Below are 125,389 nucleotides of genomic sequence, written 5' to 3' on the forward strand. Positions count from 1 at the left end.
ACCAAAAATCGCATATCTTCGGAACGGGTTGCCCGATCTTCACGGGACTCTCGACCCTCGGAAGGCCTGACTTCGCTCCGCTAAATAAATATCCAAAAATTGTAAAAAAGTAGAGTCGACTCTACCAACCCGGTTTTTTCGCCAATCAGGTCGGGTGAGGGGCGCTCATCACAGCAGTGAAAACCGCGGCCTCCTCCGATAAAAATTGGCAAAGTTCTCTGGTTATTTATTAAATTGAAATTACTGGATTGAAAATTTTAAAATAAATTACTGACTCGGCTACTACCCCTTTTGGGAGTAGACCTTAGGATAAGTTTTATAGAAATTTAAAAAACTGTTTTTTAAAAAATTATTCTTTTATTTATTTATTGACTCGGCTATCACCCTATTGGGGATAGACCTTAGGTTAAGTTATAGAATAATCAATAATTGTATATAAATATTTTATTATATTATCGACGCGGCTACTACCCTATTGGGAGTAGACCTTAGGCTAAACAGCTATTGAACTTAATTAAATTTAAAAAAAACCGACTACACCTAATAGGCAAAATGCTGGGTCTCCGCACACCACCCAAAAGCCAGACATCGGCGCCTGGCATTAGGCGCAGCATTGATAAATGGGAGGAGGCCTCCAGCCAAGTCCCAAAGGTAGTAAAAGAGGCTCCCCTGGTGGGTGCGAGTGGAGGGGGAAAGTCTCCTACTCCCGCACAAACCAGGGAAAAAGAAGCCAAAAACTGTTACCTTAAGGCAATGGCGCACCTGGCGGAGTCCAGGAATATAAAGACTGATATAAAAACAGGGGTACAGTCAGCAGTAAAGCGGCTGTACCAGATAGTTAAGGAGGCCGAAGAGGAACTAATGAGGAACCCAAATAAAGGAACACCAAAAAATAAAAATGACACAAAATCAGAAGCAAACGACAGGCTAGAAAAACAGATAGAGAAAATGGAAACAGAAAACAGAAAATTGGAAAAGCTGAGAATAGATATGGAGCATCTGGCAATGAAAAACAACGAAAGCATCCTGTCCGAGATTAGAAAAGAGTTCGAACAAAAAGAAAAGAAGGAAATAGAAAGGCAAAACAAACTGGAAAGCAAAATGAAGTCGTATGCAGAAGCGACCAAAGAAAATCTCGGTCAGGATCAACACGGAAAAGACGGCCCGGGACGACAAAAACCAAGACGAACGCTGCACTCTGTCGTTGTGGCGCCAAAGAGTGCGACCGACACGGCAGAGGAAACAATGCAAAACATCCGGCACCTGCTGAATGCAAAGGACGAAGGCTGGCAGGTGGAAAACATAAGGAGAGCCAGAGATGGGAAGGTGATAATGGGCTGCAGGACGGAGGAAGAAAGGAACAAACTAAAAGAAAAACTAGGGGAACAAATGACAGTGAAGGACACACAAAACAAAAAACCCTTAGTAAGAGTGAAAAATCTCCTGTCCTGCAACTCGATAGAGGATATCTCCCGGGCTATAAAAAACCAGAATAAAAACGTGACTGCGCACCTGGAGGAACGGGACTTAGAAATCACGGAAAAATATCGAAAGAAAGCTAGAAACCCTCTGGAGAGCCACGTGGTCCTGCAGGTCACGCCTAAATTATGGCAATCACTGACAACAGCTGGCAGGATACACGTGGACCTGCAGAGGGTCTGGGTAGAGGATCAATCCCCTCTGGTCCAGTGTACAATGTGTCTGGGATATGGACACACCCGTCGACACTGTAAGAATGAGACGGAGGTGTGCAGTCACTGCGGAGGAGCCCACATGAGGGCTGATTGCCAGATGCACAAGGAGGGGAAGCCTCCCAGCTGCGTAAATTGCAAAATGTCAAAAGGCAAAAACGCGGAGCACGGAGCCTTCAGCCAGAGCTGTCCAACCAGGCAGGGATGGGACAAAGCGGCAAGGCAAAGCTACGCGTATTGCTAAAAAGCCGAGGGCACAAATGAAAATACCGGCTTTCTCCTGGCACAAGCGAACCTAAGAAAAAAGAGAATCGCAATCCAGGAGTTTGTAAAAGAAGCGGGCGGTAGAAACGTAAAGATAGCACTACTCCAAGAACCGTACACAGGGGCCAGTAAACAGATGGCAGAAAGCCCTGTGTACAGAGTAGTGCAGTGCGTACCCACAGAAAAGAAACCGTTGAAGGCGGCGATACTTGTTTTCGACGAACACATCGAAGTCATACAAGACAAGACACTAATCACGGAAAACATAGTGGCTGCCGTCCTGAGAACGGACCAGTGGGAAATAGGGGTAATTTCTGTGTACTTTGAAGGCGATGAACCCATCGAACCATACCTCGAACAACTAGGAAGCGTCACGAAAAAGCTAAAAACCAAGATGGTGCTAATTGGAGGGGACGTGAACGCATGGAGTGAGTGGTGGGGGAGCCGAAACGAAGACGCACGAGGAAAGGAATTACGAGGGTTCCTTGATGAGGAAGGGCTGAGCATCCTAAATTGTGGCAACACACCCACCTTCGACACCGTACGAGGGGGCCATAGATACACGAGTGCAGTCGATATCACCGTATGCACAACGGCTCTCCTCAGCAAGGTAACAAGATGGTGGGTTGATACTTCGATTACCAGTTCAGACCACAACACAATTTTTGTGACTACAGCCCTTCAAAAACCCCAAACGCACACACTACCAAAAACGACCCGCAAATACAATACGAAAAAAGCAGACTGGGAGGAATTCAAGAATAATGTAAGGGGACATGGCATAAGCACAGAAACCATTCAAGGACAGAACACAAAAGCCGGGGTCAACAACTTAGTAATGAGCTACATGAAATCAATTATAAAAGCCGCTGAAAAACATATCCCCAAATATAAACAAAAAAGGAAACGCTTCGAACCACCCTGGTGGAACAAGGAAATAGAGGCCCTTAAGAAAGATATGACAAGGAAAAAGAAAAGGATCTCATACGCAGCTCCCAGGAGGAGAGAGTGCGTAATAACCGCCTACCTGGAGGCGAAAAAGACATATGAAGAGGAGATCGAGAGGGCCCAGAAGGAAGGGTGGAAAAAACTTTGCACGAAGCGAGAAGGGGAAAGCTTATGGGACAGGATATATAAAATAATAAGGAAGGCGGAAGGGATCAGGGAGGACACCACGCTGATAGAGAAGGGCATTTCGTTGAATTCAGAACAATCCGTGCAGCTGCTGGCCCAGAAATTCTTCCCGCCAGACAATTATGAGATGGATAATGATATCCATCGATTAACAAGAAAAGCAGTCGAGGAAATGACAAGCAGCCTGCGGGAAAGTAGTGCTGATGAAGTGCCAATTACAATGGCGGAGCTCATCGGCACTGCTCGAAGCTTCAACCCGAGGAAGGCCCCGGGGGCTGACGGACTCACCGCCGATATCTGCTGCGCAGCTATCACGGCGAACCCGGAGGTCCCCCTGGCCATCTTCAACAAATGCCTCGAAGTGGGATGCTTCCCTGATCTATGGAAGGAATGCACGATAGTGGTACTGAGGAAGCCAGGAAAGGAGGACTACGCGGCCGCCAAGTCATACCGTCCAATAGGCCTCCTGCCAGTCATGGGGAAGATACTAGAAAAGGTGATGATAAACAGAATTAGACACAGCCTACTCCCCAGGATGAGCAGGAGGCAGTATGGCTTTATGCCGGGAAAAAGCACGGAAGATGCCCTCTTCGATATCTTGACCAAAGCGAGGAGCCACATAAAAAACAAAGAAATAGTGTTGATGGTGTCGCTGGATATCGAGGGGGCTTTCGACAACGCTTGGTGGCCAGCGATCAAGTACCAACTGGCGAAGAAAGACTGTCCCAAGCAACTAAGGCTGGTAGTGGAAGACTACTTCAAAGGCAGGAGAGTGGTGGTCCGCTACGCAAACAGAGAGCATGTGAGGCAACCGGAAAAGGGATGCATCCAAGGCTCGATTAGCGGCCCCACTTTCTGGAACATCTTGCTCGACCCACTACTGGTCGAATTAGAAGAAGATGGGACATATGCACAGGCTTTCGCAGACGATGTGGTGCTGATGTTCAGCGGAACGGACACGCACTCCATCGAGAACCGAGCAAACGTTGCCCTCGAGTATGTGAGGAAGTGGGGTATCGAGAATAAGCTCAACTTCGCGCCACAAAAAACCAAAGCAATGGTCCTGACGCGAAGGTTGAAGTTCGATACCCCAAAAATTAGAATGAATGGACAAGATATTGTCATAGAGAAGGAAATAAAACTATTGGGATTGACTATAGACGAAGGGCTAACGTTTAACAAGCACGTGCAAAATGTCACGAGGAAAGCGGCAGATATACATAAAAAAGTAGCAAGAATGGCGAAGCTGGAATGGGGAATGACGGGAGACATGGTACACCAGGTATACCAAGCCGTCATAGAGCCGATAATTACATACGCGTCGGCAGCCTGGGCACCGACAGTTAAGAAACTGTGCACAAGGAAAAAGCTGGAGACGGTGCAGAGGGCATTTGCACAAAAAATTGCAAAGACATATAGGACGGCATCGCTAAATTCCGCGACGCTATTGGCGGGGATACTGCCCCTCGACCTCAGGGTGGAAGAAGCCGCCGCAATGTTTGAGGCCAGGAGGGGGTCGTCTCCGTTCTTACGCGAAGGAGACCGGATTGAGCGAGCCGTACCTGCAATAGAAGAACCCCATCCCGCGGAAAAACCGGAGATAAGCTTCGCCATCACCAATGACCCCGGCCAATTACAAAACGACGACACAACCATATCTATATATACGGACGGAAGCAAGACGGAGCGAGGAGTGGGAGCCGCCTGGACAAAATGGGAGAACGGCAAAGAGACAAAGTGGAAGAAGATCAAGATGGCCCCCTACTGCACCGTCTATCAAGCAGAGCTGGCAGCTCTCGTTGGTGCAATAGGGGAGGCGGCGATGGGGGGTGCTAACGTGAACATCTGCAGCGACTCGAGATCCTCGCTCGAGGCCATCGCGGGCGGACGCTCTCGAAATCCCCGAGTCGTCGAGATCCGCCGACACCTAGTGGAGAGCCGAAGAAACGGCCAAAATATAAAACTCCACTGGGTGAAGGCGCACGTCGGCACAGAGGGGAATGAGAGGGCGGACGAACTCGCGAGGGCCGCGGCGGATACCTCAAAGGTCAAAGCAGTCCACGTGGAGTACCCCCTATCGCATATCAAGAAGGAAGTGAGAAGGAAGACGCTAGAAGAGTGGGACCGGCGGTACAGAGAGGGAGTAAATGGAGGAACAACGAAACTGTTCTTCAGCAACATCACTGAGGCACACAAAAATATAAGAGAAAGAAGATTCAGTCCTGAGATGACACAGGTACTCACAGGCCATGGGCCCTTTGCTGGGTACCTGTGTCGTTTCAAACTGAAAGAATCGCCAGAATGCGAATGCGACAGAGGGGTGGAACAAACCATCCCTCACCTACTAACGGAGTGCCCGATTTTTGCCTCCTCCAGGTGCGACCTGGAACAAATGACTGGCATGTCGCTTAGTCTCCAGGGACTGCCCGACATGCTAGCTTGTCACAGAACGCACCTGGAGGCTTTTTGCCAAAAAATTACTAGACGAACAGTCAGGTTCAATAAAAGTAAAGCCAGGGCGGGGACCGCGAGGCGGCCGGCGCCCACTTGCTAATGGGTATTATGAGAATACTCACGGACAAGTGAAATCCGCCCGCCTCGCGGGCCACGTCTCGCCATAGAAAGGACTGCAAGACATTAGAGTAAGAAATTAGATATAAGTAGGTTAAGCAAAGTCTGTGAAAATCTGTATTTAAATCCTAATAAAAATTGAGTTGTGTGTAAATTATTGTGAGGATGAATGACAGAAAAGAGGGAAGTTTAGCTTAGACAACGCCCCCGGCGATAAAGTAGCCGGGGAAGGTAGGCCTATTAGGTGTTTAAAAAAAAAAAAAAAAAAAAAAACCTAACCTAACCTAACCTAACCTAACCTAACCTAACCTAACCTAACCTAACCTAACCTAACCTAACCTAACCTAACCTAACCTAACCTAACCTAACAAAAACCAATTGTTTTATACTTTAACTTAAAAACTAAAGCGGTGACCCCAACATTAAAAGATAGATAGAGCTCAAAAAGCCGCGTTTAATGAGGGGTCGAGGAGAATTTTCCGACCAGAAACAAACAAGAAAAAAGGGAAAAACCTAAAAACCACGTGGCACGTGGTCGTTGTTCCCGAGGGAAATCATATACGTGCGACACACCAAAAAGAAGCTCTACCGAACAACGCTTAGAAAACAAAAATCGACTCAGCGGTTCCGGAGAAAAGGCGACGGGAAGACTCTGTACAAAAAACAGGGAATAACTCGGGAACGGTAGGAGATAGGGGTTTTTTAACGTTATACATATCCATATACTGGTCTTGGTTGCGGGTCTTAGCTTTATATTATAAAAGTTTTAAAATTTCAAAAATCAAAAATTAGCAAAAATACCGAAAATTTAAAAAAATTTTCAAAATCGGTATTGCTTCTATTATTAAATCCTATATAAATACATAAAAAACTCCCCCCCCTGGTGGGAGTTACCCCCCAGCCCCCCCCCTCTCGCCGTTTTCGAGTTGTCCTCAAAAATAGTTGTAATTAGTATAAGATAATAGGATAAGACATCACTGCGGGGCATTGTCGGCTCAAACATTTCAGCAGTTTTTAAGAAATCCCACTTTTATTAAAAAGTTTTATAGAATTACCCATCCCCACCCTTTTTTATAAAATCGTATTAATTGCTCTAAATAGAAAATTCTTAGGGCAATGCGAGGGAGAAAACCGCGTCGAGATCGGAGCAAGGACACACTATGATAAATTCTTCTTTTCGGCGGCCATTTTGTCCGCCATCTTGAAAAACCAAAAATAGCATATCTCCGGAACGGGTTGCCCGATCTTCACGGGACTCTCGATCCTCGGAAGGCCTGACTTCGCTCCGCTAAATAAATATCTAAAAATAGGAAAAAAGTAGAGTCGACTCTACCAACCCGGTTTTTTCGCCAATCAGGTCGGGTGAGGGGCGCTCATCACAACAGTGAAAACCGCGACCTCCTCCGATAAAAATTACCAAAGTTATTACAGAAATTCGGATTGGCGGCCATTTTGTACGCCATCTTGAATATTTTAAAAGCGTTATATCTCAAAAACTACTAATCCGATTTACAAAAGATATACATCAAACAAAAGGGCTCAAGCAGCCCGATTGGCCTGGGTGGTAGAGACGGCTCTACATAGAGTCGGAGATTTTTTTAAATCTGTGATAAACCGACGAAACTAGGATAAGTTGACGGCTGCCACCCTATTGGGGACAGACCTTAGTTTAAGCTTAAAGAGTTGACAAACCGACGGCTGCCACCCTTTTGGGGACAGACCTTAATATTAAGTATATAATAATTGTTTTAAAGAATTGTAATCCTGTTTTTGACTAATGCTATTTATTAAATTGAAATTACTGGATTGAAAATTTTAAAATAATTTACTGACTCGGCTACTACCCCTTTTGGGAGTAGACCTTAGGATAAGTTTTATATAGTAATTTAAAAACTGTTTTAAAAACTATTCTTCTTCTTTATTAACTGACTCGGCTATCACCCTATTGGGGATAGACCCTTAATATAACTTGTGCCATTTGTGACAGTCTGCAAACCCTTTTGGGAGTAGACTATAGCTTTAAGACCTATATACTGAAATTATAAATATAATCAAAATCGACAAACTTATAACTATATGCTTTTGTAATATGTAATATACAAGACATATTATATTAATTGTACTATAACACTGACACACTACAGCCTACTAACTCGTAAAATAAAACATAACGAAAATGTTCGGTATACGTACTCCAACAAAGGTCACCACCCCGACACCCCAAGCGATTGAAAGAGAGGAAAGAGAAGGACTGGCCCCTGTACAGCCACAAACTCCGACCTTAACACCAGCGGTGAGAAAAAGCATCGGAGAGCTGGAAGCGGCTATAGCTCAGAGCGCAGAAAGGCTGAAAAAGCAAAAGCAATATAAAAACAGACTTACTGAAGCCGCAGCAGTGCAGCAGAGCGCTCTCCTTCAGCTTGACGCCGCCCGAAAAGGAAAGGTGGAGCGAGGAGGTGCTAGAAAAGGAGAAAGACAAAAACAAAACATACAACATAGACACCACACCGCAAGCCAAAATGTATCAAATGGACGAACACCTTAAGCGGCTGGAAAAAGAAACTAAAAAGCTGGAAGACATAAGCAAACTACTCCAGGATAATATAAAACAAAATAAAAGAAAACCAGACGCCATCCTAGAAGATCAAAGAGGGCAGAAGATTCTTTGTCACGTCGAGGAAAACGCAAGGAAGCTCGAAGAAATTAAAGAAAAGATGGGAGAACAAGAGCTAAAAGAAATTAAAATGCTCCTAGAAACCCAAATTGAGAAAACTGACGAAAGAGACCGAAATATCGAGGAAAGAATCGAGCGGACGTATGCTAACGTCGTGGCATCAAACAGCAACACAGTGCAGAGGCAACAACCATTCACCACCATTAACAACCAGAACCGCACAAATCACCCCCTCACATACAAGCCAAAAACACACAAGCTAGTAGTAAAGTCCAACAGCCAAGAAACGAACTCGGAGATCTACGAAAGGATACGCTCGACAGTAGACCCGAAAACTGGACTTCGGTTGGATACTATCCGGAAAACCAAAGATCAGAAAGTGATAGTGGGGTGCCGAGAAGAAGAACAAATAAAAGAGCTCACCGAGAGATTGCTAAGGGACAAAACACTAACAGTGGAAACCCTAAAATATAAGGACCCGCTGGTTATGTTGAGGGGCGTACTGCAAATCCACACTGACGAGGATTTAATCCAACTTATAGGGGCGCAGAACAAGCAAATGTTCTCAGGGATCAAAGAGGAGGAACAAAGAATAACCGTCAAAAGACGTAGAACAGCAAGAAACCCTCACCTGCAGAACGTTATACTACAAGTGTCCCCTATGATATGGAAAAGAATGGTGGAGGCCGGAAGAGTGCATGTTGAACTCCAGAGAGTGGTGGTCCACGACCAGTCACCATTAATACAATGCACAAACTGCCTAGGATATGGTCACCCTCTTATCGTGGAGATAAGGCGCAACCTCAGAAGAGCAAACGAAAGCAACAAGAAAGTAAAACTTTACTGGATAAAAGCTCACTGTGGTCTCGCTGGGAATGAAAGAGCGGACGACCTAGCCAGGAACGCAGCAAACCATCTGAAGGCCAAACCAGAGCATGCAAGATGTCCGACATCCTATATTAAAAGGATCATTCGCGCAGACACAATTAAAAAATGGCAGCAAAGGTACGCGGATAGTGAGCAGGGGTTGGTGACCAGAGTATTTCTACCGGACATAAAATTAGCATACAAATTCGTTAGACAAAGAAGACCAAACAGAAACTTAGTGCATATCATGACGGGCCACGGCCCCTTTGCTAGTTATCTAAACAGATTTAATTTAAAGCGAGACCCGTCATGTCCATGTGACAACACCACGCCGGAAACGTCCTTGCACTGTCTGCTTAGCTGCCCAATGTTTGGGGTCGCGAGGCACGAGGTGGGGGAGAAGACTGGAATCTCATTAGTAGAAAACCAGCTCCCACAGCTCGTGTCCCGCGACGACTTACGGACACACCTTGACGAGCTTTGTGATAGAATTATAAAAAGTGTCCGCAGACGGAACAGGGACTGTAACACGCCAGCACATGTGACGGAAGGCGACGTCTTGGGGACGGGGCTTTCCCATGGATAATAACCGATTATCAAAGGAAATGCCCGCACCACTCGGCGTCGCGTCCAGATACAGCGTACGGTTGTCACACGTCACCTATATAAAAAAGTAAAAATGTAAAGATATAAATAATTGATGAATATAAGTATGCAATGTACAAAATAGATAAGGAACAAAAATGTAACTAAAATAGTTTTTGGAAATAAAAATAAATTACTACGTGTTTTAACCTACCTAACCTAACCTAACCTAACCTAACCTAACCTAACCTAACCAGTCGCAGTTGAACCGCCGTCCGAGTTAGTCAGAAATCAGTAGTGCTCCGGATCTAAAAATCCTAAAAATAGGTTTTTTGTTTTGAATTACACAGTGTTATACATCATTTTGTGCGCCTTGTGACGACGAATCTAAATATATAAAGTTTGTGTAACAAAAAATTTAAAAAAGTGACATAAAAGTGCAAAAAACCTAAAAATTGAGAGAAATCGGTGACAAAAGTGAGTGCGACGCGCAAACCTGATCGGTGACTCAAAAATTTTTGTGCACCGTTATATGTGTCTCTGCAAGCCGCTTCGATTGATGCCTCACTTGGATTTTTTGGCCTAAAGGTTTGGAAAAAATTTCTAAAAAACAAAAAAGGGGCGTGACCACCAGACGGTGAAATAGAGCCGTCCCCCACTGGTGCTATATGTCAAACGACGTGTTTTAAAAAGCCGAGAAGATTGACATATATCACAAAAAAATCGGACTTGGGAAAAAAATTCTAAAGGTTAAAAACCAATATAACCTAACAAAAACCAATTGTTTTATACTTTAACTTAAAAACTAAAGCAGTGACTCCAACATTAAAAATCACTAATAGATAGAACTTAAAAAGCCGGGTTTAACGAGGGGTCGAGGGGAATTTTCCGACCAGAAACAAACAAGAAAAAAGGGAAAAACCTAAAAACCACGTGGCACGTGGTCGGTGTTCCCGAGGGAAATCATCAACGTGCGACACACCTAGAAGCTACACACAAAGAAGCTCTCGTCGAGTTCAACGACGAGAACAACGCTTCGAAAACCAAAATCGACTCAGCGGTTCCGGAGAAAAGGCGACGGGAAGACTCTGTACAAAAAACAGGGAATAACTCGGAAACGGTAGGAGATAGGGGTTTTTTAACGTTACCCCGGTATATGGATATATATCCATATACCGGTCTTGGTTGCGGGGCTTAGCTTTATAATATTAATAGGCTAGCTTAGCTAAGCTAGCAACATAATACGTATAGCGGAAGGCCTGACTTCGCTCCGCTAAATAAATATCTAAAAATTGGAAAAAAGTAGAGTCGACTCTACCAACCCGGTTTTTTCGCCAATCGGGTCGGGTGAGGGGCGCTCATCACAACAGTGAAAACTGCGACCTCCTCCGATAAAAATTGGCAAAGTTATTACAGAAATTCAGATTGGCGGCCATTTTGTACGCCATCTTGAATATTTTAAAAGCGTTATATCTCAAAAACTACTAATCCGATTTACAAAAGATATACATCAAACAAAAGGGCTCAAGCAGCCCGATTGGCCTGGGTGGTAGAGACAAACCGCCTAAAGGTGAATAACTTTTGAAATAGATCTGCAACCATAGTATTTTATAGTGTTTTTAGTCCTCTTCAAGGGCTATCACCCGATACCCATATTATAAATTTCTGACAGACACCAGCTTTTTTAGGGAGCAAAAACCGGGGTTTCACCCCCCAGCCTTAGGCCCCACTAGATATCAAAAAGTTATCTACATTATAAAATAGCCCAGACGGCCACCTATCGATTCACATATCGAACATCAAATTTGGACCTTGAATTTCCCCTGAAACCTTGGAAAAACCTGTTTTTGGTGGTGAACCACCCCCATATCAACCAAAATTTCAAATTACAACATTCAAGTAAAACAAGTATAAAATTACGCTTCCAACAACATTAATAACGATAAGATCAGACCATCACCCAGCGAGTTACCACCACGCGAAACTTGGAAACCAGGGTTTCCAGAGGATCCGCAGACCACAAAAATCAGAGACTACAAACAGCAAGTAGCCCACATAGAAGACCACTAGAACACATATAAAACTGGACACAACCAGCATCACCTGTTCCACTGGACACCAGGAAACCTGCTGACCAGCTGGAACAGCTCCGCAACCATCACCACCAGGAAGTTCTCGTCGCGGGCAGCACAGGAACACTAATCACCCATTATCCACGAGCAACGGCCTCGATCGAAAGCAAGCGATCCAGCCCTCAAATATACGGTAGGGTGGATTACCAGCCCCAATTTACAATTTTTTCTTGTTATTAATATTTTAGCCCGAAACACAGCGAGATTAGGCTCATCTAGACCAGCTCGTCGAGTTGAATCCAACTAAGCCCATATCAAGAACCCCGCAAAATACCCATTTTACACCCCCCCCCCCCCCCGCGCTAAATACCTCCCCCCTCAACCCCTCCCCCTCGAGTTTGGTATCATTCAACGCAAAATCAACAGGCGAACACAATCACACCACACGGGTTTGCATTCCAGCACTCCACCGCCCACCACCACCAATATGTTACCCCGAACCCCACCTAAAACATCCAACGTCACAAAAACTAGTCTCTCCTCGTCTACAATGACAGCCAGGCGAGCCTTAGTAGACTCTCTGAGCCCATCCTTTACCCGAAGCAAAGATTCAATAAATATGGAGATGGCTAGAGATTTCAGGAAGAAAGGTCTGAACTCCCTAGCCGCCTCACGGAACCTCAAAGGCGATCTAAAAACCATTATTACAGAGGCAATAGGTCTTTTCGGAGTCGTCGCCCTAATAGATCCATCCTATTGATTCTCTTTATTGATGATGGAAAGCATCGTGACTTTAACCCAATATGGTTCGGAAGGCTGATCACCCTGCATAAAAGATAAGACAGCAGCAAGATACAGCTCCACTGCATAACTATTATGTTATATATAACACTGTGATTGTTATTTAGGAATTTAATAAAATAGACAGCTATTCCTTGTTGTATTTTAATATTTTTTTTATCTTTCAATACAGTAAAACATATTATAATAATAAAAACGTAAGACTATACTTTTAATTAAGAAGATTTGTAACTATATGTGGCCTGTGAATCTAGAGACTTTATTGGTAAAATCTTTTTTGCCAGGTAAAATATACAGTTTATGGTCTATTTTGCGCTTTCGGTGAACAAAATTGATGTTGTATGACATCAACAGTCAATCCCTTTGTTTCAGGCATGAGGAAGAAGCAGAAGATTGTAGTCAAGACACAAACTCCGGCAAAGACGTAGAAAATGGGACCCAATCCTGTAGATAAATTATCAATATTAAGACATTCTTTAATTTAGTTGTTTTAGTGTTACCAAATTGTTTTGAATATAAATAAAAATATACGGCTGTTGTCTTTTATTGTCTATATATATTTTTTCGATATTTTCATTTAAAAAAAAAACATGTTAGTAAATTAGACAAAAACTAAAACGAATAAAAATATTTTGTCTCATTTGTAACGAAAATACTTCAGCTCGAGTCTAATTAAAAAAAAGATATTGAAAATTAATACAAATTTTATATTCTTAGTTGATTTTGAAATTACATGCAAGGTATATATAAAAGATAAAGGATATATAAAAAATATCAAGACAAATGTGTGTAAGTTTAAATTAAATCACATTCTTACTCCCTCTTCTCTTTTCTAAAATTTTATCATTTCAAACAACTCGCTAATAATACTCACCAACTGCAGCGACAATAGGATTATAAACAAATAAAACGAAGAAAAATCCAAGAAACAGGTACTCGAAAGAGACTATAGTTGCAAAATTCTTTATCTGAAAGAAAAAAATGGCATATTAAAGGTATTGATTTATCAAATACTTTTTTTATTAATTAATTGTTGCTTAAGAACAAATCGTTGTCTTCTGACAATAATTGTTCGAAATACATAATAATAATAATAAGCGATTTTGAGAACTATCGTGAGGCAAAGTATTAGCTAAGTCTAACCTCTCTTTGTTCCCAAACTAATAGAATTTCTCGAAATCCTTACGGCTAATAATATTGTGTGCCTTTTTTCTTGGTAAGAAGATATTGCGACGAGGTATGTACTCAGGACTTATTATTCTAGTATAAGATTGTGTATCGACAGCCACCGAACCGCTCTTTGTGGTACACAGACTATGCCAATTACAGGCATTTCATTCCCAATTTTTATTGTAGATCTTTTGTTTTTGTTCTATTCATTTGCAAACCTACTTATAAGCTAGCCTCGTGTAAGGTTTCTATCGTATTTTGTAATTGGTTGCTTGTTTCTGATAGCAATACTAAGTCATCTGCAATCTTAGATGGTTCAAATATTTGCCTTGGATGTACAAGCCTTGTTTGTTCCAGTCTAGTTTACTTATGATCAATTAAAATATTGCAATAAGTTTGTTTAGGGGAGAGTGGGTCACCTTGCCTGACACCTCTATGTACTGGAAAACTTGGTTCTATGGTTTCTAGCTTCACTCTACTAGTGCTGTTTTTCTCCATATGTTTTTAAGTCTATATTTTGTGCTTTTAGTGTTTCCCATATACTTTCGCCATATACAGTATCAAAGGCTTTTTGGTAGTCAATAAATGCGATGTAGAAAAGTGCAAGCGTGTGGCGTCTATATTGCTCTTGATATTTTTCTATTAACGACCTTAGTGTCGCTTCGAGTTAAGGAATTAAAGTTAGATAAAAGGGTTAAAATGTATTTGCACATTTGTAGCAATCATTGACACAATACCTAACTATTTAGCTGTAAAGTATTGTCATTCATTATAAAATTATATGTTTACATAACATCAATGGAATATTATGAAAATATTAAGTTTTTACAAGTACAAAATGATAATAAATAACATTATAAAACTTACTATAACTGGTATTGTGATGGCAAACACCACCCATTTTCTGCCACCGAACCGTTCTTTGTGGTACAATAATAAACCGCTTATATATATAGAAACAAAAAGTTTCGAGTAAGTCACCAGTGAATTTTTTGTTGATAAATCTCTAATATAAATATACTAAATTCAAGAGAATGAAACCTCAATTAACAATAAGTTTGGGCAGCCCTACTAGAGGCTGGAGGCTCACCTGATGATAAGTAATACTCCTGTCCCTAGACACTCACATTGCCAGAAGGCTCACAAATGCGCTGCCGATCTCTTAAGAATCGCGACGCTCTTCTCTTGAGTCCTTCAAGTTCTAAGTCGAATTGGTTCAAAAAATACATCGGAGTGCAGCTGGTTCCACATGCGCACTTTCGTATTCAGCCATTGAGGCAAGCATAGCAGGTGGATGTCTAAGAATATGTTTAAACATAAAACGATCGTTTAAATTAACTCACATCCGGCAGGAACATCTCCGCGCTCATAGTGAAGGGTATTGTCCCAGCCCCCGTAGTATAGGTGAAGCAGAAAAAATAAATAAAGACGGCCGTAACCCAGTTAGGAGCCCAGCTGAACTGGATTTGCGAACCAAGAGCGACCGCAAATACCGCCGTACAAATTGACGAGTATATCATCAATGGCTGGAACAAGGTTAGTAGAATACAATGAGTTTCACAAGAGCTAACAACAATTTTCAAAATTTGAATTAAATCTGTTAATATTTTTAACAAAAAACATCATATTGTATGTAGTAAATATACAATGGATAGTTCCCATTGATATTTTTACAAGAGACGTTACCGTTTTGTGTTACGCTATTGTGCGAAGAGTAAGGAAATATTTATCTATCCCCTACTTACCTTTTGACCCCTCAGTCAATTTGTCGCTTTGACCAAAAATGGTTATGTAATTTGCCCACGCGCATCGCGCCCTATCCCTAATGCGTGCGTATTAATATTACGTCTTGCGAATAAAGAAGTTGTGGTTTGTAAAAACCCAATATGAATTAATAAGTGATGTGACAATATTGGTAGTAAGTAGCTTAAGAACCTAGTAATAGAAACTCCATTGCTCTTTAAATAAACAATTATCCCTTAAAATATCTTTATCATTTATCTAAACTCCGAACATTGGTCCCTAGAACCGGATTGACCCCTGGGCTTATAAGATTTTGGAAAACAATCCCCTAGGTTTGGGCACTTATGACAACAATAGGTACAAATGGTATGACCAATGCATAGAACTAGAAAGATTGTGTTAGTAAAGGGTTATGGGCACTCTCTTCTCGCCTCAGTCGTATTCTTCATTGCCAAAGGTTGCGTGGTTGTAGGGTGCCTGCTGCCCTGCTAGTGACATCTCATCACTTTGTTTGGTCTATAGCTTCCCTTAGCGCAGTGGTTATGCGGAGACCAGTGAGAATATTAATTGGCCAGCTTTACCTATGGGCATACAGCTCGGTCTTGAGCCGGCGCCGATCGGACATCCATCGATGAGTTATAGAAACCCTACACACACGTACAGTTGTGCAATAATACTTCCTCGGTAAATTGGCCGTCTCAATAAAATCGCCAGACTAGTGTGTTGATACATTATCCTGAGTGAACTCACCCTTCTTCCTGAACTGTCCACCAAATAGACCACGAAAAGTGCTGCAAATATGTTAACAACAGCGAATAAAACGCTAGAGAGAGTGGTAGACATACTGGGAACCGCTAAGCTGAATAGCGGTTCAGCATAAACTTGAACTACTATTTGACCCTGAAATATTGCAGCTGTGTAGAGGACCAACGATAATAGAAGAGCGCGACGCGTTGATCGGGACTTTTCTGTAAGAAAAAAAAATACGCTTAAAAACAGTAAAATTATAATCGTTGAGCGAGGAGAGCACTAGTCATGGTACCATCTACCAGGCGCCAACTTAAATCTTTAGTTAGTGCCGCAAGCTCCAAAAGTCTCAAAAGAAAAAAATCTTGGAGGAAAGGCAAATTTTACGAAAAAAATATTAAAAAAATAGTAAAATAGCTTTTTACAACTTTTATTTTCTAATTTTAAGATATATAGATATTCTCGCAAGAACAATAAAATATTTCTTCAAAACCTTTTCAGTAGTTCTTAAGTTACAAATAGTGTCAATAACCCGACTTAATTATATTTAGGCAAGTGGGTTTACAAGACATGTGAATTACTTAAACTTACTAAGAAATTGCCATGTGCTAAGGCTTTTATTCTCCTTGTTATTCGGCTGCAGTTTTTCTGTTTCACTCGTAACATCTAAAACATATAGACAACACACACACACTTAAGAATAAACTTTACATTTTTTTCTACAACTTAATTTGGCCAAATGCTATTAACGTATAATTGCAAACATATATTATCAAGAGTGGGTCAGCGAACTTTTAATAGAAAACGTTATTATAACCGAACAACTCACTTGCCCCGGGGATCACAGTCGCAATTGTTGATGACGAACAGATGTTGTAGTTTATTTAATGTTTTCTCATATTTGCCTTCTTGCGATGCACCATAACAGTCATATTTTTCAGAATTTTTACAATACATTTTATTATAAAAACAACTCAAGGATATGAGATCATATGATACTCTATTTTCTTTAGAAATTATATTATACACAATGTTAGTAAAACTCGGTTACCAAATTTTACTTTCCTTAAATAGACAGCAACAACCATAAAGATAGTTTTAGTTTAGGTTGAAATTCTTCTGAATAATCATAAAATTTAATGCGACAGTATAAAAACAAATAAAGAGTTTTTATAAATTATTACGTTTTGGACATTCGTCAAATGTGCCGTCGTAATGTACGGTTACTGTGTCGTCCGTAAATATGTTTAAACAGTGAAAGAATTGTAAAATCCTTGGGCTCTTCAGATAAATTAATCTAATATACATTTAGTTGTTTTTTTAATTATTTACACTAAATTAAAATGCTTTCATTTGATATAAATATACATTATATATGTTAGTACTTAGTATATTTTTATCCCCGGGGCAAGCGAACTATTGCTTACATACAAAAAAGACAAGGTGTAGGTGTAGGGGTAGTGCTTAAGTAGACAACTTTTTCTGCACTCGAGATGTTTCTTTAAAACAAAGACAAAACTAAAGGAAGTTACCGAAAGACAAATAATTATCTTCTCTTTTTCTTAATAATTTAAATGTCTCTAAAAAGAGATGTGAGTCTCGGCACCTTCTACATACAGCATTTACCGTGGAGAGTGATCGGAGAAGTTAATAATAACAATCAATGGGGCTACAACCTTTTTAGGTCTGGGCCACAGATTTGTGTATATGTTTCATTATCATTAGTAAATCGAATATACAAGTAGATGATCAGCCTTCTTTTGGGTCTAAAGCAAGCCGGTTTTCTCACGGTGTTTTCCTTCACCGTTCGTGCTAATGTTAAATGCGCACCTAGAAAGAAAATCCATCGGTGTACAGCCGGGTATCTAACCTACGACCTCAGGGATGAGAGTCGCACGCTAAAGCTACTTGGTCAGCAATGCTTGCAATGCAATGCAGATTAATATCTGTAGCTGAGTTTCACACCGGAAGTCTAGGATGAATGCGAAATCCTACCCGTCTCATCTCGACGTCCGTCGTTCCACAACTGAGCGTTTCTTTAGTCAGTCTTTGGCGCGCACCACCAGTATGTGAAACCAGGAACCAAGTATTTCTAAACCAATTTGACTGAGGGACTTCGCTCTTCAAGAATAGTCCGTACCATTCTTAAAAGGCCAGCAACGCAATCGCGAGCATTTGGGGCTCGAGAGTGTCCATGGGATTGTATCACTTAACATCAGGTGAGCCTCGTGCTGACTGTTCCAAAAATAGGTAATCCCTAAACTTCTTACCATCAAACATAGGGTTGAGAGCACGTTGGATATTTTCAATTTCACGATGAACCTTTTCATTAGTCACCTTTATTCCCCTATAGTAAGCTATCACTTGCGCCGCTTCCTGTAAACATAAAGTGTATGTTGGAGACAATACAGCCTTCAAAATGGGTCATTGTGAGGTCCACATAAGAAATATGTAGTTCTGAATATACATATTATACCAGACCTTTTCCAAACCCTTTTTCATTAGATATAAAGGTGATTCTCGCAAGTAGAACATCAGCAGAGTCCCTACAATACTTATAGTGAGACAGACGTAGTTCATAGTATGGTACTCCAACATTCCCAACAGGTAGCTGAACATCCAACCCACAGGAAATAGGACTAATACGCCTGATGTCATTGTACCTGAAACATGAAAAGTAGACGATCAAATAAATTTAATTTGCATTTATTATACCCGTAAGTAAAATCAAAATTTATAACAATATACAACGAGTAACGATTTTTTTTTTGACAAATTGAGTTTACGGTGTAGAGCAGAATAGTTCGTAGATCGAAATTTCTATCCAGCGAACATTTTCTTGAGGTCTGAGAACAGGACGTCTCTGAGGGCATTGTCGATGGACAGCGACCTAAATTTTCTAGAACTCATTGAATACCTTTTATTAGTTTCATAAAATAGAAATAAGAAAAGTTCAATTCTTTACCACGCAGTAATAATTTTTTGATATTTTACCTCGAATGCTCTCTTGACAAAACTCCCCAACATATACCGGCACAGAAAGGTAAATGCAAGACGATAGGCCGGTGATGAAGAATCCAATAAGGGTTGATAACACGTAATCAAACGTACAAACGATTGACCACCCGATCTGAAAGAATAAAAATACTGCTTCCACTTATGCAACTAGAGGGCGAGTTCATTATGATAAGCTGCGTTTTTGACCAGAACATATGGGAGTCATACTTACATAAAGCTGAATTTTAACCTGAATATGATGTAGATTTAAAAGCATATTATTAATGAAATATGAAAATATTAAATTTTATTTTAATTTCTGTGGGTAGGGCACTGTAGCTCAGTTCCGAATATGTGCGTGAGAAAATCTGCCGCAGACATATACAGACATAATAAATAGACATATTATATTCCTGAACCTTCTCGTAGCACCTTTAACATCCTTATTCTACTTACAGTAGAAATCGGCTTCAGGGTGATTTGTGCGGGACAAGCTTTTAACCACTGGCTTTTATTTCGTTTTCTTTTGGTGGCCCTGATATCCTAATTTCTTATTCTTTAATATTTATGATTGTAATCCACACTCGATAAGACACTTACCACTTGAAGCAGAGAAATCATTAGAATCGTATATTTGCGTCCCAATGTATCAAAAACCTTCCCCGTTAACGGAATGGTACAAAGTGCCCCGAAGGACGGTAAACCTCCAAGAAGAGATATTTCAGTCTTCGTCATTACTCTATTTAATGTTGTATTCTCGGAGCTGAATACTTTGATCACTGATGATGGCCAGCAGGAGATGATCCCGGTGGAAAAACAAAGGTAGCTCACTGAAAAAGATTACTCTTATGACTAGTTGATAAATAGTGAGTTGCTTGTATTCATATTTGGTCATATTTTAACATTATATTTGTTATAAGGGCAAGGGTGAACAGAATTCTAAACCACCAGCAGCAAACAACGAAAAGCAGACGTGCACCGCAGGATATTTTATGAGCAAGTTTTAGTTGCAGATAGATAGATGTTCGTTTGTACATTGCTGCGGCGTTGAACGTTGATTTCCTCCAGTATAGAGGGCTGACTGAATGCATTTCCAGACAGGGGGCCGATCGTCAACAAGACTGCTTTAATGTAAACGGGAGCAAACCGTGATCCATGTGGTATCAAAATATTTTCTTATGTAGCCAAGTTCGCATTTCAAGGATCGTCATGCTCGCTTAATGGTCTTCGCTTGTGGCAGCGGTGGATGATGGTGTAATTATTGCAGCTCCTTACAAACATATTGTTACGAAGACGGGTCGACTACAATGTTTCTAGATTTTTCCACTAGTTAGAGAACTTTTCAGCAGGCTGAAATATGATTTCTGACCGTTTCAGGAGAGGCTCAATCACATATTAGTTATTTGTAATTTCCATAATGTTACCCTAGTTTTCAAGAAGCTGAAACATTTTTTCAGTCAGTTTCAGAACATGTGTAGTCGAGTGGTGCAGTTTTCAGGAGACCCGTTTTCAGGCGTTTTCAGGCCTAGTTATACCCCTTTGATGAAGGAATATTCTAGACAGAACTTTCTAGGTGTGAGACAAGGACGAAATGATACGAGAGAGAGAGAGAGAAGATCAGAACTTTCTCGAAACTAGACGAGCACTCTAGAACGCCGTACGACAAGGACGGAGCAACGTGCGAAAGAGACAAAGAGTGCGGACGTTCTAGAATTGTGCAATCGCTACTCAGTAGCAAGCCCGCCTAGAAAGTTCTCGAATATTGTTTAGAATTATTCCCAGGGATATATAAGCGAGCCGAAACGCGACTAGTCGCCTTTAGTTTGGAATGCGATAACAAGAGCGAAACACCGAAGCGATAAAGTGCGAATAAAGTGAATATAAGTGATAAAGTACTGTGTGAAGTGTGCATAAGTGAAGTATTTAGTGACTGTGTTTTTGTGTGTTATAAGTGCATTTCTGCAATCAATTTGTGCTCATAAATTCCTAATTGATTTTTCAAGAAATAAACCCTTGAAGAAATCTACGGCATTTTCTATCCGATCCCCTAGCTCGTAACAATATTATAAAACAAAAAACTTGGCGGAGTGGCGGAGAGTTTATTGCCATTTGTTCTCGTCAATTTTACGCCCTTGATTTGAGAACTGGCAGTAAATGTAAAATTAGAAGCATTTAGCATTTAATAAGTATTTCTTTATTGACGTTCATAAGTGTACATTGTGTTACCTAAATGAATGAATGAAATGATTTTAAATTAACCGGAATACCATAAGTATATCACGCCCCTAACCAAAAGACAGTTCACTCATTACACACCTATTAGTAAAAGCATTTAGCTTCATAGCGGATATTGAAGTATTTTCAGATCTCTTTACTGCGTTCTTGTAAAGTTCAACGGGATTTTGTTTATTAATACAATGTGTTCTTTTGAAAAAAAAAACAGTGACTTATAAATATCATTTAGTCATTTGTATCCACGTATATGACATAAATAACCCATAAAATAGTAATCTAAATCAATTTACTTATATCTTTAAATTAAAGAAATATAACTTTTCAAATCATTACATTAAAAAAAAACAAATTTTCAAATTACATTATATTACAAAACTTAACCGAACAATGACGAACACAAACTATAATAAATATGTTATGTAACAACATTTTTATAAATGATCTTTGAATGACAAAAACACATTCATTTTTGCTTATTAAAAATGAAATATCCCAAACACTTACCGACGCAACAGGCGAATACTTGATTTCGAATACCCATTTTGACACGGCCAACCACTAAACATGATATAATACATTTAAATAACGGCAAAATCTAATAATGCTGTACATCATTGCGGTTTGTTTGTAAACGTCTTAGATAAGTTTTACAAATACGACGTCAAATAAACTCAGTTTATACCGAAGCGCTTACCGGAAGATTAGGTTTATTAAATAGAATGTAGATTGAGGTTAAAAATTATATAAATTAGTTTAAATGTGTTTACGAATGTACTTAAATAAAACATCTTCACGATTATAAAAGCGAATTTATTGACGTTTCGGACGAGAATGTCTGTAGCTTCTCGCTTTTATCTCTTTAAATCGTCATCAAGATGGCTACATCCTAATCCACTTAAATTACCCAATCATATTAGGGTATCGTAACCTCGTATTGATTCAATACATTTCATACATACGGGAGCTAGCGATTACGTTAGCGATTTTGGATACCTTACACAAATTTGTAATCACCTTCGTAGCTCAGTAGTTAATGTAAGCTAATCGTTTAGCTTATTAGGCAGAAATAAGGTAGGTCGATGCTCCTGTATTGCAACCACGCTCAATCGGCTGTAAAAAAAATAGTTTTCTTAGAAATGGTTCTGATTTTCAGTTTGATTAGAAAACTGAACGGATGCTACTTGTGTTGACTGGGCGGACTTGAATTCGTGCATGCGTTGATGTTAGTTATTTCGACTACATATTTGCGTGTTGTTTCCACGAGAATGTAAGTGCGTGCTCCTATTTCACCATGTCTACTGCTGATAGAGGACACATCTTTGTTTTTTTTAATAATTAATTACTCAAAAAGTCATGTGGTACGTGGTGTAATGGCTGCATTTGTAAGTAGACAAACATTTTGTAAAACAAAAAACCGGGCGATTAAAAAGAGTGGATGAGAATTTATTGAGAATATATAATTTAATTTAATATGTATTTCTTTTTGGACGTTTATAAGTGTACATTATGTGAACTAAATGAATAAATGATTTTGAATTTGAATAAAGAAAAATATTTTATAGAATTAATTAATTAATTATTTCTCGGAGAAAACAAAATGATGTAATGCATCAGATAGTATGTTGCGTTTCATTTTATGTGAAACATATCGAAGAAGAATATAGAATAAAACGGTCAAACGCTTCGTTGCGATGCTAGTAGAGAACTTTACTATCAACTTTTAGTTCCCACAACATACCAACAGAACCATATAATATGTATACCGTATAATAATAATAATAAAATATGTTTATTCATTTTAAATTCAATTTCATTACAATGTGTAAGATTTGGAAACCCTTTTAAGTAAAAAATATACCTGTGTCAGGGTTTCCAGCTCTTTCATAACAAACTTAGTTATACATTCCTTAAAATATTTAATTTATGTATAATTTAGTTACATCTTCTATTAACTTTTTTTTCTTTTTTTTGTTATTGATTTTTAACTGTTATCAACACACTGGAGTGCATAAGTGAGTGTGTGAGTGCAAATGTGTGAGTGAGTGAGTGAGTCAGTCAGTGAGTGAATGAATAAAGTCTGTACTACATACTAGGCCTCAGAAGAAGCTCCAACTCTGCGTAGGGTATGTTCATGAGCCAGTCCTTTAGTCGTATTTTTAGATTGTAGACGGTAAGCGGGTAGATGTTAAGCAGCCTATTTAATTGATTATAGATGTAGTCTGCTTGCATATTGCGTCTCGCAAAGTCAGTCCTAACGGTCTGACCGACGACAACATCCCTATCTCTTTTTAAGAACAGCCTACTATCAAATGGTAGCGCTCTGTGTGATTTTAAAATTAGACTATATATGCATTGTCAGCTTTGTATGTCAATTCCAATGCGTTTTTAAAGTTTTTTTATAAAATTTCTGCCAAGTGTAATCTTATAAATTCGAATCTTCGACGACCAGTCCACCCACTGAAGTATTTATAAACCATTTCACTTAGCATCATTCAAGACAAGAGCGTACCAATTCTCAAATGGCTGGAAATGCTCTCGCGAGCTCTCTGGTATTAAGTGCCCATGGGCGGCAGTTTCACTTATCATCAGGACACCCTTCTGCCAGTTTACCCCGTTCTATAAAAAAACAGTCACCTCGCTTTTAGATTTCTGTTTGTGTCTCGTGATCAATTAATGTTTTAATAGGAAAGTAGGCGAACTGCCTCCTGCGCCTAACACACGTCGTTTTTCCAATCTCAGTTTTCCTAAGTGTTAAATGCGTACCTAAATTGTGCACAGCCGTGATTTAAACGCACGCAAATCTTAGGTCTTGAGAGGAGCGCGTTCAAATGAGGAAATTTGTCATTTATGACGCACGCAACGCATATGGCGTTCTATTCATTTGAGTATAAAATGAACCATTATAATCTAAATAATTATTACGTAAAAATCCTCCTTTATCTGTATAGTTTAAGTGAGAAATCTCTGTACAAACCTAATAAAGCTATAAAATTATGAATGTCCTATACTTAAAGCTGTACTTTTTAAATGGAAAATAGTGAAACGTACGGGATAAATAGTGATCTAATGACATGACATGTCTTTATTAATAAATTAAATAAGTTTGAGTTTTTATTTCAACTAGAATTTAACAAAGAATTACCTTTTGAAGAAGGATCGGATGATGATGTTAAATTTTATTCTATTATTTTTTTTATTTAAAGGCCTAGTGGTTTCTACGGCAACGACAACGATTCGATCCCCGGCTCCTGCATCAATTTAAGGTAAAGGAAAACATTGTGGTGAAACCGGCATACCTAAGTCAAAACAAAACAGTCGAAAGTGTGTGTGTCGGGCACAGAAGGTTGACCGCCTACATGCCTATAAGAAATGATCACGGAACAGACCTAAAAGGTTGTAGCGCCATCGGTATGTATGTTTAGAGGCATTTCATCTTTTAAGAAGTACTTGAGGCATTACTTATGTTGGAACATAATATGATATTATCATAATATTTTATTGAAATGTATACTCGCAATAGGTATAATAGTCATTCATCTATAAAATTATTCAAGAAATAAGTAAGATTTGAACAAAAAACTGTTATAATAATTATTTATTTGATTCTCAACTTAACTAATTGACAGTACTTCTGATATCAGGGGGCAGTACTAGCTTTTTCAACAGACATACATTTTTATGCCACTATTAGTATAAGTAATAATAATTACAATGAAATTACGAGGATATTTGTAGCCAATATCGTACAGTGTATCAAGAAACGTATTTAAAGTTGGCCTACGGAAGTCATACTTCTAGCAAAGTCTCGCATCTGAAGCCAATTAAACATCACGTCATATTTGGACGATCTCAAGTTATAAAAATTCTAAAGTGTAGTCACATATGTCCCGCATTATTTTATTCTGATATACTTCCGTGCTAGTAGAATATTTGAAATGTCTTACTTTTTATTTCAACTCAGTGTATAATTGTAGATTATTAGGCATATTTCATTCCAATAAAGCAATAAAAAGCTTAAATTTTACCGCTTTTTATATAACCATTCCTTATATTAGAACTATAACATTCCACGTTGATCTTATTTAGTTATTATGTTAGCAAGCATTACCTGACATTGTGTTCTGACAAGTTTATTTTTATCTTAAATAAATGGCTATTATAAACCAAGTTTTAGCGACTGGAGTCGGTAAGTCCATTTCATTTTACAAACATTGGACTGTGCTTTGATTATAACGTATATGTTACATAAGTAATAAGACAAATAACACTAGTAAAATTAATAATAATGTAAATCCAAATTTCCGGCAAACGTTGAGTCTTAATTGTGGCTGTGACATTTTATTAAATTAATATTTGTTTGTGAAGCGTTTTAAGGCTTTCATAATTTTTCAATAGCCTATAGTATAAACATATCGAAGTAACGTATGCAGAGGACGATTACTTGATAAAAAAATACGCTGTACATACATAAATCTTTAAATGACATTTATTATGTATCATGTCTACTGCTGTGATGTTCTCAAAAATTCGTATTATTTGTATAGTAAAAATAGATAAAAACATACCAATACCTTTATTAAGATTATTACAAAGACATACTGAGATGTGGGGATCACGAGATATTGTAATATAAGAAAACAAGAATAATTTAAAATTATATTTTATATAGTGACTAATCTTCGACATATTTGAATATGGTAAGGCTTTGTTGCTTTTAGCATTCAAGAATCAAACATGTTTTTAACATTTTTAGAATACAGCCTACATCATAATGTATGCTTTCTTTGGCGTCATGTATAAAACGTCTAGCTACGGCGTAGCACCGCTCGAAGTCTACTACGTAAGGACTGCTACGAGTACATACGTGATTAATGTATTCGCTATAAATTTATTTAAACAAAAACTAGAATCTTCTACAATTTAAACAAAACATTGTTTGATTTGTATCAAAGTAAAAAAGATTTAGTGCAAAAAATACGTTTAATAATACATTTATCAAATTTTAACCAGATAAAACCTTAATAAAACAATTTACATAAATAATTAAAAATATTGTTTGTTTGTAAAACTTCTCAGTATTCAGAGGTTTATGACCGAAGTCAAAAATAACAACTATAACAAACAAAGAGTAAAATAGATAACGTGTTATCTCATAATTCCGCCTTATTTGATAAGATTAAATCGCATTTTATTACGTGCGTTAGCGGGAATCGCAAAATTTATAACGGATGCTGCATTCTTTGATGGACGCCATTTTGCATAAAGTACTTATTAAACGACCCCTCATAAAATGCGTTTTCACGCGAGCTAAGGGAAACAGCTTCGATTGACGCGCTAATTCACGTCTGAAGATAATCTTGGCTTTTCTAAGTGATTTTATAAATATAAGTAGGCAACGGGACAGATTATCCTTTGGTTAATGGAAACTGTACACATATTCACAAAAAAGAGTGCAATAAATAATACTTAATACTCGTAACACAGTAAAGGAAATTTGACTAAAACTAGCACAACTAAAGCCCAAAAAAAGACAGCTTTGTTACAAAATGTTGCTCTTTAAATATTCTATAGAAATATAAATAATTTGGGAATTCTTCTCTTGTATATAAATTAATTAAAACAATATCCATTTTGATTAAAATAATTAAACATACAAGCATTCACTTTAACATCAACCACACGTATCCGGTTTAACACTAATCATATACTCGTACATATACCTAAAATCAGAAACGAAAATGGCCACAAAAGTTTAACCTATTCCGGGGAGAGTCTTTACAACCGTTTGTCTCCTGATGGATGGGAAATGGGAGCGGTGGACCCGTTTCGAATCCATCTCCGAAGTTATGTTAGATGGAATTTTTGTGTTTTTAATATTAAGTGTATTATTTTTTACCTTATTTAAGTGACAAGTATGTTTTTGTTTTTTATGAGAATAAACTTATTTAAACCTACTTATATATTAATTTTACTTAACGAAAAGAAATTATAATGATATAATTTTCAAAATTCTTATTTTTTTTAAATTACTTTACTGTACGTCGTAATTCACTGACAAGTAGTCAATGGCGCATGTCTTATCTAAGCAAACTTTGAAACCTTTATGATTCAAATTCAGTTGAACACTCAGAATATTTTATAATGGAGTTTTAGTTAGCAATACAACTTATAAAGACTTATATTTTAGTCAGCTACCTATGCATGACGATGGGTATTATGTACACTTGGCCGTCGTCAGTGCTGGGTCTCTTCAGCTCCGCTAACACAACACTGAATAGAGTTATGTCAGAGACTGAGCTGTCTCTCCTCGGGAGCCTATCTTCTATCAGCGCGGTAGTCACACTCCCCTTCTCGGGATATATTTTAGATAGATTGGGAAGGAAGTATACATGTATCACATTCTCATTATTGCAAGTGGTAAGTCGACATTTTGAAGATTTAACTTGAGTTGTAGTTTATTATCACATAAGTACCTAAACTCATAAAATGATTAACTGGACAGGACTAATTCGCGCGAGGCGAAAAAATCAATAATAAATAAATAACGACAGGCTGGGCCTCAGATTTCTTTATCTGCTTTATGATCGTTTGTCAATGGGCAAGTAGGTGATCAGCCTCCTGTGCTTCACACACGCCGTCGAGTTTGTGGGACTAAGGCAAGCCGATTTCCTCAAGACATTTTCCGTCACCGTTCGAGCAAATGTTAAATGCGCACATATTAAGAAAGTCCATTGGTGCATTGTACGCAAGGGATTTAGCATGTTGAAGTCACTAGACAAACATTGCTCAGGAAATACTACTTAAGGCGAAAGAAAACATCAAAATTAATATTTAGGATTAAAATTTTGATATATAACAAACACTAAACCAAGATTGAATGCCTCATATAGGAATTTAATGAATCTTAAAATTAAATATATTTTTTTCAGTCCAGCTGGGCTATTGTTATAGCCTTCAAGACAGTGGAGGCCGTGTTGACTTCAATTTTCATCTCTGGTGTTACCAGTTGTACATTCATCGTTATTCCATTGTAAGTTTTTATTATCTAAACAAGTGTAGAAGATTGATTTAATTATAAAAAGCATCAAATTACCCGATAGAGAAGTTTAACAATCTGACTCGTTTTATGTAAAACGAACGTGAAGCGTGGAGACAATGATTTTGTTTAGAATTGAAAATATATTTTCAGGTACGTAGGAGAGTTCTGCCAGGAATCCATTCGTGGTTCTATGGCATCTGGTGTGATGATGTTCTTCGGTATTGGGATGCTAATATCCTACCTTCTCGGTGGTCTGGTGCAGTACGAGATCATGAACTACACATGTCTCACTCTTACTGTCATTGGAGTACTTCTTCTTTGCTATGTTAGGGAGTCGCCTTTAATGCTGATGAAGAAAGGATTCGAAAAAGTATGTGGAAAAGGAAATATAATTAGCAGTAGCAGTTGAGCGGAGCAATAAATCATAACAAAAATTATAGACCAAAAAAAAGATATTAGTCAGAGAGGGGCGAGATAGAGAGAATAGAGCCAAGTTCTGAATGGACATTTCAGGCAGCTGAACAGGCCAACATGTCAGACTGCTTCAATTAAATGAAATATCTTATCATGGTTACCAATGAAAACTGCTGAGATTTATTTATATTCCAGATGAATATATAATAAATTGTAAATACAACAGATTGCAGTTAACTAAAACATTAATATACATAAAAAGTACTAAGCTGAAAAATTGAAAACTAACATTAATTTAAAAAGTGTGGTCCGGGTGCATAACTTTTGTTTTATCAAATTTCAGGAAGCTGCAAAGTCATTAGCTCATTACAGAAGTGTTCCAGTGTCATCAAAAGAAGTTCAAGAAGAGATGAACAATATAAGAAGGATACTGAATCCTCAATTAGATGGTAATTATTTGTTTTAAGATTTTCTTTTGCATCATACCAGACTTATAAATACACATTATATTCAAGTACATCATCATTACATCAGTGCAACATATTAATGGTAAAGTTCTTATTGATTTTTTTCAGAAAGCACTGCTGAAGAAGAAAAAATGAGACCGAACTTCAATTCAGCTCAAAAATTATCAATATGGCAATTTTTTAGTAAGTAACACTGATTTTAACTATCTAACAAAATATTTGTATCCGTTAACACTTGTAGTATTATTTTTTGTCTGTTACATGGCTCTATCAAAGTACAATTTATGAAGGTGACTTTCTAGAATCATTTCTGGGATATATTTATAATATTGTACGGGTTCAGAGTTGTTAAGTTTATATTTAATTGCAAGTTTCTAGTGTTTTATAAATGCAACCTTGTTTGTTTGTTACTTGGTTTTATTTTGGTAATATTGATTTGCAAACTACTGTAGTGAGTTGTACAGTTATTGAAGACTGGTAGCATTTGAAACATTTGTCCTGCGTATTTCCTTATTTCAAATTTATAATATGTTTTTTTATAGCGCGCGTTCGCGTCTCTATTGTATTCCGATCAAGAATTATTGTCATTATTTTTAAAAGATCTTTAAGTCTAATTTAAAGACGTTTTAACTATTTTTAACAGGAAAATCCCGTTCATCGCGTCGCGCCCTATTCGTATCTTTGATCCTCAACTCAGCTGTGGTCTTCCAAGGCCTCGTGGTGGTTCAAGTATATGCGCAACCATTATTCGAGCAGGCCATCCCCAGCATGTCTGCTACTGTGTCCAGCGTTATATTTGCCGTCGTCACTGTCCTTGCCGGCTTCTTAGCCGCGTATTTGGTGGAAGCTTTGGGGCGAAAGGTAAAAAAGATGCCTTTATTCGAGTACGATTTCGTTCGTACTCAGAGTATACACAGTAAAATCTGTGAGCAGTGTATAGTTTATGTTAATAGTCAGGCGTAAAATTAAAAATTAATCTATATTATGTCAAAATTGAATACAATTAGATAATAGGTGTAAAATATATATATATCCATGTGGATATGTTTTTTAAATACTAAAAAGGTTAAAATATTTATTTAATATCTTCTAGGGCCTGATGATCTACTCCTCAATATTGGCTGCAGTATGCTGCGTCATTCTGGGCACCCAGATCCAGTTCACATGGGGTCCTCACTGGGTGGCCGCTCTCTTTATATATTTGTATTGTGTGGCGTATACAATCGGAGCCGGAACCATACCATATATTTACAGCGCAGAGGTGTTTTTGCCTGAGGTTCGTTTATAATATTTATGACAACTGACAAGTCTTAAGTATGAATAGAACCAATAAATCGACTCAACCACGCCAGGCATTTTAAAGAATTAGTTCTTAAAAATACAAGAATTAATCGCAATATTTATTATTGTCTATATATAACTATATGTAAATAAAAATGAAGCGCAAAATATTATGTGCTAAGGGCAAAATGATTTATTCCCGTATCCCGGAGCCCATTCGACTTACGGTTCTTCAAGAAAAGAGCGTACCAATTCTTGAAAGGCCGGCAACGCACTTGCCAGCCTTCTGGTAACGTGATATTTTTTACAAAACAGGGGCCAAGTGATACAGTCTGTATTACTTAACATCAGGTGAGCCTTCCCGTTTGCCTCCTATTCATAAAAAAATGGTATGTTGATATACTATAATAATATAAAAGGGTTTTGCTTTCGCGGGGCATCTAAGCTGTAATGAGCTAATGACTTTGCAGCTTCCTGAAATTTGATAAAACAAATGTTATGCACCCGGACCACACTTTTTAAATTAATGTTAGTTTTCAACTTTTCAGCTTAGTACTTTTTATGAAATATATAATAGTTAGGGAGCTGGCGAGAAAAAATTGTATATGATCAGCACACAGGGCAGACGTTATTAATAGTGATAATTATTGGTAGATTGAAATTGTTCGATTAAAACCAATGAGAAGGATTTGAATTTTTTTTAACCTGACGCTCGGCTGAAGCTTTAGCTTAACAAATCCAATTTTAAACACGCGTCAGAAATATTCGGCTTCTACCTGTTAACTGCGTCTCCGCATGTATGAAATTTCTCCACATTTCCTTTCAGTGTCTTGCTTGTATTTGGGGATATGAGTGAGAACAGTATACCTAAAACAGTTCCGTAATGTTCGAAATAGAAAGAAACAGAAGAAGGTCCTCCCTTTTATTTTGCTCGGGTTTCCTCTCTCTCTCGCTCTCAGGCACTTCCACAAGGACGTCTCGAAAGCGTAAGGCTTTGTAGATGACAGAGATTTCAGAGCGGGTTCTCCAAAACGCTCATCACTAGTTTTGGAGTATTTCAATTCTCCGCAGATTTCGAATGATTTTAGTGTGTGTAAGCGCTTATACACAAAATGTGCTATATTTGAGCAAAATTTAAAGTTCCCTAGATTCCGTGAATTTCAAACAGTTATACACCTAAATATCAGTGAGCAAAATGTCTGCCAAATGTTTTTTCGTATCCACGGATTGATAATGAATCGAATGGGCGCACTGAGAACCGTGAGCAAATTACTTAGTAAAGCTTTGTTTTTAACATTTTTATTAGTCCGTCCCATGGTAATGCAGAGCCCTGAATTTTTCTGCTTCTTCGATTTTTTTCATTTCCAAAATGTTTGTGACCATGAACCCCAGAGGCATACACGTGCAAATGATTTAATATCCCCCTTTTTTTAAGCAACTTCAATCGGCGGTAACGCGAAAACGCAGCGACGTAGAACCTTAATTGACTGGACCAAATCAATTCGTACTGACGTAAACTGCAATCTACCTCGATGTGAAATTTGTGCAAATCATATACCCAAATGCTCATCAGCTCCCTAACTATAAATATTTTCTACTACAAACGAAGATATTTTTAAATACGTCAAAAATTGCAAATATTATTACTTGTGAACAGCAAAAGTCTATATGACTGAATCGGTTATTAAATCACTGTCTTAATATGATACAATAATCAAGACAACGATTAAGTATTATGGACTTTACTGACTTATTTTTTCAATAAGCTAACACTACTGAGCCGCCTACTGTCTTGTCTTTCAACCTTTTTGTTTCGAGTTTTATCTCGATTACAACTTCTTCGTTTATTGGAAGGCTGATCACCTACTTGCCTATTTAATGACACAAAAAGTGGATGCAATCTGAAGCTGTAAACTATACAAACCTTAGTTGCCTCAATTCATAGGTAATAATAGTAAGATAACAATTTTAATAAAGTAAATTTTTTTACAGATCAAAACATTTGCATCTATGTTGATAATGGAATGGACATTCATGTGTTTCTTTGTCGTTCTTTTTATATTCAATCCTCTTGTTAACTGTATAGGTAAGTGGTGAACATAATAAAAACCAGAAAAGGTGTACAAGAGCCGCCTGCTCTGTTTCACGTCTTAGACGTAGGCCGAGAGTAATTGTATCAAAAAATAAGAATAGAAATGGGATGCTTCAAATAATAGTGATTTATTGATTTACTCTATATTTACCACTCGCGTGTTACAATAGAATATGAGCGAAATAATGACGTGCTAATTGCTATGTACCGAACGAATACAATTTAACAGTCAAAGAGAGTGCCTACGTCTGGCTAAGCTCTCGGGGTTTAACTCCGTAGATTACGAAATCGTCACGCTTATAAGTGATCAAAGTGTACAGCAATGGCACGTAGATACATAGGAAATCGTCACGATTGCAAAAGAGCAAGAATGTACGAACCTTGGCACGTACATAGGGATCATCACGCTTATAAACTAAGAAAGCCTGAGTGAGCAAAATGTACAGCCTTGGCTCGTACAGTATTCATGTAAATCATGGAACTCTATATGGTGAAGGTTTAGTAGAGTTGTTGAGAGATAGAAAAGAAACCATACATTTAATACATAAAAAAACTATAATCACAATACACTCATCACAATCATGAGATCCTATCGTTTAATACTTTGTACAACTCTTTGTCTTAGTATAATTTTTCCCTTAAACTTGACATTCGTTAAATTTTCAGGTCTCGGCGGAGTCTTCTACATATTTGCAGTAGTGTGTGGCCTGACATCAATATTTTGTGTATTTTTCATGCCGGAAACAAAGGGTCTAGCCGTGGACGCGATACAACTAAAATTCGCTACTCCTAGAGCCCGTAATAAAGTCTAATAATGTTTTATTAACCAAACTAAGAGAGCCATGTAATATAAACAAACGCATGTGACTGTTCTCATCTCGATACGCCGCCTAAAAACTTTGATAACAATTATTCGTTTTGGTAAAAGACTTATTTATGTATACATCGCAGTTATAGTATACCTATCCATAGATAATAAGAAATGAGAGGCGAAAAAAATGCCTATTTGTATTGTAAATACGCTCGCCTGTTTCATTATAAGCCCATAAAGTAAATGGTTTTAGACTTAAACCCTAACCTTAGTGCGTAATCTGCTTTATAAATAATATGCGATTCATTTAATTTATAATTCAAGTTATACATAAAATGAATCGCAAAATGTTGCTAAGCTCAAAACGAAAGTATTTTTTAATGTTTATCTCTAGAACTCTGAAACTGTTTCTCAGTTATTTATGGATAAATTTAGTTTTATTTAGAACTTGTCATTGTTTCGGTAAAGCGAACGGTCTCCATGAAGCAAAGCAACTTTTTCAATGTTGGTATGATTCATAAAATTTTACTAAAAGAGTAGGCTAAGTAAGAAAATCATATTAAGGCGAAACCGAGTCTCAAGACTCTCGTATTTTATATAATTATTATTTTTGTTCCTGAATTTCATCAGAAAGGTTACATCCAATTTTATTTGACTTTTATTCCGTTTCTACTAGTTTGTGGTCCTGATAAATATAATACATAGGAATCGTTTACCAAAAATAGAAAATTAATCATTAATTAAAGATATTTTTAGTATTATTTTTTTATTTTGGGTAAATAAAACGAACGTTGTAAATAAATATTTTCTTTGGTTCTAAGCGACAGTGACGCACAATAGTTGCCAAGATATAATCCAAACGGGCAACAACACCGTCGTCGCCACGTTGAACAACCAGTTTCCATATATCTGAAAGATTTTCATTATTACTACAAAATAAGTGTTATAAGTGTCGTTTCCATTCCTATTCGGGTCAGGCACGGGAGGCCGATCACCTACTCGCCTATAGGGACATACACACCTCTGCCGAAGGCGACTTGCACCAATTCTTACCAAGGAATCCACAATAGAGAACATGATCGCCTGCATCGCCGCATCCCTCCCTCGACCCAACGCACTCGGAAGTGATTCTTCCGGGAACAGAATCCGGGAATACACCATCATGCACACCGTTAAAATGACCAATGGATGCAGCAGGAGGCATATGCCCTGTTTCAGGTATACTGAAAGTGACCTGTAAATTGACCGTCATTAATCAGATAACCTGGTCGTTCCAAACTATAACAGCCAGGGCCAATTACAACCACAGCACACACGCATTACACGCTTTTTCTTTAAAAAAAAAACATATGCAGCATCCACGATATTTACCGTTTCTCTCGGACTCCGACGAGCAGGGCCAACGGAGTATACAACGCACACACACACAGTCCCAATGATATGTTGTGCATGCCCACACAGAGACCCAACGTGGACATCTCTATTAGGAGCAGAATGTTGATCTGAAAACGGTATTCGTCACATAATGTCACAATATAAAACGGTACTTAGTGTTGTTATCAAAATATTGAAGCATTGAAGGAAATAGTATCAAGTGAGGTCGATCCATAGTATTCATTATTCATTATTAGGTGCGAGAACTTTTAACTTACGATAGTCAATTCCTCTCTGTTCGCCGGGCGTTGCCGAAACAGCTTCAAGAGGAATGGCGTTATTACCACTATGAGGGCGGACACACAAAACAGTCCGTAATAGACGGAGACTTCCGATGGCCTATCGAGGTATTTGGCTCCTGAAATTATCATTTTCAAATATGTATTTTAATTGTAAACGTAAATTGTATCGCCAATTTCTTTAAGCGGGAGTAAAAAATATTTATTAATTTCGGTCAGCGATGTACAACGATACAACAATAATGGGAAAATGAGTTTTAAAGTTTAGTTTAAACTAAAGGGTTATTCGAGAGCAGAGAGTGGTTCGGCTTACCGATGTGACTGAAGACGAAAGGCGAATTCATCACACCCGACCCGATCAAATGCGCCAGAAAATAATTTGCCCCAATGCTGACAACACTAATACTTTCTGTTTCTTTCATATCGCCGTCTTCTTTAACTCTCTTTTTATCTTTTAAGTCTCCTTTAACTCTCTTTCTTAAACCTTCACGATTTTCGATAACTTCACTCTCTTCGTTAACCTTTTCCTCTTCGACTCCGTCGTTATCTTTCTTTTCTTCTTTTTTATCCTCTTCCTTTTGTATAGTCACCCACAGAGATAGAGCGCGTATTAGCATCGCCCCGCACAGGAGGCACAGGGACGGCATGTACTGACCTTCAATTATTACATTTATTCATTCATTACAAAAACAAAGTAAACGAGACGAACAAAATAAAAATATAACTTTTTCATAATTGTTTACTAGGTTTTGAGGAAACCAATAGTTTGACTAAATAAATAGTTAACTGAATCGAAATAAATAAAAACGGTTACCGATAGAAATGAAGCGATCGGTCGCTGCCAGCAAATAGAAGAAATAGCTTTGATGGAATCTCTCCAGCAAGTTATTCAAAGACCTGAATATGCTCTCCAATGCCGTCCCTAGTCTGTAGAAATTCGTGGCCGTCAATTGATGGACTCTCGGCGGAGCGCCTGCCGGGTCGTCGGCATCTCGACCTTCGAGGGTCACGGCTTCGATTCCGAATCGATGGAAAAGGCCGTGGTTGCCGTTCGGTACCTATAAAATGATAATGCGTAAAATAATCCATTCCGGCTTTATTGGAAATGGAAAACAAATACGGGTACGGAAAAATGAAAGATAACATTATGATATCGTGACCCTCGAATTTAAATTGCAAAACTTATAATTCAAGAGCTATCAACTTGACTTTAAAAATTAAATAGACCATGAATTGTGTGTTTTATAAATTAAAGAGAAATTTACTTTTAGTCCATGCTTATGAATCGTTTCTTTGAAATTTTGTTTTAAGTTCAGACAAACTTACCCCCGCTATTTGTGCCGACATCATGCCCAACATGGTCCACACTCCGTCCACCCATCCGTCCATGCTGTTACGATTTCTCACCCACGCATAACTAGAATACAGTTTCATTCCATTGAAAAAAGTTCATCTTAAATCTGCCGTACAAATAAAATTTCAGGTATTTCTCAAAAATTTATAGAAAGCTTATGATAACAACTATCTGTATATATTATAAAAGCTAATCAAATTAATTAGAAACTTCGTTGATTCAATAACGAGAATAGTATTCAGTAGTACTAAGTAAAAGCTGTTAAAACCTGTTTTTGTATGAGTGATGTATTCCAGACTTGACACATAGTTTGTGCACCAAATTAACTAAATCTAAGTTCGGCAACTGACCATTCAGACCCTCCACTTTCACTTCTATGTACTCTGAAATATAGTTCATAAAACCATTTGATTATATAGAACGATCAGAATACAGCATTTTCTACAAGAAATTGTGAGCTGTGAGATTAACAACCCAGGAAATGAAAATGAAAAATTTTAATCACCCTCAGACACAAAATCTTTAGGCTTAAATTTAGACTTTGAGCTGGCGGGCAGGGTTAAATTAAATTTTAATTTTACATATTATAAAATTCTAGCCAGTTTGAATTCGCATAAGGTCTTATTTTTAAATAAAAATACTTACTTATCTTGGGCGTATGAAACTCCAAATTAATAGCTGCCTGTATTGATCCTGACCTTCCTTTTAAAGTACCGGGATCTAAACACCGACTATGATCCGTCCATTCCCATCCTTTTTTCTTTGACTTCCAAAAACTACCAAGGTTGGTATAAAATGTGCCAGAATCACTTTGAAGACCGTGGTAGGCTTCGAGCCATGCTTGCATACCCAGTTGCTCATGTTCCGTTACTAGAAATATTATGTCCTTAGCCCAATACTTTTTTGCTGAAATTGTAATACAACATTTATATTTTGAAATCAAGGTGAAGGATTATCACTTATTAATAGCTAATTAAAGTACTAATGAATATGAAGGTAAGTGATGAATGATAGGGTTTATTTTTTTGTACAATTTACTTCCCATGTTTATTTTAAGCTGAAATATTTAATAATTTTCAAAGCTTAAATCGCTACTCACGTCTAGCAAATTGTGCAAAGGCCAGCATAAGTGCAATACCAGCTGTAGTTCCCTTCTGATGAGAGGATAAAGGTCTATATGGAACTGTGAGCACCAGTGCTTCCAATGACGATGTTCGAGGTGCTCTGAGGATGCCATATACATTTGTTCCTTTGAATACCTGGAAACATTATAGTTATTCAAAGAAAATATTATATAAATAATAACTTTTATAACGGATTAATTATTACAGTCAGTTAGGATCTTATCAAGTTGATAGATGACTATTTGATCTAATTGAGAATCTCTGGCAGACAAAATCAAGCTATGTCAATACTGTTAATAGTCTTAATTAAATGTGTAGTTCTCACATACAAAAGCAATACTAACAAGTTCACACTGTACTTTCTAAATTCTTTCAACTTGTTTATAAAGTAGTATTTCCAATGTAATGGAGATACATTTTCACTACTACAGTGGGTCAATCATGTTGCACTATATTGTTGATATACATATCTGATCTTTTATACCTGTCCTTGTCCAAGAGGGTAATTAAGTGTGAAGTTGTGTGTGTACACTTCTAAATGAATCTGTGACATCTTAGCAACCAACCATGGCACTGGCATCTCATCTGTATCTTCATATTTATCCTGTAAGACTTGTCAATTTGTAACAGTTTCGTATTATCAGTAGTATATTATCACCACGAAACTTAAATTATTCGCAGATTTTGTTTGTCGTAAAAACAATTTCTATGCACAGTTTCAATAGACGAGAAAAAGTATCGCAATTACCTCAAGCTCTTGAAGAAGTTCATTATGAAATTGTTTCGCAGCTTGTTCTCCATTGAATTCATTGGTTACCAGGCCTGGGAGTAATGCATTTTCCGAGAAGTAGGTATCATTATTAAACTCCCGGTGCCCTAATAAAAAGAACCATACAATAGCACCAATGTAAAATAGAAAACACAGAGGCGAATGGATCCTTTTTAGAACTTTTATGAATCGCATCGACCCATATTCTGGGTCTGATAGAAGGCCCATCTTAGTTTAACTTATTTTTAATAGTATATGGTTACAATTTGTAATCATTTATTGATTGTAGTTTTTAAATGAAAATGTTGACGAAAACGGAATTCTATATAGAAATTCGAAACTCACTGATTATTTCAAAGTTTAGTGTCACTGTCAAGCATGAACAATAGCGGATATATAACACCACAGAATATAACTCATTAGACGAGTGACGACATTGCTTTGAAATATTAGTTTTAAATGTTTTACAATCAAACCCCCGCATACTAAAAACTTTTTTATCTGTCGATAGTTTGACCTTAAAAGTATTTATAAGTTACATGCTGTGAACGACTCAATACTAGAGATGTGTAAGTACTTCTCTAGTACTACGGATGAAAGTCTGCGATTTTGCAACGACTATACCTGCATTATGAACTTCATCATTTACCGAGGTACCATATTTTGGTAGATTTTGGTACCAGGAGGTATGTGAGGTTTACAAATATCCCTACTAAACCCCAAGATGCAATCTTTAGCTATGCGACATAGGCAAGTAAAATCGTGGTCTCGTTACACATCGTCCAGGATCATTTGAGCACTGCTGGGTTGGTATTTTTTTAAGTAATCGATTTCTAATAGGTATCGTTATAAACTCCTTGAAATATTATTGAATTATTTTAAGTGGAACAGCTCGCGCCCCAGCCCCTTGAAGTTTTGAAAAAAAAAAGCTCAAGTAGGAACCCACTTTTACACCTTAAGTTACACGTTTAACGTTGGAAAATGGTAAATAAAACAAAAAAGTGTACGAAAATCAGTATGAACTTTTATTATACGCTGCTACAGTGTCATTAGCTATGTTATGAATAAAATTAGTCTTACATGTTTGTGGTCGTTGGAGACCCATAGATCAAAACAAAAACAACACAATCTAAAACAAAAAAATGAACAAAAATTCAAAAGTAGTAATAAAACGATGTACAAACTTTAATAAAACAGCGAAACTTGCCCTTTAGGAATAAGTGCTTGAAGGTCGTACACTGCTACAACACGGACAGAAAAAAATTGATCCGAATCATCTATAAAATCACTTTCATTACCCTGAGCAGGTGTTAAAGACTTTTTGAAGCTATAATAGCTAGATACCTCGAGAGCTGATGCTGTAACAGGTGATACCGTGAGTGCTGATTATGCATTTGAATTTTTTAACATTCTTCTCTCTTTGAATGGCCATTCCATCTTGTTATCATAATTTTAATTGTTGTGACGTGAGTTATGTACCTTACATTAGTTAAGTTTCATATATGTATATAATTTTGGTAGATAACTAGAAGCGCAATCAAATGTTAGCCAGCGTCGCACACATGGCACATGGAGCCTAATATTTTTCCTAAACTTGAATATTTTTGTTTCCGATTATGTCCAAAAGGTCGAATTCACTTGTATTGAAGATTTTTTAGCCAAATTAGTTTTTGATAGCGTCGCAACCCCACTCCTCTTAATGTTATGTTAGATATAAACTTATGTTGTAACCATTAAAGCCAGTTGTTACCCAGCTTCAAACAAAGAGTTTTATTTCAACATCTCCATACAAAAACCGCCGCCAAACTTAATTCCTGGAACGTGTTTTATTTTCATTATTGTCCTATTCTTCGTTTTTCCATAATATGTAATGGAGGGTGGTAGTTGCTCTCCCTCGGGAACCAGGAAGATTGGGGAGTATTTTTTTAACGTGATAATTTTTATTATTGTATTTTCTTTGTTTTCCGGAATGGTGAAATAACTCTAAAATAACAAAAATAAACATTATAGTCTCCATTCAAATAATAATAAAAATAATCGTTCTGTGGCTAACTACTACAAGGACCTGTTATAGCATGGTTCACCTAATGCACCTTTTTTTAATATATTTAAAATATTTTGCAGTATTTACAAAATATAGTTATATGGACTGCATCCCATGCATTTTTTATAGTACAATCTATATTTTCACTTACGGAATTCAGCAATATCCCAGAGTAAAGAAGTGTATATCTGTCTAAATCAATACAAGTTATTTGTATACCTTAGAAATTTAGGACAAGTTCACAAATCCCAGTGGAGTTGGTTGCAGATGATGCAATGAGAGTCAGTGATTTGGAGTGAGGTGAAATACGAAGCTCATGACCGAATGCGATGGAGACTCACTGTGGACGCCATCTGCGCCATTTAGGGATTTTAGGACATTAAGTCAAATATAAAATAAAGACTAGTCAACCATGAATAGACTAACCAATGCGCGTTAAGTTTATTGTGAAGCAGTTACTGTTAGTTTGACTTAAACGTAATTATGGTATTTTCCTTTGTCCTATAAGCAAGTATTAGTTAAAGTTACGGATTATAAAATACATAAACTATGTTAAAATAACTTTAACTCCAATCTTTAAAGGTCCACTCATTAATCCAAAAGTAAGGTTATACACTGATACGATTCAAAGTTCACAAAATATTTTGGTAAAAGAAGAAATGCGAATATTCACAAATGATTTAATCTTCATTTCTAGAGATCATACTTTGAATCCAAATAGTTATCAATCTTTTATTTATTTATTTTGTAATCCTACAACTGATAAAAAATATATACGAGTATAATAACAAACAATTACACTAAAACATAGCCAGAGATAGAATACATAATATTTACCTACGAAAAGGTTCAAAAATTTAGAAAAGGAGAACAAAAAAAAATATTTAATGCAATTAACGCAGATATACTTAATTTGGCGTTGTGTAATGGTGTAAAGGTGAGGGTGAGTCCGTGAATGTGTATGTTGGGTATGCTCATGATGCAGGTGACTTAAATATTCACTATGGATATTCTTAATACTCCTTTTAAGCATGTTCTGCGAGAGCTTAAACAATTCAAGGCTTAAATATTGGTCGTAGTCTAAATAGATGTCCGGGATACAAAACCGAGATTTTTGCATAGTTAGTTCACACGAGGAACATGGAACAAAAAAAACAAACATAAGAAATTAATTAGGTAAAACAACATTACATAAGAAACAATACAAAAAAATAACTAACAAATATCACAACTTTTGTCAATTCACTCAACGGACAAAGAAAAAGCGTCCGTTAACCTATGTAACTCATTAACTGAATTAATACACCGGATCATATGTGTGGTTTGTATTTTTAGTACCACTTGTAAAATTGTGATGGTCTCTTGGCTTATTATTCCCACACCTGCATTCATATATACGCCTAAAAGCGCATTATTGCAATGAACGTCACGTTAATGGTTTTAACTTGAGATAAAGGAATCTTAAATTAAATAAAACACTGTTTTTTTTTTACATTTTACTGTGGCAAATAATAATATACTGTTTTTTCTTCTCTCATAAGCGAAATAGTTTATGAGTGGCATTGTCCTTTATATTGAAAATCACCATTGTAGCATTGTGTCTTTTGACTATTCTCATAAAGCATTGGCTTCTTAAAGATGAATATTAAATATACATAGTTTTTGTGTAATAGAAGAAAACAGGTTGGCAAAAATTCACGATGTATTAGATTATGATTATCTTAGTCCCGCAGCTGCTTTAACGTCATACTAAAACAATGCAGAATGCATAAGTTTGCTTATAAACTACATATGTTATTTTTAACAACACAATGCAGCAGTTTCAAAATGCATTTTCAAATACCGAAAAGGTCAGTTGACATCCAGGACATCAAGGAGACCGAAGAGCTGGTAGCTACCTCGAACAATGAATTAGTCTAGATATTTAACGGACGAACCTTGCTTTTTAATAATATATTTTAGGTATTATTTTTAAGGTTTTAAGGTTATTGTTTTTTCTTATATTAATTTATGTTATCTAAAAGTAATTTCACTATTTAATTGTTAATGTGCTCGTTTCCGAAAGTAATTATCTTACTGAATATTTATTGTTTTGTATTGAGTATAGGTATTATAAACTTAGTATATTGCATGGCCTCAAAAACCAATTATTTGCTAACAAATTCTGTTTATTACGGGTTAAAAAAAAATTACATAAAAGGCTTTGCTTTTTTCACATAGCGTCCATCATCAGAAATATAACTGGATTTATAAATATCAACAGAACGATTCGGTCATGATGGTGATCTCTATTGAGACAGTAATTACAGGTTTTGGGTAGAATCATGATACACACTGCGTATTTTACTCGGAGGTCCATAATAACGGAATATCATGAAATCAGACGTACTAGCCTTTCCCGGAGGCATGGAGCAGTCCAATAACCACTTACTTTTAGGGCTAAAAAAATCTTAGACAATCGGACTGCCGTAGTACCCCTCCGCGATTTAAACCCGAGATCGTTTGTACGTTTTTATTACCAATTCTCTAGACGAATGCGCTATATATAAATATACCAATACAAAAATTACACCGAATTATTCTTAAAATATTATTATATATTATTATTTAAATATATGATAATCTATTGAAGATATTATAATATCTATGTATATGCTGGTGTTTTCCTTACTCAACAAATAACTATATCAATACAGCGAGGAAATGCTGCCAAACTTTTTCAATTTGTTTTAAATTTTCTTTCTTATTATTACTATGTACGTTTAGAAAATTGTAAAAACTGTATATTTGATAGTTATATTTAGGTTTTAATAAACGATTGCGCGCTTTATCAATATAATGTATACGTAATTATTGTTTAATATTCTTAATAGATAAACTTAAAAAACAAAGTTGTGAAAATCCGATCGTGCACATTACATTGTTTATAAAAGGGGGAAATTACGTAACAGTTCGTGTTCAAAATAAATTGTGCATATAATGTAAAATATTAATTAATTTGAAGTTTTCTATTACCTATAGCTAAGTTTCATTATCGGATGTCGAGGAAGAAAACAAAAGTACACCTATCTATATAGAAATATTTTTCAGCCATTTAGATATCGAATCTAGAATGTTCTTTGTCAACAACCTTGGTTCACTATTTCCAAACTATAATTTGGCATCACCGACCAAATTAACATAACAATATACTTTTAAATTGAAAATTATCTTCGAGTTAAACGCGTTGAAATTTTTTATTTATTTTCCGTAAATACTATTTTTGGTTACAACTAGTTAAACATTGATTAAACTATAAAAAACATTAAATATGTCAGAGGGCAATTAGCACATTATCCATGTATGGAAGAAGAGTATATAAGAGTAAATATGCAATTATATTAATTTAATAAAATTAAAATTATATATAAATATTAACTGAAACCCTAATGTTCGTTTACAAATCAAAGAAAATATTTACATTTCCACATTAATGTGCTTATCGTGTTCAGTTGTAGGTCATACCTTCGTGAATTTAAACATTAAATACAATCCTATGTACAAGCGTTGTTTGCATTTTTGCTTATAATACTTTGTAGAATTATTTTTGTATACCTTTTGGATCTTGGAGAAATACCCAAAAACTAAACCACTTAAAATATGTATTGTTTGGTCTCTTTCTGACAGATTATGTTTACGCAGTCATGAAAAGAGACAGGTCAGCAATTTAGTTTAAAGTATGAATAAGGAAGATAGTCTTTAGTGGCGATAGGTAATAAAACAAAAGTCTCAATATTTGTATCTGCTTCATGTGCCTGTGCCTGACACGCCGTCGACTTTTTGGCTCTAAGGCAGTTTCATCGCGATGTTTTACAACTTTTCCGCTAATTTTATCGAATCTTTCTCTGCTATTATAAAAATCTCGCGTCACGGTGTTCGTAAATAAACTCTTCCGAAATAGCTCGACCTATTTTCGTGAAATTTTGTGTGGTAGTCCACCCCTAAATTTGTATCTGTATTGTTTTAGCATACAAAAATTCACACAACTATTAATTTTCACGGCTCTGCGATCGGCCCCTCTTTTATTTGTTAATTAAAAAGTTCTAATTCTGAGGTTTATAGGTTTAACAGTTTCTGCGGTTGTGCCAGGTCTGTAACACTTATCTATCTAATCATCGTTTTCATAACAGAAATTGTTAGCTAGATTGAATAAAATAATTGTAAATTGCCTACAAAATTGTACTAATTTCTATCAATTAATAAAATCCTTGAAACACATGTTAAAATATAATAAACCTATTTTGAGAACAAATACTAATGATTACAGATTGTACGGAGAGAGGTATAACGTTATTATTATACAGGACGCATCCTTATACACCATTATATTAAATAAATAAAAATATGCAAACTAGGGACATATATTTGCTAAGATTTTGTCAGTAAAACGATATCCATTTTTTTATACTATCCTATAGAGATTGTGCGCTTTTCCTGAACAAAAACCTAAGTCTTAAATATGTATTTAAATTTTTTTATATCCATAAAAACCTTCTGCAGAAATCAAAGAATTACTTAAAAAATACTCAATTGGTCCAGCCCGAGATTTGAGCTTAGCAACATATTTTGCGATTCAATTTGATTTATTTCATTAAATTTATTCATTTCATTTCATCAAAAAACAATGTCTTTGACCACACCTTACTTTGCTTCGAACTTACTTACAGATATTAATTAGTAAATCACTTAGGTATAGTAACAAGTATTACCTACTTGATGTTCTTATGTTCTTGAAGGCCCGAGTGGCCACACGCTGTTAACATTATTTGTTCAGTTGCTAATTCTACGCGCAGTGCATAGTATCAATATATAAACGAACAACAATTGACTGTTAAACTTCAATTAAAATGCGATAGTAGTGAACATAGCAGGCTGTATGATGAATCAAAACCCTTCTACAGGACACACATATAAACAATGGCTAGTTGTAATTTTGGGTATGTGTGTATTTTATTAATATTTTACAAAACTCAAAGGGCGATATAACTATACGCTACTCTACTATTTACTCAATTGATCATGGTCTTTTATATATATATCGACGTCCCGACGTACAAAGCGACAGAAAAAAGTGTCAAAAATAGAAGTTTTCTGGAGAGAGTTTTTTTATGAATAAAATAACATTTTAAACTAAATAGAATACGTTTAGTTTTCAATTATCATCTTATCATATTGATTTTGATTTTGACTTCTTTACACATACACAATTAAAGAGGAATTTAAAATGGTTCAACTTTCCTAAAAAGAGATTAACTATTATATTATTTTAATTGTCTGAAGACATAAATATTTTTATTATCATTACAGTTTCAGTGAGACTGATTAGTATTATTATTTTATTTATAAACTATTTATTATTATTTTTTCAACGTATAATCATCATCACCTTGGACTTCCTTAGTATTATTAAGGTTTTTATACAATTCACGATACGTTTGTGGAATTGTCACTGTAGTCACAGATCAGTTTTCTATAGCTATCTTCAAAAAATATGTATTTAAATTCTAAAACGTCTGGACAGCTCCCTGGAGCTTTAACTTCTCTTATTTCCATCCCAAATAATTATCTCTTAATATAATTTTTAGTATGTTGCACATATATAATACACCACATATATAAGGTGCGACATTCTTTTTAGCCCAACAAACCAGCGTCAACCATTTATCAATAAATTATTTTCGTTCTAACTAATCTATCTATAAGCTCATGAACGCTACCTGCCTCGTTTTGAGTATGTCTTTTTACAAAAAAACGATGGCACAAGTCTATCTTAAATTTATGCTTACAAACAAGTACATAAATACAGTAATAATAGTTATAAGGCATTTATAATAGTTGGATATATAAGGAATAAGTTTTGACGTGCTAGCATACTCAAACGATTCAGAAACGAATAAAATAGTATTTTAAACTTAGCAATATCCACTAATAATTTTGAGTAACAAAAACTCATGTTTGATAATAATGTTGTGATAATATAAATGCAAAATAACTATAAAATACACATAAAGGTATACAAGATAAAGCCGAAAATGAGAATTTCCGTCGATATGTGTTGACACGTTGGCCTTGTCTTACCTCCTTTATCATATACCTGGTGCGGCAAAGACGTTACAGGCTCATCAGACTCAGACATCAAGAATTTACAATAAAGACAAGCACCAAAGCTGGCTCAGCCGCTGAACATGTGGAAAAAATTAACAGTTTAAATATAAGAGTCTTTCCTCCAACTTTGGCTTTAAGGACTCTTGAGTAGAGACCTTGACTTGAACCCCCAAGCGCGTAAGCAGTAATTAACGGTTTAAGTTACGCCTGGTGAGAAGTACCGGTGAATAAGTGTCGCAGCAAAGCCACGGTCCACAGCCACAGGGACCGAACTTTTTAAATTTGTGTTAATTTGCTATTTGTCAATTTTTAATCATAATAATCATTAAAAATTATTTATTTACAAAATATTGAGAAATAAAATTTGACATCTTCTTTTCAATTAATACAGAAGCTAATAAACAGTTGTATTCTCCGTCCTATTCAGAGTGGAGACTACTTAGCCCTAATTGTCACTTCAGTATATTAAAAACGTATTTGTTATCAAACCATCTAAAATATTCTGTCTTATAACACTACGTTGTTTACGATATCCTTATAGCATTATAGAAATAATTTTATTGCAAATATATTTCGTGTGATTTTCCAGCCAACTTTGCTCTATTCGTTTCCGGAGCGGAGACCAGCTGGATTTCACCCATGACAAAAATCCTCCAAGCACCTGATTCACCAGCAGGCGAGCCTCTATCTGACTACGCGATATCATGGATAGCCAGCCTTATGTGTTTCGCTGCTATGTTGGGAACACCTATTTACGCTTACATCGCAGATAACTATGGAAGAAAGGTTGCCGTAATGTCTCTTCTTTATCCACAGGCGGTAGGTACTACGGATTCTACTATTCACTATACATCTAATAGCTGTAAAAGGAATTGCTATGTCCAGTTGTCTTTAAAATAATGCTAGGGTCATTGGTAAATTCTGTCGAATCGCCAGTTAAGTTGCAGTTGTTGTATGGATTTGTTCAGAAATATATTACATGAAACAGGTTGTTTGAAGCTGGGTAACAACTGTCATTAATCGTTTAAAACATGAGCTTATATCTAACATACACTTAAGGGTAGTGGGGTTGCAGCGCTAGCTAAAACTGACTTGGCTTGTCTAAGTGTTCATAAATCTAAGTGACAATTCAATACAAGTGTATTCGACATTATTGGAAACTAGAATGTTGTAATACAATTTGTGAGTGTGGAAGGGAAAAGAGAGAACTAAGGGCCCATAATGGCTTCCAGGGTGCGATAATTGCTAACATTTGGTTTACTAATGTTAGGTTACATAACTCGCCATTAGACTAGAAATTTCTAGAAACAAGACATCGTGTTGTATTTATTTAGTACAAACAACCATATGCTGTCCCTTTTTAATTATTGATGATGGTGAATAATCGGCATAATTTATAATATAGTTGTGCAGGTGTGGACTGTTTTTACGCCACGATGTGCAAGCGAGCTGTATCTCTGCGCGTGCGTGGGAGCACAAACAGCATGCTTACATGAGACATGCAGTGGAATGCATGTGCCCTCTTGTAATTGTATTATTGAATATACTTTAAAGCTTACCTATTCATATATTTAGAACAATTTTGTAACTAACACAATAATAACCATAATATGGACTTATTATAATAAATAAATTATCATTATGGTATTGTTTCAGATGTCATGGGCACTAAAACTATACCCGACACCAGTAACTCTAACCTTATCAAGAATATTCGGCGGGATACCCGCAGGAGGTTGTTTTAATGTTGTCCCAATGTATGTGAAAGAAATTAGCCAGGACAGTATACGTGGTGTTTTAGGTTCACTCCTTATTCTGTCACAGAATCTAGGAGTTTTGTTCATGTATATTATTGGAGCTTACTTAGATTACTATACAGTACAATGGGCAGTGCTGGGGTTACCAATTGTAGCATCGGTGCTGATGTTTAAAGCCCCAGAAGCGCCTGCGTATCTGGTCAAGCAAGGTAAAATTGATGTAAGTAACGAAGTTCATGGAAAGCTTTTTAATTCCATCAATTTATCTTGTTTTATTTATCCTGATTAAGGAAAGAAAGTAAGTCAGTAATTTTTCAACTGATTTTCTACGACGAAGTTTAAACTTAGTTTTAAAATGATGAGCAAATAGCTAAAAGTAACAAAAAATAATTGATGAAAGGAATAAAGTACTTTAAAATTCGACAATCAGGCGTTATTTTTAGGAAGCAATTGAAACAGTGGCTTCACTCAGAGGCCTGGACAAAAGCGACAAGACAGTGCAAGATGTAGTTGATTGTATGAAAGAGGAAGAGGAGAAATCCAATAACACGCCAGATATCTCAATAACAAGTATCTGTAAGTATATTGTTCAAATATATATTGTGTCCTACTGCTTCTAAGAGTTGCTGCTGGTACAGGACTAGACACGATACAAGAGACTGACGGCCGACCTCCAGTAATGGATAGGCACTACTAGAAGTACGTGATACCATCTGTATCACCTCGACGTCTGTCGTTCCACAACTGAGCGTTTTTATAGACAGTTTCTGCCGAGCACCAACACTATGTGGAACCAGCTGTCCACTGAAGTATTATCAAACCAATTCTACTTATGGTCCTTCAAGAAAAGAACGTACCAATTCTTAAAAGGCCGGCTTCGTATTCTCGAGCGTTCTGGCAATGTAAGTGTGGCGGCGGTATCACTTGAATAGGTGAGCCTCATGCACATTTGCCCCCCGTTATATAAAAAAGGTGGTTGAATTACATATTTTATTATTTTTTCAGTGATTGACAAGAAATGGCGACGCAGTATCATAATAATCTTCATAGTAACAACGTTGTATGGTTTTAGTGGCGCCTATTCAATAACAGTCTATGCTTTCACACTTTTATCATACGCAGGGACTGACTTTGAAATAAGTCCGGAAGTACAGTCGTTTAGTTTTCCAATAGTTATGATCACTGCTTCGTTTATTCTCGCTGTTATTATAGAGAGGGCCGGTAGAAAGGTAATTTCTATCACAATATCAAAACTAACATTATTTTTAGTTTATTTACAGTAAATATATCTTCAGTTTATCCAGTATTCATTCAAACTAAATAAGTCTAATTGCAGATTTAAGGATCTCTTACGTCTCTTTATGTCTTATTGAGCGTATGCTGTGACGAAAAGGAAGAAGTCCTTCAGTTAAAACGGCTCAATTATATTGATATTTAATAAGGTTCTTCAAGTGGGGTTTTGGGTTAGTGTAATACATTCATGGATGGACTTTAGGACTTTTAAGGAAACATCTGCTTTTTAACATGGAACATTCAAAACTTTTTAATATTGAAAATGGTTGATAATTTAAAGTCATCATTATATAACAGTCAGTCTTCACCTGTCTCTCACGTCATAGATGTGGACCCCAGCAGTTTAATAAGGAAAACATAGTGAAAGAACCATCTTATACTTAATAAATCCACGGCTTATGTCAGGCAGTGTTAATGTAGTAGCTTCATCGTGCGACTGTCATCCCTGACGTCGTAAGTTCGATCCCCGGCTGGGCCCAATGGACTTTCTATGCGAGCATTTAATATTCGCTCAAACGGTGAAGAAAAACATCGTAAGGAAACAAGCGATAGCATGGCATAGACTCAATACGTCGACGGCATGTGTCAGGCACAGGAGGCTGATCACCTACTTGCCTACTATTTGACAAATTACCATGAAACAGATATAGAAATGTGAGGCGCAGACCCAAAAAATTGTAGCGCCGATGATTTTATTTATTCTTTTGTGTCCGGCTGATCACCTACTTGCCTAAAAAAATGTCTAATAAAACGGAATCTTTGTTCATCAGTCGTTAATAATTCTTTCAGCCCATACTGGTCGGAGCGTATATAGCATCTGCCATATCGTTTTCAGTTATAGCTACATGTTTCCTCATTAAAAAGAATGGTGGTTCAGTGCCCGGGTGGTTACCACTTTCGATGATGATTTCATGTGTTTTCTACTTCGCTGGAGGGATTGCGTCTATAATATTCATATTGATTCCCGAAATGTTTTCCTTTCAAGTGAGTTATATATAGCTTTAAGCTTTCTTTAGTATTGAATGTAGCAAATGCTGGTCAAAACTCATGAATGTCATTAAAAAATCGATACCATGATCGGACCACGATATGTGGACTTTTTTACAAAACAATAAAATATTTTTGAGTGACGCGCAGAGGTTTTATCACATAATACATAATCTGCAGTATATGTTAGCTATCTTTTCTAAAATATATGTTTTTTAAACAAAGATCGACATGATATGTTATCCTAAGTACTTGGGGTACTAACTATCCCCAGCTATACTAAAATAAAGCTGCATTGCCCTTTTTTCTTTTTTCTCGAGTTTTGTTAGTCTACTCACATAGGACATAACAACCTAGCCTGTTATAAGTCTCTCTAGGTGTCTCACTCTGCAGTGTTCCATTGTTTCCACATACCCTTGTGTAGATGTGTGCTGTGAAGCTAAGTACTAATATAATTCGTTTTCAGATTTGCGGGAAAATAATGGGTGTTTTCGTAACATATATATGGTTTATAGAGTTTCTCCAACTGCTTCTGTATGCACCAATAATAAAACTGTTTGGTTACGACATACTTTTCTATTTATATGCCACAATCAATCTCGTCAGTGGAGTTTTCACTTTAATATTTATTGCGGAAACAATGGGGAAAACCGAGCAGGAGGTCCAGAATGCAATCAATTCAAAGCGGCTTTTTAAGAAATAGTTGTGATTTTTTAATTAAAACCGTAATAACCACCTGGAATATTTTCTTTCATTATTTTGTATCTTGATAATGCCAATCTAAATGTAAACTAGTATGAGAGAGTTTAATAACTTATTTAATTTATTGATTAGACGTCCAGACTCGCGCAAAGCTGAGCTTGATTAAACCAAGGCACATTTAATATACTTTGGCTTTGTTAAGTCTTATAATTAAAGTGCATGAGTATTTGGTTAGATACTGGCTATCAACACAGAAGGTCTTATATTGTTTCCGAAGTCAAAGTAGCATTTAGTATCTAAAGACTACTCCATAACTCCACAATCCACTATTATAGAAATCCTGCAATTGGGCTTAATAAAAATTCGAATCAAATTTAATATTTTTTGCCTCATTCTACATTTATAGTACGGCCTTCAATCGTTCTCAGCTGGTATGACTACATAAGGTTTATCTTCATCTGCTTAAACAAACCGTACTTTTTATACTGTGACCGTTGAAAAGAATGGAAATAAAGTAAACGACTACTCGTAAGAACCAATAACATAAAATGGCCGAAGATCGAGTCTTTGAAAAAATAACTTCAGGTTACGTTGGTATATCCAATTTTATCAGCCACCCTTAGAAACTGATTTTTATAATTTTTGCATCATGAACACTTTTGTAACATTATGCACGCCTAAACAAATGTATTTTTCTTAAAAATCTTGTGGATTCGTTGTATGTATGTTTACTACTGAACAAATAATATATATGATGATGTCTTAAGGTGCATTATTTTTGTTTAACTGATATAATTGGAATTCCTTCGGAGTGAATGTCCATTTCCACTTGCGTCGCTTGATTGACAGGAAAGTAGAAGCGTGGCCGTCCCAACCAAATTAGGCGCCATACAGTTGCAGATGAGGCAATGAGAGCCGGAAACACTTTGAGCGTGGTGTAAAATGACTTGAGCTTCGTATATGAGGCACCGATCTGAACTCACCGTGGACGCCCTCTGCCCCATATAGGACATTAAGTCACATTCCGGCACACCCTGAATTGTAAGGTTATTGAAATTAAAAATAAAACGAGAATATTATCGCTTTAAGTAAGTAACATAAGTCAACAATTTTTATATCGTGTTAAACTGAAAATTAAATATAAGAATGTTATCGTCCAATATGTTTATTTTGGTTTAATTTTAATTATTTTTACACAGTTTTGTGATATGAAAAGCAAATAGCAAGGTCTAAACATGTATGATGAAATCTTGGCTAGATGTTTAAGGCGATTTTGACTTAGTTATAAACCAATCTGTACAATTTATTATAATAAATTATTTCAGTTGAGTATTTTTTATTTTTTTTTTTATAAAATAGGGGGCAAACGGGCAGGAGGCTCACCTGATGTTAAGTGATACCGCCGCCCATGGACACTCTCAATGCCAGAGGGCTCGCGAGTGCGTTGCCGGCCTTTTAAGAATTTGTACGCTCTTTTCTTGAAGGACCCTAAGTCGAATTGGTTCGGAAATACTTCAGTGGGCAGCTGGTTCCACATAGCGGTGGTGCGCGGCAAAAATTGCCTTGAGAAACGCTCAGTCGTGGAACGTCGGACGTCGAGGTGATACGGGTGGAATTTTGTATTTTGCCTCGACGTCCGATGCTGAAACTCAGCTGCAGGTATTAATCCGAACAACTCCTCTGAACACTCTCCATGGTAAATGCGGTAGAAGATGCAGAGTGACCCCACATCTCTACGCAACGCCAAAGGATCGAGCCGCTCGGAGAGGGATTGGTCATCGACGATTCGAACCGCTCTTCGTTGGATACGGTCAAGTGGAAGGAGCTGGTACTGGGGAGCCCCCGCCCAGAGGTGAGAACAGTATTCCATGTGGGGCCGTATTTGCGCTTTATAGAGTTGCAAGCGGTGGCCCGGAGTGAAGTACCGTCTCGCCTTGCTGAGCACACCAAGCTTTTTGGAGGCTAATTTAGCCTTTCCCTCCAAATGACCGCGAAACTGAACGTCGTTCGATATGTCAACGCCAAGTATTCCGATGCTGGCTGTGGCTTCAAGAAGAGTGTTTTCGAAAAGAGGAGTAGCGACAAAGGGTATTTTTTTCGCGGAAAACGCGCAAACTTGTGTCTTCTTGGGGTTAAATTGGACTAGGTTTAGTCTACCCCAGTCCGAGACTCCACGTAAAAGAGTTTCGACTTCAGACACAAGTTTGTTCCGGTTCTCATCGACAACTGCCCGAGAAATACCTGCCCGGACAGTGTAAAGAGTATCCCCAGTGCTGTCGTCCGCATAGCAATGAATGTTGCTAAGTTGCAACATGTCATTGATATGCAGAAGAAACAGGGTCGGGGACAGAACACAGCCTTGTGGGACCCCAGCATTCACGGGTTTAAGGTCGGAACATGCTCCGTCGACGACGACCTTGATGCTCCGATCGGCTAGAAAGCTGGAGATCCAGTCGCATAATTTCTCAGGAAGCCCGTAGGCTGGTAGCTTCGAGAGCAGTGCTTTGTGCCACACCCGATCGAAGGCTTTCGCTATGTCCAAACTAACCGCTAGTGCCTCCCCCTTGGACTCAATTGCCTCTGCCCATCTATGAGTAAGGTATACTAGAAGGTCACCAGCTGAACGACCACGACGAAAGCCGTACTGATAATCGCTAATCAGCTGGTGGCCCTCTAGATAACTCAAGAGCTGGCCATTAATAATGGATTCCATTATTTTGGAGAACAAGGAGGTTATTGCGATTGGGCGATAGTTGGATGGATCAGTGCGATCGCCTTTTTTAGGGATCGGATGTATCGAAGCGGTCTTCCAGCACTTCGGGACAGTGCCGAGCGAGTACAGGTACCGGAAAAGGCGCGTCAGGACCGGAGCCAACTCAGGAGCACATGTACGCAGCACAATTGGAGGGATACCATCCGGCCCGCTCGACTTATGAATGTCCAAGGAAGATAGTGCTCTGCGAACAGCACGTTGCTGGAATGTGATTTCCGGCATTGAGTTATCACACCGCGAAATCGCCGGTGGTGATCTCCCCCGGTCATCCAAAGTCGAGTTGGACGCAAAGAGACAGCCCAAGAGGTCGGCCTTCTCCTTCGCAGTGTGGGCGAGCGAGTCATCCTCTCTGTGCAGCGGTGGTATCGATGGCTGACAAAAATTCCCTTGTACAGCTTTGGCGAGAGACCAGAAGGCTCGGGTCCCAGAAGGGAGTTGGGCCAATCTCTCGCCAAATCTGGCGATGTGCTCTGACTTTGCCTTAGCGATTTCCCGTTTGAAGGACCTGGAGGCTGAGTTATATGCTTTTTTATGTTCGCTGGTATTGGCATCACGAGATATCGCCGCCTCCGCCCATGCATTAAAGCATTCTCGCTTTCGACGCGATGCCGCCTTGCAAGAACGCTTAAACCAGGGCTGTGACCTGCCACCGATCGGCACCGCAGAGAATGGAATAAAAAGTTCCATGCCCTGCAGAACCACTTCGGCGACAGAGGCAGCGACGGAATCTGGAGCTTCCGACGAAAAGCACATAGGCCCCCAAGGGTAGGACGCAAAGAAAGACCGCATCCCATCCCAATCTGCTGACCGATAGTGCCAAATACGACGACAACCCGAAAAACGGGGCCGAGGAGGGCGCGTAGTAGGCACAGTACTCCGGACCACACAATGATCCGATGAACCCAATGGCGGGTCAACAGAGACTTGATAGGTCTCCGGATGTGAGGTCAGCAGAAGGTCCAACAAAGAGGGTTTATGACCATCCACATCTGGTATTCGCGTAATCGCAGGGACCATTTGTGACAGGTCGTAAGCTAAAGCAAAGTCGTGAAAGGATCTTCCCGCGTGATCGGTGGTTTCCGAACCGAGCCAATCGGCATGGTGAGCGTTAAAATCGCCAAGTATCACGATTTCAGCGGTAGGAACCCCTTCGAGCAGGGAATCTGTAGCCATTTGGATGTGCTCAATGAGTCGCTCAGTTTCGGTATTTCCGCTATGGGACCTATACAGGCATGCGTAGAATCGCGGATGGTCATCGCAGTCTACGCGCAGCCAGAGGCTAGATAGGTCCCTTCCTTCAAGCGACCCGAGGCGACGAGAACAGATATCCTCTCTGACGTACACGCAAACTCCCGCCCGCGGCACAAATGAATGTTCCAATTTGTACCCCGGGTAGGAGAGGTAGGAAGTATCAGCCGGGAAGGATATCTGAGTCTCAGTAAGGAAGAATAAGGCCGGCTTCGCAGTTTCGAGGTGAAAGTGAACCGCGTTAAGATTAGAGTTGAGCCCCCTAACATTGGTAAAGTCCACTGAGAGCGTGGAAGGGGATGCCTTCGGTAAATTCTTCCGTTTGCCCCGAGATCGAAACTTATAGTTTTTTGAGCAGTTTTTGCCCACCCCAGAATACGAAGGGCAGCCTGTGCATCCACCACCGAATACTGATTGTTCCGATGATGGACGCTCAGAGGGGGATTCTCCACAGCGGAAACGTGTGGTACCCCCCTGGGGTAATCTCTGTTTAAACTGCATCTTCATATTCTGGGGGAGGGGAGAATTGATGGGCTCCGGGAGTCTCACTCACCGCACGAAACGCGAGTACAATAAGATGAACCTATTGCATCACTTCACGCCGGTTTTCTGTGAGACAGTGGTACTGCCCCGGTCGTGCCTGCCCGATTGGCTGAAGCCCGAAAGCAACAGCATGGCACTCCCACTAGGGTATTTAGGTGGGATCTTTTGTTTTGTCTTTTGCTGACCGACGATTAGACTTATGTCAATAAAAAAAATCACATTTTTATGCGTTAAAAAAACTTAGTTAAATTTACTACCAAAACCAAAACAGCTGGATGTAGGAGCATCTATAATAGTAGACGACGTCCTTTGGGAAATAATTTCTGTTTATCCCGACACATTCTAGTATTTCTCTTCGCAAGACTTTCAGAAGCAAATGTTAAGTTTTGGCTTAATTCTAACCAAACAATTCGACAAGGCTTAAAAGCGTCTCAACCCGTCAATACGTGTGAGCGTCTTTAGCTACGTCTTTCTGACTACAAAGTCCCCGACACATTTTAACGGATCTTGATGATTCGATCACGGCTGACAATGAATTAAAAGTCGCCTGGTCCTAGATAACTACAACAACAAATAACAACAGCAATCAATAAACATATTAATCATTATTTTTTCTTACAGAGTGGAGTTATTTTTTTTATTTAAAGTTCTTTTTTTACATATAAATAGCTGTTATAACTGTGATTTTTCGTCCTAACCGCTTTTTCTCATTTCAGATTGTGATTGCTCTTTTCATACCAGGGAAATAAATATTAAAAAAAATAAAGAACTTAATTCTGCACCTACTGTAATGATAGCATTCTCGTTGGTGTTGTCTACGTAATCAGTAGAGCGGCTACGCCGTAAACATTGTTATTGACGTTGTGAAAAAGAGACTACGATGGTAACTCTAATTACTTTTTTCTTTTATTTTAATCAAGAACTGTGAATGGTTTCGTGTACGAAACCACGATTTTCCATGCGCCACATACTAAAAAGTTTAGTAAACAATGATTTTTTATCGACATTTATGTTTATCCCTTCCACATAATTCTTAAAGAACTTTAGAGAATTAACAAATAGAGTAGCAATTGACACGTTTGGAGTAAGTATCAATATATAAAGACATAGGTTTTAATGTCTGTAATATCTGTTTCGTGTGATTTATATTCCATGGGGATAGCACAGTACCTTTTCCTTTACGTGACACCGCCTTCAGCGCCTAGCGGTTGAAACTGGAACTTAATTTTTACCACGCCAAAGCAAGCCGCCGCAATTCTTGTTCATTTTTGTAACGTTTATTGATAGGCACAGTGGCTAGTGCAAAACTTTAACACGAACATTATATTTAAAGTAACCTAAGATCTAACTAAATAATAAAGTAACTAACCTAAGATCAATTACAGGTGGAAATAATAATTACGTAAATTGAACTCGGTTTTCAAGTCACAAGGCTTTACAGTGCTTACACGTATACAAAATAGCTGATAGTGCACAGTGCACATGTGGTAAGTAAACAGTCGGCCCCGCGATCAAAGAAAACAAAGAAATAAACACCACGTGCGTAGCAATAAACAAATTGACGTGATTAATAAATTAGTAAACCAATAGCTCAGACGTTCCCAGTATGGGACGCGAGGATCGTTACATTATTTGAAAAGCCTAAAACTAGATGAACAAAATTTATTTTATTTCTCGAAACGCATATCTCAGCATTTTCTTACTAACGGTGATTATAACACTTGCGTCGATTTTCGGTTCGAAAACAGATACAGGAACGTATAGACAATCAAGTTGTATATTTTATCTTGCTTGAATAAGCATCTAAATCCCTTATTTTGGCTTAGGATACTAATAAATGTATATAATAGCAGACAAGGCTCCTTGACAAATTTGTTTATTACAACGACAGATCCTGTAGGACCAGCTACGCCCACGTTCTTTGGGGGCTGGGTTAAGGAAACCCTATTGTAGTGATGTTTCGAAGCATCGGGTAGTTGTATACCAGTTATTGCTTTGCTAATTTTTTTAGAAAGATATCCCTACAATGAAATTCTTGCGAGAGCAAGCTGGCGTCATGAAAGTACATTTAAGAAATATAATTATCGAAATGTAGATAATAATCAGCATGCTGAGACTCCAACTATCGTCCAATAGCTATAACCTCCTTGTTCTCCAAAATAATGGAATCTATTATTAATAGCCAGCTCTTGAGGTATCTAGAGGGCCACCAGCTGATTAGCGATTATCAGTACGGCTTTCGTCGTGGTCGTTCGGCCTTCGTGACCTTCTAGTATACCTTACACATAGATGGGCAGAGGCAATTGAGTCCAAGGGGGAGGCGCTAGCGGTTAGTTTGGACATAGCGAAAGCCTTCGATCGGGTGTGGTAGCACTGCTCTCGAAGCTTCCAGCCTACGGGCTTCCCGAGAAATTATGCGACTGGATCTCCAGCTTTCTGGCCGATCGGAGCATCAAGGTCGTCGTCGACGGAGCATGTTCCGATCTTAAACCCGTGAATGCTGGGGTCCCACAAGGCTGTGTTCTATCCCCGACCCTGTTTCTTCTGCATATCAATGACATGTTGCAACTTAACAACATTCATTGCTATGCGGACGACAGCACTGGGGATACTCTTTACACTGGCCGGGCAGGTATTTCTCGGGCAGTTGTCGATGAGAACCGGAACAAACTTGTGTCTGAAGTCGAAACTCTACTACGGGGAGTCTCGGACTGGAGTAGACTAAACCTAGTCCAATTTAACCCCAAGAAGACACAAGTTTGCGCGTTTTCCGCGAAAAAAATACCCTTTGTCGCTACTCCTCTTTTCGAAAACACTCTTCTTGAAGCCACAGCCAGCATCGGAATACTTGGCGTTGACATATCGAACGACGTTCAGTTTCGCGGTCATTTGGAGGGAAAGGCTAAATTAGCCTCCAAAAAGCTTGGTGTGCTCAGCAAGGCGAGACGGTACTTCACTCCGGGCCACCGCTTGCAACTCTATAAAGCGCAAATACGGCCCCACATGGAATACTGTTCTCACCTCTGGGCGGGGGCTCCCCAGTACCAGCTCCTTTCACTTGACCGTATCCAACGAAGAGCGGTTCGAATCGTCGATGACCAATCCCTCTCCGAGCGGCTCGATCCTTTGGCGTTGCGTAGAGATGTGGGGTCACTCTGCATCTTCTACCGCATTTACCATGGAGAGTGTTCAGAGGAGTTGTTCGGATTAATACCTGCAGCTGAGTTTCATCATCGGACGTCGAGGCAGAATACAAAATTCCACCCGTATCACCTCGACGTCCGCCGTTCCACGACTGAGCGTTTTTCAAGGCAATTTTTGCAGCGCACCACCGCTATGTGGAACCAGCTGCCCACTGAAGTATTTCCGAACCAATTCGACTTAGGGTCCTTCAAGAAAAGAGCGTACAAATTCTTAAAAGGCCAGCAACGCACTCGCGAGCCCTCTGGCATTGAGAGTGTCCATGGGCGGCGGTATCACTTAACCAGGTGAGCCTCCTGCCCGTTTGCCTTTTTGCCTATTTTATTAAAAAAAAAGTAGTAGCAGTAGCAAGCCCGCCTAGAGAGTTCTCGAATATTGTTTAGAATGATTCCCAGGGATATATAAGCGAGCTGAAACGCGATTTAGTTTTGAATGCGATAACAAAAGAGAAACACCGAAGCGATAAAGTGAATACAAGTGACAAAGTACTGTGTAAAGTGTGCATAAGTGGAGTAGTAAGTGATTGTTTTTGTGTGCTATAAGTGCATTTCTGCAAGTAATTTGTGCTCATAAATTCCTCATTGATTTTTCAAGAAATAAACCCTTGAATAAATCCACGGCATTTTCTATCCGATCCCCTAGCTCGTAACAATATTATTAAGAACAGCTGCCAAAGAAATATGACTTGCATCTATTAGGGGACGCTAATATAAATCTGAAGGTAGACCTTTAAAACATACTCATTACACAGTTTAGGCCTTGTCTGTGGGATAATAACATACACTAGGGCGGAACTATACAAATGGGTCGTTAGAAATTCTTGCAAAGACCACATCGACGGTCCTTTCGTACAAAGGGACAGAAAAACAGTGTCAAAAATAGAGGTTTTCTGGAGAGCGTCATGAATGTTCGAATGTATCTAGAAATTAATATTTTCACTTTTTGACGTTATTTTTTCTGAAATATGAGTTTCATAAAAAATTTAAAGTTTAATATTTTATTAATCTTTTGTATATTTATACATGTTTTTATGAAAATTTCGATAGATGGCTGTTGCTACATTATAAATTTATTTTAACCGTGTAGGTCAAGTCTAAGTCTAAATTAACCGTTTATACGTAGGAGATTTCAAATCAATGACATCAACTGGTTTTTACTAAATTTATTTTAAAACGTGTACATATTTTATTGTTATCAAAAATACGATCAAAAATTAAATGTGGGTTACATAAATGAAAAAAGTCTACTCTTAAAACGTATTTTGATTTTTATGAATAAAATAACATAATAACATACAAATATACAGTGTTTACAATTTTCTTAACCTACATAATAATAAAAAATTGATGATTAGAAAATTAAAACAAATTTAAAAAGTTAGTTCCTTATGAAAATGCTTTAATGCTGGCAGCATTTCCTCGCTGTATTGCAATACTTATTCGTTGAGCGAGAACACCACCAACTCTGGAGTCACTGGTACTACCGTTAAAGTGGAGTGGATATATATATAGATCTTAATTTTTTTATATCTTCAAATATAAATAAATTATTAAAATACAATAATATGGGATTTTGTTTAACTAGGGCATATTCTTTTCTTGCCCATTTTCCCATAACTTCTTCCTCCGTTTTCCCCCTCGTTTCCGGTATAAACATGGAAATACAGGCACCAAGAAGGTTGATAACTCCAAAAAGAATGAACGTGTAATGAAGTCCAATTGAGTCCACGAGTGGGCCGAACTAGGGCAAAGAGCTGAGATGACATTAAACACCAGCCGAAGGTGTGTAGCAGGCCTAAAATTTGCTCGTACCTATAAAAATCACGTTTGAAATAATTTAATCAGTGGGGCATATATAACGAATGGAAGAATAATGAGTTAGGGGTGTAGTCAACGAGTTTTGGGTCGAATTCAGTGGTATACAAATAAGATGTATAACACAGATAGGCTAGGTTCTAATCTCAGCAAAATAACAGTGGGCTTCAAGAAGACCAACGCAAAATCTGCTCCATCAAGGGGTTTTAAAAATACGTCTTTCGTTCATTCAAAAAAAAATAGCACCATATAAAGACGCTTTATTTAGTTGGTGTATTGTAAAAGTCAGCGGATTTTCTGTAATCAAAAACCTACTATTTCATAAATTATTTAAAATCATAAGATTCAAAGAAAAAATCAAGGTATATCACTATATATATATATATATGTTACCTGAAAGTTGAACATCTCAACACTGATGATATAGGGCAGCGGCCTGACTCCACCCACATACGTGGAAACAGCTGATATCATAAACAGTATGGGAATCCAAGAAGATGTGGAATATCCGACCTGGTGAAGTAAAAGTGATACTCCAATACCTGTGTGACCGATAAACGTCAGAAGATATGCACCAACGTGGAGGGGCTGAAATAAAACAAATTACAACTTATAACTAAGTAAAATGAGGCAACATTCATAATATTAAACATCTACCCGTTTTCCAGCTGTTCCATATATAGTTGGAAAACAAAACATAGTTGAATGATATATATGCCAAATACATTTTTAATATGTTATCTATTTACGATGAACGCCGACTGTACGCACGTAATTACATGACTCATTGTCACGTTCCTCCTGAGCCGAGCGTGCAAGCGCCAACAAGTGATAGAGAGGCTTGTGACGCATTTCTCTCTCTTACACTCCATTATTTGAATTAACGAGGGCAATAATAATGTAAATTTATCGAATTTTTTTAATTTTCTATTAAGTTCTTTGTATTTTACTGTTGAATACCAACCTCCACGACACCTGAGAGACTCAAGCCTGCACGGGATAATACGTTTATGTGTTCGTTTGAAAACACTCGTGCAGTAACCAAAGTTCCTCGGCGCGGCTTTGAATACCGGTAATACTTCGTACGTACCGCTATTGTTGCCAATCCCTACGACACCTCAGGTACTCGGGCCTGCACGGGATATTACGTTTAAGTCGTCGTTACGTTTATGTCGTTTGAATACGCTTTTTTTTTTTTTTTTTTAAAGAAGGAATCTCGCTGTTGGCCTTAAGGGCCTTTACAGCTCAGCTCGGGCTGTTTTGGCGAGCGTAGCTCGGCCAGAATGGCGTTTTATCCCGCGGCTAGCGCAAGGGCGTCTCCTGTGAGACTCGAACCTCGGCTTGGGCCGACATGACCGAAGAGGGGCGTGAATTTTGACCCGTCTCCTCATCGCTGGCGCTTCCCACTTCAGGGAGTGGTGAGCGCGAGCGCGAGCGAGAGCGGGTAACGGGTCGAGATGCCTTCCCGGATTTTTCTTCGCCTTACGCGACGATGGCGACGGCGAACGCGGTGAATCCGCGGTTACGGACTCGTTAAAAGCCCGCAATGCGTCGGGGAAGCGCTCTTGGAGAAAGAGCAGAATTCTTCTTATGTCAGGGGGTGGATCCCCGGACGCCATTCTGAAGGCGGGAAGCCAACAGGTTGACGACGGGTGTGTGTACCTAGTTTGCCTAAGTGAGGTGAGTACCTAAGCTAGTGATTTTGCCCTACAATGTGGTGTGTCTCCGCTGGTGATAGCGGAGGTGTGGTTTGTCACCGACCTAACCAGCCCGTAGGAGATTGGGTATAAGAGCCCCTACGGATGTGACAGGACCCGTCCACAGGTCCACTGTTGGACGGGTCCTGGTCCTGGGTTTAGCCGGTTGCTAGAGAGTAGTTGGCGTACCTACTCCCCAATACGTGCCTACTAGGAGGCCCGGCCGTGCACAGGACTTGGAGGAAGCGGAGGGGCTGTTACGCGCCTTGAAAAAGGCACGGTGTATGCACCCCGGACAAAAACACTCCCGCACAAGGCGTTAACCGACAGATAACCGTTTGGCACCGTTAGGTGGCTATCTGAGGGCCGCAGGTAAACCCGCGTTCATAAATTGCAGCCTTCAACCCGATGTCCAAACACCGAAGACGCGAAGCGACCAATGAGAGGGCGGCAGGCAGCAAGGCAGGGATCGGATTGACCAATGAGAGGGCAGCAGGCAGCAAGGCAGCGGTCGGACAGCGCGTGCGCACTGTACAGCGGCAAGCGGCGATGACTCACACGCGAGCGAGCGAGAGAGCACTAGAGCACTGATGACTCACACGGAGAGAGCACTGAACAGACGTCCGCACGGGTCGGCGGTCGGAAGCGAATTGTTTGAATACGCCCGTGCAGTAACCAAAGTTCCTCGGCGCGGTTTTGTATACCGGTGGGGGATTGACTTCGTACGTTTTGTCAAGACGGTTTGACGTAGTGCTGGCACCGCCTTAACCCACGCGAAGGAACCATTCCACGTCAGGGTCAGTCGTGCCATGAGTAAGAGTATGAAGCCCCGACGCCAGTCCTTATTTTTGACTGGAATTAACAATAGTTACCATCAGATTGCATCAGAATAATCAGGTTGAAGTAAATACTTTATTTCTGGAGCGTGACTTCACAGTTTGTGCGTAGTTATTATTAATAAGACGTTCGAAGATCGCAGTTTCATGATTTCCATAATTTTATCATAACTCATATGAGAGCGTAAACCGTTCGTTACGTTACGCGTAACAAGAAAATAAATTAGTATAACAAATCTTAACTGTATATTCAACATTTACAAATATTGTAAATAAACGGGCTTAAGTATTAATTATTATTAATATTATTACTACACGAGTTGATTATAACAATATTTACGTTAAGCAATCAGACATAACATTTCTCTCACCGATTATATTCGTTTGACTAAACTCTCGTACATACATAGGAATGACCACGAAGATGCCTCCAGCTGCAATACCAGCCAAAGCGCGGGCGATTAACAAGGCTATCATGGTTGGTACAAACAGCCCATAAGAAAAAAAGCCTTTCTCTTACCTTAACCTAGTAAAATATGATCTAAATATTCGTGTGTCTACGCCGTCTGTGTGTGTATTGTAACGTGTATGGGTGTGTGTGCATGATCTTCGGGATTGATCTCAAAAAATGGCACGAGATCTCAGGGGAACGAGATGCATTCCCTAATTGGACATAGATTCTATTGATGTGTTATAGTGTAAGCGAGCACGATTGCAGGATGGTCCGCTAGCTTTGTGTCAGTATTATATATGTCGTGTGTTTGCGTGTGTGTGTGTGAGCGTCTGCGTATATACTACGAAAAGGCTCATTTTTTAAATTTCATTTTTGGCTTTATCTTGTATCACACAATTAGATAACTTAGAAACTAATTAACTTTATTTTTGATCTTTATGTTGAAAAAGTAAAACCAGGCCTCCACTTTAACGGTAGGCCTAAATATTAGGTCCTTATGAAATAGCGTTTTGTCATTTTGGCCACATTTAGAGCAGATAGCTCTTGAGGTAATTTGGAATTCCAAATTCATTTTTTTACAGCTTACATGCGTGCATTTGTTTTTCATTTCATTTTCCCGTTTTAATTTTTCTTCTTTGCTCTTATCACTTCATTTATAAAATGCAAAACATGAAACATGCATTTACGACTACAAGTTCCACCGTGGTCCCAGTATTGCAGAGACGGCTCAAAGAAAACATATTGCATTTTTGTTCCAACGTTTTCGTTCTAGAAATTTCATCCTGCAGAACAAGCCCCGAGGACGGCTGGAGACGAAAGAAGATAACGAAGAATTGAAGACTATTGTGGAAGCGGATCCATCGCAAACTACATCTGAGTAAGCAGCAGGCTGCGCTGTTACTGATAAAACTGTATTAATCCACTTGAAGCAAATTGGGCAAGGGGAAAAGCTAGCTAAGCAACCAAAGCTGGTCAATCACTCTAGGCCACTGCTGCTACACGAAAACGCTAGACCACACACTGCACAACACTGCTACCAAATCAGAGGAGCTTCAATTGGAATGTCTAAGACATTTGACCTTGCTCCAATAGATTACCCTTTTTTAATTGGGATAACTTCTTTTAAGGTAAATCTCAACTCTGATGGCGCAGTCACAACCGACTGCCAATTTTTTTATAGATTCCCGTCCGGATGGTTTTTTGTAGTAAAGGAATCAATGAACTACCTATAAGATGACAAAAGTGTATAGATAGCGATGGTAAATGTAAATACTTTGAATTTCGGACTAAATGCGCCATCTTTTTCTTCACTTGCCACCTGCGCACATTTTTTTACAAGGTTGGATAGTTGGAAACAAACAAAGAAAGTGCATCTAATTAATAAACTTAATTATTTTTCAGAGAACTAAAAAGTTTCCATTAAACGTAAAACAGTAGCATATTAATACATCTTTCAATGTTTGTTATGTCTGTAATATTGTTTAATTGTAGTCGTTTAATCTAGTGATATGTATATTTACAATAATAAATTGTTATGTATTTATAGTACTATTTTTCCAGCGGCTTTAGACTAGCCTTAAGCATAAGCGTGGTGATTAAATAAATCATGGGAGTTACGCCCCGAGAGTATAACCAGACGAAGGCACTCTCTTTGACTGTTATATTTCATTCATTCGTGATATAGCAATTAACATTTCATAATGTCGCTTATATTCTATTGTTGTACGCAAGTGGTTAATATAGAGTAAAAGAAAAATCCTCTATTATTAAAAGCACCTCGATGACCCTGACCGTACATTTCGAACAATCCGGGTCGAAGGACCAAAATGTGCCACCAAATGTGTCACTTACGAGCTACCAGTACCAGTTGCCCAATTTGATTGACCTTTGATTTAAAAACAAAACAAGAAGACAGTCCTGCGATTACGCGAATACCACATATGGATTGTCACTAACCATCTTTGTTGGATCTTCTGCTGACTTTGCATCCGGAGTCACCAAGCCTCTGTTGACCTATCAGAGAATAGTGCCATTCACGCGCCATCTACGGCCTCGCTCCGCGTGCTGTCGCCGTGTCGCTATCGCTACAAGTCAGCTAATTGATGAAATACAGTCTTAAAGTCAAGTCCTAGCCTTGGTTAAAATGTTCCCGCAAGGTGGCCATGCGTCGTAAGCGAGAATGCTTGGGCAGAAACGGCAACATCCTGTCAAAGTAAAAAAAAACATTTATTCATATATGTAACACAATGTATACTTATGAACGTCAATAAAAAAAGAAATATGTATTAAATGCTTCTAATTTTACATTTAGTACCAGTTCTCAAATCTAGGGCGTAGAACGGATGGGAAGAACTGGCAATAAACTCTCCGCCACTCTTTTTTATCGCTAAGTTTTTTTTGTATTACACAACGTTTGTAAGGAGATGCAACCATCACATCATGTTCCACATGACATCAGCAGGAGGCATGATAAAATAGGAGCACGCACTTACATTCTCGTGGGAACAACATGCACTGTGATGCGTCAATCGGCGAGAAAAGCATAAAACTCAGCCTCCAGGTCTTTCAACACATTGCCAGATTTGGCGAAATTGGCCCACCTCCCATCGGGAACTCTCCTTCCTGGTCTCTTGCCAAAGCTGTCAGAGGGAATTTCAGTCAGCCCTCCATTTGAAGGAAGACTCGCTGACCTTATCACGATGGAGAAGGCCGATCTTCTAGTCTGTCTCTGCGTCGAACTTCACTTTGGATGTCCAAGGAAAGGCACCACCGACATTATGGCAGTGTGATAATACGTTGCCTGAAATTATATTCCGGCCCCGTAGTATCTGCAAAGCATTGTCTTCCTGGGAGATCCGTGAAGTTCCAGGTCCAGTTCAAGGTTTTTTAGAAATCGTAAATTACTCAATGGCTTTTCAAATTTATACAAAAGGCCCAGAATTGGTCACGGAAATTTCCTTGGTCCAAAAAACCACTTACAACTACCATTTAAGCTCATGTTCACACTTGAAATCGGCCAGACACTGCATTCGCGCCTATTCATTAAATTTGCGTAACATCCGTCAAAATTTAAAACATACTGTACGTAATTATAATAAATATAACTGTTTTATCAACTTGTATATAAGATAACGAATCTGAAACTATTAACAATTGTACCATTTGTTTCAGCATTTAGGTGAAAGAGGTCTAGAATGGCAGCAGCAAAAATGGGCCATACTTACATACAATGGATGTATTCGATTATAGGTAAGTTCGAGTCATGTTATTATACTTCATGATACATAGTACGGATTATTCGTTCATGAAGATCATTTTGCGGATGAAAAATTTAATTCCCCTCTGCATGATTATAGTAAATAGAATTATAATAATTATTTAATAAATTTGAGCAGCGTTAGCCTAGCTCGGCGGTGAACTAATGGATTTTCTTTCTATGTGTGCATTTAATATTCGCTGTAACGGTGAAGAAAATCATCTTGAGGAAACCGGCTTGTCTCAGACCCAAAAAAAGTCGACGGTGTGTGTCAGGCATAGGAGGCTGACCATTTAATTGCCTAGAATAAGAAATGATCATGGTACAGAAATCTTTGGCCTCTTCAAATTTTGTAGTGCCACTGATTTATTAAATGAATTTATTTCGCCGTAAAAACGTATTTTTATGAAAGGGTAACTTTGTTATATTATCATCTTGCGATATTCGAATCAATTTTAATAATTTCACGTATTTTAATTTTGCAAATTTGGCCTGGTTATTCTAATTACCGATTGTTCACCGTTTATTTGAGATAATGACTTAACGAAAAAACAGTTTTAATAAATAGTTACGTAACATGTCTTCTAGCGTTACCTAAAGACAAAAATACCAAAACAATTTAATCATATAAATAATTTCCATAGTGAGCATCGGTTTCCTCATATATGGAATGGAGATTGGATGGACGTCACCAATGCAGAAAGTTTTACAAGCTGACACCTCTCCTCTGGGGCATCCCATCTCGACGACCATGATATCCTGGATTGCCAGTATCGTTGTATTTAGTTCTGCTGGTGCTGTACCAATCTACTCATACTTGGCAAATGTTTACGGGAGGAAATGGATGGTTGTTGCAACCACGATACCTCAGATGGTGAGTACCTGCCAAACCGTTGAATGTATTCACATCTCAGTACTTTGAATGAATGACTCAAGGTCACTGATGACGATGTCACTTTGAATAAACCCGGAAGAAATTGTTAGAATTAATTTAATAAATCTTTAAGTAAACAGTAACCGACTCGAAAAGTGAATCTTTTTATTTCGAAAGTGTTAAACTTTACTTTGAGACTGAGCCCCGAAGACCATAGAAATGTATTTTGATAAAGTAATTGATTAACCGAATAATTTCGTTAGCGTTAATGTATGAAAAAAGCGAACTTTTTCATACTATAAAAGAAGGCTAGAGATTGCGCGAACACGAACGTGGAAAATAATAACAACTGGTACTGACACTGTACTGGAACATGACAGTTTTTTTTATAAGATATTGCAGCAAACGAGCCTAGGAGACAGCCATAAAAGGCGTCCGAAGTTACGCAGCCGGCCTTTGAGAGAGAAGTAAGCTCTCTTTTTAAACAATGAGAGGTCGTATTACTCTCTGTACTACACTATAACTAAGATCCGAATATTTGAGGGATGGACAAACCTATTTTCATTGTATTATATTTTGGTAGTGTTCGCGGAGAGTATTCGGAGGAGTTGTTTGGATTATACCAGCAGCTGAGTTTCATTAACCAACTTTTTATCGCACCTTGAATCGTGAAACTTTATCAATTTAAGTAAATAACCTTTAATAGCTGTTTTATTTGAAATTAATTATGACAATGTTATCGTTTTGATATGTCTATGTAGGTTTACTTTTAATTTTATTTTAATTATTATATAGGAAAAACACAAATCTGAGCCGGTACACTTCCATTAGTGGAAGCAGTAATCCCGTTATTCCAAGATTCCTCTTTGAATCGTGAAAGAATTGTGTAGCAGAGACACAAGTTTACGTCGTAACTTCTGTGCCAAGAATAAAAACATTAGTAGGTCTTCAAATTTAAAATCTTTAAAGAAAAACCTAAATTTTGTTATAACTAGGACAGCCCATAGATAAAATTACATTAGTTACCTTATAGACTTAATAAGCTAAGGGTATTGAGGAGTTAAGCTAAAATGTTAACACATGACCCGGCAGCTCTCGACTAATTTATTAAATATTGTTCTATGAGATATTATTTGAAATATTTGACATTCTAATACAATATAACTTTTTTAATTATAGATATCAAGCAGTATAAAAATATTATTTCCAAACATCACAGCGCTATGCATAGCCCGAACTTTGTCCGGTGTTTTTACTGGCGGCGTATTCGTAGTTGGGCCAATGTATGTAAGAGAAATCAGCCAGTCAGACATGATAGGATCCTTAGGATCCATCCAGGTGGTACTGCAGAATATGGGCTTCTTGATAATATACTTACTTGGCGCGTACATGGAGTATTTTCATGTTTTGTACGTAATGGCTGCGTTTCCAGTATTGATGGCTTTGCTGATGTTAAGAGCGCCGGAATCTCCAGCGTTTTTGGTCAAATTGGGGAAGATTGAGGTTGGTTTTATATAAGACTACTTTAATTTGGATCGCTTATCAAATTTGACGACGACATTGATAAAGTATTGCTTGATTCGTTTCAGGAAGCACATAAAGCTGTTGCGTATCTTCGAGGTTTGGATACGGATGATAAAATTGTGATAACAGAAGTGGAAGCTATGCAGCGTCAGGAAAAAGAGTTTCAGGAAATGCCTAAGCTCAATTTTATTAGTATTCGTAAGTAATTTTACAGATTAAAGGAAGTGTATGACACAAGGAACAAACTGTTTAACTTTCTTTTAATTTTCTATTCATCAATTGTTCATTATTATTATTAACTATGTAAGTCAAGAATATTATAAATACTATATTCTCATAAATATATTTTCTTATGATATAGATAATTAATATTATATATAAACGGTACGTGAATACACTGTGTGTATTCACACACAGGACCGCAGCGTTAAACGTTTGTTTGAAACTTGGCAAAATATACCATGCATATTATTTCATATAACGCTTACAATTATTGAAATCTTTTTCAGTTCAAGATAAAGCTTGGAGACGTGGTCTGATAATTATCCTCATCGTCTTCACGTTTCACGCTTGGAACGGTGCTTTCGCGATCATTGCTTACGCCTCTGCCATCTTGTCTTCGACGGGAGTAGATTTTGGCATAAGTCCAGAATTGCAAACGCTAAGTTTTCCCATAGTTAGTATTATGGCATCATTTACTTTGACTGCGATTGCTGAAAAGTTTGGAAGAAAGGTAAATTCTCTATTTTTCTTGTTCGTTAAGGTTTTTGCTAGATATTATAAATATGTTTAATAACAAGGTATACTTAAAGGAAATGGGTAGCATTTCCGTCAGGGGCGTGACTGGTCACTCACTATCACGCTCATATTATATATTATTGAAAGATGATAAACGGAAGTGCCTTAAAAACTAAAACAAAATTTATTATATATACACAATCTTTATCTATTTAAAGAAGATTTGACGGGCATGACAATGGAATCACTAGGCCAACATTGCTGTCATACCTAGGTAACACTGAAAATGTTTGGAAAATGATAAAGGACTTAAAGAAGAAAGTTTCCAATACTTTTATTATTTTTCGAAGTAATCTCCGTTCCTCTTTACACATCGTCGCATTCGGTGGAACCACTGAGAAAAGCAGTGGGCCCATGCTTCCTTATGGGCTCTCCTAAGGCATTTTCCTATGCTTTCACCGCATCTTCGGGGCTCGTAAAGCGAATATCTCGAATTTTATCTTCAGTTCTTGGGAATAAAAGGAAGTCGCAGCCAGGTCAGGACTGTATGGCGGATGACTCATTATCTCGACACCTGCCAGAGTCAAATATCCACCAGTCCATGCGAAAGGTGTTTCTGGTCGTCAGTTAAAGTATGGGAAATTTATCTGGTGCAAAGCTTCCTGACACCTAAATGTTTATGTAATATTTTTTGAACTTGACTCATACCAATGCCTAGTCCGTATCTGCTGATAGGCCACTCTCTTATCTTCCTCTATCATGCGTCGCACAACAGTGATGTTATCTTCACTAGTCGCTGTTAAAGGACATCCCTCACGCGGATCATCATTGAGATTGCTGCGTCCACGCTTAAACTCGTCAAACCAATTGTAAATAGTTGCACGAGATGGGGCTTTATTAAGCTATGCTATTCGCAACCTATCATAGCTTTGTTGTTAAGTAAGCCCACAACGAAACGAAATAAATCATTGACAGAAAATTTTCAATTGTCATTTTTAGATTTAAGTTCAAGAGTTTTAGATTTGCCGCCAATATACTACATTAGGTTACCAAAGTGTTCTAAAATTGAAATTCAAAAAGTTTTCATTAGCAATGTTTCTAACTGGCCCGTTATAAACATTTTCAGTGTTACCCACTTATATGTTTATATAAATTTTACATTATTAGATACTTTCCAGCCCTTACTAGCGGGAACCTTCTTCATGGCGGTGTTTTCTCAATCAATCCTTGGTATCGCAATGTTGATGCAGAAGTATGGGTATGTCATACCAAGCTGGCTGCCAGTTGTGTGCATGATAATATCTGTGGCCAGCTATGCGGGTGGGGTACGCCCCTTACCTTATATAATATTGACGGAAATGTTTAGTTTTCAGGTAAGCACGCACTAAAGAATATACACCCATTAAGGCCCATAATCCATATAATCTATATACGAGTACTTTTGAAAATTGAGAATTTCTGTCCAGCTACTCCTTAAAGCCAATACCGATTTCAATAATTCCATAAATTTATGCAATTGAGACTATAACTACGTAGTGACTTCTACGACTAATAACCATCTTGGTTATGAATTTATCGCCTCAAACTTAATTCCAGGTCCGAACGAGAGTCATGGGTTGTGTCGTAACCCATGCGTGGATAACCGGTGCTATTCAGCTTTTTGCATATGCACCTTTAGCTGATGCCTTCGGTCTACCAGCTACGTTTATTATTTTTGGGATTTTCAATCTTTTAGGAGCAATTGTAACCTTCTTCTTACCCGAGACCAGGGGAAAGACTGATGAAGAGATTCAACAACAGTTGATAAAAAGCCCTATAACGACTAGCACGGTATAGGTCTTAATCGTCAGAATTATATATTGGAAATTTGAATTAGCGAAATGGCCAAATTGTTTGAGACTTTGTGGGAGACGAGTACTGTTATATCGCGTAATTGTTAAGTAAAGCCAGTCATTATTTATATGCCATGGTATAAGTCAGATATGTTTTTAAATATAAAAACTTATTTTAAATACTGTGTGCGTACCGAACTTGTCTGTGCTATTCGTGGTATGACATTAATCTGTTATTGATTTATTAGCTTTGAACTATTGTGAGACTTCAAAATTTGTTCATAGAAATACATATTTTAATAATCTTACATCAGTAATTCATCTTTAATTTTAACAGAGAATTTTTTTAAACTAGAATAACATATAAAAAAAACTAAAATAACATATAAAAATATATGTTATTTTTTTGTGTTTCATTATTATAATCCTACAAATGTGGTGCTGCAACTGCCGACGTTTTCCTTCCAGCAAATATTAATAGCGTACATCTATTTAAATTTTACGTTTTTAAATTTAAATTATAACTTTAAATTTGATTGTATTTACCTCATTCGAAGGAAGCAGTGTCTTTGCATATTCAAGAAAATGCGTTTCTCGAAGATTTGCAATAAAACGGAAGTAATGATGTTATCTAGGCAAAGAACCGAACAGAATCAAGTGGAGACCATTTCCAAACTTAAAGTACCAATAACATTTTTCTAGGAAAAATGAAAAATATTTTGCCCAATCGGGAATTGAACCCGTGCAGTAAAACAATATTAAGAACAAAACACTAATGCGTTAGTTATAAAATACTTAGCCAACAAAGAAAGCAGGTGCGACTACGAACAATGCACTTCGTTTTTTAATTTTTCTTTTTTAAACCTGTGATCACTTGTTATAAAACGTTTTTACATTATAAGAGTATCTTAGTTTGGATTCAAATTTTGAATCCAATTATATCGAACCAGTCACGCGCGTGTCAATACAGAGCTTAAATCATATTCTATTCTTTAAGTCGATCTACGATTATCAAAATAGTAACGAGAATTGTTACTTAGAAATGAAATACCATATATATGTTATTCTTCTTCTATTCTACACAATAAACGCAGAAGATTATGAAGAAGTCGAGGACGATGGTGATACAAGTTCGTCAGTTGATTCTGAGAGTAATGAAGTTTTTAACAAGAGTTTATCACAAAAACCAAAACGGGATTTTAAAGAAATAAATGTAACAAAACTAAGTAAGTATATATTTATAAATTTGTGCACTTAAGTCAATCATTAAAGGCGAGGTCTTTCACCACCCTTACATCTGTCGGAACCGAGTATATATACAGTTAATATCCCATGAGAAGTAGTTTTTATGGCGACTGTAATTACGGCTAAACAATATTGGCAAATACTAAACTTCTTGAAGTGCTTTAACTGTTAAAATAGTCAATTCTAGACAGTATTATTATGGGTTTTTGTAGCATTTTTGCCTGTGTTTGCCCAACTTAGTCGATGATATAGCCATACGAGTAAGTGTTAATCGCGAACAAAAAGAAATAAGTGACTCTTAAACAACCGGAATTTATATTAATATACATAAATTAAAACCTATTAGTAACTACTTTACTTTCTAGATGAAAAGCCTATTAAACTAGATAATAAAAACAATATGAAAAAGTCAAGCTATCCGTATGCTGTGTCGATACAAAGGAGGAACTCGCATTTTGCGTCTGGAGCTCTTATTGACTCCAAATGGATTTTATCTGCAGCTGGAGAGTTTTATAAGTAAGATAGAGAAACTTGTATTTTGTGTTCGAACACAATTATTTATAAATTCAATAGAATTAAACCTAACCTGCTGATTATACAGAAAGATATGTATATTACCTGTAGTATTCCTTTATATAATTCACCAAGAAATCATTAGTAAAAGAATGTCCCACAATACTTAGGCATTGTGATATGTAGAACAACGGTTGCTTTGCTCGAAGCTGTTTGGGCCATTTACGAAACCTTATAACCTCGTTGTGGATACAGGGATTTAATATTATGATTTGAGCGAGTATTCAGTTAAGACTTAAATTGAGTTTTGTCATTCACTCACTGACTGACTGCCTCTATCACTACTGACCATTTCATTATTACAAATATTTTTAATATTTAGATTGACTTGCCAATCGCATTACCAATCTAATTTTATAAAACATGTATTACTTTTAATCTACATATGACCGTTGAAACCGATTTCTATATATCCGAAAAATATTTAAATACGAATTTTTATATTGTTTAAAAAACACATTTCTACTGTTTGACAACAATCCTCGTCATAGTAAACAATTATGTTTTAGTATCAGAGAAGCAATTAAACAACTCAGGGTCCGTCTCGGCACCTTTAACTTCAAGAAGGGTGGTGTTCTGATGGCTTTGAAGGGCATCGAAATCCATCCCCTTTACTCCTCTCAGCAACCAAACTATGACATAGCCTTACTAAGACTAGCTCAGCCAGTGACTTATACTGCTCAAATCAAGCCAATACCTATATCGGCGGAGGCAGGAGAAGTTGTTAGTGGAAAATTCATCGCGACTTATTGGCCGAGGCTTATTGTAAGTTCTGAACTTAATTCTTCTTTTCCTCAAGCGTTTTTCTATGAGAAAAAGAATGTTAGAAATGTAGTAAGGTATAACTAACAGAAAAAAACATTCAATGTGATTGCCGACTGTGTAGACATTTCGACAGACAGAAATTTAGTTATAAAATTACTAATACAGAATATTGATTGATTTATTTGCCACATAATTACTCTATCTTAACAGTTATTACGAATGCGACAGAACGACACAATAATACCTACACCGATAATTTAAATTTGATTTTCATTAACATCACTTTAGCATATATCAGCGTAGTCTAAGATAGGAAGTAAGAGTCTGTACCAGCAAATTTTTACGAGGGAGTTAAAATTGCTTACCATCTCAAAGGAGCTCATATTCTTCTATGTAACTCCCATATTTGTAGTCCAAGATAAAGTCTGATCAAGATTCTTAAGAGAGGATGCGAAATGTATAATGTTATTGAGTGACCCTAGGCACCTATCACTGGTCATCTATGACCAGGCCGACAATCAGACTGGATTTATAGAGCTTATTTTACTTCTACTTAAGCCAGGCCCATAATTACAGGTAAATGGTCAAGTTTTATCAGCATCAGCTAAAGAGAGGGTGAAATATAATAGCATGCGTGTGTCCACACAAAAGTTGATCCCCTGGGCCAAATGTCTCAAACAAATGAAGCATTTGAATAAAACACTGGACCAATCTACGTTGTGTTTAAACCCAATTGTCAGCCTTCATAGTCCTTGCATGGTAAGTTTATAGAATTTATTTATGTCGTTATATTACAGCTAACAAAAAAACAATTATACTCAAGATATAAACAAAGATGGAATACATAATATATACGAAAAGTTTCAACATCTACGCAAGGAAAAATTAATAAAAATTATGAAATACGTAATAAATAATTTGGTGTGTGAGGGTGTGTATGTAGGGTGTACTTATGATGCAAGTTACTAGCGCTATGGGTATTCTTAATACCTCTTTTAAGCATATTCAGTGATGGCTTAAACGAGTCGGGGCCTAAATAGTCATTGTACGTGCGGGCTGTACGATACAAAACTTCATTAGCGAATTTAACAAGTTTATCAGCTTATTTACGTGTGTAGTACTCGTCTTAGCCAGGATCGGGATTATAATAATAGTATAGTTTGATAAGAATACATAGGAATTAGTATAAATAAATCAAATTGTAATGTCCAAATGTGTCTTGCACAGAGCGAAAAATTCTGTTTCATTGAATTGATATAGGAATGTGGGTGGAGCTTTTGTGTTTTTGGCTCTCATAGAATAGGATTTCAGCATTGACACAATCGAGACTCACCTCTACGCTACTTCGACCCCCTCAAACAATCAAGGTTTCTTTCACAGCCGGATGTAGGCGCACCAATAATAGCCGACAACCTTCTCTGGGGAATAACTTCGGGTTGGCTTTCTGACTCATGCGCTAGTGAATCCAGTCCTACACTCTTCACGAGGCTTTCCGATGAAAATGTGAAGTTCTGGCTCAACTCAATACGAGATATAGCTATTTAGTATTACGATCGTTTACTTTAGGATAACAATTTCGAAGCTACCACGAATATAAATTGAATGTGTCATAATTATCACACAAAATGCTTTAAGTATTACAAAATGGCTAACAATTATGCACTTTTAGTAGCAATACTAGGTAATAAACGTCACTGTATCTCATTACATTTAACAAGGAGATTTTTAATAAAAACCTTTTTAACGGATATCAATTTAACTAATGTCATTGTAGATGTATATGTCAGATATCTTAATGAACGGAACTTTTTGTTTTTAAGCAAACCATTTCTTAACGGATGATTTTCCCGGTGCAGATTCCGTATAATGTTTTAAGCTAAGCCTTGGCATCAATTGTATTTTATTCACTAAAAGCAATGCACAAGACACACGAAATTCCGTTTTATCAATTTTTTTAAACAAACATGATTTGTTTTCTCAAAATACTATGTAACATAACAATAATAGGAGAGTTGTCAAATGTATACACCTGAATTCATATTATTTTAATACTAGTAGCGCCATCTATGTGTCCGCCTACGAACTTTTCAGCCCACCTATTACAGTATTATCTAGGGTTAAGGAATGATAATGTTTTCTACTTGTATGTTAAACTTATTTTGTATTTTTATATTCAATCACAATCCGAACATTCATATAAGTAGTATAGTAAAATCACAATGACGTAGCATCAGCAGGCAAAATAGGAGCACGCGTTTACGTTTTAGTGAGATCAAGACCTAAACTCGATCAAGGCTAAAACGTGTTCAAATTAATAACGTCATACACGACTTGTAACATCACATTGTTTTAATAAAACAAATTTTCGTGTATTTTTAAATATTTCTTTTATATTAAGAATACTTATGTAAATAAAGTTTCTACTTTTGTAAAAAAAAATCGTTTCTTTTTAGACAATAAATTCGACGGTCCCTACGTACAAAGCGACATGTCAAAAATAGCGGTTTTCTGGAGAGCGTAATGACTGTTCGAATATACCTATCTAGAAATTAAACTTTTCACTTTTTAACATTATTCTTTCTGAATTTATTTATAAGATATTTGGAGTTTATGGTTATATTAATCTTTTGTGTATTTATACATCTTTTCATGAATAACTCGATAAATAACGTTGCTACATTATAAATGTAATATAACCGTGTCGGTCAAGTCTAAGTTAACCGTCTATACGTAGGAGATTTCAAATCAATGACATCATTCATGTTTGTTATTGTTGTTTGTGAATGTATTATTCAAATTTATTGTAAAATGTGCACTTATATTAGTATAATAAAACGTACGAGTTGAATATTCTAAGGTTTTTTACCCTTAAATGTAAAAAATCTATATATATCTTAAAACGCATTTTTTATCAGTGTACGACTGCTTTAGGGAAATGTAAATAACGACGTGTACTGAATTAAAATAATAATCAGCATGATTTTTATGAAGAAAATAACATTTTTTAACTAAATACAATACGTTAGGTTTCATTTATCATCGCATCTAAGTAAGATATGACGTGCTAGCATACTGAAACGATTCTGAAACGAATAAAATTGTATTTGTAGAGTTAGCAATGTCCACTAACAATTTTAAGTAACAATAACTCTTGTCTCACAGTTATATTGTGAGAGTATTAATGCAAAATAACTAGACATCACACCACCTAACTGTATTTAATATTTAATATTATTTTAATGCGTAGGCTTTACAAGGGAAACTCTCGTAAGTGACGTTAAGTCCGCATCGATTGGCGCGCTTTTAAAATCGTATTACAAAGGTATCTGTATAGCCGTTCGTATTTAAGACATCAATTCTTTGAAACAAATCGATTTGTTCTCTTATACAATAAGTTTATCTAGTAAACCACAAAATATTAAAAAAAATCTAAGATACGCGTAAAGACAATGAGAAAAAAAATGAGAATTTCGACATGTCTTTATATTAGAAAAATTGTCGTATAGCGGAAAAGTATTATTTATTATTGCCCTAAGTTTTCACGTTATCCTATTGAGATTGATGTGTCCATTTCAAATCTCTTTTTGACCTGTCAAGGGCTGGATACATTTAGTTTTCGTAAACGCTTTATTTAAAAGATAGTCAAATTGAATACAAGGTCATCCGTGCTCCGGCTATCCTTTAGACCGATATGTAGAATTAATTAAATATTGTATAGAATTTACTTTCCTAACATAACTATTACACTGATAGTTTTTATTTATTTATTTCTAAAACAATATTATATAGTACAAGAAGATATGACCTTGCAATTATTTTATACAACAGCGGGCGAACGGGCAGGAGGTTCACCAAACAGACTCAATGCTAGAAGATCGCGAGTGCGGTCCATCCGGTTGGTGATCTTTTGTTTTCTTTGTTTCCAACCACGATCAGTTTCTCCAAATTCTTATCGCCTCTGCACGTTGCATGGCCGAAATAAGATATAATTAGCCGTAGGCTTATGATAGCCAGGCGAGTCTCATCAGGATCGATGTGCGTACACGAGAATATTAAAATTTTACTTTTTCGAGTAAACATTGTGTATGTATTGACCAGTCTTTGTGGGAGACTCGTGCCTAGGACTATGGAAGAGCTGTGGTAACAGGTCACCAGCCTTTCATCGCGGTTAAAAGTAAATAAATGTCTTTATACAACGACTAAAATAATATTCGTGTGGGAGGTGTGTGAATAATTTTATTTAGTTTCTACCTCAAATGGCTATTATAAATTATTTAAAAATAACCTATATTTGTAATAGCTTTACTTAAAAAAGACTGTAGAAATTAAATTAAATACCGACTAGAAATTAAGGGACCCACAATTAACCATGAAACGTTAAAACACAATAATTTAATTTAAGCTCGGTGGCGGTATTTGTATGGGGATGTCCCAACAAAACACTTTGTTTGAAGCTGGGTAAGACTTTAAAATATAAGCTTATCACTAATAATCATTTTAAATTGTTCATAAATCGTTATGGGACATTATCGGAAACGAGAATGTTAAAATACAATTTATAAGTGTGGTTAAAATAAATTAAATATTGGCTATTGGCCGATGCTTGTTTACATTTTGTTACGCTGTAACTTAACTAAAGTTAATGTTTAAAAAACATTATTTCTCATAAAAAAATTATATTTTATTTACATAAGAAACATTATGAATATACGACCGAGATACATGAATCTACAAATTTCAGTCTAGTAGATTCACTCCGACATGTATTTTTTATTTGTTAAACGCCTAATTTTGCGAAATTTAGATGGTAATTGATTAAATAGTTGCATACCCTCATACCTAATTGACCTCTTCAAATAATTTGTGCGCGGCTTCGGCAAGATTCGATTATATTCAATTTGCGACAATCCCACTTGAAGCTGACCGTGTAGGCTATAGAAGGTACTATTATTTATTATATCAAATAAAATCAATACTTCCTTGCACTTGGCCTCAGTTGTATATGTTTCAACCATCATAGTTTTTCATTCATATATAGTTAAAGGCATGTACGTGTACCTTTTGTACATGGTCACCGACCTACGTCGTCGTCATATAGCGACATCTACAATCTGCGCTTACAATCATTGCGATGACCTGAAACGCGCTATCAATGTGTGTTTCCATTAAAATTATATCAGTGCCAATATGCATATAAACATAAAAGTACAAGGAAAACCTTAATAATTAATAAATGAAACGAATTGAGGTAAAATGAGACAATAAATGTAACACCTTGCAAATGCATTCGTATTAGAGAGAGAGCCGCGCATTGGCGTGCTTATTCGGTAGGATAAAAGAATACCTACAATCGGTACGTAAATATTATAAGGATAACGCTAAGGATTAATAGGAGGCGATTGTTTACTTCTTTGATGTTCAGTAGTGTCACATGAATATTTTAATAAATCTCAACTAGATGTAATGTAGCCTTTAATGAATGTATATTTGTAATACATTCAATAGGTTTACCTTTAATTAAATTGGGATATTGTATCATATATATAGACTATGTGAAATATCGGCAAGCTATGAACTACAGCTATCGGCGACATCAAAGAATTTTGTGCATTGTTCAAATTATATATAACCTAACCTATCAGAACTAATGAGTAGATCTACTTTTATAAAGTACGGAGTAATTGTTAAAGATAACGTAATCGTCTTTAGAATAAAATGAAATTGATGATTAAACGAACTTACCTGTTAATGAAGTTATATCGTAATTATACTCGAGCTTTGTCCTACTTTAATAGATTCATAAATATACAAATCCCATAAAATATACTTCAAATGACCTAATATTAGTAAGGAATGAACTAGGTATAAGTTTGATAATTTATATTTAGGTCCTATGTAGAAATATTAAATATTATTCATAAGTATATGATAAAATCGTATAACTCTTAGTAATTTTTTTGATTAAGGCATTTTTCCTGTGTATCTTTAGTAACTTTTCTATACAATAATAATACAAATTATTTCAACGCATTTCAGTCTTCTCGGCCCATGAAAATTAATTGCGTACACATATAGAAAATTGCATTGGTGAATGCTGACATAGCCTCTGGTCAGCAAGTACTAACTTAACCATACAAATTTAGATTATTGACGTTTTAAATTTAGCAGTTTTAGTCGGGAAGAAACCAGCTGTTAAAATGTTAAAGATGTTAACTTAGTGAACTATTTTAAAAACACTATGCATAATTGAAATATTATTTTTTTAAGAATTAGCTGTTTGACAACTTGATTTTGTAGAATTTATGCATTGAAATCATTTATCTTTAAACTAGCCATGACGCGGCTAGTTAAGTGTAAATAAATAATTACGAATAACAAGCGTAAAAGGCAATACGTGCTTCTTCATATATGGAGTATGGTCTGAATATAAGTCTCCCAAACATAGCAAACTAGACGAATAAGTAAATATATATAATAAATTAAATTGTTTTTACATTTTCGCCACTACTTCATTAGATAAGAATTTTTAGCGATGTTTTGCATTTTTGTTATATTCCATACCATACTCCATGTAAGTACTTCTTTTAATCCGGTACACTCTTACAGAGCGGTCGTGATCGCTATGTATTAGTGGTATTAAATGGGGCAGATGTGATACGCTTCACGACGTTTCGTTTTTGGGGGGTAATGGGGGAGAACGGAGTTAACACCTTTCCGGCCCCAACTGTCAACCTCACCTGCACGCGCGGACAACACATCATCCGCGGCGGTATTCCTATACCGTGGTCCCCCTGCTAGATAACAGACGAGGCAATGGCGACCGAGCAGTGGCGGTATAACCACATTCCTGACCAGAGGTCAGAAGAGGCTACAGCGGCCTTAGGGTTCAAATAGCCCCTAAAAGAACTGGCGCAGAAGGCAACGGGAAACCACTGCAGCTAATCTCCCGAGAAAATCGTTGTGGAAGTGGAGTCCATGTACACTTTTATTACTTTTATACTGGCAAAGGCGCCCACTTGATGCTAAGTGCGTTGCCGGCTTTTTAAGGATTGGGACGCTCTTGCGTTGAGGCACCTGTAAGACCCTGTAATGTGTCTGTTGTGAGAAGGCCTAGTAAGGAGCAGATAATTGTATTACATTTTCAGTTATAGAATTCGCCTTGTTTGTTTAACTATATCTAATCATATGAGATTAACATGTAGAATAGATGTTATGGATGGTGTTGATGGTAAGCACTGTACTTCAAATTATGCATTGTATTTATTCATTTTAGCGCCAACAACACAATACCTAACAAAAACGGAGAGGGGCAAGAAACAAGCTATACATTTATAAATGTGTGGCCTCGATAATACTCGTAAGTACGGACATCATACACACAATGCTTATAATTAATTAACGTTTTATAATCTACAAAGCGCAGAGAAGTTACGAGTATGCTGAATAAAAGTGAATGTGTGGGTAGTGTTATCGTTATGGGACTATTACAAAACATGTTTTGTATAATATGTCGTTTTATTACTCGATAAAATAATTAATAATAAATGGAGAATAAAATACCTGAAAACACAAGTCAAATAATTTATAAAAGCAGTATAATTAATAGCCTGAGAACATTTGAATAAATATCATCAAGAAATTGTATTGTTTCTGCTTTTGAGAATTATAAACAGTAAGCATTTAGTTTTAAGCATACACGGGTGTTTTGTGAATATGTTTTTCAAATTTAATGGAAGTGGACATACCCTATGGCAATGGCTGTTTGGTATTATAGGTAAATATGTGAATTGTTTGTAACCTTCTCCAGCAGCGCATAGATAAACAGACAAATTGATATTTTTAATAAGTTTTTTTATTTAAATAAAAGATAATGGCGGAATAATTAAATATGTAATTGAACTATAGCATCCTGGGTAACTGTTGACTTTCCATCACAGTCAAGTGTTTTACTTAATTTGTGTTTAATTATATAATAGAATTTTAAAATAGGTATACGAAGTAAAATGAAACTGTTGTTACGTAGCCTAAAAAATCCGGCGCATCCAGTCCGAACTCCAAAGTGTTTACAAATTTTACTTTGTAAATAAATACGTATCTTACAAACAAAATAAAGATTCATCGCCGAATTGGTTGACTCTCATAAAATATTAAATATATGTACATAAAACTATCAAGCTCATTAAGAGTTTATTTTCTGTAATTAGTAACACTATTTGCACTATTTTTCAGCTTCGTTGGGATTCCTTCTCTACGGCCTGGAGGCAGCCTGGCTGTCTCCAACGACAAAGTACCTTCAATCCACGGAATCCCCCTTGGGATATCCCCTTTCCAAGAATGCCATATCCTGGATCGGTAGTATTAACTGCTTCGCATCAGCGTTCTTCGTCATACCGTTCTCCTACTCTGCTGACAAATTTGGCAGAAAATGGATTGTGATTGCTACGGTTACTCCCAGTATAGTAAGAGTTACACTGTTCTGTTACAACTTTTATTTTTTATACTGAATCAGTGGCGCTACAAACTTTTTAAGTCTGGGCCTCAGATTCCTGTATCTGTTTCATGGTCATTTGTCATTCTAATAGGCGATTAGGTGATCTCCTGTGCCTGACACACGTCGACTTTTCGGGTTTGAGCAAAGCCGGTTTCCTCACGCTCTTTCCTTCACCGTTCGAGCGAATGTTAATGCGCACATAGAAAGAACAATCGGGTATCGAACCTACGACCTCAGGGATGAAAGTCGCTGAAGCCGAAACATTTATATACCTATAATAAATTAATCTTATTGTACCCACTAATAACGACTAACACAACACAAGCGTCTCTTAAAAGCGCCAACTGTAATTGACGCAGGCGGCTATTCAATAGTTTCCACGAATTCTTGTCAAGGCAATGACGCCTGCTCACCTATTGACCCCACTAATAATGTATTTTCTGTTTAGAATAATCAGATTATTATATATGTATATTGTATGTATGTTGGCAGCAGTGCATTACTGAATGTTTGTCTAACCGTTAATATTTCAGATTTCCATACTTCTAAGGCTTTTTGTGCCAAACCTAATAGTGTTGCTCGTAACACGGGCCCTCGTCGGCATAGCGGGTGCCGGCATCTTTGTTGTGATACCGATATATGTGCGTGAACTGTGCCAGACTAATTTAATAGGTATTTTTTTTTTCTTACAAAAAATCACAACAGAGTGCGCTTCACAATAATTATTGTTAATAAGTAACATTATGTTGACTTAATTTTCTACAATACTAATGAATAGCTTAAACTAAGGTAATGTTCATAAGTCTAGTGTTCTTTAATGTTTTGACACTATGTTCGTGTGTCCGAGATACCGCACTAGCACTTACATTCACCACAATTAAAGTGCCAAAACCCCCAATGGGGAGTGGGACGTACCGATTTTATTAAATTTTCTTTATAGGATTTAGATCATTCTTCAGTGACATAATAATAATAATCAATGGCGGTACAACCTTTTTAGGTCTGGGCCTCAGATTTCTGTATCTGTTTCATGATCGTTTGTGAATTGAATAGGCAAGTAGGTGATCAGCCTTCTGTGCCTGACCGACACCGTCGACTTTTTGGGTCTAAGGCAGAGCGGTTTCCTCACGATGTTTTCCTTCACCGTTCGAGCTAATGCTAAATGCGCACATTGCAAGAAAATCCATTGGTGCACAGCCGGGGATCGAACCTACGACCTCCGGGATGAGAGTCGCACGCTGAAGCCACTAGGTCAATACTGCTCTAGTGACATACGAGACAATATTCGAGGGTAAATTGCTTAACCACTCAACTAATTTTTCGTCATCTTATTCAGCTAGCTATCTCTATGGTGTTTTATCTACCACGTTTAGTGAAACGTTCACTAAACGTGGTAGTTAAAACACAATAAGATTAATTAATTATAGTTATATAAACACAGTGGTAGTGATGTGATGATTTTTAGCAACCCGAAAAACCTTTTCCAGGTACAATAGGATCTTTGGGAGCGCTATTACAAAATATTGGAATTGTTCTAATGTATCTCCTCGGAGCATACTTCGATTATTATACAATGCTGTGGATCTGTTTAGCTTTTAACGTTCTGATGGCGACAATGATGATATTTGCTCCTGAATCACCAGCGTATCTCGTCAAACGTGGCCATATTGATGTGAGTATTATTATTTGCTTTGAACTTTAATTATACTTAGGCTAGCCATGTTTACTTACTTGATTAATTGATGAATTAATTGTAAGACGCGACACTTTTGACTTTTGAGATTAATATTATAGTACAAATTAATATCTTACAGAAAGTTAAGTAATAATAATAAGTAATAGAATTCAGTAACCCAATTTTACATAAAGTTCCTGACAATTGACTACACTGGCTTGCACTTTTAGATATAAATAAAGCAAGAACTTAAAACCGTCACCCATGGGCACCTTGCAGTATCCTTTCAAATCCAGAATTAACATTTATTATTGTTTTAGAAAGCATATTCTACTGTAGCGTTTCTCAGAGGTTTGAATGAAAACAATGCCGTCGTAAAAAACGAAATAGAACACATCCAACTAAAGGAGGAGGAATATAAAAACATACCTAAGCTGGGTTATAGGGAAATATGTAAGTATAATTTACTAAGCATTGTAATGATACATATAGCATGACAAAAATGATTGATTACTTTTTAGTGAATATCGTACAGAAAACCATCAATTTACGAAACGTTTTTCTTAGTATGATAAAATGATCAAAAACAAACCAAAGTAAGCAATTAACAAATAAAATTACAAATAAGTAAATAATGAGCCACACTTTGTATAAATTTATAAACAACAGATTACCACTAATCAAACAAAAATTCGTTTTCCGCGAAAAAAATACCCTTTGTCGCTACTCCTCTTTTCAAAAACACTCTTCTTGAAGCCACAGCCAGCATCGGAATACTTGGCGTTGACATATCGAACGACGTTCAGTTTCGCGGTCATTTGGAGGGAAAGGCTAAATTAGCCTCCAAAAAGCTTGGTGTGCTCAGTAAGGCGAGACGGTACTTCACTCCGGGCCACCGCTTGCAACTCTATAAAGCGCAAATACGGCCCCACATGGAATACTATTCTCACCTCTGGGCGGGGGCTCCCCAGTACCAGCTCCTTCCACTTGACCGTATCCAACGAAGAGCGGTTCGAATCGTCGATGACCAATCCCTCTCCGAGCGGCTCGATCCTTTGGCGTTGCGTAGAGATGTGGGGTCACTCTGCATCTTCTACCGCATTTACCATGGAGAGTGTTCAGAGGAGTTGTTCGGATTAATACCTGCAGCTGAGTTTCATCATCGGACGTCGAGGCAGAATACAAAATTCCACCCGTATCACCTCGACGTCCGCCGTTCCAAGACTGAGCGTTTTTCAAGGCAATTTTTGCCGCGCACCACCGCTATGTGGAACCAGCTGCCCATTGAAGTATTTCCGAACCAATTCGACTTAGGGTCCTTCAAGAAAAGAGCGTACAAATTCTTAAAAGGCCGGCAACGCACTCGCGAGCCCTCTGGCATTGAGAGTGTCCATGGGCGGCGGTATCACTTAACATCAGGTGAGCCTCCTGCCCGTTTGCCCCCTATTTTATAAAAAAAAAAAAAACAATCCCTCACTAATACATATCGCTTGATATTTCTCAGCTTATAATGTATATTTGGACTTACATCGATCCTTATATTATAATAAGGAAAGATTTGTATGATGTAACAAATTTACTCCAAATATCCACTGTTCGGATGCCTATTTACGTCACTTTCTTGAATTGTACTTACGCTAGAAGATATAGAAAGAGACAGCCAGTCATCTAACACTCTTCTGTCTTCTAAGCAAAACTGTGTAAGACTTGTTCTTTAAATATTTAATGAAATAAGCAATTATTTGTAGTGAAATTTGTATACATCATATTGCTATCTATTTACGTACACATAAGCCGATTGTAAATATATAATTTAGTTTGTGTCGCCGTGGAAATATCAGTATTCTTATCTCACTAGCGATAAGAGTCACAAATTTTGAAATACAGGTAACAATTTGCTGACTTATATTCAAAATATATTAAATACTTAAAACAAGAAAATACTATAAAATAATATATGGAATGAATACCAAAGATTCTACTTATTGTACTTCTAAAGCACATACTTTTTTTTATGCAACGGGCTAGAGGCTCACCTGAGGTTAAGAGATACCGCCGCCCAAGGACACTCTCAATGCCAAAGGCCTCGGGGGTGCGTTGCCTGCATTAGAAATGTTATGCTCTTTTCTCCTTTTAACATCAGATGAGCTTCCTGCCCTTTTACCTCCTGTTACGTAAGAAAAATAAAGAGTTCCAGATAGAGGTGCGTGCAAAAACTGATTTAAAAAACGCTCAGTTGTAGGTATGTTTTAGACTACGGGTGGTATTTCGTATTCTGCCTTGTACAATAATGTAACTTATTCTTTTTAAGTTAAGAACAAGTCATGGCGCAACGGCTTTATAATAATGATGCTGGTCTGGACCACATATGGATGGAATGGTGCCCTCACGATCATTACTTACGCTTCAGTTGTACTTGAGTCTACTGGTTCTAACATTAATATCAGCCCGGAAATACAATCCATCAGCTTTCCCGTTGTATCGATTATTGCTGCCTTTACTTTGACCATTGTTGCTGAGAGGTGTGGAAGAAAGGTTAGCTGTATTAATAAAAGTATTAATTAATTTGTATGTTGTGTAGCGCAGCGCAGGAAGTCGACCTCACATGGCGTACTACTCGCACCTCTGGGCGGGAGATCCCCAGTAGCTCATCAGCTCTTTCAAGAAGTTACAATATGAGTGTCTATGGGCGGCGGAATCAAATAATATCAGGTGAACCTCGTGCCCTTGTGAATAATTAAGCGAGTAGAAATTGTGGCAACCACGATCGGCCTCAATGTTATTTCTTGAAAATTAATAGATTTTTAGTCTTTATAAAATGCGTATAAACAATTAATAGACCATTCTAATTAACAACAACACATCTTTAGTTGTGGCTAGTAGCTAAGGCGCCCGCAAGCATTTAACTATATGGTTTGCTTGTATTTTTATTATCATCGATAAATTTTTTTTCAATAAATTCGGGTAGTACTTTTCTGCGGGGGTTTACATCTGTAAAAATCGATACTTTATCATTCGAGTCTGCCTCTGAGGTTAATGGTCAATAGCATTTAGATAACGCAGAAAATAAATGAGGCAGCCGTCGAGGTATTTGCATTATCAGGAGGTAGATCTAAAAAAGTAAAAAAATGGCGTTAATTGACATTTTACTTACTTGAACCAATACAGTTCGTTGAAGTGTGCGAATCTGAGATAAAGTATAATTACTAATTAATGCGAGTTTAAAAACGCATCAACAGACGACCCTAATTGATCCGAACTTTAATTCATATTAATACGAAATACGAGGAAATCATGAACTTAATACTAACCAGCTGCCTCGTTATTGGATCACTGAGAATAATAACAAAGTCTATCAGTTAAGAATGATAATGTACAGTATTGGCCTAATGGCTTCAACGTGCGACGCTCATTCCTAAGGTCGTAGGTTCGATCCCCGGCTGTGCACCAATGGACTTTCTTTCTATGTGCGCATTTAAAATTCGCTCGAACGGTGAAGGAAATCATGGTAACAAAACCGGCTTGCCTTAGACCCAAAAAGTCGACGATCACCTACTTGCCTATTAAATTGACAAATGCTCATGAAACAGTTTCATAAACCTGAGGTCCAGACCTACTGCAGAGCGGTACTACAGGTTGTAGCACCACTGATGTGCTTAATTTGTCTGTGAAGATAAAGTGAAGTGTGAGCGTTACTGCTAAATAGAGTGATTGTCAGTGTGAACAGTACATTACAATATTTTAAGTGATACATCCGCCAAACCCAGTCGACCATTTAATTAGTTCGCTCTTATCTTATATATTAAGATTCACCAGGGTGAAGCGTAGTGAAAACTGGCTCCTATAACTATGAATACCTGTTTCAGGCTCTTCATGCGGGATCGTATGCTCTATCTGGGTTTTCATTTAGTCTACTTGGAGGAGCAATGCTGTGTCAAAAACTAGGCTACATGATCCCTGACTGGCTCCCAATCACGTGCATGATTATTGCAGTTGGCATGTTTTCTAGTGGAGTCAGGTCTCTTCCATTCATTATATGCCTCGAGATGTTTAATTTTCAGGTAACTGCGTTTATTGCAGTTTTTGTAGGTATGGCAATTAAATTCTCAAAGTAATTAGTTTTAGACAGAAGTCATACTTACTATTGAGTTGGACCTATTTGTTTGTACTCTTGCTTTTTCCACAAGGGCTGCTTGTTATATTATTACCCGTAGTTATAGGATATAGTAATATGCTTCTTTTTTTACTTCTTACTCACAAATTTACAATATTCACATTATTCTTAAGCTACATAGTAATATTAATAATTAAAAATTGATAAATAGAAAATTAAACAAATTTACAAATTTACCCCACTGCCCAAGAGTCTTTACTCGAAAGGGAACAAAATCAATGTTGGAGAAAAGACTGTTATATTTAAGCCGTTTATTATTCGCTACTTATATGTTCCTGCCTGCCGGCTGTGCAGCGGCGCCAGCTTTTGTGCTTGTCCGGAGTGAGACGGAGCTAACGTGGGGTAAATTTATTAATTAAACAGAAAGCTTACTGATTTTTTCGTTTCTCATATAACATTATATTATTCTGAATACATTATTACTATGCAGGTTAAGAAAACTGTAAATACTGTATATTTGATTGTTAAATCTTTCACTTGTGAAGTTATAATGTTCAGAATTATTATGGACTTTCTTTAGAAGAAACAAAACGAGCGTGATTTGTAAATCAATTATAGGTTCGAGCACAAATCACAGGAATCATACAAACGTATGGATGGGGGTTGGCATCGACGCAACTTCTGGCTTTTCCCACACTTATTGAAACATTTGGTCTTCATATAAGTTTCATCATCTTCGGTGCAATTAATTTTATTGGGATGGTGATTGCTCTTTTCATACCAGAAACTAGAGGCATACCTGAAGCGGAAATTTTGAGAAAATTAAACAAATAAATGGTCTAACGACTGAATTATGATTGGACCAAATGTTATGTGCTATGAGCTATGTGCTCATTTAATGGTTCAGGTTGAGTCGGATTTATAATAAAAGTGTGACGAAAAATGACGCGGTGGACATTTTCAGCAACTCCATGGAGACCTTTCGCCGAAGCAACCTGTCTGTGTTAATTATTTGCTTTCATTAAAATTTTCTTTTGCATTGTTATATTCCTACATAATTGCTGTTTATGTATTTTTGTTTTTTGTCTCATTCGTAATTTCTCAATGTCATTTTTACATATATATATATGTGTGTGATGTTTGAGTGCACAAATAAAATAAAATGAATTCCCACTTTTATTTCTTTTAAATACTGCATATACGAGATGACAATAAACGTAGCGTGGGTGTTGTACAGGTCTACGCAGTGTGTAGAGTAGGTCTACGCGAACCCGCTACGGCGAGGGCCTATTAAATAATATATTATGGTGTAAAAAGGAAAATTATTTCATGCTTATAATTTAGAAATTCCATCATAAATATTAAATTATCTTTTAGAGACAATTATTACATAAATAGTATTTATATATCGTTGAATGTTGATTTAATAAATTGGTAGTAGGAACGATAAGATCTATAGTAGTAAGTAAATAGAAGGAATAAACAGTGCTACATAACTATTTAAAAAATGTGCATGATTAAATTAATTTAAATACACAAAAAAAGGTTAAGAACTATCCTTGACCGTCAACGAGTATAGTTATTTCAAAAAGAGGTTCTATGTTAAATTAAATGATTTAATTTTAGAATGTGCACATTGACTATGTTTCCATTCCCAAACATCAATCACGAACATAAGAAAACATTACTGTCTGTCGACAGCCGGCTTAAAACATTACGGCTTAAAATATTCTGTAAATGTAAAAACTCGCGAAACTTTTTTTGTGTTGCATATAATACTTTCATAACACTGCACGTAGAAAATAACACGTAGTAACTTGCTTGCGGCCTTTAAAATATATCAGCTTTAGCATGCAAAATAATAGAAATCAAATAAATAAAGAATTGGTTTTATTTCATTTGTAGTTTCCATTAATAGATAAGCAATCCTTATTAAGCGTAAAATTGAAGTTTAGTTTATACTATTTACTATTATTTCATATTCTAATCAAATAGTAAACAATACTTATTATAACACACTGTATTTATCTGTCAGTTTCTTAATTTCAATGCGTCTCATTGCCCGTACGTTGTGAATTAATTTAAAAATGGTGGTGGAATTGAAGACGCAACCACAAAACTTAAAGGGGCATACATATTGGCAATGGCTTTTTGGAATAATAGGTAACTTTTTATTTAATTTTACTACTCTCGCTTGAAGCCACGCTCTTCTAAAACAACCGTTTTAGATTTCTGTATCGTTTGTCATTCTACTAGGCAAGTAAGTGTATAACATACGCCGTCAAAGGTGAGCCGGTTTCCACACGATCTATTCCATTGCCTTTCGTGCGTGCGTGTGCACAGGCGGGGCTCGAACCTACGCAATCAGGCATGTCGTCACACGCTGAAGCCACTAGGCCTTTGCTTCTATTGCTTTGCACTATTGGTTTTGTGGTATCGTTTCTTGGGAAATTTCTAACAATATTTCAAAGATTGATGGTGTCTAAACTGATAGATTTCGTAGCCGACTTAGGCTCAAGAATATTAATAAAACATTTAAAAATTAACTGAACACACATAAAAAAACTAAAGAACCCTAATAATATTTTTTTTGTATTTCGTCTGTAAAATCGGTTTACGGGCGATAAATCATAAGTAGATTTATAACGTTAAAGAAACCATGATTTGATGATGATTTTTTTGCTTACTTTGGTGAATTGAATAGATTATTATTTTATTTACAAGCAAGGATTTAATAGAAAATTGCATTTTTTTTATAAATAAACATATATTTGCATTGGTATATAAATATATATATATTTTAATAATGGAAGAATAAATACGTAAATAGTAATTATATCGTTTGATTAGCGAGTCTTAAAATGCAAGAATTTCTGACGCAATTATTGTTGTAATAAACATTGTAATTCACATTAACATTTGATAAAACGGTTCAAGTATAGTTTGTGCTCTGCCGCTGTCTCTCTTTTACTCGGATGCATCGGCCGGTGGAGTGTACTTATCTATCTTATACTTTGTTGACAGCCAGTTTGGGCTTCTTGGTGTACGGCCTGGAGGCAGCCTGGTTATCTCCCACGACAAAGCACCTTCAATCATCCGACTCTCCCCTGGGGTACCCCCTTTCTAGCAGTACCATATCCTGGATTGGGAGTATAAACTGCTTCTCGTCAGCGTTCTTCGTAATCGCCTTCTCTAACTCGGCTGATAGATTTGGAAGGAAATGGGTTGTGTTTGCTATCACTATACCAGTAATGGTAAGAAATTATTCTATATTTAGCCAATAGAGAATCATAGACAATGCCAGACAAACGCTGCATTAGAAAAACATTTATAGCACTTTTTAGTTGATGTTTGCAGATACTATCTAAATCAGTGTTTCCCAACGTGGGGCCCAGACTCGACCTTTTTGATTATATCTTTTGAAAATGTACTTACTTTATTTCGTTAACATATTCCTGTGGATTTCTTCCTTAAACACATAATTAATAATATACGATAATTTATGTATCTTAAGGCCGATTCACATATATCAGTGAAACCACAGTCCCGTCAACGTGTCTGTTCAGTTCAGTATCGGTGATACAGTATTGCGACAGTAATTTAATTCTAAACCCTATTATCACCAAACAATTCTATCAATCGCTCGTCCTCCGTTTTGTTTCCAATACGGCGGCGTCAGTGATCCGACAATAAATATCGCTGTAGACAAATCTGTCCGTGATTGCCAACACAAGTTAAGTAAAATTATTATACTTTCATTCTGGACTGCTAAGTTATGATATTTAACGTTTTTTTTTCTAACTAACGCAGTAGCTATGAACTACAAAAAACTCAAAAGAAACTTAAGACTTACATCATTCTTGAATTCTTTTTCAGATCTCCATACTTTTAAGACTGTTTGTTCCAAACATAATAGCTTTGTTGATCGCTCGCACCCTCGCAGGCAGTGCAGCCAGTGGTGTCTTCGTAGTTATCCCTATGTATATACGGGAGTTGTGTCAGACTAACATAGTAGGTAAGCAAAATAATATCATACATATTATGTGAAATGGTTCCTTTATTGCCTTGTACGATGGTCTCACTGTCTATATCATTATAGTAGCATGTATTTGTGGTATGTGTTCTGTAAACAAATGATTACACACATTAAAAAGTACGACAATAATGACCTTAAACTTGTAAAACACCACTGTTGTGTGATAATCTATGTTGTACAATGGTTATAGACATCACATGAGGAAATGTCTTAGGAATCGACATGTTTCAAACAGTGCTGATCTTCAACCTGTTTATAAAAAGATCTCAAAAATGTGTCCCATTCTTTATTAAGGGTACGGGACGGTATTAAGTAGTTTCTAAGAAGAAAGAATAAGAGAGTGTGTTTTATGACGGTACGGAAAACCGTACTTCATGACTGTGAGACCGTGTGAGACTGTGTGACCGCATCTTCTAATTATATAATAGACGTGGCGTTCGATTATAATCAACTTATTGATAACCTTAGGTGCCACAGGATCGTTGAATATATTGCTCCAAAATACTGGCTTCCTCATAATGTATCTGATTGGAGCATACTTAGATTATTACACTGTGCTATGGATATACTTGGTTATCACAATGCTGATGGCGGGGTTAATAACGCTTGCTCCGGATTCACCAGCTTATCTCGTGAAACGAGGAAGGTTACATGTAAGTGCATGTTACCTTACTAAAATGCTTAAGAGGATCAGATACTTTGTCACTTTCTTACGATCAAATCATTGAACCACTTTTTGTATGTTAAGGGATTTCAAAACTGATTTGGTTCGTTCTATCATCTCATAATATTACGCATCAGTTACTTTAACCCGTTATTAAAAACAAGTGACCGCAGTCAACAGCTACCTAACAATATGGGCGTAACTTTTTTTAGTACACGAGATTTGAATTTATAATTGTTTTATGAAAATTTATGTTTTTTTATCAGGAAGCATATGCGACAGTTGCCTTCTTGAGAGGTCGCACGAAAGATGACAAGGAAATAAAGGCAGAAATTGAATCCATGCAACAGCAAGAAGAGCAGTTTAAAAACCAACCCAAACTTAGATTGAAAGAAATATGTAAGAAGAGTGTTTATGAAACTCGAAAGAGACTGAGAACTCTTTCTTTTAATCTTCATCTACAATAACAGCTCAATACACAATTTGATTGGTTTGCTTTATTTAGGTACCAATGCTACATGTATTTTTTTACTTTATATAGCGATCTATATATGAGGTATTTTTTATTTATTGAATAATGTCGCACAGGAAGATCCCAATACGACAAGTATTTTAATCTAAATACACAAAAAAGGAATAGGACGATCTGAATAAATTTGTTATTAATGGCGTAACAAAAGGGTACATGAGCTGTCACGAAATATTGTCTATGGTTTTTGAAAGAAATGTATAACTAATAGTAAAACGTTGAGATTAATGTTTCCCGGTCGATGTATTTGTTAAAATTGACAAATTTTGAGGCAATTTTAAAATCATAAATTAATTAACTTTTAGACGGAACAAGGTTCATCGGGTCAGCTAGTAAAGTATATAAATTATTATTATCTCACACTCTAAATATTGTGATCCCAATGTCATAAAATCAACGCAATTTTAATTTCAGTCAAAAATAAAGCATGGCGTCGTGGTTTCATTCTCTTAATGGCGTCTTGGGTAACACAGACATGGAATGGTTCCTTTGCGATCGTGACCTACGCTTCAATAGTCCTGCAGGCCACAGGCTCTAACCTGAGCATCAGCCCTGAAATACAGTCCGTCAGTTTTCCAATTATTATGATTATTGCATCCTTCACGTTGACTGCAATTGCCGAAAGGTGTGGTAGAAAGGTGAGATTTTCCGAGGTTTAACTAAGAAATAAACCAAGAACTCTTTAAGGATTTCGGAAGAACAACCAAGGTTTTACCTGACAGTTATCTAAGTTTACCTGGTAACCGATCAATAGTAATTATTTATTGAACCACTCGAAACTTAACCGTCTTTACTAAAACAATGCTTAAAATTTTCTTACCGGCGATCCTCTCTCGGCCTCTCTATTAACTAACACTTTTAAGTAGGAAAATTCTATGTAATAATTGAAGTCGCGTTCATTCACAGATAATCAAAGTAAACTTAAAATAACAATTAATGCTACTCTATTGGCCATAAACATCTTCAACTTTATATGGTCGCAGCACCAGCACCTATGTGAAAATTTCAGAGTTGTTGAACTTACATCTCATGCCAGTAAGATACACTACACGTAGTCAATGAAAACGGACCTGCAATGGCAGTTTCCAAAAGTGCAAGCAAGTGTTTAGGACAGAGATATAAGGAATCAAATCAACCAACATAAGATCTGAGATCACTTGTGAAACATTCCTACGGAAAGGGGATTTACCAAGCACCTAAATACCATTTATCGAAAATGTTGTTGTTGAACCCATTGTGAGGATCAATCGTATGACTTTATTTAAGCCCGAACGGGAATCCCGGGGGATTTAGCGAGCCCACTTATTATCTCACATCCCGCATATTATGGTAAATTAATAGGATGATAGAGGAGGATGAAAAGATAACTTATCTTAATATAATCTTTATTTAATTTTTTAATATACAGTTCAGGATTTTTGTGAAGACGTAGGCGCCCACGGTCGGCCTTCGTCAAGTTATTGGTATTACTTCATTGATATATTATTATGTAACAAAACAATTTTTTAACCGGATTAAAGCTATTTGTATTATTATAAACTTAAATTTTTTCGACGTTTCGCGTGCTTTACAGCGTACGCCGTGGTCACGGTGACTGAAGACAAAAGGTGTTGAATTTCAAAAAGTATCACAGCTGTAGAGAAAGTTTGGTTATCTGTATTTATTTCCCCGAATTGGTATCGACTAAAAGATGGCGGGTTTTTGCAAAAATGACTCACGGTATCCTCTCTTATAATAATACAAATAGCTTTAATCCGGTTAAAAAATTATTTTCTTTCAATGTGTAAAAGCTATGTTAACCAAAGACAATACTATATAATTTTATATTTCTCCATCTCTTTCAGCCTCTCCACGCTGGTGCATATCTTCTATCGTCAATCGCTCACACTGGTCTTGGAGTATCTTTATTGATTCAGCAGACCGGATATTCCATACCCTCCTGGCTTCCTATACTGTGTATGATTCTAGCTGTGGCCACATATGCGGGCGGAGTCCGGTCGATGCCCTATATCATCAGCGTTGAGCTGTTCAACTTTCAGGTAATATATTCAATAAATTTGATGACGATTATTCAAGCGAGATTAGTGTTTCAGTTATAACTAAACAATAATTATAAAACAGTGTGTGAAAACATTAATATTGCTACAAGCTAGAGGATCGGATAGAAAATGCCGTAGGAATTTATCAGCACAAATTACTCGCATAAATGCACTTGTAACACACAAAAACAGTCACTAATTACTTAATTATGCATACTTCACACAGTACTTTAACAATCGTCTTCACTTTATTCGCGCTTTATCGCTTCGGTGTTTATCTCTTGATATAGCATCGAAACTAAACTGGTCGCGTTTCGGCTCGCTTATACAATATCCCACGGAATAATATTGTACAATATTCGCGAACTCTCTAGGCGGGATTGCTACTGAGTAGCGATTGCACAATTCTAGAACGTCCGTACTCTTTGTCTCTTTCGCACATTGCTCCGTCCTTATCGTACGGCGATCTAAAGCGCTCAGCCTAGTTTGAGAAAGTTCCGATCTTCCCTCTCTCTCGCGTATGCTTTCGTCCTTGTCCCACACAGAAGAAAATTCGGTCTAGAATATTCCTTCATCAAAGGGGTATACATAAGGGGTATAGGGCGTAAAGACGCCTTCAAACGGGTCTCCTAAATATTTCACCACTCGACTAGACATGTTCTGAAACTGCCTGAAAAAATGATTCAGCTTCCTGAAAACTAGGGTAACATTATGCAAATTACAATTTTCTAATCTGTGATTGATCCTCTCCTGAAACGGTTAGAAATCATATTTCAGCATGCTGAAAAGTTCTCTAAGTAGTGGAAAAATCAGAAACTTCTTACATACATATAGTATAGCACTTGCATATAGTCGACATCATGAAAATGACACGTCTTACAAAATCAAGCTGCTTATAGGTATATATCTATATATCTTTATAGGTACGAGCAAAACTCTTGGGCCTGCTACATACCTTTGGCTGGTCGTCAGTGTCAACACAGCTCTTCGCGTTCGGTCCACTTGTGGACTCATTCGGACTACATTACACGTTTATCCTTTTCGGAGCTATCAACCTTCTTGGTGCCTGTATTGCTATGTTTATACCGGAAACAAGGGGGAAAACGGAAGAAGAAGTCATGGGGAAACTTGATAAGAAAAGAAAATGCCCTAGTTAGTCCAACAGAATCTCTTATAGACGGTGTACAATGTTCGTTTTGTATAATTAAATGTAATTAAATTGCTACGAGTTGTTATTTTAGATTGTTAAAACAATTTACTATTAATTATACCTATGTGAAAACTTGTATTGGTTTTTATAATACCCAAACCGGTTTTCATGAAAAATCTTATTTATGAAATATAAATGTGTTTTAAAATGAAAACTAGCAAATTAATACAATTGACAAAACAGTCTAATACACTACAAATTTAAAGCTTTCACATGAATACGTATAAGTAAATTCTTCTAATTAAACTACTTTATAATTCAGATTCGTCTCTATTATCTCTTCTTCTTCTTCCTTCTATCTCTATCTCTTTACGCTCAAACGAAAAGGACAGATATGTGCTTTATTTAAAATGATGGTTTTAGGGGTTTCTCAATAATAAGGAAACTTGGATAGGTATTGGAATATATTAGTTAAACTTTTAATTTCCAATATTTTTACCACCTCCGCGATTTAACCGCCACAAGTAGAAGGTATCGTTTGTTAAGGCAATTTTTACAGCGCACCACCACGATATGGAACTGATGTATTTCCGAACCAATTAGACTTAGGGTCCTTCAAGAAAAAAGCGTATCAATTCTTTAAAGGCCGGCAGCGCGCTTGTGAGCCCTCTGGCAGTGTCCATGGGTGGCTCCTGTCCGTTTCCTTCTGTAATATAAAAAAAAGCTATAATCAACATCGACTATAATTTATGAACTCCACACTTTACCTGTGTGAGGTACCTACTTAGTGAAGGAAAACAAACATAAAATAACAATGGTTTAAAACATTGCTTATCAGCCATGTTATGCAAGAAACCTCTAGAAATTAGTGTATTTTGAAATGAAGTTGAGAAATGGCTGTACAGAGTGTATTTTTAGCTTTTTCTCTAATTTTTCTTAAAGATTGGACTATATGTGGTAAATAATACAAATTTTATAATTTTAACTAGTTTAAAAAAAAGTCACCGTTTACTTGCACATTTTTTAATGAAACATATTATAATGTGGTTTTCATCAATCGACAAAGTAAAAAATATAAGATGTTTCCTGGAATAAAAATTACACGTAATTACCCCACGCCAAATTTAATTTAAATGGCGGTGTGTTTTAGGACAGCATATTAGTCTCCATCTCTATATATATATATATATATATATATATATAATATGTAAATAACTTTTTCATTATAAGATGTTAAAAGTAAAATTCAGTTACAACTCTTAATTCATCATTATCTCGTGATTTATAAATATGGATTGTATGATTCTCTAAAAATAATACTAAAAAAATTGCACAATTTTTAAAGCATCTACAACAGCGAAATCAGAGTTAGAATGCGAATTTCCGCCCAAAATGGAAGAGGATTTGACCCACGTTCGGCGCAAGCGACTTACAACGGAGATGGGGCTCGTTTGTCTCGAGGACTATCCTTACACTGTATCAATAAGGTTAGTAATTATAATAACATTATCTAATAAAAAAAAAAATCAGTGGCACACAAACTTTTTAGGTCTGGGCCTCAGATTTCTGTTTGTGCTTCCTGGACTTAGGTTATACCTTAGACACATGAGGCTGATCACCTGCTTGTCTATTCGTAAATGATCATGATACAGATACAGGAATTAGTAAATATATATATATATATATATATATATATATATATAATTTGTAGTTCAATTAACCTGTTAAAGAGAATTTTACAAACATTATCTGTATTTATATTGACGTAACAGCTCTTGTTAAGTTTGTAAACCATGTATATTTGTGTACATTAGGTTTACTTTGACGGTAAGTATATATTTATTCAAGAGTTATTTTATATAATAATATAATTTTAAATAAATCTCATTTAAATAAACTACTTATCAAGGACATTATAGTTTTATTACAGAGTAAATTATAAACAAAAATAGGCTGACAAAACCTTTTAATTGAAGATTAAACGAACTTACCTGTAAGTGAAGTTCTATCATAATTATACGATGAGCTTTGTCCGAAGAGATTTTTATCAGACGGACCCTTTCCCTACCAAAGATTTACAAATAAGTACATCCTGCTCACTATATTGTTTGACCTATATGTAAAACAATGTTTTCTACGCTATGAACTAAAAGATGATCATCGTAGGGCAGGAAAACAGCAGGAACAATTCAACATTACCTTTGCTTTTTTTAATGAGGTAATATGTTAAAAAAGGTATGTAAACAATTATCTACCCTCAACCACAGTGCGGAATGTTGATGTGTAACTATGCTAATCTTGAGGACAAAGCTCGACTATAATTAATATTAAATTCTATACCTAAAAAAAATTGTCACTTTTGACTAAATCAGTGATGAAATAAGTTAGAATTATGCCTGAATGTTTCAACAATTTGAAATTACGTTTTAACATTTTATATTTTAAGTATAAAAATGCCGTGTCGAACACTAAGGCATTTTCACCCACTAAATAAATTAATCGAAAATTAGGTTACTTAAATGTACCTGAAATTTATTATTACAGATAATATAAAAGTGCTGTAGTTGTTCTTAAAACTATCCTATGTACATAACCAACAATTTTCAACAACTTCGGATTACAAGTAAATTCGAATTATCTTAAATGTTATTATGCCATTTACAAAATTGTAAATATAGACAACCGCTTTAGAAATGGTAAATATTAAGCAATATTAACATTTTATGTATATAAGATAAGAACACGTCAGCATGAAATAACTTTGTTATAATAATGTTAAATTTAAAACAATAACAAATTAATGTCTAACGATTGTAATATTTAGCTTTTAGCGCCATCTGTCAATAACTACAATAACAGTTTACAGTACGGTATCAAGTGGCTTAATTTAAATTCTTTTAAATTGTATACCTATTGTACCTCGAAGTATTGACCATTCTAAATTAGTTCGTTAATTTTATTTTATGTGAATTGAGAATTCAGAACCATGCATGCATGCTATACTGGCGCATGTCGAAATTTTTAAGAAAAAAGGAAACCGACTTATATTGTTGCCTGGAACAACCAAGTCATACAAAAGAGATTGTCAGCGATTAGCTAATTCTAACAGCCAATTCTATCTTATCTTATCAAACAGTATCTAATATCTATCAGCGGCCAGACATGTTGAACATAACCTTTCGGCTCGTTATAATATTATTAATTATTTCAATCACTTCACCACTCTACTATATTTACCAAACACGACTTTACGAAATAAGAGCAAATCGAAAAAATATTATTTCTTATTTAAATCATACGGAGTTAAAGTATATCCTTCAATGGACAAGAAAGTTCAGCGCGCCATTCGACTACCTCGAAGAAGGGAACAGTGTTTTTATAAAACACAAGTGCAAGTTCACTAACTGCTTCGTAACAGACGATAGAAATTATTTCCTAGACTTGAAAGACTTTCAAGCGATTGCTTTTAATGGAAGAGATTTAGACATGTGGAGTTTTCAATTACCACAAGAGCGAACGCCGGAACAGAAGTACGTCTTCGGAGCAATGGAGTCACCTGATTTCTTTCCAGCGTGCAATGAATATTTAGATGGCTTCTTCAATTGGACGTGGTCGTATAAACTTGATTCCGACTTTCAATGGGGGTACATAACTATTTATGATTTGGAAGACAATCTAATTGGACCAGCAATTGGTATGAAATGGATTGAGGATATGAAACCAGTAGATAGTGCTCTAAAAACTAAACTAGATAGTAAGAGTAAAGCAGTAGCATGGTTTGTATCACATTGTCACACAAAGCGTGGCAGAGAAGACTATGTAGAAGATTTGAGAAAGGAGTTAGATAAATTTGGATGGACTATTGATGTGTATGGTAAATGTGGGACTCTGTCATGTCCCTTAAGTGAAGGGAAGTCTTGTTACAAGATGTTAGAAAATGATTATTACTTTTATTTATCATTTGAGAATTCATTTGCTGAGGATTATGTGACTGAAAAACTATTGACTGCTCTCAATAATTATGCTGTGCCAGTTGTCTATGGTGGTGCTGATTATTCAAGGTGAGTTCAAAATAAATACTATACAGTAAAAAAAAAAATATTTGAATTATTTTGTTCTATAGTTTTTGTTTTAGTTAATAATTATTACTACTCTCAATAAGTTATTTCAAATAAACAACATAGTGGTCACATTGTTTAGGAAATGTATTTTGCTATCAAATTTTTTGCAAAACAAATCAGAATCTTTAATTATACTTTTATTTACCAAGGAAATATCTTATCTTATCCTTCACTTATGATTCTTAAAAAGTTAAAATCCATATACTTTCTAAAAATAAACAGACCTATGAAATAAATCAAACTCCTTGATTGTCCTGTAATTAAAAATTATTAACTACTATTTAACCCGCACCTAATATTACACATAAAATGTTTAGTATAAGTGCATAGTAAAGTTAATCATTGAAATTCCATGAATGTTTCAGGAGATAAAAGTGAATATTAGTTATATTTATATACTATATGTGCAGTATGTTTATTTTATATATCTGTATTTCAGATTTCTACCTGAGGGAAGTTATCTCAATGCAATAGAGCTTGGTCCAAAAAGACTCGCACAATCAATGGATGAAATTATTTTAAACAAAACTTTATACTACAATTTTTTTAAATGGCAAAATCATTACAAATACAAAAGTGCAGATCATGTGAATGCTTGTAGATTGTGTGAACAGTTGAACAATGATAAAAAAGTGAAGAATATAACTGTATGGAGTGATTTTAGAGAGTGGTGGAATGGTGAACAATATATAGAGAATTGTTTTTAACAGTTTACAAAAAATTTAAGACTTATAAAGTCCCACCGATCTAGGTTATATCATTCAAAACCCATAACAATTAAGTTTTTATAAATTTATGATCAACATTCTGTATGCCGTGGTGCAACAACGCGGGTCGAGTGCCATATTGTTGTCATAATAATGGTGCTAAAATAATACAGCGGCTGTGTCTAAGTCGACATCATAATTATAAAACACGGTCCAAAGAAAGTATAAGGTTTGATGGTATAAATGTCGCAGCCAACTAACTTACTTAGCAGGTCAATTAACAGCCTGGCCTCTTAACTACACAGCGCCGTTTAACCAGCGGCCTAAAAGAAATTCGGCGGATCAACTGGATCAGCTAGGCTGGAGTTTGGACCGATCACAGATGACGTTTGATTACTTGCCTAGCCTGTTGACTGTTAGTTTAAATTTAGTTCCACTTTCTGCCACTCTCAAACTCGAAACGAAACTCTTCAAATTGTAAATATGGCCTCGACAAACCACAACTTTTGATGGTGTTTTCCAAAGTTTAATGAAAAACCACAAGTACAATGAAAGAGTGTAGTGATAAAAATAATGAGAATTTAGAATGGTCTAAACCAGCCAGTTTATTTAATGTTGTTTCAAACGCTTTCAGTCTGCTAGTTAAACGGAACTGTTTATTTGCCTAGGCTGTTAATAAAACTAGTTGACTGCGACATCAACATCCCAATGTAATTACGATGCAATATTTATTCCACGTTTTTAAAAAAATCTGTACGGAGTTATGTATAATGTGATTATACGTGAATGTGTATGTGTAATTTAATAAAAAATTGTAACAACTACCGTCCACAAAAGAACGTTTTATTTTAGGCAATGCATAGTTAGGAGAGTTCATCACCTACCTATTATATTGGGGAGATTTCCAATTCAACAGAGTGAACCCATCTAGGTAGTCTCAAGTATAATATTGTGTCCTTTATAATAGCACACGATCACTACTAGTGAACGGACCAAACTATGCCTGTAAATATGGCTTTACAACTATGAATTGTACTTCAGATTACATGGAAAGCATTGGTGCGGAGGAGCGATTGTCGGTAATCAATGGGTACTTACGGCAGCGCAGTGCTTTGACTAGTAAGCTTTATTTTATACTTCTCTCATTAACCCTTACTTGAATATTTACACTTGTAAACTAAATATTAAATGACTAACAATAAGTCAAAGTCAAAAATCATTTATTCATGAACGTCAATAAAATAAATAAATATTGTTTCTAATTTTACATTTACTGCCACTTCTCAAATCAAGGGCATAGAATGGAAGAGAAGAACTGGCAATAAACTCTCCGCCACCTTTTTAATCGCCAAGTTTTGTTTTACACAACGTTTGCAACCGTTACACCATGTTCCACATGACATCTTAAGTAATAAATAATAATAAAATCAATTAAAAACAAATATTTGTCTCAAATGGTCAAAGATCCTCTAGGTGCAGGAGGCATGGTGAAATAGGAGCACGCACTTACATTCTCGTGGTAACAACAGTGGTAGTAGTAGGACTAGGAGTATGCGCATGGCCATCAGCATCGATCACCAATAAGGTGTTAACCACCTATTTAAACCTTTGTGGTTCCGAAGTAATTAGAATTCCTAGAATGTATTTTTAGAGTGAAGTATTTTCTAGCGTGTCTAAAGAGGAAGTGACTGTACGTATGGGTTCAGTATTTCGTGACTTCGGCGGTAAAATTCTTTCCGTTATTGACATTAGACGACACCCCGAATACAGGACGGATCAATATTATCCTGAACACAACTTAGCTATGATTAAGGTAAATATTATACTTCATATATTTAAAAAGTGCACTTTTCATCTTCAAATAAATGGTACAGGGTAATAATTGGCGACTGCGCAAATGCAACGAGTCCCAAGAAGTCTCACACAAGTCTTAAATGTCGTTCTTTTAATACATTGATTCATCGTTCTTTATTTAATAACTAAGGCAACATTATTATTTAGTAAGATGTTGAATGACTGTTGACTTTTAGTAATTGAAGAGGCACCACAAACGAGTGAATAACATATACTTAGTTCGACGTAAGACTACCCATAATCTAGACTTTAATAGAGATTCAAATGGCTTTATTTAGTTTTGTACCAGTTAGAATTCAGTGACTCTGAATCTTATCGTTGTTTAAAATGAACTAGTTCCCGTCGGAAACTCAAAACTATAATAATAAAGCCCGTTTAATTTCCAATCATTCCAAAAACAGGTACAGGTTAGATTTTGCATTTTTTTTAGTTATCCTATATCCTAGTTGCCTTCAGTAGCGTGGAACGGAACCCCTTCGCGGGTAAGGGCCTCCTTCAGCTTTTTCCAACTTACCCTCTCCAGGGCCTTCTATCTTTATTAGCTTCCTGCTAAGAAATAGGGCTATTTCTTCTTTTTTTGGGCTTCTCCTTCTTCCCTTTGGTCCATTGCGAAAGCGTTTGAATAAGTGTTCATTCCAGTACAATTAATTCAATATAAATAAAGAACTGCTGCAAAGGTCTTTCAGCTATCCGTGGGCAATAGAAGAAAAATATCTACCGTTGATTGCGAAGTATTTTAACGATAATCAATTTCCTTAGCTTAACATACCTGTCACGGTCGGTAACCGAGTTCAGATTGTGTCAGTTGCCACTCCTGGAGCTGAACTACCTTCTGTATTCGGGGAAACCATAATCACTGGATATGGAAGCGTGGTAAGTGTTTTGTTGTTCGTATAACAAAATAGATTATTTTTTTAGAGAGCAAACGAGCAGGAGGCTCAGCTGATGTTAAGTGATATCGCTGCCCATGAACACTAATTGCCAGAATGCTTGCAAGTGCGTTGCCGGCCTTTAACGAATTAATTTTAATTAATTAAATGAAATTAATAATTCAATCTCTAATCCTTTACAAAGATTTACTATATTATCTTTTTCTTTTTTTAGTTATTAGTGGATTAATGTATTAGTTCTTCAGGTGACAGGTCAAATCCGAGAAGGGCAGAATCAGGAACTTCGTCGTATGATAGTAAAAGAGATGCCGCGAACAGATTGCAGGTAACCCTGGACCGATAATAAGAAAGTCAGTTTGAAATGTCATTTTTTTTAAACTCAGGTTCAAACAGTAACCTTTCCTTCCACTAAGCCTAGTAATACTGGCTTCATATTTTTAGAAAATTGCGCCTGCTAAAAGTTGAAATGACTTTGCTTAAGACAGTATGATGGTCAACACAATTCTAGTGAAATTACTAAACTCTCTCAAATAATAATCAATCTGATTTATATATTACAATGCGTTATACGGTCCAGTCAACACAAACAAGTTCTAGAAGAGTTTAGGGATGCTTAAGTAAATTGAACTTTTTTTTTAAAAAAGCGAAGTCATAACATACTTATTACACACTAACGATGCTTTTTTTAATATTTTCGTCTAATGGGATATACCCAACATAAGCATATAAATAATGGTTGAAATAAAAACCTAACTGTAAATCTTGATATTAAATTTCAGGCGTATTTACGGAAACGAATATCGACTTCAGCATGATCACATGTGCCTTCAGAGCGTCATGAGGGGTGTCGCGTTGTGTGCGGTGAGTGTTATAGTACAAATATTAGTGTTGGCTTCAGCATGCGATTCTCATCCCTCTGGTCGTAGATTCGATCCTAGGCTGTGCGCCAATGAACATTATTTATTTCTAACATTCGCTCGAACGGCGAAGGAAAGTTTCGTGAGGAAACCGCCTCGCCTTAGACCCAAAGAGTCGACAGGAGGCTGATCAACTACTTACCAATTAGATTGATAAATGATTATGAAAGAGATGCTGAAACCTGAGGCCCAGACCTAGAAAGGTTAAAGCCCCACCGGTTTATTTATTATTAGCTTAACCGTCTCATCATCGCCATATCTTAGCTATTAGTTACACCTTGGAATGTCAATTTTATTATTAGTCAAAGCATTTTCTACCAAATACCATTTTCATAATGGTAAGCATGCTATATTATAATATTACGATAGATCAATGACCTGACATAAACAACTAGTAGGTATTATAATCGTCAAACCACTCGTAATTCTCCCGGCGCTACATTTGTCCTTAAGCCTTGGTTAATACTTCATCCTATGTGACCAGCAAATGGCTTTGACCCCTAATCAATAAGAACAAATAAATTCAAACGTATAAGAGATAAGTAATATTGTTCTTTATTGATGCCGTTATTACTTAAAGGAAAACGCCAACCATGCCTATGATAAATTTAGCATAACTTAATTTTCTTGAGAAAATATATTTCTTCGTGTAGGGTGATACTGGGGACCCAGCAGTCCACTTCAGTGGCGTGAACCGAGCGGGGACATTGTATGGAATTGCTCTCTTCTCGGGTACAGAAGAATGTGCCCATAAGCAGAAACCTGGTGTTTATGCTAAGGTAATTATAATACATATATCATAATAGTTAAATTACTATATGAATAAATAAATACAGTAAAACCCGCTTAAGACGAATTCTCAGGGACCCTACCAAAAACGCGTCTTAAGAGAGAAAGCGTATTATACGGGTAGGAAAAATAAAACGTACTACATACTATTATGTTCTAATTTTGGTATATATAGGTATTAAATTATACATTTATGAATTATAATTACAATACGTATTGTAATTATAATTACATTGTTTAAAATAATCACTTATTTTGGTTTGTCAGAAAGATTTTGATGCATTAGCAATTAAAAGATTTTCAACATAATTCAACTTTTGCAGTGCATCTTTACTTTGATCCAAAGTAGCTAGCTACATAGCGTCTTAAATCATTAACAGCTGATAATGTCTGGGCGTTTGACAAAACCTTAGTTGACTCATCTTAGTCTTCATCATTATCACTTAGGGCCTCGTTTTGTGTATTATTCATATTCTTAATAAGATCTTCAATTGATTGAATTTCGTACGGTGCTACATTGTCATCAATGGAAGAACATCCAGGAAAACTCTACCCTTACGATCGTCTTAAACAGGTTCTACTGTATAATACTTACTTTTTGGTAGTTTATGACAATTGACAGCCATTATTAAGCGCACATCTTAATGATAATGCTTTGAAACGTATTTCGCTATTGATAAGAACCAAAATACTGCAGATACATCGCATATCTATACTGTACTTTTAGATAACTATATTTATAAGAGTCTTATGAAATTAATAGGTCGTCATTTTTGTTCTAGGTCTCTTATAGCAAAGGATGGATTACCAACGTATTGAACAACCGAGATGTTAACGAAAGCGTGGACAGCGGAGATAATGCGATATCAATAGACATATAATTACTTTTAATAAACTTACTGAAATGATTGCAGTTGTATAATTTATTAAATGATCCAAAGTAAACCTGAAAATTTAAGGAAGTATTTGTTGTCAAATTATATATTGTTTGACCTAGCGTTAATTTATAATAAAAGTTATATAAAGCCTGGCGATATCAAAATACAATCTATTTCTAATATCTATTTTGTTATAGAATTTTTATCATCCAGGTTCTATTATTGATTTTTTTCACACAGATTGCTAAGTGCCAAACTTCCAAATATCGTAAAGTATAAAGTATAAAGTATAAAGTAATATGTACAAACACATGACAGATATTTGAAAGTTTTTAGTTTGGAATACTTGCTGTCATTATGATGATAGTCGACCAAAGTGACAATTGCTGATCAGCTGTACTAAGTTGTCAACAAGTTAAAGTTCCTCAAATTCTAAATTAGGTTATGTTTACTTTGGATAAAATTTTATAAAATTTCCCAAAAATTATTTAGCCATGATTCTCAACTAGTCGGAAAAACCAAAACTATTTTAAAGTTAGAGTGCAGCTTTTGTTAGCAAAGTCGCATGCATAACTATGCAGGCAATCACGATCTATTTTGAGAATAAAATATCAAATGGATTGCGGCCAAAGGTTAAATTCTGAATGAATTTGGTATGACTTATTAGTCTATTTCGTAAAGGGTGACCCTCTGTAGTGATAAGTATTTGATATGGATGGATTTAAGCATAGAGCTGGAGAAAAAATTGATGCTCTTCACGTAAGTATTAATCTTACCTATATATTTTCTGTATGTAAACAACTTTTTTGGCGGGGAAATTGTTAAGATTTTTACATTTTTAAATGTCGTCACGGACGAAAGAACTAAAAACTAGCTATTAGGTAAAAAAAAGCGTTAATTTTACTTATTATTATTGGCATAATTTGACCCTGAAACTTACGTAACTCATCAATGAAATAATGTATAATATTTTTTTCTCTTCTATCTATCTACTTTAAAGTAGCTTTTATTTTTATTTTAGTTAGTCAGTATTAAATCACATGCTAGCATATTATTTTTAATTGGGATGGTAATTTGTGTACTAAAAATAATATAGTGAAAAATACTTAATATTTCTACTAATAATTTTTTTGTCAATTTTCAGGATGCTGCAGTAGTTGCCGCTTCAAACAGTAAAGTTCGTTTGGAAAGTGTTTATCAGCAAACAACAGATGCCATACTGAAGGTATATGTATTTGATTTCTTCAACAATCAACATAACATCTCACCTGGCCCTCCATATAAAGGTGGTGCTTTACATCACAACTCTAAGCCCACCACAAATACCTATTCTTTGAATTTTAAGAAAAGCAAGTACTTCACAATTATTTTGGCTCATTCTTACTACATAAGGCAAAGCACTTGTAAGAATACTAGCAGTACATGTTTCAAATATAATAAATACAAAAGATATTTAGATAATTGTGTATATTTGAAATAAGAAATCTATTTTTTTTTAAATTAAGGGACATATTATTTGCAAAACAAATGTGAAGAGTGCCAAGCTGGTACAGAGGTTAGGGGTTTTATAATATACTGACGGAATCATGCAGTTTAAACAAGAGTAATATAAATTGTAGATTCGTGAACTCTTTAATGACATCTGGCATCATGAGTTAGTAACAGAGGGTCGGGCAAGGGCTGTGGAGTGGGGTCGTGAAGCAGCCAAACGCATACGAGAAGGAGCTCCACCCTTATCGCCGGTTGTACTATATCAGGAGCTGGTTACTTTATTAAAAGATAGAGGTAGAAACATTATTTTTTTATTTACTATTTATACTATAACTTTCGATTGTCTTTGAGCTTAATTAACCCCTATTTAAATTAAAATATTTTAAAGAATTACCTATGTTAAATCACATTTAATGAAGGACAATTCATTTTTAACAGTGGGGTGACTCTTCAAATCACCACCATTAATTAAAAAAAAACAGTATATATGCCAGGATAACTTATAAATCTTAAAACTCATAATATTCCAGTATGGCGTCGCAGCATGATAATATTTGCATGTGGAGCAGTGCTCGGTGGCAGTACAGGACTGGTCATAGGGCTTCGCACTGCAACCCGAGGCCCTAGTGGGCCCCACGCGAGAGCCCTACAGACTCAAGCGGACCAGAGTGTTATACTCGTCGAAGATTCTGTTTCACATGGTATATTTACTAAAAATGAAAGTCAACACCATAAAATGTTCTAACAGAATCTGGTGCAGTTTTATAGAATTCAAACAAAAAAAAATAACCTTATTCAATTAAGGGTTTATTCAAAATGTCGTTTCAGTGTAATGACTTAGTACAGACTACAAAAAGCATTAATATATTTTATTCTCTTATGCGATTTAACTTATTTGTTAACGAAACGAAAAACCGCAATGAAGATAAAATAATATGTTATAATAATAATAATAATAATAATTCTAAATACCAACTACTACTAATACATTAACGATACTTTAGGCATAATGATTAAGTTCGTTATCTAAGTTTTAGATAAATAAAATGAGTGAAAAGGTAGCCTCAGGTACTACATCGACGTAAAGAAGATATCGAACGGTCAGGCGTGAAGTATGGACGAATACTTTTTTACTCAAGAGTTTTATAACGACGTACTTTGTACTATTACCATTGAATAGCTCATTAAAAATATAACAATTGAAACATTTTTATGTTTAAATCAATCTTGGGAAGTTTATAGCAAGCGTTTTTATTTTGGCGCACAATTTGTAGTCTATGGCATCTTTTAATGATCTGTGTCAGTTTATAATAGACAGTAAAGTAAGGTAGAATTAAATCCTATTCACCTTCACTAAACGGTTTTATAACCCTAAATACTTATTCAAAACCTATAATAATTTCTTTAGGTGCGGGTTCGGGCGAAGTCCTAGTTAGAGTACAGGCCTTTTCGGTATCGGCGACAGACCGCAGCGTGCTGAGGGGTAGGGCTTCGGCGCTACGGTCTCTCGTTACTCGCTCACATGTCACCGTCGGGAGGGGCTTCGCTGGTAAATATTTTAATTAAAGTAATTGGAATTCTATTGAAATAATTTGAAAAATAAAAAAAATATCTATATTTACAATAAGGTTTGATTGATGATTTCATTTTAACTCATTGAGTACTAGAAATATTAGGCTGATGTTGAGCGGTATCACCGCCCATTGGCACTCACGCTGCCGGAAGGCTCAGTGAGTGTGATGAGTGTCCCCAGTGCCGTCTTCGGCAGAGCAATGTACGTTGCAACATATCATGGATATGTACAAGTAACAGGGTCGGGGATAGGACAAAATAGGGGATATATAATATATATATATATATATGACATATAAATAAATTTTGTGGTAATTCTACTTCAGGCGTAGTGTTAGACGTCGGCCAAGGCGTAACAGACTTCGAAATGGGAGACGAAGTGTGGGGATGCCTCAGCGAGTGGAGTGGGGGGGCTGCCAGCGAACTGCTGGTTGTGAGAAGGTATCTTTTATTCTGTAAATTACTGATTAGCCTCGGAGCAGTTTCGGCCTAGTGGCTTCGGCGTGCGCCTTTGTTTGATAATATATATAAATGGACTTTATTTATGTGTCAATTTAACATCCCCTCGAACGATGAAGGAAAACATCGCGAGGAAACCGGAATCTACAAGTCGAAATTTCTCCAGACGACTTTGCTACGCGTTTTTTTCTTGAATAATTCCAGTTCGCGTATAAGCAAGCGTCCGCGTACGTTGGGCGCGGACTCGGCGGCGTCCCTCCCCTGGGCGGGGACCCTCGCTCTCATCGCTCTCGACGCTTTGCGGATCGCTCCCGACACTTGCAAGGGCAAGCGGTAAGTGACTCCGATAGAAAACTCTCGTTCGTCTCATCGGGACGCGGCCTCAAACAATCGATAATATTTCTTAAACATATAACGGGGGGCAAAGGGGCAGCGGGCTCACCCGATGATGAGATACCGCCGCCCATGGACACTCTGAATGCCGGAGGGTTCGCATAGATATATGCATGTAAAAATATTCAACCGCGTGGAGCCAGGAGAGACAGTCAAGTTCACTCAGGCTTAAATAAGTTTATCCTCATAAGAGACTAAACCACATTTGTCACTTGCATAAGGAAAAAAATAATACTCGTAATATTAAAAACGTAAAAAGTCCATCTAACATAACTTCGGAGATGGATTCGAAACGGGTCCACCGCTCCCGTTTCCCGTCCATCATGAGACAAGCTAAATTTTAGCGAATGAGCAAAGCCAGCTTTTGTGTTGTGCTATAGAAATGTGTTCACAGCGTGCTAGTAGCGGGCGCGGCGAGCGGCGAAGGCTGTGCCCTGATCCAGCTGCTGGGGGGTTGGGGAGCTCGGACCTCTGCCGCTGCCCCCAGGCACTCCAGGAACACTCTGAGGGATTTAGGTAATGCTTCATGTTAGAACTCGCGTGTCTCGTTTCGTCTGCACGGGTGTCGGAATGGAGTTGGAACCGAATTTAGATGATTTAATTACGTCTTCAATTTATTGTTAACTTAGGGAACAGTGAAACTTTCATCAGAATTGGTTAAGTCGTTTTTAAGATATGAAGAGTAAACTTACTTTTGGGATTTAAAATATAGGTATATACTGTTGAAAAATATATTTATTGAATATTTGTTCATTAGTTAAAATAACATTTGATTTTATCATAAAAAAGTATTTGGTAGCGATATTGCAATCATCCTCCTTTAAAAACATGTATCCAGGCGCCCAAGACTTCATAGAGCTGGAGAGCCAGAACGAGCACCTCGCCGCTTGTTGGCTGGTGGTGGAACAGCACGCGAGTCGCACTGGGCCGTGGGACGCTTGCGTCGCATGCGCCGGGGCGCCGCCCAATAGCCCGCCCTACAACACTTTGCTCAAGTGAGTACAAAAATCAAAATTTTCAGAATCATTTGACTTTTCCGGAATCATCGAGTCTATTCCGCAGTCAGCCGCAATTTCAGTCCAAATATTGCGCTTAAGGTCTTGAATTTTCCATACACTTTTCCTTTCAAACATCCCCAAAGAAGAGAGAGTCAAGAGGTGTTAAATCGTACGGTCTCGGAGGCCTATTCGCAACCAAACAGAATCTGCAATTCTGCTTCTCGACGTACCTATTGAGGTACGGAGGAAAATGAGCTTCATCAGAAAAGAGCACTTTGGCCAAAAACCCGTCTTCTCTTTTAAGCATCCGATTAACGAAAACACGCCGCCGCCGCCGTCGGTGGTCTGCCTACATCTGTTCTCGTGCTACTTGAATTTTGTATGGGTGGAGGTAAATCAATGTGTAAAATCCGGCGTAAAGCGGTCTCAGCGATGCCCGAACCGAACCGAACGTCGCGTAGTCAAGGTGGTATCTTCTCTCACACTTCCACTTACTGCGGCTATGTTTTGACCAGTTTCTTCAAACCGTTTAACAATTCAACGAATCGCATGCTCTGTAGAGCGTCTACGTCGGCCAAAACCAGGGCAATGTTAGCGAAAAGTGGTTTTTTTTTTATATTTCGACCGTTTTCGTAATAAGTTTGGATAACCAAAATGCCCTGTTGTGTTGTAAGCGAATCCATGACCATAAATGGCATACCTTATACATTTATGCTACATGACTTTTGTATCACATACATGCTACCAGCATACATAAACTCATAGGTAAAAAAAATAATAGATACTACACCACTACAATTAAATGAATTTAAGAGATACTGATCGGTTCTAATTCTATAATAAAACGTAAAATATATTATATGTCGGAGAATGAATATTTTAAAATTCCCGCCACTCTGAAGTTAGTCGTAGATTGCGGTGTGCTATGGTAAGGTAGACTGTCAACGTTGACAATTGACAATGCCTAGTCTGTGTGATCTACCAAATGTCAGTGGCGCGACTGTTTCGTGGCAGTAAGTGAATTGTTTAGTCACTTGAGTTTCGAACTGTTGTATATTTAAAACCTTAGAGACCACCCTATGTCAACTTCTATTTTAGCAAGCTGGCGTTCTCCTATTCAACTGCCATGAGCATTATCTTTCAGCTAAAGTCAGTCCCACTTTACGATTCAAACCGAGCAGTTGTCTTTCTAAATCTACATTCCTAAATAAATCCTTTTTTTTTAAACTCTAAATCCGGGACGTCGTATAACATTGGTGGCAGCTAGAGGGATTTTTAAAAAATCCTCGGTACGCCTCAGTTTGGCAGTCGCGACTAACGAGTGATTACAAAAGTGAATATTTCTGTGAATAACTAGATTTTCCTATTCGCTGTGAATTCTGAAATTGTTTTGTAAAGAAACATCCGCCGTCTCCGCCCTATACATCAAAGATGTTCATCGATAAAACTGCAGCATCCCTGTAAGTCTTCAAAAATGCTATATATTCGTATTTCAGTGTGTTGTGTGAAAACAATTAGTGAAGTTTAAAGTGCTAAAAATAGAAAGGTTGTTTTATAAAATTACAATCTCATAATTGGTTACAATACCAATTAGAAATCAGTGCATCGCCTAATCAGTTCTCAGTAACGCTAGCCGTCGTCGCGTCGTTATCAGTATTGTTTTGTCTAAGCCATATCCTACGTGACAATGCCTAAGGAAGATGTTATTGTACGCGAGTCTAAGAATAGGTCAGCCACAGACGTTGATTTAAATATACTAATTAAATTCATAAATAAATTCGATGGTAACCGCGAAAAATTAAGTGCATTTTTAAATAATTGTAGAAATGCGGTAGAACTTGCTACTCGAAACCAACAGGACATTTTACTAAAATATATTGTAAGTCAATTAGAAGGACGCGCAGAAACGGCTTGTTGTGTAAAAGAATTTGAGAATTGGCACTAGCTTAAAGAGTTCTTAAAATCTCAATTTGGTGATAAAAAGCACTATGCTGCGCTGCTTTCTGATTTACAAGAATGTCGTCAATTAGGCAACGAAACGGTCAACCAGTTTGCATTACGAATAGGGTCTTTCTTATCAACATTATTATCCGAAATTAATATAACTATCCCTACTAAGAAAAAGGACGAACTGGCAGGCCGCGAATGCCCCTTCCACGTTTCAGAGGTTGATCATTCCGCTCTATCAGGCCTGCAAGGGCTGCAATGCTTTGTCTATTTAGATGATATCGTAATCTACTCATTTGATCTCCAAAAACATATGAAAAACCTCTCAAATGTGTTTGACAGACTCCGACAGTTTAACCACAAACTTCAGCCAGATAAAAGCGAATTTCTGCGCAAAGAAGTTTCTTATCTCGGTCACATAATAACTGACGAAGGTGTCAAGCCGAATCCCGAAAAAACCAGAGCCGTCCAAGATTTTCCCCAACCCAAATGTCCTAAAGACATTAAATCCTTCATGGGGTTAGTGTCCTACTATCGTCGTTTTATACCTAACCTGTCTAAAATTTGCTAAACCCCTTACAAACCTCTTAAAGAAGGATGTTCCGTTCATTTGGCAACATGAACAACAGTTAGCCTTTGAAACTCTTAAAAATAGCTTGATCTCCGCACCTATACTTGCTTACCCTGATTTTAACCAACCATTCAATCTCACATGCGACGCATCTAACTATGCAATCTCCGCTATCTTGTCACAAGGGTCTATAGGAAAAGACCGCCCCATCGCTTTTGCGTCTAGAACACTATCTAAAGCCGAAAGTAACTACAGCGTTACCGAAAAGGAATGCTTGGCTATCATAAGGGGAACTAAAACCTTTAGACCATACCTGTATGGCAATGTATACAAATTTACAATTTTGACAGACCATAAACCACTGAAATGGTTATTTAATTGTAAGGATCCTGGATCCAAGCTTGTAAGATGGCGTTTAAAACTCGAGGAGTTCGACTACAACATTGAATATAAAAAGGGAAAAATCGCCGCCGCTCTGTCTCGATTTCCCGTCAATCCAATTATCAAAGATCAGACTGATTCTCAACGAGTAATACCGTCTTCAAGTGAGAATGATCCACTTCCCTTTAGTCCTCTAACAATAGATGATCTAGGTATCCAACTCCCTTCGACATCCAATGCTGATAGTGACAGCCTACCCAATATCGATCTTTTAGAAAACGATGAAATGTTGATTCCTGCTTCTAGCCCTGAGAATGAGACCAACTCACCAACGCAAAACTGTCTAACACTGTCTACAACTATGACTTCCTGAAAACTTTCTCAAACAAAAATGAAAACTTCAACACCCATATAAAGGAACACAATGAAAGTCTCCTTAAGAGTAATTCTAAAGCCATCTTAATACCTGTATCAATCGACTTCGATGAATCAAATCCATATCTCCAAGACATTCTGTCCACACTACACGACTCTACCAATATCCTAAATTCAGAAAGAGAACTACATTCGTTTCAAAAAATCGAAATTAAAAACAAGATATAGTATCTTTTATTTACCAAAGTCTACTATTTCGACGACTGTACATATCCAGTTATATTCAAAACTCTCAAAACAGCCCGAGACGATATCTTGTTTTCCGTGAACATTGGAGAAATAGCCATATCTGACTTTAAAAGTCTCTTCGAACAACATTCCTTTGTTAAAATATATGGCATGCTTATGTACTTATTTAATAATACTAACATAACAGTAAATATACACCATAATACCATCCTATATCCTGTTCCTTCCGAGATCACTAAAATCCTTAAGAAAAACCATGATATCCCGATTGCAGGACATCTAGGCTCAAATAGGATGTATAATAGAATCAAAGAACGATATTACTGGAAGAATATGCGTACAGATATAGAAAATTATATACAAAACTGTAAATTATGTCAATCAAACAAAGCACTGAGGAAGATCAACCAATCACCCATGCAAATCACGACTACCGCTACACGCCCATTTGAAAGAATTAGTCTTGACATAGTTGGCCCTTTGCCTGAAGCTGGATTTCAAAAACTTAAATTCATACTTACTCTTCAAGATGATTTAACTAAGTTTTCCATTTCATACCCAATATCAAACGCTACAGCAGAAGAAACCTGCGAAGGTTTAGTTCACTTTATTTCCCTATTTGGTATCCCTAAAACCATATTAACAGACCAAGGAACTAATTTCACTGCCGAATTATTTAAACGCACATGCGAATTTTTAAAGATAAAACAAATTTGGTCATCACTCTACCACCCTCAAACGCAAGGCGCTTTAGAAAGAAGCCATTCAACTTTAAAGGAATATTTAAAATCTTACGTAAACGAAAATCAGACAAACTGGCATAAGTTCGTATATACCGCCATGTTAACCTATAATAGTAGTGTCCACACAACGACTTAATTCACTCCATACGAACTTGTTTTCGGCCACAAGCCATATATCCCTGACTCAATATTTGAATCACGCCCTGACGTTACATATCCAGAGTATATTAAAATGCTCCATCACCGATTAAAAATTTCTCGAGAAAAAGCTTTGGAAAATATCAAAACTTCCAAAGAAAGATCAAAAACCTACTATGATAAACACACGCGGTCTATACAGTATAAAGTAGGTGACTATGTTTATTTAAAAAATCACGTCAGGCTGCGCAAGGCCCTTTCGCCAATCTGGAAAGGTCCCTATAAAATCGTTAAAGTCCACGATAATAATACTTTACACCTTTTAATAAATCGACGTCATGTTAAACAAGACGCTATTAAAACCCTTTATGAAAATGATAAAAAGTTAAGTTGCCAGTTTTATAAGATAAGTTTATATCAAATTTTATTGTTGTATTTTACTTTTTATAAGTAACATTATTTTAATCCCTTTAATAGTATTATAACACGCTCACATATTTTCCGGGGTCATCGCAATTCTCTGCAATGTCACCCTAGCTGAAACTGAAAATCAGTATGTCAAAAATATAGTGAAAGGTCCTGGGATCTTCTTCGACCCTGTTGGCACACTAAAGATAATAAACGACCAATTTCATATTGTAATTCCCGTAGAGATCATTCCCATAAAAAAATCATATAATGGACATAAATAAAGTGTTCAATAACATTCAGTCTTATTGTCAGAGAAGCGAATTAATTGGTGTTTCGCAATGTCATAACTTATTGCAACCTTTAGAAGCAATCTTTAAAGATCTCCAACGTGACTTTAATGCCGTTTCACATCTAGTATCCGATAATTACGTTTCGAAAAGAACCGCATGGTTTTCCGGAATAGGCACTGTATTTAAACACATATTCGGTACCTTGACCGAAGATGATGCGAAGACCTATGAAGACGCTATTAAAACCCTTTATGAAAATGATAAAAAGATTTCAGGAACATTGAAGAAAACCGTAATTGCTTCCCAATCTGCCATTTCCAATATAAATCAATCCTTACATGAAATGAATCTTAATCAAGCAAAATTGAATGGTGTCGTCAAAGAATTAGCGTCTACGGTATCCAATATAACAAATGCTTTTAATGAGGTTAATTTTAGGAATAATTTCTATAACATTTTAAATATTTTGCAATCAAATTTACTGACTTTATCATTTAAGGTGGAAGACTTACTTAATTCCATTTTACTCATTAAAAGTAACACCTTGCATCCTTCAGTTCTAACCCCAAACCAAATGTACAATGATATTGTAAATAATTTTAAGTTACTCCCTAAGTATAGAGACTTTCCTGTAAACATAGAAATAAGCAATATTCATATTCTAATCAATATAGCCGATTTAACTTGTTACTATTTTAACAAAAAATTAATGTTTATTGTAAAGATTCCACTTGTAACCTTAGAACATTTTAATATCTATAAAACTGTGCCATTGCCTATTCCACATACGGAGGGTAATTTAAATTCTTTCGCTATGATCCTCCCTTCGGAACAATTTTTAGCCTTGAGCACAGATAAACTAAATTATATCTATCTCAAAGATTTAAATGATTGTAGAAGCATACTTACCTATACTTACCTTTGTGAAATAACCGATGTCTACGCAGTACTTAATAACCCTTCATGTGAAATCGAAATAATTACTAAAGCCTTAACTACCCTTCCAGAAAATTGTCCTGTTAAAGTCATGTTTGGTGATTTAGATATTTGGCATAAGCTAAATAATAACAAATGGATATTTGTACAATCAAAGTCCACTAACTTGTCTATTGAATGTAATCAAAATGTATCTGAGTTAATTATATCCGGTACAGGTGTACTAAATTTACCAATAGATTGTGTAGGTTTTCATAAAAACCTTAAGTTGGTGACTAAAGTGTATCCTAAAACATATGTCCCCGCTGTATCCTCGAATTTTGATATAATTGACGATGATTGTTGTAAAAGTGTAAACAAATTAAGTAATAACTTTTCTATTCCAAAAATCAAGATTATTAACCTTGATAATTTAAAATCAATTAAAGCTATTTCAGACATGTCAATGAAGGATCTAAATGAGATCAAGAATCCTTATAATTTTAATAATCATGTTAGCTTTCCTATTTTAAGTATTTTCTCTGTAATCCTAGTTTTTAGTTTTGTTTTTGTATATTTTTATAAGAAAGGCAAATGTTCGAGAAAACTCCAAGTTTCCAATAATATCCCGGTTGAGCAAGATAATAATCTGGAAAACCAGAGTAATCCTTCAGTAGCCCGCTTGCGAGTTTGTTAAATATTAAGGAAACTTACAAATAAACCGTAAGTTTCCTCATAACGAGGGGGTTGTTATATATTAAAAAACCTTAGAGACCACCCTATGTCAACTTCTATTTTAGCAAGCTGGCATTCTCCTATTCAACTGCCATGAGCATTATCTTTCAGCTAAAGTCAGTCCCACTTTACGATTCAAACCGAGCAATTGTCTTTCTAAATCTACATTTCTAAATAAATCCTTTGTGTAAAATAAATCCTTTTTTTTAAACTCTAAATCCGGGACGTCGTATAACAGAACGTCGCCTACGCCGGACGTGCGCACTGACTGTGTTATAATGTCGGACGACGGTAGTAACACCAATTTTGCAATTATTAATCGGGTTGAATCTGCGACATATATATATATATATATATATAACACAGCAAAATACATATTTTTAGAACGTATTCATACGTCCTAGCCGAGCACGCTATCGTTAACGTCGACGTATACGTCTCGCTCGGTTAACGGGTTGAGACGTACCCGATTTACCTATTTGCTTATTAATTAATATTTATTTATTAAAAATAAAACTTAATAATCGAAGGAATGTCTAGAAAAGTCTCGATTAATATTTGGTTCTGAAAGTATCAAATATACATTATAGAGCTACGGCACCCCGGAGAGCGGCGTTGGAGCTTCGCCCTCGGGCTCTGGTGACGGATCGGCTGCCGTCTCCCCTCTGGGCGGTCTTCACGGTCTCCTTCTATTCTCTTCGCGTGCTCAGGGTAAGAAATTGATTCGTGTCTGGTTTATAAATACAATTTTATCTAAACTCACTAAATTTTTCAGTACATAAGGTTGAATTAAGTTAATCTCGGGGCAAACTACATATTATCGTATTTTAGATATAACAAATGGAACCGTTGTTATAACACTTTGAATGTGCAGTGGTTCACGGGTCACGGCTGGCATTGTGACTGGCTCGAGTCCCGGCATCGGTTGAGCGACGGACTCGACACCCTGCGCCACCTGGTGGAGGGGGGCCAACTGTCTCCCGTTCTCGATAAGGTGAGCGAAATATTGTTTACTGTTTTTTTTAATTTTAATTTTTAATACCGTTTATAAGTGAAAAGAGATTAATTCTAAATATTAAAATAATATTTACAGGTTTATTTCCCTCAAGATTTTGAAGCTGCGCTTGCGCACGCCTGTAGCGACGAGGCGGTCGGCACCACTGTTATACGATTTCCCTGAGACCTCATGTGATATACACAAATGTATTGTTAAAGAAATTGATATTTATTTAAAATTATATACTTTAGAACGAGGCACAAAGGATTGCACAATCTGTGCTTTTATTCTTATTAATTGTTTATAAATTACATTTAGGTCTACATATTTTTTTTAAATTACTTTTAATTTAAATATTTTACAGATTTTTTATATATTGTTCTTAGGTAACGAATTTATAATAAACCATAACAGTGCCATTTATTCGATTTAAAGTGAAACTTTTAAAGAAAAACGCAAACGTTTACTTTTAACTCAATAGTTAACGTATGGGTTCATAATATTGTATTATTTATAATTAGACCTTATGTTAAAGAGACAAGGTTTGATTTTCTAAACATTTATTAACTCGGTCGATATTCCTACAACAAACAATAAAATGCAAGTATTATAGGAATCGCAATCGCCTCCATAGCTGAATAAATGTCCATTTCCGGTTCCTGAATATATTTTTGTAAAAGGTTTAAAAAATAAGACTGCGCAACGGTAAAATGCTTACGTAGAAATAAGAGTTGTAAAAATTTATTTCAAATGTCACAATTTTAAATGAAAATTTATTTATTTTTAATATATTTTTGTATATACTAGTTACAAATAAAATATCTCATTATTCCGTCGTTTCACTCATGCCGTCGATCAGCGAACACGTTCTAAAGGAATGTTAGAAATAACACAAATCCGTTCTACGCAATACTTTATTAACCTTATAACACGTGTAAGTACGAATAACAATAAAAAATAATATCGAAAGCTTACCTTTTACGGTAAAGGTAAAAAGGCTAGTCGTGAGTAATCATGAACCACTCGCAAAAACTGTCTACTAACATCTGACGAATTCATTCGAACTTAGACAAATATGTTAAGCAGACGCGTATCGAGGTTCTTTGACAAAAAACCAGATAATTGTCTATGGAATGTATAATACCGTACCGATTGGCTTAAAGGTCTCGTTACCAGGCCATAAAATTATTAAAAAAAAAAAAAAAAAATACCGTACCGATACAGTTTGTCTTCGTGAAATTCGGACGGATCGAATACCGGTTTGCATCGGGCGTGAGCCGCTCCAAAGAAACTCGATTGGCGTCAGAGGGACACTCCAGGTATTCCGTCATTCAATTTTGATTATGTATATACTTATTATTTGTGTCTATATATTTTAACCGACGAATGAATTTTAATTACCAACTACAATACCTATAGTAGTATTAGTATAATAGCATTATGATATAAGCGTTTCCTCAAATTCAAACCCCATATTTAGCGACTACCCTCATACCGATTCATAAACGTCTCAATCGAATGAACGTATACGTAACGTATCGTATACGCATTTAAAGTTTACATATGTTGTAATTATTACATTTCGTATTTCAGTATCACGATGCATCTTGATAGACGGCCGAGAAGGCAAAATATCGTCCCCAAAACTATAGACCGGTGTAGAAGGAGGATCTTTCGCCCCAGATCTCACCGTTTCCGTTAAGTCCTAAGACGCTTCTCGAGCGCCGCTACTCTTATGTTCAAGTGCAAGTGTTCTGTGTTTTGATCGTTTTCGTGGAACCATTCTCCCACTGGTTCAGATAATTTACCAAATTCCTAGTCGACCACCTCGCCCGCCTCGAGCCGGGTTAAGTTAAAAAGCATGCCGACCAGTGACCCCGAAAGACTGGCCTCGAGGAAGAATATGTGACGATGCTCTCACAAACGAAACCTTTCAAACAATGTACGTGTGTGTGTGTGTGTATGTTTTAATCTCTCAATTTCACTAAATCGGCTTTAAGATATTGCATTGCATTTATTATTAACTTCTGGATACTGCGAGAAAAGTCCACTGCGGCCTTTTAACGTACGAAAAGGCCGATCACACCGTCCACCTAAAAACATGAATACTGATTAATCTCGGAGGCCTATTCGCAGCCAAACAGAATCTGCAATTCTGCTTCTCGACGTACCTATTGAGGTACGGAGGAAAATGAGCTTCATCAGAAAAGAGCACTTTGGCCAAAAACCCGTCTTCTCTTTTAAGCATCCGATTAACGAAAACACGCCGCCGCCGCCGTCGGTGGTCTGCCTACATCTGTTCTCGTGCTACTTGAATTTTGTATGGGTGGAGGTAAATCAATGTGTAAAATCCGGCGTAAAGCGGTCTCAGCGATGCCCGAACCGAACCGAACGTCGCGTAGTCAAGGTGGTATCTTCTCTCACACTTCCACTTACTGCGGCTATGTTTTGACCAGTTTCTTCAAACCGTTTAACAATTCAACGAATCGCATGCTCTGTAGAGCGTCTACGTCGGCCAAAACCAGGGCAATGTTAGCGAAAAGTGGTTTTTTTTTTATATTTCGACCGTTTTCGTAATAAGTTTGGATAACCAAAATGCCCTGTTGTGTTGTAAGCGAATCCATGACCATAAATGGCATACCTTATACATTTATGCTACATGACTTTTGTATCACATACATGCTACCAGCATACATAAACTCATAGGTAAAAAAAATAATAGATACTACACCACTACAATTAAATGAATTTAAGAGATACTGATCGGTTCTAATTCTATAATAAAACGTAAAATATATTATATGTCGGAGAATGAATATTTTAAAATTCCCGCCACTCTGAAGTTAGTCGTAGATTGCGGTGTGCTATGGTAAGGTAGACTGTCAACGTTGACAATTGACAATGCCTAGTCTGTGTGATCTACCAAATGTCAGTGGCGCGACTGTTTCGTGGCAGTAAGTGAATTGTTTAGTCACTTGAGTTTCGAACTGTTGTATATTTAAAACCTTAGAGACCACCCTATGTCAACTTCTATTTTAGCAAGCTGGCGTTCTCCTATTCAACTGCCATGAGCATTATCTTTCAGCTAAAGTCAGTCCCACTTTACGATTCAAACCGAGCAGTTGTCTTTCTAAATCTACATTCCTAAATAAATCCTTTTTTTTTAAACTCTAAATCCGGGACGTCGTATAACATTGGTGGCAGCTAGAGGGATTTTTAAAAAATCCTCGGTACGCCTCAGTTTGGCAGTCGCGACTAACGAGTGATTACAAAAGTGAATATTTCTGTGAATAACTAGATTTTCCTATTCGCTGTGAATTCTGAAATTGTTTTGTAAAGAAACATCCGCCGTCTCCGCCCTATACATCAAAGATGTTCATCGATAAAACTGCAGCATCCCGGTAAGTCTTCAAAAATGCTATATATTCGTATTTCAGTGTGTTGTGTGAAAACAATTAGTGAAGTTTAAAGTGCTAAAAATAGAAAGGTTGTTTTATAAAATTACAATCTCATAATTGGTTACAATACCAATTAGAAATCAGTGCATCGCCTAATCAGTTCTCAGTAACGCTAGCCGTCGTCGCGTCGTTATCAGTATTGTTTTGTCTAAGCCATATCCTACGTGACAATGCCTAAGGAAGATGTTATTGTACGCGAGTCTAAGAATAGGTCAGCCACAGACGTTGATTTAAATATACTAATTAAATTCATAAATAAATTCGATGGTAACCGCGAAAAATTAAGTGCATTTTTAAATAATTGTAGAAATGCGGTAGAACTTGCTACTCGAAACCAACAGGACATTTTACTAAAATATATTGTAAGTCAATTAGAAGGACGCGCAGAAACGGCTTGTTGTGTAAAAGAATTTGAGAATTGGCACTAGCTTAAAGAGTTCTTAAAATCTCAATTTGGTGATAAAAAGCACTATGCTGCGCTGCTTTCTGATTTACAAGAATGTCGTCAATTAGGCAACGAAACGGTCAACCAGTTTGCATTACGAATAGGGTCTTTCTTATCAACATTATTATCCGAAATTAATATAACTATCCCTACTAAGAAAAAGGACGAACTGGCAGGCCGCGTCGCAGCTATGAAAGACTTAGCGTTACACACGTTTGTAGTCGGCCTAAATCCAAGATTGTCTACTGTAGTTCGATGCCGTGACCCTGAATCTTTGAATGACGCCATTAATTTCGCTACTTCGGCAGAAAAGATTATCAATGCTTTGACACGACGAAACACTAATTACGCCCAAACTCCAAATACTCAGAATCAGGCGCGATTCCGCCCATCTCACTCATCATATCCACCAAATAGATCAGCTTTACAACATGGCACTAATAATAATACAACATCTGCCGCGTTTAGGCCCTCTAATCCTATAGTGTGCCGATATTGCAAGGCTCCAGGGCATACTATTGAAGGTTGTCGCAAACGAGAATACAATAATAGGAAATTTGGAAACAATCAAAATTCAAGCTACAAACAAACCGCACAAACCCTACTACTTCCTTTCAAAATCGGAACCAACCGATTCATGCAATAGCTTCTTATGAAGATTATGGTGTCGATGAGACAGATAATCCTTTAAACGAATAAAGGACTCCCGACGGTGTCTCCCGAGTCCGAAATTTCAACGTCCTCTATTGCTATATCCAAATGACACCGCAAATTCTATATCCTATTACAATTCCAAGGTCACACAATAGGGTAACCAGCCCCAAAATAAAGACCATATTCATATTTCTAAATCCAACGTCACACAGCAGGGTAACCAGCCCCAAAACGAAGACCATGCTCCTATTTCTAAATCCAAGGTCACACAGCAGGGTAGTCAAACTCATAGTGGTAGCAACGTTAATAAATCAATTTCAAAATCCTCTGTACCACATAACCCTAATTCTAACAATGGTGCAATAAATTCCCAACAAAGGACATATGCATCTACAGTATCCGGCACTCTAAAATACATGCCTGCCATATCTCCTCTTA

The 125,389-nt window shown here is 36.7% G+C and overlaps 10 protein-coding genes across 14 annotated transcripts; 8 read left to right on the forward strand and 2 right to left on the reverse strand.

Moving 5' to 3' along the window:
* Nucleotides 1-12,809: 12,809 nt before the first annotated feature.
* Nucleotides 12,810-22,290, reverse strand: LOC123714683 (facilitated trehalose transporter Tret1-like). The gene is made up of 10 exons (XM_045669049.1): nt 22,056-22,290; nt 19,917-20,146; nt 19,314-19,449; nt 18,801-18,982; nt 18,590-18,695; nt 16,911-16,985; nt 16,323-16,540; nt 15,173-15,355; nt 13,534-13,627; nt 12,810-13,103 (listed from the first exon to the last, which is right to left on the reverse strand). The coding sequence occupies exons 1-10, from the start codon at nt 22,090-22,092 to the stop codon at nt 12,958-12,960; spliced, it is 1,407 nt and encodes a 468-aa protein (XP_045525005.1). The 5' UTR covers nt 22,093-22,290; the 3' UTR covers nt 12,810-12,957.
* A 3,357-nt stretch (nt 22,291-25,647) lies between these two features.
* Nucleotides 25,648-34,441, forward strand: LOC123714252 (facilitated trehalose transporter Tret1-like). Its single transcript, XM_045668450.1, has 10 exons — nt 25,648-25,737; nt 27,739-27,968; nt 28,481-28,581; nt 28,741-28,960; nt 29,348-29,453; nt 29,580-29,654; nt 30,115-30,332; nt 30,565-30,747; nt 32,745-32,838; nt 33,511-34,441. Exons 1-10 carry the CDS (start codon nt 25,701-25,703, stop codon nt 33,654-33,656), a joined length of 1,410 nt encoding a protein of 469 aa, XP_045524406.1. The 5' UTR covers nt 25,648-25,700; the 3' UTR covers nt 33,657-34,441.
* Nucleotides 34,442-34,446: 5 nt separating this feature from the next.
* Nucleotides 34,447-38,920, reverse strand: LOC123714251 (glycosylphosphatidylinositol anchor attachment 1 protein). Its single transcript, XM_045668449.1, has 12 exons — nt 38,555-38,920; nt 38,291-38,410; nt 37,782-37,941; nt 37,328-37,588; nt 36,951-37,065; nt 36,655-36,745; nt 36,143-36,386; nt 35,642-35,983; nt 35,308-35,447; nt 35,027-35,157; nt 34,709-34,889; nt 34,447-34,564 (listed from the first exon to the last, which is right to left on the reverse strand). Exons 1-12 carry the CDS (start codon nt 38,801-38,803, stop codon nt 34,472-34,474), a joined length of 2,127 nt encoding a protein of 708 aa, XP_045524405.1. The 5' UTR covers nt 38,804-38,920; the 3' UTR covers nt 34,447-34,471.
* Nucleotides 38,921-45,393: 6,473 nt separating this feature from the next.
* LOC123714687 (facilitated trehalose transporter Tret1-like) lies at nt 45,394-51,569 on the forward strand. Its single transcript, XM_045669053.1, has 7 exons — nt 45,394-45,595; nt 47,353-47,582; nt 48,420-48,740; nt 48,964-49,096; nt 49,526-49,749; nt 50,603-50,797; nt 51,267-51,569. Exons 1-7 carry the CDS (start codon nt 45,535-45,537, stop codon nt 51,501-51,503), a joined length of 1,401 nt encoding a protein of 466 aa, XP_045525009.1. The 5' UTR covers nt 45,394-45,534; the 3' UTR covers nt 51,504-51,569.
* Nucleotides 51,570-67,228: 15,659 nt separating this feature from the next.
* Nucleotides 67,229-72,609, forward strand: LOC123714511 (facilitated trehalose transporter Tret1-2 homolog). Its single transcript, XM_045668784.1, has 7 exons — nt 67,229-67,317; nt 67,969-68,198; nt 69,378-69,701; nt 69,788-69,920; nt 70,232-70,455; nt 71,639-71,833; nt 72,057-72,609. Exons 1-7 carry the CDS (start codon nt 67,263-67,265, stop codon nt 72,294-72,296), a joined length of 1,401 nt encoding a protein of 466 aa, XP_045524740.1. The 5' UTR covers nt 67,229-67,262; the 3' UTR covers nt 72,297-72,609.
* A 582-nt stretch (nt 72,610-73,191) lies between these two features.
* Nucleotides 73,192-77,308, forward strand: LOC123714513 (hypodermin-A-like). The gene is made up of 5 exons (XM_045668785.1): nt 73,192-73,518; nt 73,903-74,053; nt 74,620-74,875; nt 75,452-75,634; nt 76,256-77,308. Exons 1-5 carry the CDS (start codon nt 73,335-73,337, stop codon nt 76,418-76,420), a joined length of 939 nt encoding a protein of 312 aa, XP_045524741.1. The 5' UTR covers nt 73,192-73,334; the 3' UTR covers nt 76,421-77,308.
* Nucleotides 77,309-82,151: 4,843 nt separating this feature from the next.
* On the forward strand, nt 82,152-90,234 carry LOC123714570 (facilitated trehalose transporter Tret1-2 homolog). 4 transcript variants are annotated; one of them, XM_045668885.1, is made up of 8 exons: nt 82,152-82,232; nt 83,105-83,334; nt 83,900-84,038; nt 84,854-85,038; nt 85,362-85,494; nt 87,353-87,576; nt 88,908-89,102; nt 89,774-90,234. In XM_045668885.1, the coding sequence occupies exons 1-8, from the start codon at nt 82,211-82,213 to the stop codon at nt 89,987-89,989; spliced, it is 1,344 nt and encodes a 447-aa protein (XP_045524841.1). In that variant the 5' UTR covers nt 82,152-82,210; the 3' UTR covers nt 89,990-90,234. The 4 variants fall into 4 exon arrangements, with proteins under 4 accessions (XP_045524841.1, XP_045524840.1, XP_045524843.1 ...); XM_045668884.1 differs by lacking the exon at nt 82,152-82,232 and adding an exon at nt 82,437-82,649; XM_045668887.1 differs by lacking the exon at nt 82,152-82,232 and adding an exon at nt 82,437-82,649 and having other exon boundaries at nt 88,908-89,059.
* A 979-nt stretch (nt 90,235-91,213) lies between these two features.
* On the forward strand, nt 91,214-97,709 carry LOC123714569 (facilitated trehalose transporter Tret1-like). The gene is made up of 8 exons (XM_045668883.1): nt 91,214-91,318; nt 92,180-92,409; nt 93,032-93,170; nt 93,660-93,844; nt 94,122-94,254; nt 94,799-95,022; nt 96,229-96,423; nt 97,347-97,709. The coding sequence occupies exons 1-8, from the start codon at nt 91,243-91,245 to the stop codon at nt 97,578-97,580; spliced, it is 1,416 nt and encodes a 471-aa protein (XP_045524839.1). The 5' UTR covers nt 91,214-91,242; the 3' UTR covers nt 97,581-97,709.
* A 685-nt stretch (nt 97,710-98,394) lies between these two features.
* On the forward strand, nt 98,395-107,760 carry LOC123714545 (vitellin-degrading protease-like). 2 transcript variants are annotated; one of them, XM_045668832.1, is made up of 9 exons: nt 98,395-98,530; nt 98,919-99,060; nt 103,443-103,520; nt 104,070-104,214; nt 105,015-105,128; nt 105,391-105,470; nt 105,925-106,006; nt 106,716-106,841; nt 107,634-107,760. In XM_045668832.1, the coding sequence occupies exons 1-9, from the start codon at nt 98,467-98,469 to the stop codon at nt 107,730-107,732; spliced, it is 930 nt and encodes a 309-aa protein (XP_045524788.1). In that variant the 5' UTR covers nt 98,395-98,466; the 3' UTR covers nt 107,733-107,760. The 2 variants fall into 2 exon arrangements, 1 of the variants encoding a protein (XP_045524788.1); XR_006754329.1 differs by lacking the exons at nt 98,395-98,530; nt 98,919-99,060; nt 105,015-105,128; ... (2 more) ...; nt 106,716-106,841; nt 107,634-107,760 and adding exons at nt 100,327-101,634; nt 102,134-103,332 and having other exon boundaries at nt 104,070-104,127.
* A 363-nt stretch (nt 107,761-108,123) lies between these two features.
* On the forward strand, nt 108,124-121,322 carry LOC123714058 (reticulon-4-interacting protein 1, mitochondrial-like). Its single transcript, XM_045668133.1, has 12 exons — nt 108,124-108,488; nt 108,874-108,954; nt 109,349-109,514; nt 109,751-109,921; nt 110,629-110,769; nt 111,119-111,233; nt 111,456-111,584; nt 112,039-112,160; nt 112,483-112,639; nt 119,988-120,108; nt 120,272-120,391; nt 120,491-121,322. Exons 1-12 carry the CDS (start codon nt 108,441-108,443, stop codon nt 120,575-120,577), a joined length of 1,458 nt encoding a protein of 485 aa, XP_045524089.1. The 5' UTR covers nt 108,124-108,440; the 3' UTR covers nt 120,578-121,322.
* The last annotated feature ends 4,067 nt before the right edge of the window (nt 121,323-125,389 follow it).

This window comes from Pieris brassicae, chromosome 9 (assembly GCF_905147105.1).
Source record: "Pieris brassicae chromosome 9, ilPieBrab1.1, whole genome shotgun sequence".
In the NCBI taxonomy this organism is placed as follows: Eukaryota; Metazoa; Arthropoda; class Insecta; order Lepidoptera; family Pieridae; genus Pieris; species Pieris brassicae.

What these genes read in the sequence shown, in the direction of transcription:
- LOC123714511 (XM_045668784.1), top strand. Translation starts at nt 67,263, where the DNA reads ATGGCAGCAGCAAAAATGGGCCATACTTACATACAATGGATGTATTCG. An exon ending in TCAAATTGGGGAAGATTGAG is followed by an intron (nt 69,702 to 69,787) that starts GTTGGTTTTATA and finishes GATTCGTTTCAG; the next exon opens with GAAGCACATAAAGCTGTTGC. An exon ending in CTGAAAAGTTTGGAAGAAAG is followed by an intron (nt 70,456 to 71,638) that starts GTAAATTCTCTA and finishes GATACTTTCCAG; the next exon opens with CCCTTACTAGCGGGAACCTT.
- LOC123714058 (XM_045668133.1), top strand. Translation starts at nt 108,441, where the DNA reads ATGGATGGATTTAAGCATAGAGCTGGAGAAAAAATTGATGCTCTTCAC. An exon ending in CAACAGATGCCATACTGAAG is followed by an intron (nt 108,955 to 109,348) that starts GTATATGTATTT and finishes TATAAATTGTAG; the next exon opens with ATTCGTGAACTCTTTAATGA. An exon ending in GAACACTCTGAGGGATTTAG is followed by an intron (nt 112,161 to 112,482) that starts GTAATGCTTCAT and finishes ACATGTATCCAG; the next exon opens with GCGCCCAAGACTTCATAGAG.
- LOC123714570 (XM_045668884.1), top strand. Translation starts at nt 82,589, where the DNA reads ATGTTTTTCAAATTTAATGGAAGTGGACATACCCTATGGCAATGGCTG. An exon ending in GTGCCAGACTAATTTAATAG is followed by an intron (nt 84,039 to 84,853) that starts GTATTTTTTTTT and finishes AACCTTTTCCAG; the next exon opens with GTACAATAGGATCTTTGGGA. An exon ending in TCGAGATGTTTAATTTTCAG is followed by an intron (nt 89,103 to 89,773) that starts GTAACTGCGTTT and finishes AATCAATTATAG; the next exon opens with GTTCGAGCACAAATCACAGG.
- LOC123714683 (XM_045669049.1), bottom strand. Translation starts at nt 22,092, where the DNA reads ATGGGTATTCGAAATCAAGTATTCGCCTGTTGCGTCG. An exon ending in AGTATTCGCCTGTTGCGTCG is followed by an intron (nt 20,147 to 22,055) that starts GTAAGTGTTTGG and finishes AATCTTTTTCAG; the next exon opens with TGAGCTACCTTTGTTTTTCC. An exon ending in TGGACAGTTCAGGAAGAAGG is followed by an intron (nt 15,356 to 16,322) that starts GTGAGTTCACTC and finishes ACCTTGTTCCAG; the next exon opens with CCATTGATGATATACTCGTC.
- LOC123714513 (XM_045668785.1), top strand. Translation starts at nt 73,335, where the DNA reads ATGAAATACCATATATATGTTATTCTTCTTCTATTCTACACAATAAAC. An exon ending in GCAGCTGGAGAGTTTTATAA is followed by an intron (nt 74,054 to 74,619) that starts GTAAGATAGAGA and finishes ATTATGTTTTAG; the next exon opens with TATCAGAGAAGCAATTAAAC. An exon ending in CTTATTGGCCGAGGCTTATT is followed by an intron (nt 74,876 to 75,451) that starts GTAAGTTCTGAA and finishes CCATAATTACAG; the next exon opens with GTAAATGGTCAAGTTTTATC.
- LOC123714687 (XM_045669053.1), top strand. Translation starts at nt 45,535, where the DNA reads ATGATGAATCAAAACCCTTCTACAGGACACACATATAAACAATGGCTA. An exon ending in TCAAGCAAGGTAAAATTGAT is followed by an intron (nt 48,741 to 48,963) that starts GTAAGTAACGAA and finishes CGTTATTTTTAG; the next exon opens with GAAGCAATTGAAACAGTGGC. An exon ending in TAGAGAGGGCCGGTAGAAAG is followed by an intron (nt 49,750 to 50,602) that starts GTAATTTCTATC and finishes TAATTCTTTCAG; the next exon opens with CCCATACTGGTCGGAGCGTA.
- LOC123714545 (XM_045668832.1), top strand. Translation starts at nt 98,467, where the DNA reads ATGGCTGTACAGAGTGTATTTTTAGCTTTTTCTCTAATTTTTCTTAAA. An exon ending in TCACTGGATATGGAAGCGTG is followed by an intron (nt 105,129 to 105,390) that starts GTAAGTGTTTTG and finishes TTAGTTCTTCAG; the next exon opens with GTGACAGGTCAAATCCGAGA. An exon ending in AACCTGGTGTTTATGCTAAG is followed by an intron (nt 106,842 to 107,633) that starts GTAATTATAATA and finishes TTTTTGTTCTAG; the next exon opens with GTCTCTTATAGCAAAGGATG.
- LOC123714251 (XM_045668449.1), bottom strand. Translation starts at nt 38,803, where the DNA reads ATGGGCCTTCTATCAGACCCAGAATATGGGTCGATGCGATTCATAAAA. An exon ending in GTTTCATACGCCCAAGATAA is followed by an intron (nt 37,066 to 37,327) that starts GTAAGTATTTTT and finishes ACTATATTTCAG; the next exon opens with AGTACATAGAAGTGAAAGTG. An exon ending in CATCACTCATACAAAAACAG is followed by an intron (nt 36,746 to 36,950) that starts GTTTTAACAGCT and finishes ACTGTATTCTAG; the next exon opens with TTATGCGTGGGTGAGAAATC.
- LOC123714569 (XM_045668883.1), top strand. Translation starts at nt 91,243, where the DNA reads ATGGTGGTGGAATTGAAGACGCAACCACAAAACTTAAAGGGGCATACA. An exon ending in TGAAACGAGGAAGGTTACAT is followed by an intron (nt 93,845 to 94,121) that starts GTAAGTGCATGT and finishes TTTTTTTATCAG; the next exon opens with GAAGCATATGCGACAGTTGC. An exon ending in TTGAGCTGTTCAACTTTCAG is followed by an intron (nt 96,424 to 97,346) that starts GTAATATATTCA and finishes ATATCTTTATAG; the next exon opens with GTACGAGCAAAACTCTTGGG.
- LOC123714252 (XM_045668450.1), top strand. Translation starts at nt 25,701, where the DNA reads ATGGCTATTATAAACCAAGTTTTAGCGACTGGAGTCG. An exon ending in ACATTCATCGTTATTCCATT is followed by an intron (nt 28,582 to 28,740) that starts GTAAGTTTTTAT and finishes ATATATTTTCAG; the next exon opens with GTACGTAGGAGAGTTCTGCC. An exon ending in TGAAGAAAGGATTCGAAAAA is followed by an intron (nt 28,961 to 29,347) that starts GTATGTGGAAAA and finishes ATCAAATTTCAG; the next exon opens with GAAGCTGCAAAGTCATTAGC.